Here is a 141,789-nt window from a genome sequence, read left to right as displayed (position 1 = left end):
ACGTTCTCTTTGGATGTATGACTGAGTGAGTGAAAGTCACTCAGTCGTGTCCGACTCTACAGTCCCTGGAATTCTCCAGGCCAGAATCCTGGAGTGGGTAGCCATTCCCTTCTGCAGGGGATCTTCCAAACCCAGGGATTGAACCCAGGTCTCCCATATTGCAGGCGGATTCTTTACCAGCTTAGCCACGAGGGACGCCCAAGAATATTGGAGTGGGTAGCCTATCCCTTCTCCTGCGGATCTTCCCGAGCCAGGAATTGAATCAGAGTCTCCTGCATTGCATGCGGATTCTTTACCAATTGAGCTATCAGGGAAGCTTTGGATGTATAAATGTTGCCAACAGTGGCTGTGTATGGGGAGGGGGACGGGGGACCCCAGAAGTGGCAGACGTGTACTTTTCACTCTATATTCTGTTAGATGGCGTAGACTTTTTTTTTAGCAATCGAAAATGTTCATTAAAATAAGCTACAAAATCCGACGCCTAATCTGCGAGGTCATTCTCACGTGGAAGGCTTGACTTCTCAGAGTTGGATTCTTCCGAGATCAGACGAGATCGGGCGCCTTCAGGCCGATACGGCAGGAGACTCAGAGTTGGATTCTTAAACCTCAACCAGAGGTGTCCTAGAGATTTTTAGTTTCCAGCTTCCACAAAACAGCTTCTTTGGGAAGCCGATTTGGGGAATAAAGTCTAGGGAAGTAATAAGCTGAGAAGTAATAAGCTGTGGCTCAGTGGTTAAAACTCTGTTTCCAATGCCAGGGGCACAAGTTCGATCCTTGGCTGGGGAAGTTCCATGTGCCCTGCAGGTCAGCCAAAATAAATAGTTACACTTTTGAGGATTTCAAGTTTTTTTTTGTTTTGTTTTGTTTTTTTTTAAGTTAAATTAAATAGAAGGTCCTCAGATGTGGCCACAGACCTATGGGGTCAGAATCCCTGGGACTTGGGGACCAGGATTTGCAAAGCTTTCCAGGTAACTTTGAGGCCCACAAAGCCCTATCACACGTGCCTCCTCACCGTTCGTTCAAAAAACAGGCTCACTGCCACCTCAGGGCTTTGCACAAGCTGTTCCCCAAGTCCAGAGAGTTGTGTTTTCCCCTCCTCTTGGCAATCTCCCTCTGCTCAAAGGTCATCATTTTACAGAAGTCATACTGCACTGCCCTCCCCGTCAAACTATTGAGTGACCTCTACCCGCTTCTAGCCCAAGAATCCTTAACCTGTTCTGTGCCATGGACCCTTTTCAAGATACTGTTTCAGTGCGTAGGATTGCGACCATGAGATTACAAAGGAGAATGATTATAACGAAATAGAAGTGTTAAAGAAAAATCCCAGCAACAACAAAATCTGTACTCTAACCACGTTAACATAAGATAAAAATGAACACGTGTAATTTTGTTTAAGTCACCACGTGTGATTTTATTTCACTCTTGAAGGAAGCACGCAGATGTTTAGGGAAAGTGGGAAGGGAGCGAAAAGAAAGGGAAGGGAGAGAGGGAAAGAAGGAAGAAAAATGCTTGGGGCGGGGGGCGGGGACGGTTAAGGTCTCAGCGAGGCTTTTGCACAGGTATTGGCTCATTCCGGTTGTTTTTGTTTTTGCAGAGCCGAGTCGTTAGGCTTCGCTGGATTTTCTCCTCCTCCTCCTCACAAACTCCATCCCAGTAGCCGCCGGGCTCAGCCCCCGCCGGGCCTCCCTTTTGCACAATTTCTCCCCTCGCCGCCCAGCGGTCTCCATGACAACGAGGTGCGCTCCTCCACTCCGGTCGGCTCTAAGGAGGTGGGCGGAGGGTGGCGCGGGGCAGTCCCCCTTCTCAGCTTATTTCTTCCGTAGACTTTATTCCCCAAATCGGCTTCCCAGAGAAGCTGTTTTGTGGAAGCTGGAAACTAAAAATCTCTAGGACACCTCTGGTTGAGGTTTAAGAATCCAACTCTGAGAAGTCAAGCCTTCCACGTGAGAATGACCTCGCAGATTAGGCGTCGGATTTTGTAACCGGTAAAAATCGTGTGTGTGGTGGGGGAAGGGGTGGAGGATTATCCTAGAAATAAAACCCTCAAATGTTCAACATTCTTACAAAAATTGCCAACCCCTGAGCCTCCCGCTGTTGGGCCTTCATCTCTGGCAGGCGAGATTCTTCAGCCGCCCCAGAAAAAAAATGATAATTATAGCTCCCACTTGTATTCTTGTTTAAAAGAAATGAAAAAAATCCAAAGAGGATGGAGGAAGAAAACAAAACATGGCTCAGATTTCTCTACCCAGCTATACTTGGTTGCCACTTAAAAAAAACAATAATAAAAGCGACACATTTAAGAAAATGCTGAAGTTATAGAAAGGTGTAAAATGAAAAATGTCTCCCTCTCCCAGCCCCAAGCCTCCAGTCTCTCTCCACAAAGTAACCAGAGTTAAATGCCTCTGTACTTTTCCAGAAAAAAAAAAAAAAAAACAACTTCTTTCATGGGTAGAATTTATTTACCCCATGAGGATTTTTAATATCATGAATTATTTTCATCACATCACTTACTTCCTCCTGGTATCTTCTTATTCATTTATTTATTGTCTCACCCTATGAAAATACTGGGGATTCCCTGGTAACTCAGCTGGTAAAGAATCCACCTGCAATGCAGGAGACCCCAGTTTGATTCCTCAGTCGGGAAGATCCGCTGGAGAAGGGATAGGCTACCTACTCCAATATTCTTGGGCCTCCCTGGTGACTCACATGGTAAAGAATCCACCTGCAAAGCAGGAGACCCAGTTTTGTTCCCTGTGTTGGGAAGACCCCCTGGAGAAGGGAACGGCTACCCACTCCAGTATTCTGAGAGAATTGTCAGTATTCTGGAGAATTCCATGGACTGTATGGACCGTGGGGTCACAAAGAGTCGGACATGGCTGAGTGACTTTCACTTTCACATGAGAATACTAGCCCCATGAGAGCAGGGATGCTTGTCTGCTTTGTTCAGTGCTGAATTCACAGAATCCAGAACAGTCCTGATGGGAGCTCGAAATATTTATTGAATGATTGAGTGAGGGGATTGGGCTGGACCTAGTGCTATAAAACTTGCTTTTTTCACTTAATAGCATGTCTTGAACTCTTTACATATCAAGCAGATCAATCTCAATTTTTCTCAACAGCTTTCCCCTTTGTGTAAGCCTTCAAGCCTGGAATGTAACAATACTGATAATAATTCATTTTTTTCAAGCACCTATTTTGCCCCCGACCCTGTGTATTTTATCTTTGAATGCTGCAACCGCTCCGGAACAGGTATTATTCCCATTTTCTAGAGGAGGAAAACTGAGGCTAAAGGCAGTCACACAGCCAGGAAGTGGCAGAGCTTTGAATTACTCAGGTTTCTGAGGTTCTAGCCTCGTACTATTTTATTATTATTTGCCACACTGGGTCTTCATTGCAGTGTGCAGGCTTTCTTCTCTTGTTGTGGCCCACAGGCTTCTTGGCGCATGGGCTCTCTAGTTGTGGAGGGCAGGCTTAGTTGCCCGGCAGCATGTAGAATCTTAGTTCCCTGACCAGGGATCCAACCAGCGTCACCCGCATTGCAAGGTGGATTCTTAACCACTACACCACCAGGAAGTCCCCTGCCCTACACTCTTTTAAGCTCCTTTATTTGGCCTGTTGCCTGTGGAGGGTTGGGGGTGGGAGCAAGGTTGACAGGCAATCTCTGAAGACTTCTCTCCCAGGTGACATATGTAACCTTGGCACAGTCACTCTGTTCAGTTCAGTCACTCAGTTGTGTCTGACTCTTTGCGACCCCATGGACTGCAGCCCTGTCCATCACCAACTCCCAGAGCTTGCTCAAACTCATGTCCATTGAGTCAGTGATGCCACCCAACCATCTCATCCTCTGTCATCCCCTTCTCCTCCCACCTTCAATCTTTCTCAGCATCAGGGTCTTTTCCAATGAGTCAGTTCTTTGCATCAGGTGGCCAAAGTATTGTAGTCTCAGCTTCAGCATCAGTCTTTCCAATGAATATTCAGGACTGATTTCCTTTAGGATGGACTGGTTGGATCTCCTTGCTGTCCAAGGGACTCTTGCCACAGTTCCCATGGGAACACAGTCCAAGGGACTCTTGGCACAGTCACTAGATTTGTCCTAAATGCACGTAAATAAGATCCCTGTCTAGAGTGAATAGGATATAAATTATCCACACTTTTGAACCAGATACCACTGGGTTAACTGACAGCACATAGTAGGTCCTCAACAAACACAGCAGGAAGTAGCCTTGTGATCCACACTCTACCCACATAATTGGGTCACTCCCACCTCCCACCCTCCCTAATCCCAAATCTAAAGGCTTTTGGTGAGTACAGAAGCAAAGTTGGCTTTTAGAGCAACCATATATTTAAAGAAAGATTCATTCATTCATGTGGTGTATTTCTCTAAAGTAGTGATTCTCAAATCGCTGGGGCGAGTTTTAGAAATCCCAGTTTCCTGAGTCTAACCTATTGGATCAGAAGGTCTTGAGGTGGGGGGTCGGGTACTGCATTAAAAAATCTCTCCAGGGATTTCCCTGGTGGTCCAGTGGCTAAGACTTTGCATTCCCAATGCAGGGGACCCGTGTTTGATCTCTGGTTAGGGAACTAGATCCCACATGCTGCAACTAAGACCCGTCACAGTCAAATCAATAATATATATATATATATATATATATATATTTAAAATGTCTATTTTTTAAAGTCTTCCCAAATGACTCTGATAGAGGTGATGGCTGGTGGGGCTGGGCAGAGGTAGGAGAGAAACTGAATGTCCCCATAGGAACTTGACCGACTGGAAGTACCACAGTACCAGCAAAAAGCCAGATTGGAAATTAGGGTTTGTCCAATGTTAGCAATGGAGACAAGCCCTTTAGAGTGGTGGAGGTGGGGAGGCCTCTCAGGTTGAAAAATATCTACCCAAAGATTTTACACCCTAATCCCTGCAATTTGAAAATGTTGCTTTGTTTGGAAAAAAGGTCTTTGCAGATGTCAGTAAAGATTTGAGATGAGATTGCCATGGATTATCTGGGTGGACCCTAACTGCCATCTGGAATGTCCTTATAAGAGAGAAGCAGGACTTCCCTAGAGGTTCAGAGGTTAAGAATCTGCCTGCCAGTGCAGGGGACATGGGTTCGATCCCAGGAAGATTCCACTTGCCACGGGGCAACTAAGCCCATGCATCACGATTCCTGAGCCCATGTACTACATACAGCTACTGAAGCCTGCACACCTACAGGCCATGCTCGGAAACAAGAGAAGCCATTGAAACGAGAAGCCTGAACACCGCAACTGGAGAGTAGCCCCTACTCGCTGCAGCTAGAGAAAGCCTGCGCACAGCAATGAAGACCTAGCACAGCCAAAAAAAGAAGAGGCAAAGGAAGATGATACAGACATAGAAAAGAGGTACAGAATCAGAGGAGACGATGTGAAGATGGAGGCAGAGACCAGAGTGATGGGGCCCCAGCCCAGGAACACCTAGAGTCACCAGAAGCTGGAAGAAGTAAGGAAGCCTCCTTCATAGAGTGTCTGGAGAGCGCACAGCTTTGCAGACACCTTGATTTTGGACTTCTGGCTGGCAGGACTGTGAGAGAATAAATCCTAGTTGTCCTGAGCCAGCTGGTCTGTGGTCATTTTTTACAGCAGCCATAGGATAGGAACCCAGAGCCCCTAGTGTAGCTACTAATTCCTCAGACTCCAATGGAGAAAACTTAGCTTAAAACCTTCAACTTTTATTCCTTGACCTTGTCTCTGCAGAATAATTATTGCTGAAGTGAAAGAATTCTTACGCTGTGTCCTGACCCCCAGCAAGCTGTTTTCGGTGATGGGAACCTTGGAAATGTTTTAAAATGCCTTCTGTCCCGGCCTGCAGAATTTCTGTCTGCTGCCTGCCCCTGGTTGCCAGCCTCGTAACCAGGGCAATCCAGTGGTTAGACCTCCCTTCTCTCAGGAGTCAATTAAACCTTTGGCGTTTATATATCCTTCATTGAACTTTCTCGCAAAGTTGTCTCCCCCTTACTGACCACTTGATCTTACAGACAACATCTTTTTGAGTCTTCATGACCACCCTCAGCAACAGGTACTATTATTATCAACCCATTTCACAGATGGGAAAAATTGAGGCATGGAAATGAAGTACTTTATTCATGCAGCCCACCTCCATACCACCCCACTGTTTATTTCATTATCAGCTTTACTGAAAGTATACTTTACATCTTATACAACATATTCTTTTAAAAATGTCCCCTGTGTAAGTTTTAGAGTCATGATCACCACCATCAAGATACAGAACCAAAAAAACCAACCCCCCCAAAAATATATAGAACACCCAAAGCTTCCCTTGCACTTTTTATGGCAGTCCCCTTTTGCCTACCCCCCGACCACTGATCTGATTTTTCTGTCCTTCAAGTGCTGCTTTTGCTAGAATTTTATATCAAAAGATTCATATAACACGTGCCCTTTTTGTCTGGCTTCTTTCACTTAACATCATGATTTTGAGATTCATTTGTGTTGCTCTGTGTATCTGTAGTTCATTTCTTTTTGTTAGTATGTGTGATTATGCCACAATTTATCTGTTCATTGGCAGTGGAGATCTGGGTCCTAGCAGTTTTATGATTAAAGTGTGTTAGTCTCTCAGTTGTGTCTGACTCTTTGCGACCCCCTGGAAGACTGTAGCCCACCAGGCTCCTCTGTCCATGAGATTCTCCAGGCAGCCATAATGGAGTGGGTGGCCATTTCCTACTCCAGGGTTTATGATTAAAGCTGCTATGACTATTTCAGAGCCTCTGTTTTTCACTGCAGGTTGTATAATCTCTGGTTGCAAAGAATCTATAGCATGGGTACCAGTAGCCCCACTTTACAGATGAAGAAACTGAGGCCCAGAGCAGTGAAGTCAGCTCCCTGGAGGCACATAGCTAAACAGGGGGCAGAGTCAAGAGTTGAACCCAGGCCTGTGTAGCTCCAAATCCTTTGCCTCTCCCTCTATTGTGTGCTCTGTTGATGCCAGCCACAGTTGGGTACTATCTCTTGAAGGTCAGAACCTTGGTGGATTCACCAGCCTGCCCCTTGGCATCCCACATTCCAAAGCAGCCTTTTGTCAGCACACAGAGAACATATTGTCTCCTGAAGGAGCTTGGTACATATTTGTCAAGTTCTGGAACCGGAGATCTAATACCAGGTTGACGTGTTCTTTGTCAACGCAAAACGCCAGTTGACACTGGGCCCAGGATCCCAGTGGCCCACACTGAACAGCTTCCCCCTGTGGGTCACTGCTAAATCAGTTACACACCTGAACAAATGTACTCCTCTCATAAACCTGGTGAAATAGGTTACTATTATCCCCATTTTACAGATAAGCAAGCCGAGTCACCGGGGGTTAAGTGGCTTGCCCAGGCTCACGCTCTGCGAAGTGGAGGAGCCAGGACTTGAGCTGAGGCCATCTGTTCAACACTCCTCCTCACCTCCAAACCTCCACACACCAGACATGTTCCTTTAACTGGCAGGCTGCCTAGTGAGGAAACCACTTAGGGGAATTTCAGAGTTAGCTCCACTATGTACTTGCAGAGATATTTATCTGTGTTGTGCCAAGGTTTTGGATCAGGAGATATGGACCTGTAAGTCCCATAGCTCATGGGATGGGAGGATACAATGAATTAATGAGGATGAAGGACTCTGCCCAGTGCCTGCAACACAGGATAGCTGTTACTGTTTTTATTCAAGAGAAATTTTTTCACCTTTCCCATCAGCCACTGGAAGCCTGTGAGACAGGAGAAAGCTGTGTGTCTTGTGTTCTGTTGGCCATGAGATCTGATAACACCCCTTTTCAAAAACAGTGTGGGGGCTTCCTTGGAGGCTCAGTGGTAAAGAATCCACCTGCCAATGCAGGAGACACGGGTTCGATCCCTGGTCCGGCAAGATTCCACATCCCAGGAGCAGCTAAGCCCCTGCACCTCAACTGTAGAGCTGTAGGTCTCAGGAGCCGAAACTGCTGAGCCCACGTGCCCTACGGCCTGTGCTCCACAACAAGAGAAGCCCCACAATGAGAAGCCTACACGCCGCAACTAGAGAGCAGCCCCTGCTAGGGAAAAGCCCACATAGCAACGAAGACCCAGCACAACCAGAAATAAATAAATAACATTAGTTTTAAGATAAAAACAATGCAGCCCTGGAAAACTTCGGGCACTCCACAGAAGCGGTTTTCAAAGCATTTTTTTTTTAGCAGTCAGATTGCTTCTCCAAACTAAATCTACCTTGGATCCCCCCAACACATCGAAGAATGGGCTATGATTGCACTTGATGTTCGTTCTCAGTCTCTAAGTCGTGCCTGACTGTAACCCCATGGACTGTAGCCCACTAGGCTCCTCTGTCCATGGGATTTCCCCCAGGCAAGAATACTAGAGTGGGTTGCCATTTTCTTCTCCAGGGGATCTTCCCGACCCAGGGACCCGCGTCTCTTTTGTCTCCTGCACAGGCAGGCAGATTCTTTACCACTGAGCCACCTGGGAAGCCATTTATTTTATAAGTTCATATTTGTATGATATAGCATCAACCACAAAGAACAATGATTTTTAATTGAACCCACGTTCTGAAAACGGGTTTACAAAGGCCAGTTGCAACCTTCCATCAGCTAGCACATCCAGTTTACTTAGGGTCTGCAGTGTGTCAGCCCTGTCTGGACCCACACTGATAAGTAGCTTCAAATGGCAACTGTTTTATGCAACAGTTTGCATTACAATCTCAGGATACTCTTCAGTTGGTCTAGAGAAACTCGAAAGAGAAGTGGTAGGAGTTTGGGGTTTTATGAGCAGCCTTGAACAATCATTCATGTTGTGTCTACAAACATGAATGTTGTCTGGGAAATGCCGCAAGCCCACAAGAAGCACAAATGCAGTCTTAATACAGCAATATGATGAGAAGAAATGTCACACTGGCCTTTGTTGCTATACAATGAATGTGTCTTGATGGGAGAATAACATACACCACAAATGAATGTGCCTGAGGGTTGTGTAGCCTTTATTCTGTAAAATCTGAGGGAACAAGAGACAAAATAGTACAATATGCTGTGAGTGAGTATGCACAGGTTGGCAATTTACAAGGAATGCAAAGATCAATTGTTGTTCAATCAAGTCTTGTCCGACTCTTTGCAACCCTATGGGCTGCAGCACGTCAGGCTTTCCTGTCCTTCACTGTCTCCAGGAGTTTGCTCAAACTCATGTCCATTGACTAGGTGATTCCTTGGTGGCTCAGATGGTAAAGAATCTGCCTGCAATGCAGGAGACCTGGGTTCAGTTCCTGAGTCAGGAAGATCACCTAGAGAAGGGAATGGCAACCTACTCCCAGTATTCTGGCCTGGAGAATCCCATGGACAGAGGAGTGGGTTACAGTCCATGGGGTGGCAAAGAGTCTGACACGACTGAGCAACAAAGATCAGTAGAGAGCTACAAACTTTTAGACCATGGACATTCTTGCAAGTTGTTCAAATATACCTGTGAGGATGGCAGGAATGGCTTTATCCCAACCGTTGCCCAAAACAAATGCTTCCGAGGCTGATGGTAAACAGCCAGCTTGCCGAACGGACAGAAATCGGAGTCTTGCAGGCTTTAGATCATATCAAAGCAAGTGAACTCTGAAACTTCCTCTGTCTTGACAGCTGCTGCAAATGCAAGGTCTTAACAGGAGTTTCTGACTGCCTGAGGGTGGGTGGCTTGCCTGCATCCTGGCTGCCAAGGTGGGGGCATGGGGAAAGGACTTCCACCTCCTGACTCTGGGAGGGGGGCAAAATGGAGGTAGCCCTGCAGAAATAAGAAAGGGGATTGGATGCTGGAATTCACAGACATGACTGACACCCACCATCATAATACACTGAGTGGCAGGGGAGGGGGGCTGTCTCCACTATTACAATTTGGCAGGTAAGGATCTGAGTCTGTAAATTGCATTTAAAAAATTATTTATTTGTGGCTGTGCGGGGTCTTCATTGCTGTGTGGGCTTTTCTCTAGTTGTAGAGAGGGGGGCTACTCTCTAGCTGCAGTGTGTGGGCTTCTCATTATGGTGGCTTCTCTTGCTGTGGAGCGCGGGCTCTAGGGCACTCAGACTTCAGTAGTTGCGGCACACAGGCTCAGCAGTTGCAGCTCCCAGGCTCTAGAGCACAGGCTCGCTCAATACTCTGGCCCACAGCACACAGGCCCAGATGCTCTGCGTGGCATGCGCAATCTTCCCGGACCAGGGATCGAACCTGTGTCTCCTGCACTGGCAGGCGGATTCTAACCCAGGTCTCCCACATTGCAGGTGGATTCTTCACCAACTGAGCTATCAGAGAAGCTCAGTCCTTATAAAAGACAAAACAAAACAAAAAAAATGGCTGTAGGCTTTGCAATGGGCAGATTTCCAGAAGAGCCCAAAGCTGAAGGGGTCTGGGCCTCCTCCCCACAATACCCACCCAGCAAGAGGGTTAGTCTCCTGCCACTATGAATGGCAAAGGGGATCGTGGCCTTGCTCCCGAGCACGGATCTCTCTAAAACATTCTTGCTGCTTGGCTATTCCTCAACTCTGGTAAGAGTTGTGCAAAACCCTGGAATTCCGGACCCTATTTCCTCTTCCACGTCTCGAAAACACCTGTTTACGCAGGCGCCAGAAGCAGCCCACAGTCTCCATAGCAACCCTCTGACCGGCAGCTAGGCTCCAACTGCGACTGCGCAGCTGGTACCCTGGCATCTCCGGGTTGTTACACTCTTTGGGACTCATCCTCACTCAGAAGTTAGCCTCACCCCACTCAAATAATACCCACATGTGTATTCAGGTATCACTCCCACAGCTATTCCCTTTTCCAGATCTTTCAGACCCAGGGAATGAACTCAGGTCTCCTACATTTGCAGGCAGATTCTTTACCTTCTGAGCCACCAGGGAAGCCCTAAATGTTGTGTACAACTACGCAAATACTACCTATTCGAGTTTATGTACTCACTCATACTCAAGATGCTACCCACACACTCAAAGGACCCATGCTCACTCGTATGTATTCAACTATTCAAACCACTCAGACGTTACCCACATGTACTCAAATATTCAATATGCATGCTGCGAGGGCAAGGTTTGGGTCTCTTTTGTTCCCTGATGTATCCACAGTGCCTGGAATAGTGCCTGGTAATGCTTTCAAACTGAAGTGCTGGAGAAGACTCTTGAGAGTCCGTTGGACAGCAAGAATTTCAAACCAGTCATTCCTAAAGGAAATCAACCCTGAATATCCATTGTAAGAACTGATGCTGAAGCTGAAGCTCCAATACTTTGGCCACCTGATGTGAAGAGTCAACTCACTGGAAAAGACCCTGATGCTGGGAAGGATTGAGGGCAGGAAGAGAAGGGGACGACAGAGGATGAGATGGTTGGATGGCATCACCAACTCAATGGACATGAGTTTAAGCAAGCTCTGCTATTGCTAAGTCGCTTCAGTCGTGTCTGACTCTGTGCGACCCCATAGACGGCAGCCCACCAGGCTCCCCCGTCCCTGGGATTCTCCAGGCAAGAACACTGGAGTGGGTTGCCATTTCCTCTTGAAAAGGACAGGGAAGCCTGGTGTACTGCATGCAGTCCAGGGGGTTGCAAAGAGTCTGACATGACTTAGCGACTGAACAACAACAACACTGTAGGTGTCCAGGAAACATTTGTTGAGTGAATGAATGATTCATACTCAACCAGATACTATCCACATCTGTTCGCATGGTACCCGCACCCACTCAGATGTTCCCAAGTAACTCAGACATTAACCACCCACTAGAAGGGGTGTGAAGGTAGAACCTTGTGTTGGGTACGCTCAGTTCTGTATCCCCAGCTCCTGGAACAGTTCCTGGGGCATGGTAGGTGTGCAATACACATCTGTAGAGTGAATGAATGAATGGACCAGTGATCCCCACTCAGCTAGATGTTAACTGCACCCACTCAGATGTCACCCACGAGTTCACTCAGATAAAAATACCCACCTTCACTCACACTAGTCAGATGTTACTCATTCTTACTCAAAAGTTACCCACTCTCTTGAATGATACCCATCCTCACCATATCATCCACACTACTCACATTCCCCAAATTTACTTAGAGGGTACCCACCTTCCCAAGTCGCTCAGAGAAGGCGATGGCACTCCACTCCAGTGCTCTTGCCTGGAAAGTCCCATGGACAGAGGGGCCTGGTAGGCTGCAGTCCATGGGGTCGCTAGGAGTTGGACACGACTGAGTGACTTCACTTTCACTTTTCACTTTCATGCAATGGAAATGGCAACCCACTCCAGTGTTCTTGCCTGGAGAATCCCAGGGACGGGGGAGCCTGGTGGGCTGCTGTCTCTGGGGTCGCACAGAGTCGGACACGACTGAAGTGACTTAGCAGCAACCTTCCCAAGTCGCTACCGGCACCCACTCAGCTGACGCCCAACCTCACTCAGCCGCCCCCAACGCCCACCCGAGGTCACCTCACCACTCCTTGTCAGATGCGTGGTGTTGTCGATGATTTTTCTTGTGCTTCCCGTTGCCTTTCTTGCCATCTCCAGCCTTGCTCTCCTTCTCTGGGGAGTCCAGAGGTGGCACTTCGACCACTCAGTTGGTGGTCCCGGCCCCCGGCTTCTTCCCTGGCCCCTACACATAGCACTTCCTGGCAGGAAGCTCTCTGGGGCCCATCACTGTTGGACGCAGTTCCCGTCTCAGGATCCCGGACACATCCTCCACCGTTCTCGCCTCGCTCTGCATGAAGAGGGTTGGCTTGGTCAGGAACTGCTTCCGGGGCATGTAGATCACGCTCCACGTTCTGCCGTTGCTCTTGATTTCCCCGGGGATCACGGCGTAATTGATGCCCTCAGCCAGCTTAAAGGTGGTTGCCCTAGAGCTCTCTTCCACAAAGGCCTTTCCAGCCACTTCAAAGTTTTAGGGTGGGGGCGGGGGCTTATGATCTCTTCAAACTTTTCATGGTTGCAGTCTTCCGGGATACCTCGGATCATCAGGGACTTGTAACTGTTCACTTAAAGGGCCTGGCACCTATGCTCCAACAGTGTAATGTCCTTGCCCCCAAACAGCATCTTGCCCAGCTCTCCGAGGAGCAAGTATACCTGCAGGTGCACACCTGAGCTGCCTCGGGAATCAAAAAAATTATCCATGATGCCACGCTTAAAGATGAAGGGAGAGGCCTCAGAGGGCCCAGTTTGTCCAGCTTGGTCAGAGATGCCCTTGGCCCTGCCCACAGGGCTGCAGGTGTCCAGCCTTCTATAATCTTCCTCTGAGGGGATGCTTGGGAATTCCTTAGGGACTTAAACAGTGTGAAGCAGGGGATGTGTCTGCCAGCGGTCTGGGGGATCCTGAGTCCTAGGCCAGGCTGCACCATGGAGGGTCTGAAGATGCTGCTCCCTCGTTCTTGGCGGTGGTCTTCAAAGGTCTTGTAGGCTCTGGCACTCTTAGCAGATCTGGGACTGCTGAACGTTCCGGGGCTGCTGCCACTGGGGTATCGTGGGTGGGTGTCCAGCAGGCAGGAAGGCTCATGCTTTGCCATTGGCCCAAAGGCTGCCCTCACCTCCCTGTGGCCTGGCGGAGATATGGATGCGGCCTCTCTCTGCACTAGCTCCCTCAGTGACGTCACCGCCTCCTGCTCCGAGGCCCAGTGGTCTCCATGGCAACCGTCAGAGGATTGCCTCTGCTCTGCCCAGTCGCGTAGAAATCAGAGTCCGAGGGGCTCATTCAGGAATGAGGGGGTCAGCCACCTGCCTTCAGAAGTACACCCTTTTCTCCCTTGAGAAAATGACTGATTCAAGGAGTCGTGGGACAGGGAATATACAAGATGATCTTGTAACATTTGGGGGTCAGAAAGTAAGGAAATACTAAATGATGAAAATAGGTGGGAAGGGCACAGAGCCAGCTTGAAGCGCTCCCACAGGGCTCCTACAGGTCAAATCTGCACGTTTTGAGCATCAAGGTTATAAATGAGGGCAACAGATCATAGCCCCTTGAATAAAATAGGGATCCATGAATCTATGTGGCTATAAATAAATGGATAAATGGAAAGTTTGGTGGAAGAATGTGGGCTCTTACTTTTTCTTGTACAAAACATGAATCAAGAAGAGCAAAAATATCTTTTATCCCCCTCCTGGACCACAGTGCCATGTGCGATCTTCCCAGACTGGGGATTGAACCTATGCTCTGTGCCCCGGGAACACAGAGTCTTAACCACTGGGCCACCAGGAAGTCCAGGAACAAGTCTGTTCAACTAAAAAGATCCTGCATGTCACAGTGAAGATCTCTCATTTGCAACGAAGATCCTGCCAGCCCCAACTAAGACTCAATGCAGCCAAATAAATAAATAATTTTTTTTTAAAGAAGAATTCTAAGAGTTCTCAACACAAGGAGAGAATTTTTTTTTCTTTTCCTTCTTTTTTTTTTTTTATTGAGACGAGGTGGATATTGGCTGAAATTACTGTGGTAATCATTTCACAATACAGGTAAGTCAAACCCATATGCTGTACACCTTAAACTTATTCAGTGTGTGTCAGTCACTCAGTCATATCTGACTCTTTGTGACCCCGTAGACTGTAGCCCACCAGGCTCCTCTGTCCATGGGATTCTCCAAGCAAGAATACTGGAGTGGGTTGCCATGCCCTCGAGGAGGTCTTCCTGACCCAGGGATCAAACCCAGGTCTCCCAGTTGCAGGCAGATTCTTTGCCATATGAGGGAAAGAATCTCAGGGAAAGAACCCCTTGCCACAGGGAAGTCCAAAATTTATACAGTGATGTATGTCAATTATTTTTCAATAAAACTGAGGGGAAAAAGAGACTTGTAATAAAGATATTTCTAACTTTGCAAAAAACTTTTTTTGCCATGAATTTATGAATCCTTGGGGCACCATTGCATATCCCTGGGTTTACGCACATTCCAAGTTGAGAGGGAGGGGCCCAAATGGTTCAGTTATTGGGTCCACCAATATTGCCTAAGAAGTCTCCCTGTTCCTGGCTCCAGGCGACGTGTTGGGCATATTTGAGTGAATGAAACAAGCTCTGCTTTTAGGAGCTTAATCCAGTGGTTATGACTGGCCAGGCCAGCCTGTTTACAGCCAGAGAGAGAAACACTATAATTATCACGACTATAATATTCTGATCCTTGGTGTAGGGTGTAGAATACAGAGTATAATAATTGGGACATGTTTTGCTGAGGTTTAAAGAAAGAACTAAATAAAATATTCTGGGGAAATTTGAGCAATGAATCCTATCTGGACTCACCCGGGAAGGCTTCCTGGAGGAGGTGACACTGGAAGGGATCTTGAAGGACACATATAATAACCACAACAACAGTATTGTTTTTAAAATGTGTCATTACTGCAACTTACATAGGATATGCTGCATGCCAGACAACATTCTAAGCCCTGCATCTGTCATTTAATTTTTTTAACCACTTTTTAAAAAATTCAAATACAGTTTATTTACAATGTGGTGTATGGTATAGCCATAACATGGAATATTATTCAGCCGAAGGAAGGAATGGAATTCTGATACATGCTTTAACATTGATAAGCCTTGAAGACAGTATGCTAAGGCAAAGAAGCCAGACACAAAACACCACATGTATATGATTCCATTTATATAAAGTCCACGACTTCCCTGGTGGTCCAGTGGTTAAGACTCTGTGCTCCCAATGTGGGGTCATGGGTTCAGTCCTTGGTCAGAGAAGATCCTGCATGCCATGCAGTAAAAAAAAAAAAAAAAAAATTCTCCAAAATAAGTAAAGCTGTAGAGATATAAAATTGATTAGCAGGTGCCAGGAATTGAGGGAGGGGGGAATGAGGAGTGACTGCTTAATCAGTATCAGATTTCCTTTGGGGGTGATTATAATTCTTGGACTAGATAGAGGTGATGTTTGCACAACATTGTGATGGTACTAAACGCCACTCATGTGCACTTTAAAATGGTTACTTTTAAGGCTTCCCTAGTAGCTCAGTGGTGGAGAGTCCTCCTGCCAGTGCAGGAGAAGCAGGTTTGATCCCTGGTTCAGGAGGATCCCACATGCTGCAAAGCAACTAAGCCCATGCATCACAACCACTAGGCCTGTGCTCTGGAGCCCAGAACCGCAACTATGGGCCCATGTACCACAACTGCTGAAGCCCTGGAGCCCCTGCTCTGCAACGAGAGAAGCAACTGCAATAAGAAACCCACGCACCACATGAAGAACAATCCCTGCTCGCTGTGACTAGAGAGAAGTCCTTGCAGCAACGAAGACTCAGCACAGCCAAAAATAAATAAAGTATTTTAAAAATAAATAGAAGTCATACATGCTTAACAATGAAAGTGAAAGGGCTTCTCTGGTGGCTCAGATGATAAAGTATTTGCCTGCAATGCAGGAGACCCAGGTTCGATCCCTGGGTCGGGAAGATCCCCTGGAGAAGGGAATGGCAACCCACTCCACTATTCTTGCCTGGAAAATCCCATGAACAGAGGAGCCTGGCGGACTACAGTCCATGGGGTTGCAAAGAGTCGGCCATGACTGAGCAACTAACACTTCTACACTTTATTCCTGCTTAAAATGGTTAATTTTATATTACATGAATTGTACCTCAATTAAAAAAAAATTTAAATGACTCCATCTTTGGCTCAAATGTTTAGAATGTTGGTGGGTATATTCACTATGATGGGGAAACTCTAGGGAGAAATGAGCTATGAGATCAGGAATTCTGTTTAGGCGGGGGTTCTTAAATTTGATATGCCTAGCAGACATTCAAACAGACATACAAGCCTGGAGTGCAGGGAAGAGATGGGGCGGGGATATAAATTTAGAAATCATTGGCACATGGGAGGAATTTTAAGCTGAGGAGCAGGGTGAGATCATCTAGAGAGAGAGTGTGGAGAAAGGAGAGAAAATAGTGGATCAGTGTCAGGAAGAAGAGGAGAAAATGAGAGAAAGGATTAAGCATTGTGCCAAAAGGGAGAGGGCAGGAGAACCCCAAGAGTATGTATTTGAAGAACAAAGGAGTAGCAAAAGACTGGAATTGGCCCAAATATCCGTTTATAGGGGCTTCCCTGGTGGCTTAGTCGGTAAAAAATTTCTGTTTGCAATGCAGAAGACCCAGATTCAATCCCACTCCCGTATTCTTGCCTGGAGAATTCCATGGACAGAGAAGCCTGGTGGGCTACAGTTCTTGGAGTCGCAAGAGTTGACTTAAAGACTAAACCACCACCAGCACCATCCATCTATAGACTGTTTAGCAAATCATGGTACATCCATATAATGGGAGAAACACATATGTAAAAGAAAAGCAGGAGAGAGTTCTCTTTGCTGGTATGGCAAGATTCCTTTTCTAGGAAACAATGTACTGAAATCCTCAAGATGTACTGCTTACATAACAAAACAAGGTGTATGTGTTTAAAGCTAAGGGAGGGATTACAAAGAGAAAAGTAATGATTCGTACCTGAGCAACCTAGCAGATGCCACTTTAATCCAGTAATCAAAGCAAACATCCCCAGGTGTAGAATATACTGAAATCAGGTGCCCTTGCAATGACAGACCAAGGAGGACATGTCCAGGGAATCACTTCTGGGAAATTCCTGCCAAAAATGCATCTGATCGCCAGGAGACACCAGACAAATCCACATGCAGGGTCATTACACAAAAGAGGCCTGCCCTTTTCAAAGTGTCAGGGTCACAAACATCCAGGAAAGATGGGAAGGGCTCCAGAGTGAAGGAGGTGAGAAAGAGATGATTGAGTTCAACTTCTGGTCTCACATGACATCCCAAGCTGGAAAAATACAGTTGCTGGAGAGGATATGACTAGGACGATTGACGAGACTGAATATGGACTTTAGATTGAATAAGCGTGTGGTGCTAATGTTGAACTTTCTGAATTTTTAAAAAGTATTTTTTTTCTTTACCATTATTTATTAAGCATCAGCTTAATACTGCAGACATTTCAAATCACCAGTCAACAACTCATTCTTCCCCACCCATCCCACCCCAAATTTCTTGATAAAGAGCTCTTCAAATAAAGACACACACTCTTCTCTCCTCTGTATAAAACTTTAGGAAATAAAGGCAAAGGACTACATACATCTTGCTGTAAATGCTGCCCACAGCTATGAGGACAGTGTCTGCCCAAGGCTGCCTTTATTGTCCAGGTCCTGAAAGACTCTTGTTCATGAATTGTCCCTTCACAAAGCAAGTCCACCACTTGCTGGGTTTATCATTCTGAGAGTCAAAAACTTTCTCACAAAGTCTCAGTCCAGCCTCTTGCTTCAGCCGTTGTACGTAGGCCCTCATCACTTTATCGTCCACATTTGCAGGTTTGGGGTAAACGGCATTAAGTGGAAAACCAGGCTCTCCGGGAATGGGAAAATTAGTGATTCCCAGTGTATACATTTCTTTCTCGCCTTGGCTTTTAGAAATGCACTTTTGGAGTTTCTTTAGACACTCAGAAACATAGAGTTATGTATATCAAGGTCCTATCGGCTTCATTCTTAATTTCATAGTTTTTGAAGAAGACATTGGCCTTAAAGTAATAGATAGCTTCATCCACAGTATCTGTCTCTTTTGTCTCTCTAGGGGCAGATCCTTTGAACTGATTTCTGATGGGCAACAGTGCCACGTCTCCAATGAGTTTGGTGTCAGGGTCCATGAAGGAAGAGTAGTAAGCTGGCATCTTGGAGGCGCCCGGGTCTCAACCCCGATGAAGAGAATCTGGTTAGAGCTCAGTGGTTCTGGTCTGGTCAAAAAAATAGTTTTTAACTTAGGTCTTACTCTCTTTTATTTCATTTATTTTTATTTTTAGTCTTTGCTTGGTAGCATGTGAGATCTTAGCTCCCAGACCAAGGATCAAACTTTAGCCCCTGTACTGGGAGTGTGAAATATTAACCACCAGACCACCAGGGAAGTCCTGAATTTCTTGATTTTTGATAACTTCCATGGTTCTGTGAGAAAAAGTCCCTCTTATTTTTAGGGAAGGAACACTGATAGACTGAAAGGTAAAGAAGCATGACTTATTCTCAAAAAGTTCTGAAAAAAATACTATATAGAGAGACAAGGATGGAGGATGGAGTGTGTCAGTTTCCTAGGGCTGCCATATCAAAATGCTACAATCAGGATAGCTTAAAACAATAGAAATATATTCATTCACTTTTTTGAGGCCAAAAGTCTGAAATCAATAGGGCCATGCTTCTGCAGCTTTTAGAGGAAGTCATTCTTGCCTCCTTGCCTCTTCCTAGCTTTTGGTGATTTTTTAATTTATATATTTTTATTTTATTATTTATTTAGGCTGCACTGGGCACCCCACTCCAGTACTCTTGCCTGGAAAATCCCATGGGCGGAGGAGCCTGGTAGGCTGCAGTCCATGGGGTCGCTAAGTGTCGGACATGACTGAGCGACTTCACTTTCACTTTTCACTTTCATGCATTGGAGAAGGAAATGGCAACCCACTCCAGTGTTCTTGCCTGGGGAATCCCGGGGACGGGGGAGCCTGGTGGGCTGCCATCTCTGGGGTGGCACAGAGTCGGACACGACTGAAGCGACTTAGCAGCAGCAGTAGCAGCAGGGTCTTCATCAAGGCGCATCGGATTTCTCGAGCTGGGGCACTCCAGGGCTTCTCTAGTTGCTGTGATGTTAGTTCAAATTCTGGATCGGGAAGAAGATCCCCTGAAGGAGAGCATGGCAACCCCCTCCAGGATTCTTGCCTGGAGAACCCCACGGACAGAGGAGCTTGGCGGGCTACAGTCCAAAGAGTCAGACATGACTGAAGTGACTTAATACACACGCTGCCGGCAAGTGGATCTTAGGTCCCCAACCAAGGACTGAACCTGCAGCCTTTGCATTGGAAGGCAGACTCTTAACCACTGGACCACCAGGGAAGTCTGCTTCCGGTGGTTTGCTGACAAGCCCAGGCTTTCTTTGGCTTACAACCGCACAGCTCCCATTTCTCCCTCTGTCACGTGTGCCTTGGTCTTGATTCACGTGACTGTCTTCTTACAGGACACCAGTCACATGGGATTTGGAGTCCGTTCTACTCCAGTAAAACCTCAACTCAACCGATTCTGTCTGCAACCACTCTTTCCAAATAAGTTCACATTCTGAGCGACTGGGGATTATGACTTCACGACTTCAATATATCATTTTGAGGGGAGGGACACATTTCCTAACAGGAAGAAAAAGGGAGGGCTGGGGAGAAAGAGAGAGAGAGGGAATGATGATTTATTCATGGCAGAAAATTACAGGGATGCAGTTCTTAGTCCTGGTTTGCACCTCAACTGTAAGCTTGAAATTATTTCAAAGTAAGAATTTAACCAGCACAGAGCGGAGAGGATTTCAGGGAAGGGGAGGATGGCCAGATAAGGGCAGAGAAGCAGCTGTTTTGTTGACTTTACATGACGGAAGCCTCTGCACTTTGGTAAAAGTCACCCCGTTTGAGAAGTGGGGACAAGAATCAGATACTGAGAGTTGGAAGAGTGAGTGAAAGGTCTATTTGTCCAAACCCAAGGATGGTGGTTCTTTGAAGGTGTTTAAAACAGGGGAGGGACTTCCCTGGCGGTCCAGTGGTTAAGACACTGCACTTACGCTTCGAGGGGAGCAGGTTTGATTCTTGGTCAGGCAGCTAAGATCTCACATGTCTCCGAGCATGCCAAAAAGTTTTTTAAAAAAAGGAAAGGAGAGGTGGTGGCTGGAGGTGGGGGTCAGGAAGGGAGTCTAAAAAAAACAAGAAATGATTGATGCAAGAGAGACTGTTAAACAGGTTAGTGTGAGATGGAACCTTCCCCAAGTAGGGGAGATGGGACCCCACTGCAGAGAAGGGACTGGCTTTTGGTGGAAGTGTGGCCATTTCCTCCAAGAACAGAAGAGAAAGACAAGTAAATGTTGGCAAAGGCGAATTTCAGGCTGAGATTCTAAAGAAGCAAATTTTAATTTAATTTTATTTTTAAACAAAAATTTATATAGTGCTCACACACCAGACCCTGTCCTAAGCAATTTGCAAATATGACTCATTTTATTTGCAGAAAAAATCCTCAGAGAAAGATATGGTTATAATTTCATCCCCATCTTGCAGATGAGAACCCTGAGGCCCAGAGAGGGGAAGTGTCTTCCTCAGGGTCACACAGCTGGTAAGAGGCAAGTCTTCCTGGAGTTGGGCAGTTGGGCTGCAGAATCCGGACTCAAACCCTACCCCATAATACCTCTGCCTGTCTGGCCTCTGTTCTTAACAAAGGAAGATGTGCGCTCAGCAGTCGGGGATTCGGGCTCGGTGGGGGCACTTGGAGGTTCAAGGACAGTGGAGAATCACCAGCCACAGTCTTGGAGAGGAAAACTTTCTAGAAAAACAGGAGGGTTAGGCATCTGAGGTTTGAGGTTTGTTTTCTGTGAAATCGAGGAGGCTGGCTGTGGGAGTTCTCCCTGCCTCGTGGCTGGCCATGGCATTTGGACGAGCAGCAGGGTGGGGAGGGGGCCCTTCCCCAGGCCCCAGACCATCTGCAAATCCTCCAGGCACTCTGGAATCTGGCGCCATCTGGCCCATTGGTCCTTCCAACCCGCCCACCTGGTGCCGTTGGAGCTGAACGTCCCCAGGCTGAGGGCGAGGGAAGGGCCTGGAAGGGTGTTCACAGGCTGAGGTCCAAAGGAAACAAGTTCCACTCCAGGAGCGGGAGCCCACTGGCTGGGGGTGGGGAGCTGTGGGGACGGAGGGAACGGAGGGAATGAGGGAACGCAGGGCCCAGAATTTGGAAGCTTTGCTTTGAACCCCCAGGACTGAATAGGGGTGGGAGTGGGGGGACAGTGGGGACAGGAGCGGGGGTGGGGCTGTGGCAGGTCCCCACCCACTGTTCTGGCGACTAAGACAGGCCCAGGACTCTGGAGTCAGCCAGATGGGAGTTTGAATGTCAGTGCTGCGAGTTACATCCAAGTTTCTAGATGTAACTTGAGGCTCTGTGGAGGGCTGAATAACGTCCCCCAATGCCAATTGCTATGCTGATCCTGCAAGCGTGTCACTTCCGGTGGCAAAGGACTTCACAGATGTGACCAAGTTAAGGATCTTGAGATGGAGAGAGGAACCTAGATTATCCAGGTGGATACCCAACAGAATCGAGAAGATTCCTTGTAAAGAAAAGAGAGAGGCAGGAGGGTCAGAGTCAGAGAAGGAGGGAAGCCAAGTTCCAAGAGATGCAAGAAAGGGCTCTGGGCCAAGGAATGCAGGCGGCCCCTATACACTAGAAAAGGCAGGAAAGTGACTGGTGCCCGGAGCTCCATAAGGATCATGGCCCTGCTGACCTGCACAGACTGCTCACCTCCAGGACTTAAGACAATGAATGTGTGCTGTTTTAAGCTGCTAAGTTTGTGGTGATTTATTGTTGTGTTGTTGTTGTTATTCAGTCGCTGCTCGGTGTCCGACTCTTGGCTACCCCATGGACTGTAGGATCAGGCTCCTCTGTTCTCTACTGACTCCTGGAGTTTGCTCAAATTCATGTCCATTGAATTCATGTCCAATGAGATGCTGCCTAACCATCTCATTCGCTGCCACCTCCTTCCTTCTCCTTTTGCCTTCAATCTTTCCCAGCATCAGGATCTTTTTCAATGACCTGGTTCTTTGCATCAGGTGGCCAAAGTATTGGAGCTTTAGCTTCAGCATCAGTCCTTTGAATGAATTTACAGTAATTTACTACCATAGCAGAAACTTGGTGGAGCAAGTTTCTTCATCTCCTAGGACCTCAATTTCTCAGTCTGTAAATTGGGGATAACTGAGTCATCACAGCATTGTAATGAAGGGTATTTTTTAAAAATAAACATTTAAATATATATATATGTGTGTGTGTGTGTATGTGTGTGTGTATGTATGTATATGTGTGTGTGCTATGTGCTAAGGTGCTTCTGCTGCTGCTGCTAAGTCGCTTCAGTCGTGTCCGACTCTGTGTGACCCCATAGACAGCAGCCCACCAGGCTCCGCCGTCCCTGGGATTCTCCAGGCAAGAACACTGGAGTGGGTTCCCATTTCCTTCTCCAATGCATGAAAGTGAAAAGTTAAGTGAAGTTGCTCAGTCGTATCCGACTCTTCGTGACCCCATGGACTGCAGTCTACCAGGCTCCTCCGTCCGTGGAATTTTCCAGGCAAGAGTACTGGAGTGGGGTGCCATCTCCTTCTCCGTGCTTCAGTTGTGTCCAACTCTTGGTGACCATATGGACTGTAGCCCACCAGGCTCCTCTCTGTCCATGGGATTCTCCAGGCAAGAATATGGGAGTGGGTAGCCATTCCCTTTTCCAGAGGATCTTCCTGACCCAGGGATCAAACCCAGGTCTCCTGCATTGCAGGTGGGTTCTTTACCGTCTGAGCCACCAGGGAAGCCTTTGTATATTTATTCAGCTACATCAGGTCTTAGTTGCAACACACAGGATCTTTGTTGCAGGGTTTTTAGTTGTGACCCCTGGTCCCCCTGCATTGGGAGCGTGGAATCTTAGCCACTGGACCATCAGGGACCATCTCCATTCTAGAGAAGGAGAAAAAAAAAAAAGAAATGAATAAACTCTGTGGGCGATAAGATGGTGGTAAGTGCCGGTTAGCTAACAAATCAAGAAGGGGGCCTGACAGAGCTGGGGGACTGGGTCAGGGAAACCCTGTAGAGAAAGGGACATTTCAGAAGAGACCTGAAAGACGTGAGAGAGCAAGTCTTGTGGAAATCAGGAAAAAATCTTGGCAGAAGGCTTTAGCAAGTGCAAAGGCCCTGGGGCAGGAGCATGCCTGGAGTTTTCAAGAGAAAAAAGCAAGAAGGCTAGTGTGGCTGGCAGTGAGAAGTAGGGGGAAATAGGGCCAGAGAGATGGCCAGTGGAGGAAAAACAGATTGTCTGAGGCTTTGGGTCCAAGGCAAGGTCTCTGGCTTTTAAAAAATCTTTTGGCCGTGGCATGTGGGATCTTATTTCCCCAACCAGGGATCAAACCTGCATCCCCTGCATTGGAAGTGCAGAGTCTTAACCACTGGACCACCAGGGAAGTCCCAAGGATTCTGGCTTTTATTGGGAGTGAGATAGAGAGAGACACAATCTGACTTCAGTTTTAAAGATTCCCTCTGGCTGCTGAGTGGGGAACACACTGTGAGGAATAAGAGTAAATCCATGATCCCAGTCAAGCTACAATCACAGGAATAATAATAGGGTTTGTTGGAGCAATAAACGAGGCTGTGTTTGTAGAGCAGGTGCCTGGCACATATGTTAGACTCTAATTATTACTGCTGCATTATTATTGTTGTTGCTGTTACTTCTCCCTGTCACAGAAGATTTCAGAGTCATAGCTTACCATGGATTGTCCCCCAGACTGTAAATCCTAGTCTCCAGAGAGAGGAATCATCCTTACCCCCACAGGACCTTCTGTTTCCTTCTCTCACACTCCCTTATTCATCACAATCATGACACTGGACTCCAGTGGTTACTATGGTAACCCAACAATTGTTCCCTGCCCCTTTCTTCATTACCCACTTCTGGTTTTGAGGCTGAAATCAGGGACTCATTTTTCCAGCATTCTTGACTTCTATTCACAGTCATGTGACACCATTATGGCCAAAGAGATGAAAGCAGAAGTCAGCTGAGAAGCTTCTGGTAAACTTTTGCGTCCCTGATAACAAGAATCTTCCTACCTTGATTGTAGATGTGATGGTCAGAGTTGTGGCAGCCATCCTGTGGTCATGAGGCAACAGTCATGACCATGAAAGTCAACACTCTAAGGGATTATGAGGCAGAAAGACCAAGAACCTGGGACATCAGATGTCATTGGACCAATACCTGAAACTACCTTCTTCCAGATTTTGTGTTATGTGAGAAAAATAAGTACCTATTGCCATCAAACACATTCTTTACTGAAGAGAAACTGGCCCAGAGAGCCATGGGCTGAAACTTAGCATTACCCAGACAGTTGTTGGAGGTGCCAGGACAGACGTACAGGAGTGGGTGGGCTCTCAGACCTTAAGACCAGAGAGAACAGCCTCAATTCTTCTTTGGAAAAAAGAATTTGGGGAATGTGAGCTTATAATGTGCCAGGAGCTTCTCCTGAAAAACAAAAATTGGTCTCAGATTCAAAAGATAAAGCCAACAGGCAGAGACACACAGAAAGGACAGAGTCAGAGACAGAACCATTTACATTCCCAGTTGTCCTAAAAGTGCCAACAAACAAACAATAAAACCACCCTGCTCTGCCCACATTGTATTTCCAAGAGCAATTCAGCTTTTTAAAAACAGAAGCCTGGGGTGGGAGGGAGATGTAAGAAAGAGGGAAAATATGCATGCTTACGGCTGATTCACTTCACTGTATGGCAGAATCCAACACAACACTGTAAAGCAATTACCATCCAATTAAAAATTAAAAAACAGAATCCTAAGCTTCTAGACTAAAAGTAAAATAGCCTAATAAATACAGCCTCTTAACTCGGTGCAGTCAATACATAGGGGAAGATGTTTGCTATCACTCTTCCCTGGAAAGAGACTCTATGACATTTACACCAGAATCTACCTGTGACTTGTAGGTCTGGAGCTGGGAAAGGAATATGTATCTTTCTACGAGGTAGACTTCACCTGTGGAAACCATAAACTTCATTTCTCCTGTTGTATCAGTCAGTCGGGGTAACATCAGCTGCTTTAACAAACCAACCCCAAAATGTCTAATGACTCAAACAGTGTTAGGAATTTATTCTTGCTCACATAAAGTCACAGTTGTTCTTCATTGCAGGTGATTTTCCTCAAGGTGTTCTCAAGGAACTCCAAGAACCCGAGTTCCTTCCACCTTCTGGCTCACCCATGTTCAATATTTGGCTTCTGAGGTTCTGGGGGTCATCTCTCTTCCAGCTGGCTTGAAAGAGGAACAGATTTAGAAAATCATGGGCAGGAGGTTTAAATTCCCTTCCTTTCATGTCCTGTGGCTTAGAACTCAGTCATGTGGTCACACTCAAATGCAAAGGAGGCTAGGAAAGTGTCTTCCAGAGGTGTGCAAAGCAAAAGAAGGAATTGGTTTTGCAGAACTACTAGGAATCTGCGTCATGCTGCACAATCCTAAAACAATAATATAAAACACAATTACAGGTAATATAATGATGATGATGCAGTGAAATGCATATTGGTCTAGCTAGCATCCTGTTTAGAACCACTACCTTCATGTTCCTCAGGAAATCATGCCTCTCTCCATCTCCTCCCTGTTATTCCCATGGCATGAACTCTATATCTGGTCCCAGGGTCAGCACACGACCCACTCAGGCACGAACAGCTCAACCTGGGGCTTTTCCTAGAGTGACTCAGAGAGGGGTCTCTCTTTCCTCTTTCCCCTGGATGAATCTGGGAGAACAGAAGCCCAGAGTTGCTGGAACTGTGCTGTGAATACAGCCAATGCCCCAAAAACTCTAGAGACAGAGGGAGACCATTGCTCAGCGCCTGGATTCTGCCATGCCTGAAGTCAGACTATCCTTGAATTCTGTTAGCCAAAAAAATCCCTTTGTAGTGAAAGTCACTCGGTTGTGTACAACTCTTTGCAACCCCATGGACTATACAGTCCATGGAATTCTCTAGGCCAGAATACTGGAGTGGGTAGCCTTTCCCTTCTCCAGGGGATCTTCCCAACCCAGGTCTCCAAAGTTGCAGGTGGATTCTTTACCAGCTGAGCCACAAGAGAAGCCCAAGAATACTGGAGTGGGTAACCTATCCCTTCTCCAGTAGATCTTTCCGACCCAGGAATTGAACCAGGGTCTCCTGCATTTCAGGTGAATTCTTTACCAACTGAGCTATCAGGGAAAACAAAAAGTCCCTTTGTAAGAAAATGTTATTTAATGTGAGCCAGTTTGAACTGTGGTTCTGTTATTTGCAATGGAGATGGCTATATGGCATCACTGACTTGATGGACGTGAGTCTGAGTGAACTCCGGGAGTTGGTGATGGACAGGGAGGCCTGGCGTGCTGCGATTCATGGGGTCGCAAAGAGTCGGACACGACTGAGCGACTGAACTGAACTGAACTGAATGTCCATTTAATTCCCAGATGCTCAGCAGTAAAGAATCTGCCTGACAATTCGGGAGACTTGGGTTCCACCCCTGGGTTGGGAAGATCCCCTAAGGAGAAAGAAATGGCAACCCACTCCAGTATTCTTGCCTGGGAAATCTCATGGACAGAAGAGCCTGGTGGGCTACAGTCCATGAGGTCACAAAAAAGTAGGACACGACTGAGCAGGCATGCATGCAGTAAAACTACTGGCACTCTCAGTATTTCTCTAATTATAATAATGAAAAGTTAAAGGGACTTCCCTGATGGTCCTGGGGTTAAGAATTCACCTTCCAATGCAGGGGACTTGAGTTCATTTCCTGGTCAGGGAACTAAGATTCTACATCTGCATGTGTGCTGAATCGTTTCAGTCTTGTCCAACTCCGTGTGACCCCACGGACTGTAGCCTGCCAGGCTCCTCTGTCCATGGCATTCTCCAGGCCAGAATACTGGAGTGGGTTGCCATGCCCACCTCCAGGGGATCTTCCCGATGCAGAAATGGAACCTGTGTCTGTTACTGCCTCTTACCCGGGCAGGCAGGTTCTTTACCACTAGCGCCACCTGGGAAGCCCCAAGATCCCACATACGGAGGGACACCTAAGCCTGTGCGCCACAGCTAGAGACTCCACGTGCTGCAACTGCTCAGCCTGTGTGCTCTAGAGTCTTGGAGTCACAAAGACTCAACACAGCCTAAATAAACAAACAAATAAGTAAATGTAAAAAAAAAGTAGATGGATTCTGAGTCCATCTGGAAAGTAGAACTGCTAATATTTCTTAACAGATCCTGTGTGATATATAAGCGCACATGAAGACATTTGTCTGGCTACTTCTGCTGTTACCATACACACACACACACATACACAAACACACACATGTACCACACCAACATAAATGCATACAGATATGCACACATACACACGTGTACATATCCAACCATGTACATACGAATACTCATAAATACATATGCATCTATATACACATACACACAAAAATATACACACACATACACACATGTACATACGACGTATGGACATAGACACATGTACACACACACCAGTACACAAGGCACACACATAGAGAGATGTGCTGGGATATTCATAAACATGTCTTCTCTTTTTGAAGGAAAAATGAGGACATGCTATGGTCTTAGGCTTCGGCAGAGGCAGAGGAGAGGGGTGATGGGGTGGGTGCTTTCTATTTTCAATTTTGCTCTGCTTGAATGTCTAACACTGTGCTTACCTTATTTTTAAAGTCCACAGGGGCTATTTCAGCTGTGGGTTAATGGGTCGTTTCTCATTTTCTTCTTTATATGGTTCCTTATTAAATAAAAACCAAACCACCACAACCTAAAAATAAAATGTGTTGGAAGCCAAGACCACATTATTGGCAGCAGCCACAGTGATTCTCTTTTCTTTCTTTTTTTTTCCCCCTTCCTTTTTCTGCATCTCTGATTGCTCTTGTAAATCTGTCACTGAATAAAACACTTTCAGCCATGTTGGAACAGCCCCGTACTCGGCGCCTGTGAGATTGTTTAATCCAGCAGCTGCCTCTCACATTCCTCAGGCTCCAAAAACCGACAAGAGCATCTGCTAAGGATTTATTCAGCCTTGTGACCTAAGAACTTGGTAACAAATGCCAGGGTAACAAGTTTGAGCACAATGGTTTTCTATTCTAGATGGCTTCAGGTTGGCAAGTTCAGAGTATTTCGCTTGTGAGTCTCTCATTTGTGGTAAAAAATGACAAGTTGCACAATTCTGCTCAGAAACTAAAAAAAAAAAACCACCTCACCCCACTGCACCATTTTGACTCCTTCTGGATCTGCATTACCAATATTAGAAATGACAAGAGTTTCACAATTTGATCAGAAATTAAAAAAGAAAAAATTCCCCCACCACACCACTTTGAATCCTTCTGGATCTGTATAACAGAGATTAGAACTGACAGCTGTTTAAAAATTGTTAACAACAATAGCAAGGAAAATTGTTACCAGAGCTGGGACATTGTTGAAAAGCAAGTTGAGACCAGCTCATTTAACAACCATGAAAATGTTAAAAAAAAAAAAATACAGGAATGAATAAGTTTTGGAAATGGAAGGAGGAAGAAAAAAACACATCAATGGAATGATTTCCAATCTATGCATTCAGTCTGTCAGTCAGCATTTTAGACTTCTTGATTTTTTGATTGCATCCAAGCTTTAAAATTCAAATGTATCAAGTTTGCCCCTCATAGTTTCTGAGTTCTGTTTTTCTGCTTAGAAAAAGATTCCACCAACTTCTAAGTACGTGTTTTGTTTGGTTTTGTTTTCTTTTAAGTGCATGCTTTGATTCACCATTTTTTTTTTTTTCGTGGAGTGCTTCATGTCTTCGTGGTTTGCCTTTCAATTTTGGATCCATCTGGATTTCAGTGAAAGGAACACGGAAATCTAGCTTTTATCCCTTCAGTCGCCAAAGAAAGGTTTGGACATGTGATTCTTATCTTGCCTGCTGAATCGCAACACTGCCTTCTTCAAAACTGAAAATCTGGTACTTGTGGGCCCCAAGTGGTTAGGATGATTACCCATTGATGACGCATTTTGTTATCTGATAGGGCTTAATCTTGCCTCCACCATAAATTTTGCTTCTTCAAAACTTATCTGTTACTCTCGTACGGTAACAATTTTCGACAGTTTATCTAGCAAGCATATGTCAATTTTCAGGAGGTGAACAATGGGGAACTTTCATTTTAGAGTCAATAAGAATCTCAGCTGTTCACATCGCTTAGCCTGAATGTCAAAGTCACGGGGAGGCACCAAGCTTATGTCCCCCACAGCATGCCATCACGAGACAGCGGTTACACATTCACTGGCTCTTATAGAATTATTACTCAGGGATCAGAACCTCCTCCAGGACGGCCGTGCCTGAGGTTTACTTGTCATGGAGTTGAGCGTGACAAGGCATGCACTTTGTGGAAATAGTTGGTGGAGTTTTGCAGGCACGGACCTGCCCAGACCAAAAGTGTTTAAAAACTAACCAGCATCCACAGGGATACACCTTCCAAGACAAAGAGGCTTTATAAGAAGTGCAAATATTTGTCCATAAAATGGTAGGAAATGCTGCCAATAACAGCTGAAAAATCTGGTTAACTTAGCAATATCTGTAAATGTGGTTTGGGGGTAATTTCACCTTTTTATTTTTTTTTTTAAGTACAGTGTTGCCTTTCTCTGAGGAATCACCATGACAGCCAGGACCCTGGACACATACAGTAAGTCCCCTACATATGAACAAGTTCCATTCTGAGATCGAGTTCGTAAGTCCAACAAAGACAGTCCAGGTACCCAACTAACACAATCTAGTCTATAATACTATACTATAATAGGTTTCTAATACTTTTGCACAAATGAGGCATTAAAAAGGCACAAAAATAAAGAAAACATTTTTAATCTTACAGTACAGTACCTTGAAAAGTACAATAGTACAGTTCAGCAGCTGGCATACAGGTGCTAGCGTTGAATGAACAAGCAAGAAGAGTTACTGACGGGAGGAGGGAGGAGGGGTGGGAGATGGTAGAGCCGAAGGGTCGTCAGCAATAGGAGACGGAGGGCGAGATGCAATTTCACACACACCCGGCGTTGACGGGACACACGTTGGGACACGCATCTTTGAAAGTTCGCAACTTGAAGGCTTGTATATAGGGAACTTACTGTATTCTAAAAAACCGATTGCTCAGAACAGTGGGGCTCAGTTTTGTGTGCTCTCCGCACCACCCCACTTCCATTTTGGTCCAACCAACCACGCCCCCAAATTTCTCCATAAACTTCCTGCGCACAAGGTTCCACCCTTTGAGGGTGTGATGGATTCTGTGTGTTCGAGGTCAGTGCCCTTGTCAATACGTGAAGACGAGGACTTTTCCAGTGGGCAAATGTGTGACGCTGGCGGAACTCACAGTTGTCTACACCCCGTTGTGGCTTTATACACAGGTTCTGGAACCTTCTTTCCACCAGGTCTTCCTTAACACCAACTGCACTTTCCTCACCTGCATGAACCAGCCTCAGTTCTGGGCTGTTTCGTCTGTTAGAAAATGACCCAATGTGATGCTAAAAAGTTTGTAGGAAGTGAAAATGTTAGTCGATCAGTTGAGTCCGACTCTTTGTGACCCCTTGGACTGTAGTCCGCCAGGCTCCTCTGTCCGTGGGATTCCCCAGGCAAGAATACTGGAGTGGGTTTCCATGCCCTCCTCCAGGGGATCTTCCTGACCCAGGGAATGAAAAAAGGTCTCCTGCATTATAGGTGGATTCTTTACTGTCTGAGCCACCAGGGAAGCCCCCTTGAAGGAGTTACCACGGGATTCATTTAAGACTACGTTGCAGGAGAAAACTGCTAGCAACAGGTTCCCTGGGAGCCCAAAAAAAAGTCATTTTGAACATTTGACAGCTATTGCCAAATGGCCTTTAAACCAGTTCACACTCCCACTAACAGTGAGTGACACCGTTTCATCACACCCTGGCCAGCACTGGCTATTACACAATTTTGAACGTTTCTCAGTCAGATTCGTGGACAAAGGAAGGTCCTCGTTGTTTTCTAGACTCTTGGCTCTATTCCATTGATCTCTCAGGTCATCCTTATCTCAGTCAATTCTTATCTCATGACTGTTTCTTTAGCTGGGCTTCCCATGTGGCGCAGTGGTAAATAATCCACCTGCTACCGCAGGACACTCAAGAGGCGCAGGTTCCATCCCTGGGTCGGGAAGATCCCCTAGAGGAAGGAATGGCAACCCACTCCAGTATTCTTGCCTGAGAAATCCCATGGACGGAGGAGCCTGGTGGGCTACAGTCCATGGGGTCGCCAAGAGTCCTACAAGACTGATCAAGCACGCACTCTTTCTGTAAGTGTGATGTTGAGCCTCTTTTTATGCGTTTACTGTGGAAACTTGTTTTTCAATAAACTTCCAATTCGAGGTTTTTGCCTATTTTTCTCAACTGTTCTTTCTCTTGATCATTTAATGAGCACGAAAAGGGAGGCACGAAATCTCTATTTGTCCCCAATTTGTCACTACCTTTTGATTTAATGTTATTTTTTTTCCCCTCAGGTAATAACTTTAACTTTTCTGTTAGTCACAGTGCTGAAGAAGCAGGCTTTCTTTGATGGTTTTGGGTTACAGCAGACTGGAGCCCCTTGCTGGGTCTCAGGGTTGCCTACATTTAAGTAAGATCTTTGCACTTTGCAAGTCCACTCAGCTTTGACAATCTTCCTCCCCTCCAGACAATGTGGATAAAAGGGAACCCTCCTACATGGTTCGTGGGAATGTAAACTGGTGCAGCCATTGTGGAGAGCAGTATGGAGGTTCCTCAGAAAACTAAAAATACAATTACCATATGACCCAGCAATCCCACTACTGGGCATATATCTGGAGAAAACTCTAATTCTAAAAGATATATGCCCCCCAGTGTTCACAGCTGCACTGTTTCCAATAGCCAAGACACAGAAGCCACCTAAATGTCCATTGACAGATGATTGGATCAAGAAGATACACATAATGGAATACGACTCAGCCATAAAAAAGGATGAAATAATGCCCTCTGCAGCAACATGGATGGAACTAGAGATGCTCTGCTGCTGCTGCTGCTGCTGCTAAGTCGCTTCAGTCGTGTCCGACTCTGTGCGACCCCATAGACTGCAGCCCACCAGGCTCCCCCGTCCCTGGGATTCTCCAGGCAAGAACACTGGAGTGGGTTGTCATTTCCTTCTCCAATGCATGAAAGTGAAAAGTGCTCATACTAAGTGAAATAAGTTGGGAAGAGAAAGACAAATACCATATGATATCACTTATATGTGGAATCTAAAATATGACAATTTAACCTATCAATGAAACAGACTCAGGTTTGTTATTGCCAAGGAAGAGGGGCCTAGGGGAGGAATGGAGTGGGAGGTTGGGGTTCGAAAATGTAAGCTATTGTTTATGGACTGGATAAACAACCAGTTTACTTTGTTTATTTTTGCAAGTAAAATTTTGCAATTTTATTTTCCACGTTTGATCCGTCTGGAATTTATTTTGGTATCAGGAGTGAGCTGTTTTTTCCCCAGTTACCTATTGTCCCAAGACCACTTTCTGCATAATTCCTCTTTCCCACGCCAGTTTGAAACTCCACCTGTACTGCACTCTTTGTAGATTTTGGTCGCTCTGTTTCTTCAGTCTGTACCAAACTATTGTTATTATCGCAGGCTCATCATACAGTTTAATATTTATCAGATAAACAGTCCTGCAGCCAGGCCTCTTGCACGACTGACCTATCTCTCTGTTTTCTGCGTGTTTATTTTGGATGTTTCCCTCCCTATTCCTACATGTTGACAGTTTTAAAAACAGCCAGCCTGCCCTCATAGGAAATGCTTCAGTTAAGGGTGTACAGAATCATGGAAAAACAGTGGGAGGGAAAGTTTTGCTTCAGAGATTTGCCCTTGAACGTTCTGTAAGTACTCACATTTCTTATCAAGTGTGAAAGTCACAGGGGAAACACCCAGAACAAGCCTGGAGCGTGAGAGCAGGCCTTAATCTCTGACATTAGCTACACATTGACCAATGTTCCACACCGTTCCCACTGAGGTGGGGGCCCCAGGACTTGACTTTACTTGAGCTGACCAGACTTGTACTCTCTGCAAACCCTCTTGCTTTTCCAGTTTTGCAAGAATAGAAGAGCCCAGGCCGGAATTTTAAAAACTGACCCTTGGGAAGCTTAAAAACTTTACAACTGAAAACACGTTGATGAAAAAGAAAAAAAAACAACAACTCAAATACACATCGAAAGAGGACAGCAAAAGCGTTCTTCCAAGATCTGCAGCACGGCTTGTTTACTCGGCAGCCAGAGATGATGTGGTGTCTGCAGCCAACGAGGGCATTTGGCATCGTGGCTTTTTTTAGGGGGTGAGGGGGCTTCACCCCGAGGCATGTGGGATCTTATTTCCCTGACCAGGGAGGGAACCTGTGCCCTCTGCGCTGGAAGGGCGGAGTCTTAACCACTGGATTGCCAAAGAAGTCCCTTGTGGCTTTTTTTAATATAGGGAAAAGTATAAAGGAGAGTCTCTATAGTACCACCTCCCCCTGAAAAGGTCCATGATCTAGAGTTTTTTTACTACAATTTTTTAAAATAGCATTGAAATTTACAAGACATAAAATTAACCATTTTAAAGTGTCCAGTTCATTGGCATTTAGCAATCACAGTTTGGGGCAACCACCACCTCTATCTAGATCCAGAATATTTTCATCACCCCAAAAGGAAACCCTGAACTCATTAAGCAGTAGAAGTGTGACAGTCTTAGAGGAACCCGTTCACCCTCCCTGCAGCCCTGACAACCACTATCTACTTTCTGTCTCTACAGATTTCCCAGTTCTGGGCATTTCATATAAATAGAATCACACAATATGTGGCCTTTTGTGCCTGGCTTCTCTTACTTTCCCTTCTCCAGGGGATCTTCCCAACCCAGGGATCGAACCCAGGTCTACTGTATGGCAGGTGGATTCTTTACCAGCTGAGCCACAAGGGAAGGCCAAGAATACTGGAGTGGGTAGCCTATCCCTTCTCCAGGGAATCTTCCTGACCCAGGAGTTGAACCGAGGTCTCCTGCATTGAGGTTCAGCCACATGTAGTGTATGTCAGCACTTCACATCATTTTATGATGGAATATTGACTGCTTAAAAAAACACCCATTATGGGACTTCCCTGGTAGCCTAGTAGTTAGGACTCCCGAGCTTATACTGCAGGTGGCATGGGTTTGATCCCTGATTGGGGATCTAAGATCCCTCAAGCTGCAGGTCCAACCAAACAAACAAAACATCCAATATGAGTGCATGGTTAGAAACTGACAAAGTACAAGCAGTCAAAATAAAGTATGGACAGCTGCAAAGCCCCCCTTATACCCCCTTCACCTGGCCTCCAGTGTCCTCCACCCAGTCCCAAGCTCTAAGGGTGAGCATGTGAGGTTAGTCACTCAGTCATGTCTGACTCTTTCGATCCTATGGACTATAATCCCCCAGGCTCCCCTGTCCATGGAATTTTCCAGGAAAGAACAGTGGAGTGGGTTGCCATTTCCTCCTCCAGGGGATCTTCTCGACCCAGAAGTTGAACCCACGTCTCCTGTGTCTCTTGCATTGCAGGTGGCTTCATTACCAGCTGAGGCATTGGGGAAGCCCCATTCCCATTCTAAGGGTAATCACTATCAAATAAATGTATGTACCTGTACCTTCCTAAAACAAATATGTTTGTATGCATTTATTAACATAAAAACGTGTGTTTATTTCTTCTGATAAAATATTCAACAAAAGAGATCCTAAAGCATCTTTTTTTTTTTCTTTTTTGGCACCATGGTTTGTTCACTGAATAATATGGCTTGGATGAAACTTACTTCTGCAAGGTGGATGCCGAAGGGGATGGGCAGGGGATGGGCAGGGTACAGAATAGAGTTTGGTGGGGTGAGCCTTAGGCGTTTAGGGGGCTGCACAGGTGGATTCCATTTGTGAAAATGGATCCAGCTGAACACGTATGATGCACCTACCTTTCAAGAAAAAGGTTTTAAAAATATGGCCTGACAATCAGCGCTCAGAGATCCATTTTATCTTGACAACCGCACAGTGCTCTTTTCTATGGTGTCACATAAATCTTTGGAAGACTATTTCCAGTTTCCACCTCCCTTTTACAAAAGCGCTATAATCAGCAGTCCTGGCATCTCTCAGCACAGTTTGATGAGTGTATTTGGCCAGAACCATGTCACTCTCAGGAGGATGTACTGATTTCCATGCCTATTAAGAACATTTGGGTAGAGTCTGCTAAGTTGCAGGTTTTTCCCTTTCAGCACTTTGAACGCATCATGCCATTCTCATTAAAAAAAAACAAACAAACAAGGGATAGCTGGTAGCCTGCTCCCCCAAACCCTCTCCAGCACTGGGCACCCCTAAACTTTTGCATTATTGCCCAGTTGTTATGTGAATGATGAGATCGCATGACTGTTTGGCTTTGCACTTATTTTAATCATGCATGGAAGAGGTGGGGGAGTAGGGTGGCATCTTGGGTAACAGCCTATCTTGGAAGCCCGGGCTCCAAACCTGGGCTGTGTCATTTGCCAGTGGAGTGAACTTAGCCTGGTTATTGACCTGTAGATGATGTTTCCTCGTCTATAAAAATGGGGAGGAACATAATAGCACCTCCCTCCCCATTATTATTATTATTATTTTTAGGCTTAAATAAGATATTGTGCAGAGTACAATATGCAGAGTACTTATATGCAGAGTACATCATGAGAAACGCTGGGCTGGAAGAAGCACAAGCTGGAATCAAGATTGCCGGGAGAAATATCAATAACCTCAAATATGCAGATGACACCACCCTTATGGCAGAAAGTGAAGAGGAACTCAAAAGCCTCTTGATGAAAGTGAAAGAGGAGAGTGAAAAAGTTGGCTTAAAGCTCCACATTCAGAAAACGAAGATCATGGCATCTGGTCCCATCACTTCATGGGAAATAGATGGGGAAACAGTGGAAACAGTGTCAGACTTTATTTTGGGGGGGCTCCAAAATCACTGCAGATGGTGACTGCAGCCATGAAATTAAAAGACGCTTACTCCTTGGAAGGAAAGTTATGACCAACCTAGATAACATATTAAAAAGCAGAGACATTACTTTGCCAACAAACGTTTGTCTAGTCAAGGCTATGGTTTTTCCAGTGGTCATGTATGGATGTGAGAGTTGGACTGTGAAGAAAGCTGAGCACCAGAGAATTGATGCTTTTGAACTGTGGTGTTGGAGAAGACTCTTGAGAGTCCCATGGACTGCAAGGAGATCCAACCAGTCCATTCTAAAGGAGATCAGTCCTGGGTGTTCTTTGGAAGGAATGATGCTAAAGCTGAGGCTCCAGCTCATGCGAAGAGTTGACTCATTGGAAAAGACTCTGATGCTGGGAGGGATTGGGGGCAGGAGGAAAAGGGGACAACAGAGGATGAGATGGCTGGATGGCATCATGGACTCGATGGACGTGAGTTTGAGTGAACTCTGGGAGTTGGTGATGGACAGGGAGGCCTGGCGTGCTGCGATTCATGGGGTCGCAAAGAGTTGGACACGACTGAGCTACTGAACTGAAGATATTGTGGCTTCCCTGGTGGCTCAATGGTAAAGAATCCGCTTACAATGCAAGAGATGTAGGTTTGATCCCTGGGTTGGGAAGATCCCCTGGAAAAGGAAATGGCAACTCACTCCAGTATTCTTGCCTGGGAAATCCCACAGACAGAGGAGCCTGGCGGGCTACAGTTCAAGGGGTTGTGCAAAAGAGTCAGACACAACTGAGCGACTAAAGAACAATTACTTCTCTTTTTATCTAAACGCTTATTAATTTCTTTTTAAATGTACGACTGTGATCCTTCTGAAAGATAATGGCATACAAAGCAGGAAGTAGAGAACCCGGCTTTAGTAAAGAACTTTAGTCCTTTATTCCAAATGGCTGTCCAGTTTTCCTAACACTAGCTATGCTTAGAAAATCCTCTTTCTCCCCTGCTAACTCAAAATAAATTTCTACTTCTGGACTCATTATTCTGTCCCACTGTTTTGTTGGTCTATTTCATTCCTTTTTTTAATTAAAGAGCATAATTGATTTACAATATTGTGTTACTTCCAGTTTTCCAGTAGTCATGTACGGATTTGAGAGTTGGACCATAAAGAAGCTGAGCGCTGAAGAACTGATGGTTTTGAACTGTGGTGCAGGAGGAGACTCTTTAGAGTCCCTTGGACACCAAAGAGATCGAACCAGTCCATCCTAAAGGAAATCAGTCCTGAATATTTATTGGAAGGACTGATGCTGAAGCTGAAGCTGAAGCTCCAATACTTTGGTCACCTCATGCGAAGAGTCAACTCATTGGAAAAGACCCTGATGCTGGGAAAGATTGAAGGCAGGAGAAGAAGGGGGCAACAGAGGATGAGATGGTTGGATGGCATCACTGATTCAACGGACATGAGTTTAAGCAAATTCTGGGAGATAGCGAAAGACAGGAAAGCCTGGTGTGCTGCAGTCCGTGGGGTCTGTCTTGTTTCTGGCTGTCTCAAGGTAGATGACCAATAAATTTTGGCTAAACAGAGTCATGGATGGATGACCAAACTGTACCTTCTGTCCCTCCTGTCTGTGTGCAAGCTGCTCCTCCCAGCATCGCCCCACCCCCACCCTCTTGCCCGGGAGGCACCTCTGGCCGGGCCTTGCTCCAAGGTACACCACAAACAGAACACTGCCCCATCCCACAGACAGTCTGAGAGGCTTCCTTGGAGACTTCCCCGTACCCCACGGAGCCCCACCCCTGGGTCTTCCCCCACCTCGGGTCATGTTCCCCCCACTACCAGTCTTTCCTGGTGGATTGGGTCTAACTGGAGGGAGTGACTGCTCCTGGGAGGTACTTAAAGATCTTGGCCAAATCCGGCTTTCCCCCGCGAGGGGTGGAGGCGAGGACTCAATAAATTAACCTCTGACCGGGGTCTTTGTGCTCACACTCCAGGGTGTAATTAGCTCCCCTGTCCTCAGAGTCCAGCTTCTTTGGTCTCCAGGGCATCACGTGACTCTGGTACAGTGATCACCATGGTTCAGGGGTCCCTAACAGGGGAGGGGCTTGGGCAGAGGAAATTTAACTCGATTGTTTGCTGAAAAAAACCTCAATTTCTGTCTGAGGGGAAGAGAGGATTTTCATCTTCTAGCTGCTTTTACAAGTAAACTCGCCCTTTCAGGTAATCCATACCACCTGTTACCTGTCCTAGGAACCTCTAGAAACCCCAGGATCTGGGGTTGGGGGGGGCGGAGTTTTCACATTGGTGGCAGGTCATATAGCAATGGGGACAGATATCTTGATGACTTTCTCTCATGGAAAATTGACGATTCTTCCAGCTTGAACCCAGGTTTGACAAGAGCTCACGCTGGGGCTTCCCAGGCGGCACTAGTGGTAAAGAACTGGCCTGCAATGCAGGAGCTGTAAGAGACGAGGGTTCAATCCCTGGGTTGGGAAGATCCCCTGGAGGAGGGCATGGCAACCCACTCTAGTATTCTTAGCTGGAGAATCCCATGGACAGAGGAGTCTGGAGGGCTACAGTCCATAGGGTTGCAAAGACTCAAATACGACTGGAGCAACTTAGCATGCACACACCCCAGGCTGGGAGTCTAGGACAGTGTGTATCATTCAGTGTGGGGGGAACCCTTTCCTCAAATGAAACAGTTCATGTCACTTGCATCTATAAGAGACTCAACAATCACTTAGTTTGCTGAACTTTATTTGATGACATGTACATCTACATTTACTAATCATGGTGTCAATTTGTTCACACAATGAAGCCCTAATGGACCTGATTTTGAAATCAGGAGCTGGAGAGCCACAAGCTTGAAAAGCCAGTTTACTCCCGTGTTTTGTTTTGCTTCGATCGACCCAAGGATAACCGTGATACACACAGATGAAGAGCTGCAAATGGAAACCGTTTCCTTTTTTCCTGCATCCTCAGACTCATCCAGAATTTTGAAATGAATTGCCATGAGAAACCTGCTGAATCACTAACGACATCTAATAACTGTTCACATCCTTTATCACAAAAACGTTAAGTCACAAGATAGACCACAAAACAGAATATGAATTACTGTGCGCCGTGTTGATACGTTTTGCCATCAAACAACGCAGCATCACAGTAGGACAATAACATGTGGATTACCAAGGGATTCTTTCAGAGTGTTTGTTTCATGACAGGGCATTTGCCGGACCAACTTCTCCCACTTGGAACCTTTCCTATCAGCTGCATTTACAAGAAAATTAGATTATATGCAAATAGTGAAATCAACAAAATGGATACCTGTACCAAAACACTGATGAACAAAAGGTAATATTTTGAGTCTCTGGTGTGACTTGTTTGGCTTATGATACATTCAAATAGTCACTTTTTAAAAAATAAATATGTGAAAAAGTAGATTCGGATTACTTCTTTGAGCACACCTTGGGCTTCTCCAGGATACTGTCTGGAAATCATTGAGCTCGGATAACCTGGCCCTCCCCCTCCTCCTGCACGCACAGGAGACAAGGCATTCTGGTCTATTCAGAGGGCACAAATGATCAGCCAATTTTTAAAGAATATTTTCCCATCTCTTCCTATAATGGGAGATTTGGTCTTCAGCCTCAAAGAGAGTCTGGGAGGGGCATGGGATGGAAGTAGAGCCAGGGAACCCAGGAATGGCAGACTCCTGCCCCCCCCATCACTCTTTTCTGGCTGCAGATTTCCTGCAAGGGTTTCACCCACATGGGAATCCAAGTACCAGTTTTAGTAACAGAACCTTAAAGCAAACACTTCAAGGCGTAAGTGGGTAGGGACCTTACCACCGTCCGGTTAGAGAACTGGAGGATGGACACTGAAAAGTAGTGGGAGTGAGGAAGTGAGGTCTGCAGGGACGCTCCTGACTTAACTTACCCAGTGGTCGAAGCAGAGAGGATATTAGGGAGCAAAGGGCTGCCGACCTCTTTACCTCGCCAGGCCCTGAAGAGAGAGGTTGGCTCACCATCCAGAAAAGGAAGCAGGGAATGGGGGAGAAAGGCCAAACATAAGCGACCATAACAGTGAACCAGCCTGTGAGTCACAGTGAATGTTCTAGAACTTTTCCAATGTACTTCATGACTCTCCATCCTCTGAGGCTGTGTCTAGGAGGAGGTGAAAAAGCAGGACCAGGCGAGGAAAAAAAAGCACGGGGCTATGCCTCCCTCCCTAACTCCTTCCACCTAAGACCTTACACACCCTTTACCTCTGAGAGTCCGATCTCTACAAAGTGAGTTCCTAAAACAATCAAAGGTCAACAAGAGCAACTTTGTTCCCAACTTGGAGCCTCTTTCTTCTTCAACTGCTCAGGTGCAGATGGTCCCCGTTGTGTTCTGTGGATAAGTCAGAACAGCTCAAGAGGAGAAGCAGGGTGTGTTGGGAAAGATTTTTCACTTCCTGAGACTTTCTAAGTCTTTGAACATGTTGATCTCCCAACCAGGCCTCCAGAAAACTCCAGCTTCAAGGCCTCTACTCTGACAAACATGACCCCAAACAATGCCACCCTTATTGAGGGAGATGGGTCAGATGAAGGGAGAGATGACTGGAGAGTACCACGGAGACACACTCATCTACAAGGGATGGCTGAGTGGGTTTGCTCTGACCTGTCTCCACAGGTGTCCCCAAGTGTCGGCCTTCAGGGGCTCCTAGGAGGCGGGGGTCAGGGCTCTCGGCCTCTGAGGCCTCAATTGGTGGCTCACCTGCTTCCTCCACTGCACTGGGGTCCTCACCCACCATCTGACTCTCTGCCCCCTTGGGTTCCTGTGCCCCGGCCTTCCCCTGCTGCTCCTCCCCCTCCATCCACTTGTTGACACAACCCAAATGACTTCTGCCATCATTCTCACCACTGGAGGCACGTGGAGGGCCCTGTGGCTTGGCCTCTGGACCCTGTGAGGCTGAGGTTGGTGACTCATGGGGCTGGGGGTCCCCAGGGGCCTTCTGGTCCGGTGCATCCCGGCCGGAGCCTGGCCCTTTCTTTGAAACCTCTGGCTTCTTCCTGGGGTCTTCCGAATTGACAAGGACATAAGAGACAGGGCCCAAGCTCACCTTCTTTTTCTTCCTCATGTGGGCAGGGCTCTTTGCCGAGGCCCAGCCCATGGCCTTCTTCTTCGGGGGGCCCTCCAGACCACCATCTTGATCTGACTCAGAGGCAACTCCCCGGCTTGCAGCTACATGAAGCAGGTTGCTGGGAAACTTCCAGGCATATTTTACTGGGGCCTTCTTCAAAGCCGACCCCTCCTGCTTCACACATGGCTTTTTGTTGTTCCTGACATGTTCTAACGTCTCCCTATTTTTATCATCATCAGCTTCAGGATGCTTCAAGGAGGCCGAGCTGTGGGAATGGCTGCCTTGGGATTTCTTCCAGGGCACTGGTTCCTGCTTGGGAGTTTTTTTCTGCTTCTTCCTCCTGGAGTGAGGAAGAGCTCCAGCCTTTCAAACCAAAGGTTTAGGACCATCACCCCCATCTGCCACGTCATTCCAGCCATCCGGGTTCTCCATCTGCAAGGCAGAGCCCCTCTCTGCAGCCCTCCCTGGCTCCTTCTTGACCTTCCTCCCTGCTGCTGAAGCCAAGGATGCTACCGCTTGGGCCTTGGCAAGATCTTGCGCCCTAGCTTCCTCCTGGCTGCGCATTTCGGCAACCATATAGTAGATGATTTGCACCACAGCTCCCAGAAACACGCCCAAAGCTTCTGCCCAGTTCTCGGTGGACCGATTCTGGGTCTGGGGTGGTGAGGCCCTGCTGAGTTCAAGCAGGCGCACCACATCCTCCAAGGTGCGCTCCTCCACGTCCAAGAATTCATTCAGGTTTTTTAAGAACTCAGCATCCTGGGTGGGGTCCCTACAGACCACTCTCCAGATGCCCCCCCTTCCTGGGAACTCTCGGGGTATGGCCCTCAGATTCACACCCTCCCCGACCTCAACGAGGGCAGCTTTGGCATTTTCTTCCCTCAAAAAAATCTTGTTGAGCACGGAGTACGGGCCCAGCGGGGAGAGGACCCCATTCAAGGTCTCCTCGATTTCCGCTTGGCCACAGTCCTCTGGAATGCCCGTGACCAACAGGGACCTATGGATGTCCGCTTCCACCCCCCGGCACCAGTCCTCCAAAAGGTTCACCGCCATGGTCGTGGACACCGCGGGGCTCGATTCCCAGGTGTGCTGAAGCGTCTACGAAGCGGACCGAGCCTGCAGCGGTCCCTCAGCAGCAATCCTGAAAGGTGACAGGAGAGGGCGGTCAGAGAGCCGATAAACACGACCAGGCTCAGAGATCTCAGCTGCCCCCTCCAAGGTGGGCCTGCAAGAGGCCTCGCGCTTTCCCAGGGCCTTCCTCCCCAAACCGGGCCCCGGGTGCTCACACGTGTCCTGAAATCTGCCGAAAACCGCGCTCAGCCCCTCCCACCGGGCCTGGGGACAGGGATAAGGCAGCCCCGCCTCTGGACGCCCAGACGAACCACAGAGAAGCCGCCGGGCTGGCCAGGTGCCAGCTCGGGCCGCTCCAGCACGGATGCTGTGGACGAATGGGCCGGGACGCCAGCGTCCGCCCCTCCTAGGATTCCCGGCGCCTCGGCTAGGTCCCAGTAACCGCGCGGAGCCGAGGCAGGCATCTCAGGGCGCGCTTGCTCCCGCCATCTGCCCGCGGTCTCCATGGCAACCGGTGGTTGCTTCCGAGCGCGTGGGCTACGCAACTGGGCCTGAGGAGCCGCTGGGAACGCGACTGTTAACCTATTGACCGAGCCAGGGATTTGCATGTTCTCCAATAGCCCCTCCTGACCCAGACTTTCAACCCTTCTCTACTCAAAATGTGGGCCTCCAGGATGGGGGTTGGGGGCGCTGACTTCCGTGGCTGTGCCAACTACCCCTCTTATTCTCCTCCTTCCTGTTGGGTTCAGCCAACAGGACCCCTTAGGAGACATCAGAAAGCGTAAGGCGAGAGGAGAGAGCGCCTTCAAGCCCCCTGAGTTTCCCCAACAAAAGCCACAGTTCTTGTTGAGAGCCGTCTCAGCTACATTTTCTTGTTCCTGCAATATCCAGAAGTTTCTAGAAATGTCTTGACTTCCCCCGCTTCCCCTCCAAGCCTGGGGATAGGGCTTCACATTTCCTTGCCGGTTTCTTCAACCTCCTGCCTTCTGGCAACCCCTTTTGTTTTGTTTTGAACACCTTTATTAATAATTAATGAAATGCTCCTCAGTGACTCAGTTTGGGTTTTCCTGTCAGGCCCTCAGTGATACAGCTAGCAATGAGGCTTCCTAACTGTTCAGTATTAGACTAATAATTTGAGCTCTCTGAGTTCCTTGCTGTTCTTCACAGTAGGAATATCATTGATTCCAGGTTCAATGATTTGCTGAGAGTTTTCCTGGGACTCAGAAACATCATAGTGTTCACAGTTCCGGTGTTGTTGTTTAGTCGCCAAGTCGTGTCTGACACTGTTGAGACCCCACTGACTGTAGCCCGCCAGGCTCCTCTGTCCATGGCATTTTCCAGGCAAGAATACTGGAGTGGGTTGCCATGCCCTCCTCCAAGGGATCTTCCAGACTCAGGGATCGAACCTGAGTGTCCTACTTGGCAAGCGGATTCTTTATTCACAATTATAGTTTATTACAGGAAAAGGATACTGCTTAAGGTCAGCAAAGGGAAAAGAAAAGGGCAGTCTGGGAAAGAGTTGTATGGATGGGCTTACTTTTCCCAGCAACGTGTGACAACACGTACGGAGTATTAACCAGGGAAGCTCACCTGCGCCTTAGTGTCCAGGATTTTTTTTTTTTTCCTGAGTCCATTTGCATGGAGCACACTTGTGGTTGACCTTAGTTACTCAGCCTTCAGTATCTTCAGAAATCGAAGAGATGCTGCAAGGCCCAAGGCCACGACCATCACTCACATTTTAGTACAGGATCCTGTAAGGCTTAGCAGTTACCCAGGAGTCACAGAAGGGCTAAGTTGGTTCTTTAAAATAGACAGGGTTTGGGGACTCCCCTAGTGGTCCAGTCGTTAGGACTCCAGGCTGCCACTGCAGGGGGCATGGGTTCAATCCCTGGTAGGGGAACTAAGATCCCACATGCCATGCAGTGTGGGCAAGAACAAAAAATAAAAAAATAAAAGGTACAGAGTTTGAGCAACCCAGATCTGTTAAGTCTTCACTGCACGGATGCCTATAAGTGTTTCAATCAGGGTTCAGTCAGAAAAGAAGATTCTGAGTTAAGCATTCCAAAATATTTGAGAGACAATTTTAAATTTGTTATATATATATATATGTATGAACATACAAATATTTATTTGTGATTACATATATAATATACAATTCATGTAATTATAAATGTATATTTGTATTATGTATATAGGCATGTATGTGTGTGTGTGTGTGTGTGTGTAAGAGAAGTCAGCCGCCTGCCCCTTCTCCCATCAGTGAACCACCCACAATTACCAGTGGATCTAAAAATAGTTCTGAAGCACCCTTGGTAGGAGTCCTGGCTGTGGTTTCCATGACAACACTTCCAACTGCAGTTTCCATGACGATGGGTCCCTGCAGCCCCTACCCTTTCACCCATCTCTGCACTTTAGAGTTACCTTGGCATCCTCTTCTTTTCACCTTAAGGTTTTTATTTTGTTTTCCTGTGTATTTTGGATGAGAACCCACAGAATTTCCATAAATACTAAGGTCCCGGGGGATCTGGGCTTTCACCCAGATTTCCCCTCCCGAGTAAGTTGTAGTAACCCACCCTGGTGGTTCTGTGACTCATCTGACTGGTTCTAGCCAGTTTGTGCTGTGAGAGCTCCTTCTTGCTCCAGAGTTTCTTCAGTTTGTACTTTCTAAATGTCCCAGGACATGGCTTTCCCCCTCATTGCTAACCTCCAGACTGCCAGCCTCAGCATCTGATGTGAGTCTCTACACATATTTCTCCAGCTCATGTAATCATTAAAAATACACAGATCCTAGGGAAGTCCCTGGTGGTCCAGTGGCTAGGACACTGTGCTTTCACTGCAGAGGGCTGGGTGGGCACTAAGATCCCACCAGCCTCACAGCATGGCCCAAACAAACAAACAAAACCAACAGACTGTTTTCAAATACCAATAATTTATTTATATTTTTTAAAGTATTGTTAAAATACTCCAGAAAAAAAAACAGGAGGGAAGGGGGATAGATGGAACAAACTGGCTGAGAATTGACCTTGAAACCCTTTATTATAGATGGAGGTCATTACACTATTCTTTCTGCTGTTGTTTTCATTTTAAAGTTTCCTAAATGAAAAAAAAAAAAAAGTTAATGAAAGAAAGCAAACGCCTTCTGTCTTTGGTATTTTCTTTTTTTGTGTTTTTTTTTTTTGCTAAAATGGTTTACAGAAAGAATAAAAGTCGTTCCCATAGGATTTTATTGTTTTGATCCTGACTCATAAAATAGAAAATAAAATATCAAAAAATATCTTGTACTGTTTATCAGAGAGACAGTAGTCTTGAAGCAGGATCTTATTTCCCTGTCCAGGGATTGAACCTAGCCGGCCAGTCCACCAGGGGCTAGAGGCTAGAAGCAAAGTTCCCCAATTCTTACCCTGTTTGAAAGCAAAAATGTTTCAAGGAGGCAAAAATTGCAAACAGGTACAAAGTTTATTATTACAGACACAGTGACACAGCACAACATATAGGAGAGCACATAGAGAAGCAGTTTATTTAAGTCAGAAGCAGGGCAGAAATACACACCCAGAGAGGGGTGCGGGCTTCCTGAATGAGGAGGTGCGCAGTGAAGAGGTGATTTAAATCCCTCATCGAAGAAGGCAATGGCACCCCACTCCAGTACTCTTGCCTGGAAAATCCCATGGATGGAGGAGCCTGGTGGGCTGCAGTCCATGGGGTCGCTGAGAGTCAGACATGACTGAGCGACTTCACTTTTACTTTTCACTTTCATGCATTGGAGAAGGAAATGGCAACCCACTCCAGTGTTCTTGCCTGGAGAATCCCAGGGACAGGGGAGCCTGGTAGGCTGCCGTCCATGGGGTCGTACAGAGTCGGACATGACTGAAGTGACTTAGCAGTAGCAGCAGCATACAGGACAATCCTTCCTGGTCTTTGTTTACATTTGACCAATTATCTTGTTTCTCTCATCACACCTGCATGGTCTCAGGACTCTCCCCAACATGCGTGCGCAACTTTTCTCCAAGATGGATTCCACCACAGATCCAAAGGGTTGGACATGACTGAAGGTCATGCACGTCCTGTGGGTGCACGTCCACACTTGATTTAGGTTGGAGCCCCCCTCCCTTTTTGACCCCCAAGGAGACTTTCTGCATAGACAGGGAAGTCTTCCTTGACCTCAGGAGTGGTCATCTTGTCTCCTTACTTCAGCAGAGCTCAGCTTCTGTCTCCTGCTTTGTCCTTGGAGTGTCTGGGTGACAAAGCTTCGATTTTACTCCACTTGACAAGCACGGTGTCCAGCCCGGGGGCCCATCTGTTTCCTACTTCAGTGCTACAAATTTCTTGCCTTTTTTTTAAAGACTTATTTGTTTATTTTTATTTTTGGCTGCAATGGGTATTCAGTGCTTCACTTGGGCTTTCTCTAGTTGCGTCAAGCGAGGGCTGCTCTCTAGTTGCAGTGCGTGGGCTTCTCGTTACGGTGGCTTCTCTTGTTTCTGAGCACAGGTTCTAGGTGCGAGGGCTCAGTAGTCGTGGCGCACGGCTTAGTTGTCCTGAGACATGTGGGATCTTTCCAGACTAGACATCAACTGATGTCCCTTGCATTGCAAGGCGGATTCTTAGCCATTGGACCACCAGGGAAGCTCCAGTATGACAACTTTTAAAAGTGAAATTCATATTGTTAACTGGTTAGAAAGAGACACCCCACCTCTCCTTGTTTTGTTGAAATATTTAACCAAATAAATATATGCCATCTTCTTTATTTAAATAATTATTCTCATAATTCTAGAGAACTGTCATTATCAAGTACTTGTGTGTGAAGTCGCTCAGTCGTGTCCGACTCTTTGCGACCCCATGGACTATAGCCTACCAGGCTCCTCCGTCCATGGGATTTTCCAGGCAAGAGTACTGGAGTAGGGTGGCATTCCTTCTCCAGAGGATCTTCCCCACCCAGGGATGGAACCCGGGTCTCCCACATTGTAGGCAGACACTTTACTGTCTGAGCCACCAGGGAAGTCAGATAAATGAAAAAAGTATACATAAAAATGGAATGAATGGTGATTTATCCACCACCCCCACCCCTAGCTTAAGGACTGGAGCATTTCTGTGTTCATTTTGGTCTTTTTCAGCCATATGCTGTGCTGAGCTAAGTCGATTCAGTCATGTCCAACTCTTTTTTGACCCCGTGGACTATATATAGCCCACCAGGCTCCTCTGTCCATGTGATTTCCCAGGCAAGAATACTGGTTACCATTTCCTCTTCCAGGGGACCTTCCCAACCAGGGATCAAACCCGTGTCTCTTGCATCTTCTGCATTGGCAGGCAGGTTCTTTACCACTAGCACCCCTGGGAAGCCCTTTCCAGCCATGCTCTTCCACAGTTCTCACCTTAAGATGTTTGTACTTGCTGTTCCTTTTGCGATTTCCTCCTTGTCATTCAAACTTTGGTCCAAATGTCACTTCTGAGAAGCCTTACCAGACTTCACCTAATTTACAGACGTTTTTCCCTCACGTGTGTGTGTGTGTGTGTGCACGCACTCAGTTGCTCAGTAGTGTCCAACTCTTTGCAATCCCATGGACTGTAGCCCTCAAGGATCCCCTGTCCATGGGATTTTCCCGGTAAGAATACTGGAGCCGGTTGCCATTTCCTCCTTCAGAGGATCTTCCCAACCTGGGGATCGAATCTGAGTCTCCTGCATTGGCAAGAAGATTCTTTACCACTGAATCACCTGAGAAGCCTTCTCCTCCTCACATACCTTCACAAAAATCACTGTCGCACCACATTGACTTATTAGCATATAAGTTAGCATCACTGTGTAACAAACAATTCCCAAAGTGGATTAAGGGTAGTACATACACCATCTAAAGTTGTAATCCCTATTACAGTGGAAGCCCCCTAAGGGTAGACACCTTGCCTGTCTTCTTCACCGTCAGATTCCCAGAATCTAAACTGTGTTTGCCACAGAGGAACATTTAATCATTCTCTGTTGAATGAATAAATGACTATGTCCATTGACTGTCTTGGGTTGGAAATCAAGTCAGCCACTGGGACAACCGCTGGAACTCTGAAGCCAGAGAATGAGACACTCTCTCTGAAAATAAATAAACAAGAAGTAAGAGAGAGGGTTGCCTCTGTCTGCAGTGCTGGGGAGGAAGCCGGAACAAAGGAGTGCTTATTCTTCAGTGTAGACAGGTAAATAGTAAACTCCACATGAGAGACGCCCGCCCTCCCCTGCCCTAGAGGGAGATTTTTTTCCCCCTGATGACAGTCAATGAGGCCAGTCACTCCAGATAGCCATAAATACTGTGGGTGGCCACTCCCAGGAAACTTTCCGATCTGCAATTTCTCTGCCTCCTCTCTCTAAATTCAGGTCCCCGTAGCCAAATCAAGGTTGGAATGAATATTCACAGCTCACGTCCTCTCCTCACCCCCTTCCCCATCACCCCACATATGTATGTTTTCAAAAATCTCCACTGCTTGTAACAGATCTTACCACAAAAATTTACTTTTTATCCTGGCAAGCTTTCCCATGGATTTCTTAAATTCCGTCTCCCTATTGGTCCAGCTAAAAGAATTGCCAGATGATCAGAGTCAATGAGAGCCATCTTCTAGGACAACCCCTGTTGGTCTGGCTGCAGTGCATGCTGGGACCCAGAGATAGGGAGGGCCAGAGGTAGGGAAGCTGTAATCGGGAAGAACAAATCTGACTCCATATTGGATCTGTTTCTTTTACTTTAACCTTCTTGTTTTATTGCTTCTAAAGGAATGTTGCCTATGGTTTAAAGTATGCATAATGGCCAATCTCCAGGAACCTTGTTTCCTATGCCTGAACATTAAGCTAAAAATACCTTTGTTTAGGGAATTCCCTGGTTGTTCAGTGGTTAAAACTCTGTGTTTCCAATGCAAGGGGCGAGGGTTTGATCCCTGGTCGAGGAACTAAGATCCCACGTGCCATGATGTGTGGCCAAAAATAAATAAATAAAATAAAATACCTTTGTTTAGCTCACAGGAAACTTCCTGATCAGGCTCACCTGTGAATGGCTGCAGGAAGAAATGAACGTATCTCCTCTGGAATCTGGCTGGAACCAGGAAATAGTTAAAATAACTTATCACCTTTTGGGGAGGCTTTCCTGGCCCAGTGGGAAAGAATCTGCCTGCAATGCAGGAGACCTGGGTTCAATCCCTGGGTCAGGATGATTGAGGAGGAAATGGCAACCTACTCCAGTATTCTTGCCTGGGAAATCCCATGGAGCAGGAATCCTGGCTGGCTACAGTCCTTTGGCTCTCAGAAGAGTCAGTCATGACTGACTAAACAACATCACCTTTTTCACTCTACGTCCTTACCTCTCCCTCTTTGTTCTATGGAATAAACTAGCATCCCCCCCAGGGAAGATGGTTCTTTAGGACACTAGTCTACCATCTTCTAAGCCTGCTGGCTTTCCAAATAAAGTTGCCATTCCTTGCCCCAGTGATTCTTCTCCCAGTTTATTAGCCTGTCATGTGGTAAGAAGTACAAGCTTAGACTTGTAACAGGGCAAGTTGAGGGTTGGATCTGAGCCCCTGAATATGCCTACAGGCTCTTGTAATCATTATCATCATTACTACTATCATTATTTTATTAATATATAAAATTACTGTTATTATGAAAGTACAGTTCTAGTACTGTTTATACAGCAGTGAACGAGGCAGACAAAATCCAGGAGCCTGGCAGATAAGTGGAGTAAAGTCTTTCCAGATGAGGAAGACAGCCAGTGCAAAGGCCCAGGGGCTGGAGAGCATGAGGTGTTTGAGGAACACCAAGGAGGCTAGTGGCCTTCCCTGGTGGCTCAGACAGTAGAGAATCTGCCAGCAGTGCGGGAGACCTGGGTTCAAACCCTGGGTCAGGAAGATGCCCTGGAGGAGGGCATGGCAACCCATTCCAGTATTCTTGCCTGGGAAATCCCCTTGGTCAGAGGAGCCTGGCTGGCTACAATCCATGGGGTCGCAGAGAGTCAGACATGACTGAGTGACTAAGCACAGCACAAGGAGGTGAGTGTGGCTGGGGCAGAGGGAGGGAGGGGAAAAGCTGTGAGTTGTGATAAGAGTTGTGATCAGAGGCAGGAGTTGTGATAAGAGAGTCCTCTTGGGAGGACTCAGCTTTTTCTCAGAGGAACATGGGAGACACCACGGGGTTCTGAGCAGAGGTGTGATCTGATCTGAATTTAACCCTCACAACAGGCATGTGGACTAGAGATTATCAACCCATTATAAAGAGGAGGACACTGAGTCTCAGAAACCACACATCCAGTTTGTGGGGGAGCCAGGATTTGAACTTACATCTGTCTGACTGGGTGCCTCTGACTGGGGACTTGGACCTCAAGCAGAGAAGGTAAGGGGGGCAGTCTGGTGACCCCGGCTCCGGAACTGAGCAGAGAAAACTGGGGAACACGAAGATCCACAGAGTTCCCTGAGCAGCGCTGTGTCTGGCAGAGATGGCCAGCTGCTCTCATCAGAGACCCTCCTCTGTCCCCTTGCGTGCCAACCGGAGAACAAACCTCATGGCCAGTCCTGAGAGATGTGATAATCCAAGACCTCTCTGGAGAGGATCTGGGCTTTACCTTTCTGGTTCACTTTGGATTCCTCCCATCATTGTAGGGTTTTCTGGACTCTCAGAGCCCCCTGGGCTTCTCTATGCAAGACCTCGGTCACACGTGACCTGGATCACACCTCCTTGTCCTCCAGGACTCAGCTTCTTCCAGGAAGCCCTCCTTGACTGCCCAAACTGGGTCCAGCACCCCTTTAAGGCTCCTTTGGCCCAACTCTGCCCACTCTGGAGATGGGTCTGTCTCCCCGACTGGACTGTGGGCCCTGGGAAGGCCAAGCTGGGGCTGTCACTGGTCACCACTGTCTCCCCAGCACAGGTCAGACACAGAGGAAGGGCTAGGGGAATACTCTTATTGGAAAAATTTGCCATAAATACCCCAAAGACACTAATGCAAGAGGGAGGAGGTTTAAGGTGATGGTTTAAGACAACTTAGGTCAAGCTCAGGCTCAAACCCAGACTCTATGACATCAGAGCTGGGAAATGTTAAACACATTGCTCCATCTCTCTGAGCCTCAGGTTTTCTGCCTGCAAAATGGGGTGCTGAGAGACTCTGGGGGATGGTGATATGAGTAATGGGGTCTGGCATACGTAACTCACTCAGCACACGTCAGTCTCCTTTACTATCATCATCCAAGACGGGGAAATTAATGATTTTCCTGACAGTCACTTGTTTTGTCTTTTCCTAATTTGGGGAGGGTGGGGAGCAAGCAATAAGCAGTGGGTTTTTTTGTTTGTTTGTTTGTTTTTATTGTTGTTCATTTGCTTTTTTGGCAAGCAGCATATGGGATCTTAGCTCCCCTGAAAGTGAAAGTGAAGTCACTCAGTTGTGTCCGACTCTTTGCGATCCCATGGACTGTAGCCTACCAGGCTCCTCTGTCCATGGGATTCTCCAGGCAAGAATACTGGAGTGGGTTGCCATTTCCTTCTCCAGGGGATCTTCCCAACACAGGGATCAAACCCGGGTTTCCCGCATTGCAGGCAGACTCTTTAACCTCTGAGCCACCAGGGAAGCCAGGGATCAAACCTGTATCCCCTGCAGTGGAAGAAGAGTCTTAACCTCTGGCCCGCCAGGGAATTCCTAAGCAATAAACTTTTTAATCTGATTATAGAACATTTAAAAAAGAGCAATCTATAGCTATTATAGATCGAAAACACTGAAAAGAGTATTCAGTACTCTTTCCCCACAAATTCATGTTGCATGGAGAATCTCCTTACCATCTTTTTAGAGGTAAAATCTCGACTCTCCTACAATAATAAAGTGGACACATGCCAAACATCAAGAAAGCTAAAATGAATTTCCTTCATACATAGAAAACTGACTTCTCTCCACATCAGGAGAGGGAAATTATTTGTCCACCAAGACAAAATTCATTCACGTGTCTGTGGACAGCAATCGTTTGCATTGTTTTGTTATCTGCAATTTACAGAGAAGTGAAGAATTCAAAGATTCAGAGACCTCATAGAATCAGAAAACCTGAAAAGGGGTGGCAGATAATGTCAAATTTTCCAGCAAAGCCACCTGTCAGCTTTTTAATATATGTCAAGGTCTTTCACAATTTTTCCCATCAGAAACAACAGAATACAAAATATCCGAATTCATCTCACCTATTATGTTTTAGGAAGCTTTATTCTCTATGAAGTGTGTTTGTGTGCTGGGTCACAATAAAATATATTTCTTACCATGGACCATGGTCAATGTTGTGTGAAAGCCACTGTGTGTGTGTGTGTGTGTGTGTGTGTGTGTATTGTGTTCAACTTTTTGCAACTCCCTGGACTATAGCCCACCAGGCTCCTCTGTCCACTCAATTTTCCAGGCAAGAATGCTGGAGTCCTATTAAACACAACCTAATTAACTACTCCCCTATGGATGAACTTGGGGGTTGTTTGGATTTTGTTTGTTTGTTTGTTTGCTATTTTAGATGAAGAGCTGAGCAGTGTCGGGGAGGATGTTTGGTTTGTACGTTGCTTGGAATCAGATGGGACTTCTTGACTTGTTTGAAACGATTATGCTTTTTCAGAGACACGCTGTCTGGCTTGTACATTTTCACTGCACGGAACAAGAATCTAAAATATACCCCCATGGTTCAATAACACAGACCTGGCAACTCTATCCCCTCCCAGGGCCGTTCTGAGCTGTCTCTCTCTCTCCCCTTCTTTGGAAATAACCAACAAAACCTTGGGATTATGTGTTGTGGGGAGAGATGTGTTTTCATCTGAGCTGGGGCTCAGGTTACAGCCGCCAGCTGCAGTCCCTGAACTTTCTCCGGCAGCTCTCTCCACTCTCAAGGCGAAGAAACAAGCTTCCAAGGGAGGAAACGTGGCCAGGAAACTGGGAGGCCCCGTGTTCTCTTTCTTTGCTTGATTTTTTTCTAAAAAAAAAAACAGCCACGCGGCAAAATAATCCATACGGTAAGACTGCGTGAATCTAATGCTCAAAGATAGTCAAATCTATCGTGTTAAGAGATGCATGGTTTTGTAATAAACATACATATCTACAGAAAAGCAAGGAATTGTTTATCACAAAGCAGAGTATGACTTACCCTGGGGGAGGGAGGAGTCTGTGATGAACAGGGCACGTGGGGCTTCTGGACTGATCTTTTTTTTTTTTTCTTTACTTTTTTATATTTAAGTGACACCCCCCCCCCCCAACTACCACCCTTTTTTTTTTTTTTGGGCTGTTCTGGGTCTTGCTTGTTGCACGGGCTTTTTCTCTAGTTGGCAGTTGGGGGCTGCTCTCTAGTCGGGATACACAGGCTTCTCATTGCAGTGGCTTCTCTTGTTGAGGACGGTGGGCTCAGGGCTGTAGGGGCTTCAGTAGTTGGAGCTCAAGGATTCTGTAGTTGCAGCTCCCAGGCTCTAGAGCACAGGCTCAGCAGTTGTGCACAGGCTTGGTTGCCCTGAAGCATGTGGGATCTTCCCAGACCAGAGATTGAACTGGGGTCTCCTGCATTGGCAGGCAGATTCTTTACCACTGAGCCACCAGGAAGCCCCGACCATTTCTAGATGAGTCATCGTATCATGGAGTTTGTTATGTTTATTTGTTAAACTATGATTGGGGCACACGTCTGTATGCATGTTACATATTCCATGACTTTTAAAAATATTTTTTTTTTACAAGCAATCACTCATTCAGGGTACAGGAGAAAAATGCCTGTTATGTCTGTCTCTTAGAATATTCCACGAATGAAAATCTGAACCTAGCAGTACAAGCACACATTTTAAAAGCACTCATAAAACAAATGCACAAAACAGTCAGGTGAAGCTTCTCTCGTTTGTGTTGCGGAGGCCGATCGCATTTCTTCCTGATGTCTGGAAAATGTCACAGGGTGAGAATAGTCTTGGCCAGTGGCTAATCCTTAAGTAAAGGAAACCCTTAACTAAAGGAAAAAAGAGAGAGACTAAACTGTTTTATTTATTTTCTAAAAGATGATGTGTTTTGTTGTCTTTGAATTCTTTGAACACTAAGTTGTGTTTACATTTGCCAAAGGTTATAAATATCTACTTGAAGATGGCAACGTGGCAGAAAGACAACTGGTAAACCAAGCTTAGGAAGCAGCAGGAAGAGAAGTAGATCATAGTCTCTCTTGGGCTTGAAAGATATCGTGTGGAGCGGAAAATCACGTATATTTGGGTGTGGAGGAAAAGGGACCCTCCTACACTGTTGGTGGGAATGCAAACTGGTGCAGCTGCTATGAATAACAATATGGAGTTTCCTTTAAAAAACTAAAAATAGAGCCAACATATGACCCTGCAACCCTACTCTTGGGCATACCTCTGGAAAAAACTCTAACTCAGAAAGACGCACGAACACAATGTCCACAGCAGCGCTATTTACAATAGCCAAGATGTGGAAACCACTTGGAAGGTGAATGAGTGGATCAATAGGATGTGGTATGTACAAGGGACTCGTGCTCAGCCACAAAAAAAGAGTGAAATAATGCCATTTGCAGCGACATGGATTGAACTAGAGATTATCATATGAAGTGAAGTAAATCGGACAAAGAGAAATATATGATATCACTTATATGTGGAATCTAAAACAGTGATATAAATAAACTCACTGACAAAATAAAAATAGATTTACAGACAGAAAACAAACTTATGGTTACCAGAGGGGATAGCAAGGAAGTGGGCGGGGGGAGGAGATAAATTAGAAGTTTGAAATTAACATATACACACTACCATATATAAAAAGATAAGCAACGAGGATCTACGGCATAGCATGGCTTCCCAAGTGGCTCAGTGGTAAGGAATCCGCTTGCCAGTGCAGGAGAAACAGGTTCAATCCCTGGCTTGGGAAGACCGCTTGGAGAAGGAAATGGCAACCCACTCCAGTATTCTTGCCTGGGAAATCTCATGGACCAAGGGTTACAGTCTATAGGGCCACAAAGAGTCAAACATGACTGAAGCTACTAAATAGCTGTATAGCATAGGGAACTATATTTAATGTCTTGTAATAACTATAATGTAAAAGAATCTGAAAAAATTATATATATAATTTTAAACTTACAAAAAATATATATTTAGTATATTTAAAACTGAATCACTTTGCTGTACACCTGAAGCTAATACAACATTATAAATTAATTATATTTCAATTGTTTTTTTTAATGACATATTTAAGTTCTAAATGCCAAAGAACTGGGCTGTGGAGGACATTAAGACAAAAAAAAAAGACAGAGGGGTCATGGGAATGAGGAACACACATCTGACCCACGACTAGAGAGATTTTATTCCAACTGAACTAAGATTTATTCAGAAATGAGGCCACCTCCAAGGCCACCCACTCACACACCAGGGAGGTTTTGAGCTGAGAGGTTGAAGGGAAAAATGAATCAGTTGTACATCTTTCTTCTTTCCTGGCTAGAGGTGGCATTTCCATTTAAATGCTCCATGACCATCTCACCCTATTTAGCCCACTTGTTTTTTTTCCCCCAGTGCCAATTATATAGACATTCTTTATCTGATTATAAAATTCATGTATGGGACTTCCTTGGTGGTCCAGGGGTTAAGACTCCACATTTTCAATGCAGGTGGACCAGGTTCGATCCCTGGTTGGGGAATTAAGATCCCACATGCTATGCAGCCAAAAAAAGAAAATTAAAAATAATGTATGATTGCTATGGGAAAACCTCAATAAACATGGAAAAATTATCCCTCATTTTGGCACCATACACAATTTTAACATTTTACTGTAGAAAATTTTGCTAATTAAAGTTGGAATACTGGTTTTTATAATCTCTCAATTTTTATTCATTTATTTTTAAATGAGATATAATTGATGTACAATATTATGTTAGTTTCAGGTGTAAGAATACTGGTTTTAAGTCTTTGAGTTAAACTCAGTTCTACAGAGGACTTTAAAATAAGCCATATCCGTCTTCTCGTGCTATATAATAATAATAATGAAAGTGAAAGTCAGTCATGTCTGATTCTTTGAGACCTCATGGACTGTAACCTACCACACTCTTCTGTTTGTGGAATTCTCAAGGCAAGAATATTTGAGTGGGTTGCCATTTCCTTCTTCAGGGGATCTTCCTGACCCAGGGATCAAACCCAGGTCTGCTGCATTGCAGGTGGATTCTTTACCATCTGAGCCACCAGGGAAGCCACTGATAATAATAACAATAATAGTAAAAACAACACCATCATCATCGGCGTCCAGGGCTGACATATATGAGAAAGGAAGTTTTGTGAGGGAATCAGGACTCCTGTGTTCTGCTCCTGCCCTGCGACCTTAGCAAGTTCCTCCTCTTATTTGGCTTCAGCATCTTGCCTATGAAACGGGAGGATTGGAGAAAGTATGGAAATGGTTCACAACTCTGGCTGCATGATAGAGTCATCCAGAGAGCTTTTACAATTGCTGATGCCTGCACCCCACCCCAGAACAACAGCTTCAAACTCTCTGAAGGTGAGACTAGAGCATCCCGATTTCTTAAATGTTCCCCAAGGAATCCCAATGAGTATCCAAGGTTGAGAATCACCATCCTGTATCTAGGGTTCGGAGTCAGTGGTTTTAAGCGAGAGTAGGACCCCAGATAAATTTGTTTTCTGTGTCTGTGAGTCTGTTTCTGGTTTGTAAATAAGTTCATTTGCATCTTTTTTGCTTTGTTTTTTGTAAGGCTCAGCTTGCGGGATCTTAGTTCTCTGAGCAGGGATGGAACCCAGGCTCTAGGCAGTGAAAACATAACCCTAACCACTAGACCACCTGGGAATTCCTTGGACCTGAATTTTTAAAAGACGCTCTTCAACCCAATACACTGCCTTAAGCAGAAAAGGCTTTTTTGGAAGGTTTAGAAGTGGGCTCAGACAGATTCTGACAGCTTAAAAAGAAGAGACTCATTTTGGAAATTTTGTTAAATAGTAGTTCTGTTTAATTTCCTTCTACATATGCATCACTTCACATGACTGGATAAACATGATCACATGGGTGGTGATTTTTGTGCTCTTTGTGATTTAGTTCCATCCCCACCCCATTCCCCCTATAAATACTCCCTTTTCCCTTTATAACCAGGTTAACTAATAACTTTTGTACTTAATGCACACTTCATGTGTGCTAAGAGCTATTAGAAGCCCTTTACACGTCTCTCAGTCACCCTGCAAGGCAGATACTACTATCCCCATTTTACAGATGAAGAAACTGAGGCCCAGAGAGGTCACCTGAGGTCATAGAGTCAAGATTTGGCTATGCTCGAATCTGACATAGCCCGACACACCTCTATCGCCTGACACAGCCGTCCACACATTCTCATTGTTTGTGGACACCCAGAGAGATACAGAGGTTATTTGAGGTATTTTATTTTTTCACAATAAAAAGGAGAGACCTGTGATATACAGCCTTTCATGGCTCTTGCTGTGCTTACTCAAAAGGATCCCAGTCCATACATTTTGAGCACATAAAACCCCAGGGTGCTGTTGCACCATTGTTTCAGCCACTCTCCCAGCAAGGGCATTTCCCAGGGTCTCTGATGTTCTGCCCACACAGGTAAGACGTCCTGATTTTTGAAACCCAAGTCCCAGCCCAGCCTGCATTGCATTGCACTAGAAACTCTCACTCCCCCCACCCCAACCCAATAATTGTCTCGTGCATAGCGTGATTGTCTTAATTTGTAGTATGTATGCAAGCCTTTCTTCCTTAAATTTAACAGGTCAAATTAGACCACTAATTAGTGGTGTGCTCAGAATGTTTTGACACTTCGTTTTTATTGGCCATGTGTCTTGTGGGATCTTCCTTCCCCCACCAGTGATTAAATCTGAAAGCAGTCAAAGCGCCATATCCTAACGATTAGACCACCAGGGAGCATCCCGATGCACCTTCATTTTTTAACGAGCCAGGGGATTTCTGAAAAATTTGGATGTGGTTCTGACTTTTCTGGGGAGTTAGAGGGACCCTGGAGAGTCTGCCTGAGCCTTGGTCACCTAAGCCTGGTTATTCAGTCTCCAGCCCCTCCAGAGAGCAAACTCAAAGAGCCTGACTTAAGACCCCACTGCTCCCTGAACAAAAACAGCTGTTTGGCATAAATCACACTGTTAGCTTAGATTCTCTGGCCCAATGCTCCAGGTAAACAAAGACGCTCTTATCAGGCAAGACATTCCAAGGGCTTAGAGGTTCCCTCCCAGGAGGCCAGTTCTTTTTTTTTGGAACATGCAGGGATGGAGCCCACTAAGTTAACCCTTTACTCCACAGGGAACATGGGCTTCTGAGGTGGCTCAGTGGTGAAGAATCTGCCTGCCAATGCAGGAGACTTGGGTTCGATGCCTGGGTCGGGAAGATCTGCTGGAGAAAGAAATAGCAACCGACTCTAGTATTCTTGCCTGGAGAATCCCATGCATGTACAGAGGAGCCTGGTGGGTCCCAGTCCATGGGGTCTCAAAAAGAGTCAGACACAGTTTATCGACTAAACAACAAGCAGCATGGGGAACATCACTGGAGCCTATGAAGAAGAGGCTTGAGTGCTGGGATTAGAGGGAGGGGCACGGCTGGCCATGGATTCAGGGGGCCTCGCCTATTTGGGACTCTGCAAGGGGGGAGGGTGTGGGAGAAGAGAGATGGGGAGAGATGCTGGGCTCAGAGAGGAGCCCATGCTATGGCGTTTTCTGGTAAACCCTGTTCAAAGCCTACTGAGTGTCCTTCTGTGCCTTGGTCACGCGAACAGGCTGTTCATTCACACACACACACATACCCACACATCACACAGTCACGGATGTGCAGACACACGCCAAGACACACAGACAGTCACAAACTCACAAACCATTACCCTCCATGGTTTAAAACACCATGCGCTTGCTAGGACTTTCATACAATATTAACTAGATATGGGGACATTGCCTTGCCATGTTCATAATCTTAGAAGGAAACTCTTTAATCAAGTATGATGAAGTGTATTATGTAGTATTTTTTTTTTTTTTAATCAGAGGCCCTTTATCAGGATGACGAAAAATAAAGCCATTCCCTTCTCCAGGGGATCTTCCCAACCCAGGGGTCGAACCTGTGTGTCCTGCAACGGCAGGCAGATTCTCAGTCAGAGTGTCATCGGGGAAGTCCTCCAGTGTTTTTTTGAATCATAGAGGGCTTCCGTCCCCAAATGCAGCCTGTTGGTGCCTCCCAGGTTGCAGTTTCAAATGTGCCAAGATTTTCAGGGAGGAAGCTCCAGAACTGGAGTTTCGACTCCAACCCAACCCTTATCTGGACCAGCCTAGTTGTCACTCACTACAACCAAGGAAAAACACAGTGAGTCACAGATGTGGAGGCAATAGACACTTCTCTGTGGAAACCTCCTGGGACCCCATCCTAGAGCCCATGGTGGTGTGACAGGGGAAGAGAAAGCCACTGGGAGGATAAAATTAAGAGAGATTTTTGGAAGAGGGGTTTGGAGCCTGGCTCATCCCCTGTGATGCCACTCGTAAGCTGTGTGACCTTGAGCTACTTACTCAACCTCTCTGTGCCTCCATTTATTCATCTGAAAGGGGGATCATAATAGAGCTTTCCTCCCAGTGTAGATGTAAGAATTGAAGAAGATATTGTGTCAGTGTACCAGGGACTGGGAACCACTACCCTAAGGCTCCAGGGGAGACTAAAAATCCACAGCAGGGGTTCTCCAATGGGTGGAGCATCAAAATCACCTGGAGAGCCTTTTAAAATACAGATTGCTAGGCCTCTCCCTCAGAGTTTGTGATTCTCTAGGTTCTGGGTGGGCCTGACAATATGCATTTCTAAGTTGATCCAGGTGGTCTCAGGACCTTACTTGGAAAACCACTCAGTTCAGTTGTGTCAGACTCTCTGCGACCCCATGGACTGCAGCATGCCAGGCTTCCCTGTCCATCCTGGAGCTTACTCAAACTCATGTCCATCAAGTCGGTGATGCCATCCAACCATCTCATTCTCTGTCGTCCCCTTCTCCTCCTGCCTTCGATCTTTCCCAGTATCAGGGGCTTTTCCAATGAGTCAGTTCTTGGCAAGACGATGGACCAGTGCCCTGCACATCATGAGCACTCAGGAAACTCCGTCAATCACATGATTTTTTTTTGAACACTACTTGATTTACAATGTCATGCCAATATCTGCTGTACAACGAAGTGACTCACTCATTAAAGTGACTCGTTTAAAAAGAATGTGACAAAAAGAAAATAAATAAAAAGAATGTGACATATACACATTCTTTATAAATACTCTTTTCCATTTAACCACCTGAGTTTAACCGTCAGTCCCAGAGCGCCTCCTGGTGGGGACCGTGGGCGCACCCGTAGCCACCGGGGAGCGATTTTAACCAGCGGGTTTGGAGCGCCACCTGGTGGACACATGGGTCACGTCAACTTGGCTGAGTTGACATCTCCGCAGGCCTGGGCTTCCCTGAAGAAGCTAACGAATCTGCCTGCAATGCAGGAGATCCAGATTCGATCCCTGGGTAGGGAAGATCCCCTGGAGGAGGAGATGGCAACCCACTCCAGTATTCTTCCCTGGACAATTCCATGAACGAGGAGCCTGACAATCTGCAGTCCATGTTGTTGCAGAGTCGGACACTTCTGAGCAACTAACGCACGCACACTGCAGGCCTACATGCAGAAGGGGCGGGGCCTCCTGTGTGAAGGGCGGGTCTTGCAATAAGGAAGGCAGGGCCTTGTGGGCATCAGGCTTTACGGAACCCAATGGAAGGAAAGGTAGGGGATCATTTTTCTATTCCTGGAGCCCTGGTTTCTTCCTCAGGCACGTCTAGGACCAGCTCACATCCTTGGGAGTCAGCGCCTGTCGGTTTTGATTCGGTCCGGGGAGGGGGGACAGTTCCTCCTTGAGGTCCGAGCCTGGGGCACCCTCCCGGCCTATCTCCAGGCCAAGACCCACACCCGACCCTAGGGACCTCTGCAAGCAGGAATACTGGCATCAGTGCTGTTCAAGAGAACTTTCTGGAGTGATGAAAACATCCTGTATTTGCCTGGTGTGGTAGCCACAGGTCACGTGTAGCTTTGAGCCCCTGTCGTGTGGCTGAAATGAATGTTCAATTTTACTTAATTTTAATTACATCTTAATTTCAATCTCCCCCGTCCCCGTGGCCACTGGTTACCCTATTGAACAGAGCAGGTCTAGAGCTCCATAAGGACTTTGGCTTTGACCTTACTATAGGAAGGGTTTGGGGAAGGACGTGATTGACTGGGGTTTGACTGCTTAGTCAAACCAAGTCATAAGCCAGGCCAGAGTCAAGCAGAGAGGAGACAGACTCCGCCTCTTCAAAAAAAAAAAAATTATTTGATTGCTCTGGGTCTTAGCTGTAGCAACATTGTTCTGCCACATGGGAACTCATAGTTGGCATCTAGCTCCCTTATCAGGGATCGAACCTGGGCTCCCTGCGTGTGGAGCATGGAGTCTTAGCCACTGGACCACCAGGGAAACCTCCAGACTGCCCTTCTTGATGGGAGAAGCACCAGGCACACGTAGGGAGGGGAAGAATTGACACTGGCCATTTGGGAGACGAGTCTCTGCAGTGCGCCCTCTGGCGGCGGATGGCAGAGACGCGCTCAAACTCAGTGGGTCCCGCTCCAGAGCCACCTTCCTGACCTGTGTGAGCATCCGCCAAGGGCCGATAATAAACTGTGGGGAAATACTGGCTTGAATAAAGAAACTGTAGCGAGAAGAGTTCTGACTACAGGTCACAGCTGTAAGGTCATTCTAACAAAAATTTGGACCAGTAACTTCTGGGAGCCGTGGTCACTTCTTCAACATTTTTTTCCCTTCATTGACAGCTGATTGACCAAAGGGTATTATGGAGTAAAAAAAATGGACTGAAAAGGTGGATTTGTTTAAAACGTGTCCTCTGTTGGTTCCATTCACCTAGAAGTCCGTGATCTTTCATTCCGCTGACACTTTCTAATCAAATTATTTCATTTTATGATCTCTGAGGCATTCATTTTAAGTTTTGTGTAGGGAGCATGAGGAAATATTTGCTGTCCGAAGCCAAAGAAAAAAACAGACCCGAATTTCTTCAGGCTTGGCAGGCTGATGATACTGAGTGTGTTCCAACAGAAAAAAGGGCAGTGACTGTGGAATCTTTCTCCCCCCACCGCCCACAAAAAGCTCTGCAAGTGCCTCTTCAGAGGGCAGTCTTTTCAGAGTTCACATGAAGACCTGCCTGAGTGTGGAAGGGGACTTACAAGTTGCTGTGTGATTGCTGGCTTGTGGGCTGAAATTCAGCAAGAACTCTGGGAAGTCAGGCTAAATGAGAGCGGATGGTTTGTTACTCGCATCTCCAAACACTGATTTGACTTTTTACAGATATTTCAGATCAGTGATGCTGGGCCACTCTTGCTGCCTTTGCTGTACACCTGGACCCAGTACAACACTGTAAGTCAGCTATATGTGTCGGCTTAGTCGCTCAGTCACGCCCAATTCTTTGCAACTGCATGGACTGTAGCCCACCAGGCTCCTCTGTCCATGGGATTCTCCAGGAAAGAATACTGGAGTAGATTGCCATTTTCGTCTCCAGGAGATTGTCCTGACCCAGGGATCGAACTTGGGCCTCCCACATTCCAGGCATATCCTTTACCATCTGAACCACTAGTTCAGTTCAGTTCAGTTCAGTCGCACAGTCGTGTCCGACTCTTTGCGACCCCATGAATCGCAGCACACCAGGCCTCCCTGTCCATCACGAACTCCCAGAGGGAAGCCCCTAAATCAACTATACTTCAATAAAAATAAATACATATTTCATATTTTTAAGAAAAGATGAGATCATCCTGAATTAGCCAAGTGGGCCCTAAATCCAATGACAAGTGTCGTGGGAGACAGAAGCCCTTGTAAAGATGGAGGCATTGATTGGAGACAGGAAATGCCAAGAGAGCAAAGCTGAAAGAGGAGAGGAAGAAATCTCCCCTAGAGCCCTGCTGACATCTTGATTTCGAACTTCCAGCCTCCAGAATCGTGAGAGAGTACACTTCCGTTGCTTTAAGCCACCCAATTTGTGGGGATCTGTTACACAGCCTTAGGAAACTCACACGGAGGTGGGTCTAGATTGCACCCGGATATCTCTGTAGATAGACAGACAAGGACACAGCTGTAGACACGGCTGTAGCTCTAGATAAGGACACAGCAGTCAGTGTAGACATGGATGCATGTACTTAGATCGAGACAGAGATAACACAGATCTTGAGGAAACCCTGACACAGGAGTGGAGCCCCTGGGCTAAGCATGGGGTACTCATTGCCAAAGGGAAGCTGCCCGTGGAGTCACAGACACAGCCTCCCACAAACACACCACCAAACTCTCAAGGTTTTCTGGAGAATCCGAGTATCTGAAATGCCTTTCTTTAATGGCTCCAGCAAGTTTGCTCTTTTTTTTTTTTTTTAAAGTAAGTAACCTAGAGATGAGTTATAGGCTTCCCTGACGGAGCAGTGGGAAAGAATCTGCCTGCCAATGCAGGAGACGCAGGTTCAATCTCTGGGTCAGGAAGATCCCCCCGGAGAAGGAAACAGCAACCCGCTCTAGTATTCTTGTTTGGGAAATCCCATGGACAGGAGCCTGGTGGGCTTCAGTCCACGGAGTCACAAAGAGCTGGATACAACTGAGCGACTGAGCACACACACTGAGAGATGAGTTATTTATTATTTTTATTTTTGGCTGTGCTGTGTCTTCCTTGTGCAGTGTGGTGGTGTGCAGGCTTAGCTGCTCCGTGGCGCGTGGGATGTTAGTTCCCCCACCAGGGATTAAACGTGAGTCCCCTGCATTGGAAGGCAGATTCTCAACCACTGGACCACCAGGGAAGTCCCAAGCTTGCTCTTTTCTGTTGCAAAGTTTCTGGATAATCGTTTTTGCCCTCCCACCTCAAGTGTAAAAACAAAACTTGTTCCCAGATGGCCGGAAGCTTTCTGTCTTATCTTTTTCGTATAAATTCTGCTTTGTCTTTACGCCTTGCCAGCAATCTGCCTCTCCTTTCAATGCTGATAACTGTCTTCAAGTTAGACACAGGGCTTCGGAGCCCAGGAAAGATTCTTGGAGGGAAGTAGAAAGGGCTGGGGGAGGAGGAGTGGGCAGGGCCACTAGGGAGAGTGGGGAGGGGAGTGTCCACGATACCATTTTGAGGGTTCAGCAGCCAAGGCCTTTAAACGAAATCCAAAGAGAGAGAGACTGCCCCAAATGAGTCACAGGGCAGATCTGGAAACGAGGCTAAGAAAACTCCTTTAAACATCCCTTTTGGGACTTCCTGGTGGTCCATTGGCTAAGACTCCTCACTCCCTATGCAGGAGGCTGGGATTTGTCCCTGGTCAGGGAACTAGATCCCACAAGCCACCATATGAGTTCACATGCTGCAGCCTAAATGCTACAACTAAGACGTGGTGCAGCCAAATAAATAAATAATGAATTTTTTTTTAAATCCCTGTTAATGACAGGAAGACTGAGGTCCACATAGGAGGAGACATAAAGAAGGGTAAATGTCAAATTCTTTGATTCCGGCTCAGTTAAAATTGGTAGTTGAAATCAAATGATGCAAATTAGAAATATGTGTATCTTATACAAATGATGATTAGAAAAAAAATGTGAAATAGAGAAAAGATACTCCCTTGGACTTCCCTGGTGGTCCAGTGGTTAAGAATCCTCCTGTATGGGTTCGAGCCCTGGTCCTGGAAGGTTCCATATGCCTCTGAGCAACTGAGCCCACAGGACGCAATTACTGAAGCCCACCCCGAGGCCCGTGCTCTGCAACAAGAGATGCCACTGCAGAGAGAGGCCTAAGCTCCACAGCTGGGGAAAGCCTGTGTGTGGCAACAGAGTCAGTGCAGCCAAATTAAATGAATAAATAGAAAGGGTACTCACTTTACCCTGGGGCTTTACTGCCATCTGCTGGAACAGTGTTGTTACAAATATAGAACACTGACCCTGGAGGCTCAAACCGTAAAGAACCTGCCTACCAATGCAGAAGACCCAGCTTCGATTACTGGGTAGGGACGATCCCCTGGAGAAGGAAATGGCAATCCACTCCAGCATTCTTGCCTGGGAAATCCCACGAATAGAGGATCCTGGCAGACTACAGTCCATGGGATCCCAAAGAGTCAGACACGACTGAGTGAACGAACACACACATGACCGTTATGGCACCCCCAGACCTGTAAGAGTTGACAGTCCCCAAAGTTGTTCAGTCACCCAGTTGTGTTCGACTCTTCTCAAACTGCAGCATGCCAGGCCTCCCTGTCCATCACCAACTCCCGGAGTTCACTCAAACTCACGTCCATCGAGTCAGTGATGCCATCCAGCCATCTCATCCTCTGTCGCCCTCTTCTCCTTCTGCCTTCAATCTTTCTCAGCAACAAGGTCTTTTCCCAGTCACAAAAGTTATCTAATGAGAAATCTTGAAAGGACAGATGGTTAACAAAAATGCTTTGAGAATTGCAAAGCCCTGAGGGATTTGGGAGCCTTTATTATCTGTGGTAAGATTGCGAACCATCTGTCCTAAATGGAGAAAAAAAAGATTATCCAGGTGGGATGAATTCTTATTTAACTTAAATCTTTATGTATTCTGTGTCTGATAGTCATGAAAATTCAGTTTGTCTATTTTGTTTGAGGCAAAGGGTCAAAAGTTTTCCCCCACACATTCTACTTTTAGCATTAGCGTGGAAGGTCTTTTTATCACCCGTTCAAGAAGCTCTGCCCCTTCCTCACTGTGTCCTCAGGCAGACTGCTTGCCTGACTCTGTGCCTCAGTTTCCTCATCTGTAAAATGGTGATTCTTGTTGCGAGGAGCCAGTGTGTTCCTGCCGGCAAACGGCCTGACACGGGGAGTGCTCAGTATTACTGCAAAACGGTTAAAGGCACAGACCTGAGCCAGCTGTGTGTTCAAATTCCAACTCTGCTGCTTAACAGCTATGTGAGCCGGGACACAGAACTTAATCTCTCTGCCCTTCAATTTGCTTCTCTGTAACATGGGCATCAAAACCTGTGTCTGTTCATACAAATGAACTTCTCTATGTAACAGAAACAGACTCACAGACCTAGAGAACAGATGTGTGGTTGCCAAGGAGGAGGAAGACGGGGGGAAAGGAGGATTGGGAGTTTGGGGTTAGCTGATGCAAACTATTATATATAGAACGGATAACAAGGTCCTACAGTATAGCGCAGGGAACTATATTCAATTCTTGTGATAAATCATAATGAAAAAGAATATGAAAAGAAATGTATATATATATATCTACATATATATGTCTGAATCATTTTGCTGTACAGCAGAAATTAACACATTGTAAATAAATTATATATTCTTTAATACATTTTTAAAAAGTGTGTCTATTCATAGTGTTGGCATAAGAATTAAATGTTAATACATGTAAAGTACTTACAGCCAGCCATGTAGCAATTCCTTATGAGTTGCCTGACAAGGTCTTCACTTTATAGATGAGGAAACTGAAGTTTGCAAGGATCCAAGTGTTTCCCTTGAAGGCCTTCCGCAATGCTGATGGGAGAAACCCCCACAGGTCTGGGTAGACCGCCCTCCAGCCCAGGGTCTCTGCAGGCCAGGCTGGGCGGTGGTCCTCCAGCATCCCTTCCCCGGCTGACTTCTTTCTCCCTATGTCTGCATCCTGCTTCCCTGTTTTTAAAGGGAATGCATTTTTGTTTTTCTAAATATTGGTCCCATGTGTTTTGTTGTTGTTGTTGTTGTTGCAAAAAACACATAACAATTAACTTACCACCTTGTAAAATCATGACTCAAGTGCGTTTATTACATCCACTACATTGTGAAACTCTCACGTCTGTCTAGTTCCATAACATTTCCATCACTCTTAAAAAACCCTCGTACCCGTTAGGCAGTCACTTCCTCTTCTCCCTTCCCTCCAGCTCCTGGCAACCACTAATCTGATTTCTGTCTCTATGGATTTGCCTCTTCTGGACATTTCTGACCAATGGAATCGTACAATATGTGGCCTTTTGTGTTCAGCTTCTTCATTTAGCATCATGTTTTCAAAGGTTCTACTGTAGCATGGATCAGAACTTCATCCCCTGCCCCTTTTTTAGATATTTATTTGCCTACGTCAGGTCTTAGTTCTGGCATGTGGTTCTTTCCCGGTGGCGCACAGGCTTCCTCGTTGCCACGGGCTTAGTTGCCCTGTGGCATGTGGGATCTATTTCCTGACCAAGAAAAGAACCCAAGTACGCTGCATTGGTAGGTGGATTCTTAACCACTGGATCACCACATAAGTCCCAGAACTTCATTCCTTTTTAAGCTTGAGTTAATATTCTGTTCTATGAATAGAGCACATTTTTTTATCCATTCATCCGTTTGACGGGCCTTTGGGTCGTTTGCGTCTTTTGGCAATAGTGAATAATGCTGCTATGATCATTTGTGTACTAGTTTTTGCTTGAACCACCTGTTTTCGCTTCCCTTAGGTATACACCGAGAGGTAGAATTGCTGTGCGTCGGGACTGTACCGAGGGACGGTAATTCTGCTTAACCTTTATTAAACGCTGTATCGCAGTGGCTGTGCCATTTTCCAGTCCTACCACCAAAGGAAGGTTCCTATGTCCCTGTGGCTGCTGTTTATTTTTTGTTTTTTTTCTTAAATATTTACTTATTTGGCTGTGCTGGGTCTCAGTTAGGACACTTGAGATCTTTAGTTATGGCATGTAGAATGTAGTTCCCTGAACCAAGCGAGTGTGGAGTCTTAGCCACAGGGCCACCAGGGAAGTCCTTGATGCTGGTTTTTAAAATACAGGCTGAAAAGCATGAGGCCCCCTTGAAGCTGCCCCTTTAGTCATCCTGAGATGGACATTCACCCCAGCCCTCCTGTCACCCTCCAGCTTCAACCGCTTCCATCATGTTCGTTTCCCAGCTCCTCAAGCTGGCTCCCTCATTCTTTGGGCCCCTAGCCCTATGGTCATGTTAATTCTGGATGTAAGCAGATCTGGGGGACCAGATCCTGACTCCTTGCTCACCGGGTGCTCCGGGCCAGTGGTCTGTTTCCTCACCCTCACCGTGCAAACCCCAGAAGGAAACCAGAGGGAATTTCCCTGGGTTCAGGGAAAAGCATTCTAACCCTGACTCAAAAGCCAGAGGCAATAGAAGAAAAACCAATCCATTTGATTTCTTAAAAATAGGGAATCCCCTGGTGGTCCAGTGGTTAGGATTCAGCACTTTCACTGTCAGGAGTCTGGGTTCAATCCCTGGTTGGGGAACTAAGATACTGCAAGCCTCGCAGCCAAAAATTATTTATGTTGCATGGCAGCAACACCACAACCAAAGTCTAAAGATAAAAAGGACAAGTTGGACCATAGACAATTTTGTGATGTCATTTCTCTTTTTTTTTAACGGCAATACTAGTATTAAAAAAAAAACTGAGAGAAAATTATTTCCAATATATATCACAAATACAGGGCTTCCTGCAATGCAGGAGACACAGGAGACTTGCGTTCCATCCCTGGGTTGGGAAGATGCCCTGGAGAAGGACATGGCAACCCACTTGCTCTTGCTGGGGAATCCCATGGATAGAGGAGTCTCGTGGCTACAGTCTGTGGTGTCACAAAGAGTTGGACACAACTGAGCCCTCACCATCATCATCATCACAAGTACAGCGTCACTCATCTCACACGCTAGCAAAGTAACGCTCAAAATTCTCCAAGCCAGGCTTCAACAGTACGTGAACCGAGAACTTGATATTCAAGTTGTTCAGGCTGGATTTAGAAAAGGCAGAGGAACCAGAGATAAAATTGCCCACATCCATTGGATCATAGAAAAAGCAAGAGAGTTTCAGAAAAACATCTGCTTTATTGACTGTGCCAAAGCCTTTGACTGTGTGGATCACAACACATTGTGGAAAACTCTTAAAGAGATGGTAATTCCAGATCAGCTTACCTGCCTCCCGAGAAACCTATATGCAGGTCAAGAAGCAACAATTAGAATCGGACATGGAACAACAGGCTGGTTCCAAATTGGGAAAGGAGTACGTCAAGGCTGTATATTGTCACCCTGCTTATTTAACTTATATGCAGAGTACACCAAGCGAAATGCTGAGCTGGATAAAGCACAAGCTGGAGTCAAGATTGCTGGGAGAAATATCAATAACCTCAGATATGCAGATAACACCACCCTTATGGCAGAAAATAAAGAGGAACAAAAGAGCTTCTTGATGAAAATGAAAGAGGAGAGTGAAAAAGCTGACTTAAAATTCAACATTCAAAAATCTAAGATCTTGGCATTCGGTCCCATCACTTTATGGCAAATAGGTGGGGAAACAATGGAAACAGTGACAGACTATTTTCTTGGACTCCAAAATAAAAGATGCTTGCTCCTTGGAAGAAAAGCTATGACAAACCTAGACAGCATATTGAAAAGCGGGGACATTGCTTTGCCAACAAAGGTCTGTCTAGTCAAAGTTATGATTTTTCCAGTAGTCATGTACGGATGAGAGTTGGACCATAAAAAAAAGCTGAGCACCAAAGAATTGATGCTTTTAAACTGTGGTGTTGGAGAAGACTCCTGAGAGTCCCTTGGACAGCAAGGGGATCAAACTAGTCCATCCTAAAGGAAATCAGTCCGGAATATTCATTGGAAGGACTGATGCTGAAGCTTCAGCTGAAGCTGAAGAATGCAGTACTTTGGTCACCAGATATAAAGACTGACTCATTGGAAAAGACCCTGATGCTGGGAAAGATGGCAGGGAGGAGGAGAAGGGGACAACAGAGGATGAGATGGTTGGGTGGCATCACTGACTTGGTGGACATGAGTTTGAGCAAACTCTGGGAGTTGGTGATGGACAGGGAAGCCTGGTGTGCTGCAGTCCATGGGGTTGTAAAGAGTGGGACACGACTGAGCGACTGAACTGAACTGTGTCCTGTTTCGGGTTGAGATCCATGACCAGAGTCTGATCAGGAAGAAACATCAGACAGATCCCAAATAAACATTCTTTAAACAAAGAGGATGGGGAGAAGAATGGTCTTCTTCAGAAATGCCAATATCAGAAAAGACAGAGAGGCAGAGGAAACGTTCCTGATTAAAGACCGAAGAGACCGAACTAAAGGTAACCCAGGGCATTCAAAAAGTTTTATTTATTTGGCTCCGTCGGGTCTTCGTTGTGGCACCTGGAATCCTTGCTGAGGCAGGCAGGCTTCTCTCTAGTTGGGCTCAGTTGCCCCGAGGCACGTGGGATCTTAGTTCCCGGACCAGCGATCGAATCCACATACCTTGTATTGGAAGGCGGATTCTTAACCACGGGACCATCAGGGAAGTCCCTAACCCAGGGCATTATTGATCGGGCCAACGGATACAACTGGAATACAGTCAGTAGGTTTAAATACAAATAGTGTAGCAATGTTAAATTTACTAGTGGGTAACTGTAGGGTCCTTATGTGAGAGCAGCCTGAATCTTAGGAAAAACACACTGAAATATGTAAAGCATTGTGATGTATGCTGTGCAACTTACTCTCAAAGGGACTCGGGAAAAAAGTGTGTGTGCGTGCACAGACACAAAATGCACACACCCCAACGCAGTGCGAGCCAATGGAACAAAATGTTTTCTAATACGTGAATCCAGCTGACCCATACACAGGGAGTTCTTTGGACCTTTTTGGCAACTTTCTCTATTTAAAGTTGTTTCTAAATACTATCTCTATTTAAAGTTGTCTCCAAATACTAAGTTAAAAAAGAGAAACCATCAGTATCTTAAGAGGATACTGCCAGCAGGATGCAATCCAGAACTGACTCTTCCTTAAAAGAAAAGGCCAAACCCAACGGTTGACAAGTTAAATGCTAGCTACGGGCCTCTTCCTATAGGAATAATGGCATCTCTGGGCTTCAAGTTAATGCTAAGCATCTTGGGACCAACCTATAAATTTACTTTTAATCAGAAATTTAAGGAGAAAGAGAAAGAAAGAAATTTAAGGGGACTTCCCTGGAGGTCTGGTGGTTAAAACCTCACCTTCCGAAGCAGGGGTGTGGGTCTGATTTCCAGTTGGGGAGCTAAAGACTCCACATGGCTCAAGGCCAGAAAAGCAAACCATAAAACAGAAACAACACTGTAACAAATTCAATAAGGACTTTAAAAAATGGTCAGCATAAAAAAAAAGAAAGAAATTGAAGTGAATGATTTAAAAACTTCCTCTAGGGCTCCCCTAGTGGCACAGTGAGCCTGCCAATGTAGGAGACAGTGGTTCCATCCCTGATCCTGGAAACTCCCACATGCCTCAGAGCAACTAACCCCGGGTGCCACAACTACTGAGCCTGGCAGCCGCAACTACGGAAACCTGGGCGCCCGAGAAGCAAGACGGGAAGCGGCCACAATGAGAAGCTCACGCACCGCAACTAGAGAGGAGCCCCAACTACAGAGTAGGCCTGGATCGCCGCAACTAGAGAAGGCCCGTGTGCAGTAACGAAGACCCAGCACAGCCAAAAATAAAAATGAATAAACTTTTAAGTGCTTTAAAAAATAAGCAACAAAAAATAAAAAGCTTCCTCTGAAAGTGCCGTCAGCATGGGCCTTGGTGAGGCCGTGTGGCAGGCAGTGCCCTGGGGAGGTTTGTCATCTGTTGCCCGGGCCCTTACATCTGGGTTGGCCTAAGTGACTTGCTCCACGGACACCATATGGGGGAAGGGACGCGTGGGGACTTCTGAGACCAGGTCATGAGGTTCAGGGAGCTCCTTGGTGGGCACAGGGCAGCTGGGCGTGGGCGCTCCGGTGACAGTTCCCAGCCACCAGGCACTGGAGTGAGCCCACCTGGACCACCAGCCAGGCCAGTCTTGCGGCAAGTCCAGCCCGAGGCCACTGACCACACCTGCCAGAAGAACTCGAGGGAGAACTGTGTGGCCCGGCCTTGTCAACCCATGGCAAAGAGAAAGATGGATATATCCCTGTGTTTAGAGCCAGTGAGCTTCCGGGTTTGCAGTGCAACAAAGGATTGATCTCGCTCAAAGAAAGGTCTGGTCAAGGGGGCCCTCTAAGTCTGAGGAACATCCTCCCTGATGAGGGTCTTTTTTTTCCCCTCTGGGTGGCCTATACTTTCCCAAGATCTATGCTGGGGACACTGGGCCCCACGGCATCAGTTAATCTCTCTGGAGATTAAGGTCAGCCACGTGACCAACTGCAGTCAAGATCCTGAGAAGCAAGGCCTGGGCGGCCTTCCCTGTCGTCACCTTGTTGCTGGGAGAAGTCAGCGCTGTCCGACTCCCCTGGCAGAGACACCAGAAGCCCATGCCCGCTCTTTCTCTGCCCACGTGTCTCTTCTCTTTGCTGCCTTTTTTCTCTTGCTGTGATAATCTGTAAGCATGCACAGAACAGCTCTTTTGAGTTCTGCCTGAGTTCTTCTAGCAAACGGTTTGACACAAAGGTGGGACTAGGGACGCCTGAAATGGAGTGGCAAGAGGGTCCCCCTCTGGGGTCTCACCTGCCGCAACTCCACCTGCAGGTCCAGAGGGCCCTCAGAACTGAGGAGCAAATGCAATCAGCGCACGGGGACTTTGTGCTTATTTTCCTCAAGACCGCGCGCTCCCCCCGGGAGGTGACTCACACCCACTGGTTCACAGCCACCAGGCTGGCTTTGGAGAAGCGGACCGACCCACAAGGCTATTCTGAATGCCCCACGGAATCAGGACTGAAGGCGCCTCATTTAGAGCTCAGACTTAAAAACTGAAATGTAGAAGGGGTTCACTATTAACCGCCAATGGAGAATAAAAGGGAAAGGGGCAGAAAACACCTTCAGTCTCCTTTGGCGGGGGGAGACATCTACTTCATTGTGTGAGGTGAGAACCGAGGCTGGCCTTCCCTGAGAGGGGTTGGGCGAGGGCAAGGCTGACCTGAGCAGCCTCAGTGAACACTTGCTGGTGAGAGATGAGGGCTCGGGGCTCCTGCCCACACGTGAACTGTGGATGGGGTTCTCTGTCCCAGGTGGCAGACACAGGGGCTGCTTGGCCAAGTGGCCCCAGGACGGGCCTGTCCAGCTCCAGGGAGATGAGAGGCGAGGGGGTAGGACTTCATGGTATCCCTCCAGGTCCCCTATGAAGTGGTCAGCCCAATGCTAGCAGCTCCCGAGGCCCCACTGTTTGAGACGAGCTGACTTACAATAATGACTTTATTTTAACATGTTTAATTACAGACATAAAATAGCTGGGGAAGGGGGTGCGCCCCAGCCGAGCCCCACCCTGGGGCTGCCAGGAGGGGGGTGCAGGTGAGGCCTCCCTGACGACCCTCCTTCCAGGGGTCTTCCTATGGCGGGGCCCTATTGCTTTAGCAGGGGAGGGGCCATGCAAGTAAGGGGGGCGGGGAAGCCTCTGGGCCCCGCCCCCCCACGGCTGTGCTGGCCTTCCTCCAGAATGCCCGGTCGGCGCCCCACCCTCAGCCTCTCCACCTCCGTCTTCTTTGTCGGGGGAGCAGACCATCTGGCCAGCCCCCCACCCCCTCTGCAAACCTAAAGGGGAATAAATACAAACTTTACAAAGTAAAAGGGGGTCCAACGTTGCCCTGGGCTGGGCCTGGGGTCGATGGGGAGCAGGGCCCTGCCACGCGGGCCTCACATCATCCCTAACTGCAGCAGCGTGCTGGCGTAGGCCATGGGCTTGACGTCGGGGTGAGGCTGCAAAACCAGAGGCACAGGGTCAGACACAGAAACGGGCCAGCAGTGGGGCTGGGGCAGGAGGGGGGTCCTCGGAGCACCAGAGGCAGAAACCAGCCCCCACTGCCCCCTCTCCCGCCCCCAGAACGGCTCTCCGCTCTGGCCCAGGCTTGGGGGCAGACTCACCACTGCTGTGAACTGGTGGAACTGGGGCCGCAGGTCGGAGCCCCGGAGGTGGATGTAGGCGGCTTTGTTCCCCATCTGGTCGCTGTGGGGATAAGAGCAGAGGGGCCGTGTGGTCAGTCAGAGGCTGGGAGGGGCTGGGGGATGAACGCGCAGGGAGAAGGGTCCTGGACAGAGAGACAGGGACACAGATGTCAGGAGAGAGGAATCGAGGTGGAGAGGGGCCCTGGGAGCCCAGAAAGAGGAGTAGGGATGAAGGAGAGAGAGCCTGGCGGGGGCCGGGTGCCAGGAGGAGCAGGCCCGGGGAGCAGTGCCAGCAGGGGCAGAGGGTGGAGGCAGGGCTCAGGCCAAAACACAGTCCCAGATCCAACCACGCCCTGGCTCTAACCACCAGGCAACACGGGGCACAGAGGAGCGTGGTGACCGGCCAGCTGGGATGGACTCGGTCTCTGGTCTTGTCCAGAGCATGGGAGACTCTGGCTTCTTCAACCAAACACGAGCAAAGCGGAGGAGGGCAAGACGGACGGGGAACTCAAACTCGCGGACCACGGGTCCTGCTTGGAAGCAATCAACTGGAAAGAGACACTGAGGAGGGCTACGTGGGGAAAGGGAGCCCTGGCGGGGTTCAGGCGACCTGAAGGACTGACAGTGGTCATCACAGTTACGTACAGAAGAGCTCCTTCCTTCAGAAACGCCCTGAGCCATCACCGGGCGGAAGACAGGACGCGTGGGGTTAGCTTCCCAAGAGCCCACGGTGAGGGCGGGGGTGGGGTGAGAGTCGGTAATTGTTGAACCTGGGTGACGGGTATGTGGGTGTTCATTACAATTTCTGATGTATCTCTGGAATTTTCTACCATGAAACGTTAAAAAGAAAAGAAAAGAAAACCAGTGGGCTGCGAAGAGCAGCCCAGCGGGCAGGGGTGGGGACGCACCAGTAGTTGGGGGCAGAGAAGACGGTGACGCAGCGGCCGCCGTGCGCCACCTCGTAGCCCTCGGCCTTGACCTCGTGGCTGCGGATGATGTAATCCAGCTTGTTCTCCTCCAGGAAGGCCTTAGTGACGTCGGGCCCGAACTGGCAGCTCACGCCCCGCTTGCTGACCGAGCGCCCGTTCTGGGGAGACACGCAGCTCAGGGCATCTACTACCCCCTGCCCTGCCCGCCCTGCCCACAGCCCGCACCTGCCAACCACAGCCCCAGGCAGACTGACCTGCGGCTGCGGGTCGGACCAGAGCAGGTCGCACATGGGACCTGGAGGGGAGAGAGATGAGCGTCAGGGGCTGGGCGAGGATGCCACCCTCCACGGAGGTCACAGGGCACCTGAGGCGGGGTTCTGGGCCACCACGGGCCTCCCCGCCAACCTCCCCGTGAGACCCCATTCAATCTGTATGACCCCCAAAGCTGGAAGGAGTATTTTTTTTTTAAGTTTATTTTTTTTTCCCGGCTGCACCTCGCAGCACACCGGATTGTAATTCCCCGACCAGGGATGGAACCTGGCCCTCTGCAGTGGAAGCATGGAGTCCGAACCACTGGACTGCCCGGGAGGTCCCTGGAGGGAGTTAAATAAATGACGGCTGCAGACACTCCTGCTCCCTGGCCAGCACCGCCCCATGAGGGAGGTGCACGGATCCAACATGCAGGACAGGAAGGTGAGGCTGTCCCCAGCCACCCGGTCACCTGAATCTGGGGGCTGCCGACTCCGCTCGATCTTCCTGATGTCATCCAGGGTGACGCCGTCTTCACTGAACAAGCCCCCGTGCATGATCTGGGGTTCAGGGGGGACAGCAGTATGAGGGGAGGGGCCGGCCACACCCCCACCCTCTGCCTCGCAGCCTCGTGTGGCGGCCGGGTCGGGGAGCCTGCCTCACCAGCACTTTGCCATTGATGCACTGGGCCAGCGGGAGCCACTCGAACACCTCGCTGAAGAGCTCGTACATCTGGGCTGTGTACTTGGCCTTCACCTCCCCCTCGAAGCCATAGATCTGGTTCATGTTGTCCGTCTCATGGTTGCCTGGCCGACAGCAGCATGAAGAGAAACCTCAGCATCCTGCTGCTGGGCGGGGCGCCCTCCAGCTCAGACCCCAGTCGAGGCCGAGAAGGACCACCCGGAAGCCCCAGCCAGTGGCATTCACGCAGCAGCTCGCGGGTCCTTCCCAGCAACCCCACGAGGTGGAGACGCTGTTCTCAGTCCTCTGTCTAGAGGGGCGGACGGGCCGAGAAGATCCACAGGTGTGTGGTCACAAGGCCTAGGCTGGCCCTGATCACCATGGGTCCAGCCCTGGTCCCAACCCTAAGTGACCAGAGGCACGTCCCTTGTCCCCTTGAGACTTGGATTCCTTCTTAAAGGACCAGCCACACTTATCATGCTAGAAGCATCAAGCAAAGGGGGGGTTTTGGAGCGGAAGAAAGGCGCCCCTGCAGTGCCTGCCGTGGGCCAGCCCCGTGCCTGGGCGTCTACCTTCCCACCAGAAACCGTCCTCCTCCCTCTGGGGCCGGAGGAGGCCAGGGAGCAGCCAGGTCCCCCACAACTGCCGAGTCCGGACTGTTTGAGTCCAGCTCTGCGCCACCTCCTCCAAGGAGGCCGGCAGTAGGCGCTCATGGGATCTGTGCCACGTGCCAGGAGCACTGCGAGAACTCCTTGAACCTGGACGTGAACCCGGGGGCATCAGCACGGCTGTCCCCTGACCGGGGATTGAACCTGGGCCCTCTGCATTGCGAGTGTGGAGTCTCTGCCACTGGACCGCCTCGTGCGTCTCAGAGCCCCCAGTCCAGCCCCTGCCCCTACTCCATCCTGCTTCTCCTCCGCTCCTCTCCTCTGCACTGTCCCCCCTCTCGGCAGGCAGGGTCTCCCCTCGGTCCTCACTCCCTGGTGAGCTGACCCAGCTCAACGCCACATGTACGCTGAGGAACCCCACTTTATAGCCCCCGGAGGCCTCCTAGACATCTCCTCTCCGCCTCACAGCCACATCCAGATCCAAGCTCCCCACCTTCCAGCCTATACTCTGCTCTTCCCGTCACCCCCCAAGTTTCTCAGTGGCAGCAGCTCTCCAGATGCTCCAGCCAAAACTCGGGAGTGTCCCCCTCCAACCCCTTCTTTCTCTCACATCTGCATCCAGCCCACCAGCAGGCACTCAGGCTCTACTCAAAAAGCGAGTCCGCACCCAACCACTGTTCCCACCTGGGTCCAGCTACCACCAGTCTCCCTGCTCCCTCTCTCAGCCCTTGGTCTGTTCCCCACACGGAGGCCCACAAGGTTCTATTAATACCAGAGATGGCCCCTGACCCTCCTCTGCTCAGAGGCCCCCCATGACCAAAGTCCTCACCGGGGCCCACAGAACTCCACTAACGCCATGCTGGTGCCCAGTGCCCAACCTGCCCAACCTGCCAGGGCGGCCCCGTGCATGGTCTCAGTGAAGACACAAAACAAACACGCCTGCAATCACTATCCCGCACATGCCCTGCCCAGGGCCCCGCGCTGACCCCAGACCCCACGCCGACCCCCCAGCTCACCTCGAAGTAAGTGAAAGTGATCTGGGTACAAGAGCTTAAAGCCAAAAAGGGTGAGGATCACTTCTACGGAGAAGGAGCCACGGTCCACAAAGTCGCCATTAAATATCTGCCCTGCTAAGGAAAACAAGAGGGAGTGCTCCCTCCCCAGCCCCTCCAACCCTGCTCCTGTTGGCACTACCCTGGGGCCAAGAACGCCAGCAGGGCTCGGGGCACCTGGGCTCTCCTCACTTTTTGGGTCTGACCCAGTAGTTTGGCCCCTCTGAGCCTCAGGAGGTACCAAGGTCCCCAATCTTGCCTGCTTCTTAGGGAAACTGACGGCAGAGGGAAAGACCCTAGGCAGTTAGCTGGCTTCAGCCTTCCCCCCAATACAGGCCCAAAGCCACAGGGCAATCGGTACATGGGCCTGGTAGCCCCGCCCAGTGGCCATTCATGGAACAATTATCCTAACATGAGCAAATACTTATACAATGAGGACCGGGACCCCCGAGCCTGTGTTCATCACAGGTATGAACACGCTACCCGTCTCAGTAGCCTGATGAGGCAGATCCATTTTACAAATGACAAACCTGAGGAACTGAGAGGTGAAGAGACCTGCCCAAGTCACATAGCCGGAAAAGGGCACGGCCAAGAGGGAAGCCAGGCGTGGGCAGGGCTGCCCCACCCTCACGTACGCGCTCTGCAGCAAGACACACATCCAGCCCCGTTTCAAGACGAGGAGAAGCCAGGGCTCGGACGCACTGGCCTCATGCCCAGGTCACAGCAGCCGCGCACCAGCCCAGGCCTGTCTGGCCCTGGAGCCTGGAGTGCAAGGCCGGCAGCTGCTCCAGCCCGGCTTGGGGCCGGGGCGCTCATCAGGCCTCTCCCTTCTCAGGTTCAGGCAGGGAGTCCTCTCCCTCCTGTACTCCACCCTTGGGAGGAGAGGCCGGGGAGGAGGGACTGGCCCTTCTGAGGAAGGATACGTAGGGGTTGGTCTCCGAGGGTAAACCGTTGAGCTCAAATATGTTCAGGAGGTCATAGAACTGGCCGTGGGTGTCCCCGCACACTGTAATCTTCTCTGTCTGGAAGAAAAGAGGCCGCCGGAGAGGGAGGGGCCCAGAGAGAGACGTGTGGAGGGGGCAGAGGGGAGAGGAGGGGTGAGAGGTCACAGTGGAGTGAGAAGAACCATGCAACAGACACAGGCGGGGAGCACGAAATGCAGAGGGGAGGAGAGGGACAGGAGAGACACAGGGTGGGAGGAAGGGAGACCAAGCCAGGGGTTGGGGAGGAGGTTGAGGGGGGGTTTATGAGTTTCTGAGCTCCGTGGGCCCTCCCCAGCCAGGGAGCTGCCCGCCCGCCCGCACACCGCACCAGCACGCACCTCTTTGAGTGTGGTCTCCACGAGCGTGCTCAGCTTGGAGAGGACCTCTTTGACCTGTACTAGAATCTGAAAGGCAGGGCAGGCTGTGAGTGGGGCCCGCTGGAGGGCCAGCCGCCCACCCCAGCCCCGGGGAGACCAGACTGGCCAGGAGATGCTGCTGGGTGGAGGGGAGGGGAGAGGGGAGGGAGGGGCAGGGGAGGCCTAGCCAAGCACGTGCCCGCTGGGAACAGAGCCTGTGACCTGAGTGGGCTATGCAGTATTAAAACATCAGGACTATTTCATGGGAAAACCCAGATTCTCCGTTTCTCTTAAAACGATCAGCATCAGGCAGAACCACGTGGGATGAATCCAGATACAGAACGTTTAAGAGAATAGCTGGCTTGCAAACATCGAAGTGTCAAAGGCACAAAAATCTCCCCAAAAGGCATGAGGCTGCTCTAAATGAACAAAAAAGTAAAACAGCAGACCATACGCAATCATTGATCCCTCAATGGATTCTGGATTAGAAAAAAAAAAGAACAGCTAAAAAGGATGTTTGGGGAAAAAAACTGGGGAAAGCTAAACCATCAGCCTGGAAACACACAGTACTAGTCCTTGCGGACTGAAGACGGACTCGGCAGCGGCGTGCACACCTGGCCATGTGGGCAGCAGCAGCCGGCCTGCGGGCTGTCTGGGTCAGCCAGTGTTATTCTCTCGCCACCGAATTTCCAAGGTGGGAACGACTATAGTCATGCAGTAGAATGTCCTGTTGTTAGGGGACACAGGTTATGGTGCAACTTATTCTCAAATGGTTCAGGAAAAAGGAAAAAAAGAAAATACTGCATGTGTGTACACATGCATATACATAGAAAGATAAAGCGAAGTGTCAACACCTTAATAACTGGTGACTAAGTGAAGGGGCTATGGACGTTAACTGTGCTGGTCTTTTGACTTTTCTGTGGGTTCAACAATTTGCTAAGTGAAAAGTTGGGAAAACAGTGCTAACAAAGAAAAGCAGGAGGTATCCACTTCCGGTCAGAATGTAGAAAGTTACAAAAGATTGTCACTGTTGCCTTAATGATGGAAACAAGCCAAGAAACAAGAAGAAAAAAGAAAAAACAAAGAACACGCTGAAACATCTCATAGTGAGGACTCAAAGGAACCTAAATGAGTCAAACTACAAGACAGGGAGGCGACCAGCTCTTCCCTGGGAGAGCGGCGGTGGCTGTGCCCCTCCCCCCCCCCCCCCCCAGCGGTGCAGCAGGAGGGCCAGGCTGAGAGGGGAGCGGGCGCGCCAGAGCCTGGGGGCCCCGAGGCAGAGGCCTCCGCCCAGGCCTGCGCATCCTTTCCCATGGCCACACAGAGGGCGCGAGGCGACATGGTGGGCAGGAGCCACCCGAGGCACAAACATGGGGGCGAGACTGAGAGCAGAGCGCCCCGCAGACACCCCAGCAGCCGGCAGCAGGGCTGAACATCAGAGCGCTTTCCTACAGCTCCATGAGCTGGAGACCTGAGAGCGTACAGGCATCCCTGGGATTCCGCCAGGGTGAAGATCCCGAGCTCCGCCCCCAGGGAGTCCTGGCTCCCCTCTGGACACATCTGAAGCCAGCTCCAACTCGAGCTGCCCCTGAACTGCAGTGGGGACGGACACAGCCCCTCACTCTGGCAGCCCAACAGAGCAGGGCCTGCCCGTGTCTGCAGGAAAGTATCTGTCTCCATCGCTACTGTGCTTCTACACAAAGTGTCTGGCCCACGAGAAAAAAGCGCTAAGACAGGAAGAGCAGACAAACAGAAGCGGACCCAGAGATGACCCAGATGGTGGGAGATCTAGACAGAGACTTTAAAATAACTGTGTGGAAAATGTGTTGAAGGATCTCACAGAAAAGGTAAATGACATGCATGAACATATGGGGCCGAGAGACGAAAGCTATTAAAAAAGTAACCGATGGAAATGCTGGAGATGAAGAATTCATCTGCAGGGTGCCCGGCACACCGTGGGCTCAGCAAGCGCCGGCCGGCGGGACCGCCCTGCTCCTGTGCCCCCGCGGTGGTGGGGTTCAGGCCGGGCCAGCGCCTTGAGGCTACCCCGGGTCCCGGGCTCTGGGGGGCGCTACCTGGTAGGCGCACTTCCGGTGCAGCTTCTTCTGGTCCTTGTACCACTGCATGAGCTCCTTCATGAAGGTGATTGTCACCCTGCCGTCCTCCAGCTTGGGCCCACTGTACTCATCCTCGATGGCTGGCGTGTGAAGGGGGGAGGAGAGTCAGGGGCCGCGGCCACTGTCAGGATGGGAAGTGGGGCCTGGCCCCCAGGCACGGGGCAGGCTCGGCGCTAGACACACAGGTTGAGAGGCGATGGGCTGAAGACTCCGCTCCCTGGCCGGGGCCTCTCTCAGCCGGCCCCTTCTGCTCAGGTGGGCTCACAGGCCCTCTCCCTGACCTCCCGCCTACAGGGCACCCCCTCTCTGGCAGCCTCTCCCCCGGACTTGATCCGCTAGCATTTAATGCGTGAACTGACTATCCGTCCTCTCTCCCCACTAGGACACCCGCTCCACGGGGCAGGGGCTGTGCGGGTCACAGCTGTATCCCCAGTGCCCACAATGGTGGCACCCAGTAGGGACCCAATAATCATCCGTGGAATGAATGACAGACACCTCTGAGTGCCCAGAGGACCTAGGGACAAATCAGGCCCATGACGGGTGGTGCAACTGCGGGATGGATATAGCAAGGAAGCTCGCCCACACCCAGGACCTCCAGCCCCCAGGCTGGACGGCGGGGTCTCCAGGAGCACAGACAGCGTGGGGGCGCAGGGACCAGAGGCGCCCAGCATGAACAGCAACGCAGGGCCCGGGCAAGGACGAGGAAGGCTCTGGGCCAGGCACAGCGGGGCACCCAGGCCCGACTCACTCATGCTCTCGATGTCGAGCGAGTCCACGACGGAGCGCTTGTGCTCGTCGCCCGCAATGGCCCGCTCGAAGGCCTTCTGCTTCACGATCTTGTTGCACTCCTGGTACTTCATCTTGGCATCCTTGTCATGTGGCTTCACCTTCACCACCTGGTACGCAAGGTGGGCAAGAGAGGACAGAAGGAAGGAGTCATCAGCCCCCAGGTGAGGCGCGGGGCAGAGGGGTCACTGGGAGGCGGGGGAACCATGACTGCCCTTGGCTGGCCTGGCCCAGGGCTCCACGGACACTGAGCAGAGCACCCAGTCCCGTGGAGAAGGGGTGCAAGCCTGGACTCGCTCCCCGTCTAGGTCTTGGTTTCTGTGTCCCCAAACTGGGCACGACAGCTGCCCACACAGGGCTGCCGAGAGGGAAAACGTATTAACCCATTCAGATGCTCCTTAATACACTGCAGCTCTGACCATCATCAAAATAAAACTGGCCCTGCTCCAGCTTCCTCGCTGGAACCAGAGGGGCTGAGAGGTCCCCGTGAGCTGGATCCAAGGTCATGGTTTACAGCCCGACTCAACCAAAGAGGCAATGACTGGCTGGATGACCCGGAGTCTCAGTTGTCTCATATCTGAGGTGGGGGAGGTGACAGGCTGTTGGGGAAGATCAGGAACCAGCACGGGCCTGGCATGCAGCCCAAGCTCTGCGGGCAGCCGCCGGCACCTGGTGGTCAGGCGCCTGGGGTCAACCTCGGGCCAGAGACCCAGGACCAGTAAGCTCCCTTGGTTCCCTCCTGAGAAAGGTGGAGGCGACAGAGCATGAACCCCGAGGCTGCCAGGAGGATGGAACGAGCAAACACTTGTTAAGGGCGTGCAGCAGCACAGGCCGCCCACGGCCCCTTTCACAGGCTGCCGCGTCCATGACATGGGATCGTATGCAGGAAGCACTGGGCGCTTGGCCATGGGACACACTCAGGTCCCAGGAAGAGGAGCCCGTCCCCTCCCCTCCCCCTGCCTTCCGTCTCGCTTCCTACAGACTCTGATCCCCCAAGTCCAGAGGGAGCGGGGGCTGCATTCAGACCCCAACTCTGCCACTTATGTGCTGGGTGACCTTGGGCAAATGAATTCACCCCTCTGAGCCTCAGTTACCTGTAACTCTTCCTGTAATTATCAGTGGACCCTGCCTGACCTGCCCCCCCTCCCCGTTGGCCTCCCCAGGAGTGGGCTCCCACAGCCCTGTGCCACAGCACAGAAAACGGGGGTGCCAGGCAGCGAATGCACCCTGGTGGAAAGCCTGGCTGCATCAGAAGCCGGGGCAAAGGTGTTTGCTGATGAACCCCGAGGGTCAGTGTGGCTCACCCCCGAGAACGGGTGTGCAGACCAGGTGTGGGGGCAGGAAGCCGGGTCAGGGCAGGCTTGGGCCAAGGCGCCCTGCCAGATGCCTCCACCTGCGGTGGGGTGTGGCGCAAGGCTTGGGAGAGAGGTGGCCCCGACAGTCCCTGGAGTCCTTCCCAACAAGCACAGGTTAGGAGTCCACGGCCCAGGATGAAATCCAAATTGCGGCTCCGCCTGGCCCACAAGGGCCCGCCCAGCCCTCTGCGTTCCCTGCTTGCCCAGCGCGAACCAGCCAGACCAAAGCCACAAGTCCCCAAATGTGCCAGCCCCCTCTCACCTGCAGGCTGGTACCCCCTGGCCCAGAACACCTCACGTCCACCCTCAGTGACTCTCCAGCCCTGCCTCCTCCTCCTCCAGGTCTCAGCCCCCCGCCCCCGCCCTCTATCTCCCAGGCTGGGCCGGGCACCCGCCGTGGGCTCCCACAGGGCCCTGGGCTCCCTCATTGCCCCACCCCAGCCCTGAGCACCGCAGGAGTCGGGTCTACCTCCCCAGTGGAAGGTGGCCGTGGCCACGAGGGCAGGGCTGAGGCTGTGTCCCAGGTGTAAGGAGCGCCCCGAGTGGGCGGATGCCCCACTAAGCATTTCCTCTGAGCCAGCGCCCTCTTTTCAGAGAGCTCGAGGAACGGGGTGCAGCCGGAAGCAAACACTGATGAGCCCAGGAACAAAGGAACGGAGCAGTAGCAGCGCACAGCTAAGCTTTCTCTGTGCCTGAGGCTGTAAGCCACGACCTCGCTCACTTTCTCCTCAGAGCAGCTCTCTGTGATGTCATCACAGCTCCACCTCACGGACAGACAGGGAAACTGAGGCTGGGAGAGGTGAAGTCACTGACCCAGGAAGCTAGGATTCCACTCTCTCTCTGCTGAAGATCCTGGTCCCACCGCACACGCTCGGACGGGACCCCTCCCCACCTACTGCCAAGGTCCCCACAGCCCCCGACACGCCTTCCAGGGACACGATGCAGGTCCGGGTCTTACGAGCAGGCTCTGGGGCCAGGCCTCCAGGCCTGCCTCCAGGCCTTGCAGTGGGGGGAGGCCCCGAGGCCTGTTGGCTCAGAACTGAATGCTGGACTTCTCTTTATGAAGAGGGATCTCACAGCAAGTGGGGTCTGGGCTGTGTCCGGTCGGCATCCTGTGACAGCGATGCCAGGCATGTCGCTGGGGGAGAGGGGTGGTGGGGTCTCTGCCTTACTCCTTACACCTGCATGTGAAACCACAACGCTCGCAGAATAAACAGCTGTTTTTACAAAGTGGTTTCAGCCACGAGTATTCCCGAGCAGTAAGTCCAGGGACTCAGACCGATGATATGGTAGCACAGGCTTGTGACCCCCACATGATGCCACGGGGCCGGCATGTATCTGGGAAACGGGAGCTCTGTAGAGTTCAGGAAGGTGACCCAGAGCACACGCTCCACACAACAGGACGTCCCCAGCAAGTCTGGGTGGCGCCTGGTAACCACGCTCACTCCTGTTTCCGCAGTAAAACCTCCAGTGGCACCACGTGGGACTGCAAACCCTCCAAACCCAGGAAGTCCCGGGGGCAGGTAGGGAGTAGAGACGGAGTCCCCCGGACCCAGCCTGGGCCCTCGTGACTGTCTGAGCTCCAGCTGCAGACAGGACAGAACACAGGTGGAATCTTGTGAGAAGAGGACCCATAAAGGGGCAGGGAATCCTGGAGCCAGGGTCCCCCTGAAAGAATGAACTTGGAGATGAGGGAGAGGCGTTGGTGGGGGGATTCAACACGGACCTGGAGAGGGGCGATCAGCTCCTGCCCTGGAGGTGGAGCAGAGTGGAGACACCCCCGAGCCCCCAGCCCCTAACAAGGCCCTGTGTCTGCACACAGCCCTTCCTGGGGGGCCGTGGGCTCTTCCCAGACACCCCCAAGAGAAAGCACAGCCAGAAAGTGCCCTGAGTGGGGGCCCAACTCTCGCTGAGTCCTCACAAGGCCACCGAGGCAGGAGATCCAAAGCGCTCAGAGCCACACAGCTCACGGCCTGGCGTTCTGACCGTGGAGCCGGTGAATCCAGCCCCTGCACGAGTGGCCTGCAGACTGGAGACCATGACTCAAGGTAAGAATTCACACCTAATACACACCTGTATTCACATAAATGAAAAATATTCGTACACACACACATATGTGTACTTCCTCCAAACTGAACTGCTGACTTCTCTAGTCTATCTGAAGAAGACAGAAGTACTGGTCTCAAACAGCCCACTGAGCATTACAAGCATGGACTCTGGGTTCACGTCTCTTGTCTCTGCTGGGCGACCTTGGAGGAGGGATATCATCTCTCTAGACCTCAGTTTCCGTGCTGTAAAATGGTAAATCCGTTTTCCTTCATGTACAAAGCACGTAAAGCGCTCACAACAGAGCTGGGCCCGCAGTGAGCGTGCAGACGAGGAAACTGAGGCTGAGAAAGGAAAGGCCCTTCACCTGAGGGCCAGGCCACGTGATGCTGTCTAACCAAGGTCGTGTCTTGGTTCCGCCTCCAGCGGTGCCAAGACTGAAGAGGGGTCTGGGCCCATGCTCCGCAAATCCCTAGCGTGTCACCACACAATGGCTCCGGAAGTACAGCCTGCATGGGGACCCCCCTGAGGCTGGCCCCTCTGCCCTGCACCCAGAGTCTGATGAAACATGTCAGAAAGGACAGCCTGCAGGCAGGTGGGTGGTCCAGGCTGGCAAGGACCTCAGGCTCATGCAGGGGGTCCCCAGGGCTGCTGGCAGAGCCTCCAAAGGGAAAGTGGCCGTGACCCGGCCCCTACAAATCCCGCAAGGCCGGGATAAAGCTGTGTATGCCCGCGAGATGGCTGGAAGTGACCATCTCAGACTCCAGGAGTACACGCTGCGAGGCCCCAGGCTGGGTCAGAGCAGTGAGAAAACCTCCATTCCGGGCCTTGGGGAGACGGCCCTGCAACCCAGGAAGGCAGACCCCGTGCAGATCTGCACTTGGGGCTCCTCTCATTTTCTGCCCCTTCCCTTCTGTCCCCAGCCCCTCCCCCGCTTTGGAGACCTGCCCCCATCCACCCCAACTGCCCTCCTGAGTTACTCATTACTGAGCCCTCCAGGCCCCGTGACCTGTTCTCACACCACTTCAGCAGCACCCGACAGCCACCCGGGAGGTGGCCACGCCTCTCGGCACCACCTCCAAATGAGGACACCCCGGGCCCAGGCAGGGGACCGGCTGGAGAACAGCCGGGGAGCCCAAGCTTGTCTGGACCCCGCTTTGCAGCTCCTTCCTCCATCCTCCTGGGGGGTCATCCCAGCCCCCGCCTCCACTCCGCCTCCCGGGCTCTAAATCTTCTCCTCCTCCCTGCCTCTGCCCTGCCTGCCCTGCCACAGGTGCCCTGGCCCAGGGCTCGGCGCGAACCTGCACTGAAGGCCGCCCTCCTCTCTGGGCCGGCGGCCAGCAGCCTGCCCCGGCCGTGTGACCTGCCCCCTCCAACCGCAGCCCGCAGCTCTCGGCCTCCCGTGTTGTCCTGCCTGACACAACAGAAGCTGCTCAGAGCGTGTGACGGAGAAAATGAAAGGAGGCAGTGAGGTTGTGTGCGCGTGTAAGGGGGGGCACGGCAATCATTCATTCAACAAACACTAAGCCCCTGCTGGGTGCCAACCACCGTCCCAGGGAGCGTCCCAGAACAAAGAGAACCCCCGCTCTCAAGGAGCAACTCTCTGGATGGGGGAAGACGCCGGCCAGAGGCTGGGCTGCCTGCGTTTAGACCCCAGCTCCACTGCTTGCCTGCTGCATGCAGGTGGGCGGGCCTTGAGCCTCCTGGGCCTCAGTCTCCCCATCTGTACAATGGGGGTAACCATAGTTCCTGCCTCACAGGGCTGCCACACAAGTCACTCAGCCGGCTGACGTGAAGGGGAGAGGACGAGCCTGGCACGCAGGCATGCTCTGTGAGGCCTTCCCCTATCACGACCAGAGCAGTGACAGCAGCGGGAGCGGTGGATGAGTGAGTGACCTGGCCGGTCCCTGCTGTCCTCTGGGTCCCCTCCCTCGTCACCTCATCAAAACACATCCCCGTGTGCTGTGCCTCTACAGCATCTCGCCCTGTTCTCTTTCTCCCACGCCCACATCCTCACCTGCAATGGCTGTTTGCCCTCCCAATGACAGCTTCATTTTTTTGCCCTCCTCCAAACTATAAGCTCCACCAGGAGGGCTGTGTGCTTCTTGTTCACCAACAGTAATAACAACAATAATCAGGATAGTTAATTACATGTGCCGACTACGCGCTAGGTGCTGTTCTAAATGCCTGAAAAGCAGAGGCTCGTTTACTCTTCACGGCAACCCCAAGAGGCAGGTCTTTGCCCCCCCCCCCCACCATTTCACAGATATGGGGAAGAACACACAGAGAGGCCTCGCCCCTCTCCCAAGGTCAAGCTGGGCTGTGAACCCAGCTGGCATGTGCTGGATGAGCGAGCGGTGAGTAAATGTGCGCACAGCCTCTTCACGCCTTGCCCGTCAGGTCTGGCCAAGCACGAGGAGGCCCCGGCCCGCCCCGCCTGGCCCCCAGCACCAGCCCGGTTCAGGCCTGCTCACCGTCTCGTAGTCACGCAGGGCGGCCCGGAACTTGCCCAGCGCCATGTTGCTGGCGGCCCGGCGGTAGTAGCCCTTAATGTACTTCTTGTCCATCTCAACGGCCCGCGTGGCGTCGGCCAGCGCGTAGCCGTAGCACTCGGTGCGCAGGTAGGCCAGGCTGCGGTTGCCATAGTAGATGGCGTTGCTGGGGTTCAGCTCGATGGCCTGGCTGTAGAACTTGATGGCGTTCTCGTAGTCCTTGGCTGTGAAGATGCAGCGGGGGGTGGGGGGGGTGGGTATGAGGCAAGGGTGCCACCCCCAGCCAGCAGGGGTCCTAGGCTGGGTGCTGGCCAGTCCCCCCACTTACAGATGGAGAAACTCAGGCCCAGAATGGAGCTCAGAAACGTCTCTCCAGCCCGCTCCCCTTCCTGACTTGTCCCACCCTAGCACAAGCCCAAATCCCTAACTCCCTAAATCACTTCCACATACCTGCCCACCCAACCATCGCCCACCAAGGCCCCAGCTGGGCAACACTTCCTCCAGGACTTCCGGAGGGCCTTCTGAATGTGCCCCGGAGAGGGTATGTTAGTGAGTGCCAGCCCTGAGATGGTAATCAGCAACTCTGAGTCTGCCCTGAGCCCCAAAACAAGTATACAAGCCCAAAGAGGGGTTCCAGTAAAACAGGAAGTGGGGACAGAAAAGGGACCTACTTAGGTCTCAGGAAGGCAACACATCAAAGAGACTCAAAGGAAGCGATAAACCAGACCAGAGGAAGAGCATTCCCCACAGAAGGAACAGCAGGTGCAAAGGTACTGGGGAGGAGAGCACGGAGTTCTAGCGCCAGCGAGAGGGTGGTGTGTCTGGGGCAGACTGAGCCTGGGGAGGGTAGGATGTGAGGGCAGGCGGGCTGGCAGGACGCATCCCGAAGTCCGCAGCCAGAGCAGGGTGCAGCGGCAGGACGTGACATCTGGCCAAGGGGAAAAGTCCATTTTATTTGAAACGCGCCTCGGCTGTGCCCTGCACATTACATCCCGACCCGGGGCATCCGCATGTCCCCACGGCACAAGCACCGTCTGGTGCTCCCTCTAAGCAAGCCACAGAGGTCTCGTTCAAGGTCAGACGCTCAGTCTGTATCTGCAGAGCTGTCTTGGCCCACGTGGCTGTTCGACAGGCAGGAGACCGAAGCCAGGGGGAGCGCCCGACCTGGGGGGACGTGGTGTGCCAGGTGCCTTGTGGGGCTCTTGGCACACGGGTCCCTGCACTGAACCCTCATGGCACCCCGAGGACAGCTGCGTTAGCCCCACTTTTCAGATGAGGCTCTAAGAGGGAAACCACATCACCCGGCAAGTGGCAGACAGGGATTCCGAGTCAGGCCAACTGCCGTGGGCTCCCACGTTCAACCTCCGTACCAGGTGGCCTCTGGGGGAGACCGGCATGGGGCAGACATGGGCATGGGGGCAGGCAGCCTGGGCCCCATCCCCGCTCTGCTCCTAGCGAGCTGTGTGTCCCGGGGCAACTTACGTACCCACTCTGGGCTAAAGTTTCAGAGAGTCCTCCCAACCTCAGCCTAAAATGAGAACTCCTGCCCTAACTCCCACTGTTCTTTTCCCCAGAGGCATCTGAGAAAACAGGTCTTTCCTTTGTTGTTGTTTGCTTACTGCCCAGCCTCCCGGTGTGAACTTAAGTCCTGTAAGGGCAGGGGCACTGTCTGTCTTATTCTGACCCTGGCCCTGTCTGAGGACACAGCCCACCCCGGCCTGCTGTCCAGGGGCTCACGGTCCAGCTGGAGGGTGGGACGGACACACTGCACACGGATCACCGCCCCCAGACCATGACACCCGCAGTGTTGTGGCTGGGGCCACCCAGAGGGGATGCCGGGGCTGAGACTCGGAGGAGGAGGAGTCGGGAGAAAAGAACGGAAGAGGACTCCCAGCTCCATGAGTGGTTCCTGAATGAATGAAAGAAGGAAGGTAGGAAAGAAAGAGAAAGACGGACACACCAACAGTAGGGAAGGAAGCCAGGTGCTGGGAGGTGCCAGGACAATATAACAACGATCCCTTCCGCAGCTAACGTCTGGCAACCTTTCAAATGGCTCGGATGTCACCTCCTTTGAGAAGCCTTCCTTGACACCCAGGCGGGGTCAGGCACCTTTCTGGGCGGCCCCCGCCCCAAGGCTCCACTCTCTCAGGTCTGCCCTCTCTGGGCAGTCACCGTTAGGTGATGGGTGTGTCTCCCCAGGACCGTGAGCCCTGGAGGGCAGGCCCAGGACTTCTCAGAAACATGCCGGGGCGGAACGAGGCAGTCCGACCGACCCTCCCTGGAATGCCAACATCTTCGAGGACTCCTTCCAGCCTCCTGGCCGGATTCCAGAGGCCGGCAGCCAGCGTGCCTACCGAGTACCTTTGGGCATGGGGTGGGGAGCCTGACATCAGGGTCTAAGGATCCTGACCATGAGATCCTGGACAGATAGCCTCCCCTCTTTGAACCTCAGTTTGCTCATCTGAAATGTGGGAAGCACAACCGGTCCCGCCTCATGGGCTGGCTGTGAGGGTTAAAGAACTCCCAGATGAAATGTGGCTATAGCTGAGAAAGCGATCAGCAGATGCTCATAAAAGAACTGACTGAACAACTCACCGAAGGGAAGAGACTAGAAAAGAGGAAACGGGAGGGGCCTGGGCTTCACACAGCTATCCGACACCAGATCCCAGCCCAGCTCTACAAATATGAGTGCACTTAACCCTTAAGGGAGGCCCCATTTTAGAGACGAGAAAAGTGAGGCACAGAGAAGTTAAGGTCTTCCCAGGGGTCACACGGCAGGTAAGATAAAGAAACAAGATTTGAACCCGGGCAGCCTGAGCCCTTAACCGCGTGAAGTCTTGGACTCAGGGGCCTCCTTGGGGGTTAAACGGAACCCCTCTCTTTATACAGAAGGCGGTGGGGGGCGATGAGGCTCAGAGAGAGGGGAAGAGGGGTGAATGACACGAGGGACCAGGCTCTTCCCCCCTGGGGCCTTTGGATCAGGCCTGAGTTCCCAGGGGTCAACCAGCTAGGGTCCTGCAAGCCCCTGGGGGCCCTCGTCTCCCCCTTCACCGCCCCGGGGCCAGGACGGCTCCAGGTAGGGCTGTGGGTAAGGACTCTGAATGTGGGAGCCAAGCACGTGGTGAGGAAGGGGAATATCCGGGCCATGCTGTTCGCACACTCTGACCTTGAGCAAGCGGTTTCACTTCTCGGAGCCTCAGCTTCCTCTATAAAACAAACAGGGCCGCTCCTGCCTGCCTCCCAGCACCCGGGGGAGGATTAGACAAAGTGGTGTACCTGGCCCCCGCGGGGGCTCAATTAAGGTGAGCTGTAATTAATCTTTTTATTGTTATTCCCCTGACCCCTGGGACTGGGGCCTGTGCCTACAGCTGCCTGCCAGACAGCAAGGGGCTTGGACCAGGAGGGGCATCCCCCTCCATTCCAGCTCAGTGCCAGCGCTGCTGGCTACCTGCCCAGTCTCAGGTCTCCCAGAGCTCAGAACCCAGGTCCTGGGGGGGCAAGGAGCCCCTCCGGAAGGCCCACTGTTTCCCAGAATTCTCCCCTCATCTCAGCATCTGCCCCCATGTTGCCGCTCTTCTCAAGCCCCATTTCAGGAGCAGTCTCACCTTCCACGCTGCCCCATGCTAGAGACTGGGCCCTGGCAGGGACACCTGATCTGTCAACCCTCAAAGCCAGGCAGTCACCTTGTTCTGTCAGGTCAACCTCCAGAAAGTCTCTCAAATCTCTTCTTTCACATCCATCCTGACTGCCCGTCTCTGCCTGGCCTGGCCTTCATCCTCTCCTGTCCAGGGTCCTGCCTCAGCCTCCCCCAAGCTCTTCCAGCCCCCAGTCCTTCCCCTCCAGAGGGGTCTTCCTAGAGCCGCAAACCCAATCCCATCCTTTCCCCGCCCAGAACCATCCCTGCCTCCTCAGAGTCCCCACGCGGGATGCTCAGGCTCCCCCTGCAGCCTCACCATCAACTCTGGCCTCTCAGGCTCCAGCCCCGCTCACTTCCTCAGTGCTCGGCTCACCTCTGGGCCTTTGGCATCCCGCTCTTCCCTCCTGGGGTTCCCTCTCTCCAGGTGACCGCTATCACTCTCCCTCTGAAACACTTCTTGAGTCGGCTTCTGTCTCTCTGGCCCGGTGGGCACCACTCACCTGTCCACCATCCTAGTCTCTTTCCGGGTCTCCAGCCTTGCCCTTGGATCCGGTCTCTGCAAGGCCACTGGGGGATCCCCTTCCATTGCTAAGCAGCCCATGTTGCTCCTCTCTTCAAATGTCCCATGGCTTCCTGCCACCCTCGCGATGACATCCACACTCCCTGACCCGCCTCCAAGGTCTACCTCCAGCCTCACCTCTCACCAGTCCCAGCTCCTTCTCACTGCTCCGGTCTAACCTGACCTTCCCACCAGAGGCTAGCTCTCTGCTAAGGCTCGAGATCCCTCCCACGCCACACCCCACCTCCATGGCCCTCTGCTATGGGCCTCCTCTCTCTCCTTCAGGATCAACTCTATTGGTCTATAGTTTTAGTCTCTTCTGCTCTTCAAAAAAAAAAAAGCAGCACCCCCCACCCCCAATTTCTCCACTCCCCCATAGAACCAAAATTCTCAAGACCCCTGTCAACACTGGCTGTCTCCACTTCCTCATTTCCCATTCACTCTTCAGCGCCCTCCCCTCTGGCTACCAGCCCCATCATCCCCTAGAAACTGCTTGGGTCAAGGCTACCACCAACACGTTACGGAGCCAAATCCAACGATCAATGCTCGGTGCTGGCTTTTGCAGTATCCCACCTCAGGCACATCCCCTCCTTCCAGAAGCACTCCTTTCTCTCAGCTTTCCTGATTTTCCTTCCACCTCAAGGACCACTCCAACGCAGCCTCTTCAGTTCTAACCACTAGAATCCCTTGAGGTTCTACCCTAATCCCCTTCTCTTCCAAGGTGACCTCCTCCATTCCTATAGGCTGTTGCGGTCCACCCAGAGGCTGATTCTGCCCAAATTCCTCACTAGCGAGTTCCAGGCTGGTCCATCTCTCCACTCAAGAGCCCCTCTGGGAGAGTCGAGTCAAATCTGAACTGGTCTGTGCAGTGACTTATGAAACCCTAAGATATGTGGCCCCTGTCCTAAGGTTATCTTGTATCTGTTTCTCTGCTAACTTGTTAAAGTTCCAGCCAAGCCAGCCAGTCTCCTTTCATTTCCGACCTCAGGGCCTTTGCACAGGCAGCACCACCCACCTGGGACACTCCTTCCTTTTCCTCCCCAACCTCTCTAAGGTCGTGGCCTCCACCCCTTATTCTCTATGTCTCTGTTGGGGGTTTTCAAAAGGAATCATCACAGCTTTTAAATATTTTATTATTTCTCTGTGTGTTTGCTCAATGTCTGATTCTCCTGCTAAATTACAAACTACCTAAGGGCAGGGCCACATCTGTGTCACCTGCTGCTGTGTACCTAAAGTCAACCACAGTCCTTAGCACGCAGCGGATGCTCAATAAACGGACCGAATCAATGAATGAATGGGTGCGCCCACACCCTACTTTCCTAAGATCCTAAGTCATACTAGTCTTGGATTGCCTCACCTCTACCCCGAGAACCTTCCCTCTCCTGGAGTAACCTCAAATCTCCTCCTTCCTGGCCCTCCCATCTAATGATCTATTTCCCATGCCTACGATCGCCTGCTCTACCGGGACAGTTCCCCCCCTTCCCCCAACTTGGTGCCTCTCCACTTGGAGTCTCCCCACTTGGTAGCGCCATCACTCCTCCGCCCCATGTCACGACTTGGTAGCGCCCTCTTCAGATCGTGCCATAAGCTGACACCTCTGGGGTCTCACATTTGGTGGTGCTCCCATTCCGGTCCCCCTCCCGTTTCACACTTGGAAGCGCCCTCCTCGGTCTCCCCACTTAGCACCCGCTCCGCTCGCCACTTCCAGGTATCACCCCTTCTCACCGGAGCCCCCTCTGTCGCCCCTTGGTAGCGCCATCCTCGCCCTCCCCACGCCCGGTCACTTGGTAGTGCCTGCCCCGCGCCCAAGCTGCCGCTCCGCGTTGCCATGGTTCCGCGCGGGCCCGGCACCCCTTGACTTGGGGCTGCTCTCCACCCTCCCTCACTCCCTCCAGGGCGGGCGCACCTTTGAAGTAGTCGTTGGCCTGCGTCTTGAGCTCCTCTGCCCTCTTCAGAGCGCCATCAGCCGGGGGCTCGTCCCGGGGGGGCTCAGCACACTCAGTCCGCTCGCCCTCCGCCATCGCCATGCCGCAAAGCGACCCCCACCCTGGCAACGGCCTCCAGCGGCACCCGGCCGAATCGTCGCGAAGGAGTGCCGACTTGCCGCTGCCGCTGTTGCACAAGTGTCGTAAAGCGCGGGCCCCGAAAGCTCCCTTCGCGCGCCTGCGCAGGGCCCTTTCGCCGTAGAGCGCGCGGAGGACAAGGTGACCAGACGGTCTCCGACGGCGCCCTTCCTAGAATGAGCCAATGAGGGAGGCGAAAAGGGGCGCGCGGGCAAAAAGGCCCGGCGTGGCCCCAGGTCCCAAAGTTCCGTGTTCCGAGCCACAGAAGTTTCTCGGGGTCTTAGAGTGGGCTCTCCCTGCCGTCATCTCCGGATGGTAGGTGGTTTGCGAACGCTGCTGTTGGGTGTGGCTTTTCTTTGTGACAATACTGTCCCTGACGCGGAACCCGAGCCGGTGGTGTCTAGCCCTATTGTCAAGTACCTGTGTGACCTTGAACAAATCTTCTCATCCTCTTCAGGGCCTCACTTATCCCTCTCTGGAAAATGGGCAGTTTCTCAAACCGACAGAAGAAAGGGTCAGAGTTTCTAAGTTATTAACTAAAGGTACCCTGGATCCCCTAGACTCAGAAGATTGTTGCACCATCTCCTCTCTCACCCCTCACTCAGCAGCCTTCCATGGCTCCTCAGTGCCCTTAGGAGAAAACCGAGACTTTTTCTGATGAGCTAGAAGACCCTGAATAGTCTAGCCTTAGGCAACATTTCCAGATGCCACTCCTATCCCCAATCCCCATTCACTGTACACCCTTCCGGGCCACCTTTCCCAAGCCCACAGCCACTACTCAATGCTAAAGTATAAATTCTTTAAAGCTCTGCTCCGGCTCCCCTCCTGGGGATAGCACGAGCTATCCCACCCTCAAAGCTTCTTGTCCTGGCAGTTAGACCCCAGCACAGCCAACAGTCACCCGAGAAGCTACAAGCTAGTATCACCTCCATTTTACAGATAAGGACACTGAGATTGGTAGAGGGCAATGCACTTGCCCAAGATCATAAAATAAGAAAGTCACAGAGCGAGAACATGAATCTGTCCCACCTTATTCCTGTGCTTTTCATTCCTTCTCTACTCTCTGTATGCTTCAGAGCCTACCCTATTGGTTAGATTTTTGATTGTTTTGAGGGCGAGGGATGCTGTAATGGATCTGAATCCTGAATTCGAATACAGCTCAGCCCTTTCCTCCTGTGTGACCTTAGCCAATTGATCATCTTCTTTGAACCTCAGTTTCATCCTCTGCAAAATGGAGATGATAACTGCCTGTTGTTTAGGATCACAGGAGAGTTTGATAAGATCATATATGTAAAGTGACAGGGGGCCTAACACACAGTACTTTTTATATCCTTTCCATTATAAGTACTCAAAGTGGGACAGAGTACCTAGAGTTGATGGTTGGGGCGGGGGTGGGAGGAGAGTGGGCAGCTCTCAGGAGGTTATGGGAGGACCTTAACCAGCAGGAGTAGGCAAGGAAGACTTCTTGGAGAAGGAAATGTCTGAATGAAGATCTAAAGTAAAAGTGGGAGATACCCAAGTGAGGGGGGAGGGAAGGGAGAAAGGCAGAGGGCCCAGCAAGTGCCAAAGCTTAAAAGTGGTTTTCTTCCTTTGAAAAGATTCTTTTGTGGAACTTAGGAGAGGAGTTATGACGGTGACATAGCAGGTCAGGCACACCCATGTACACATGAGTATCAACATACAATCTCTCTTTGATGTATATACACCCATGCACAATCAAGTACAGAGAATCATGTCACACAGATAAACACCAGTACACAGAACTGTAGTGTCAAACTCCTGTACGCACATCCAGAATCACAACACACAGGTACCAAAAAAAAAAAAAAAATCACAATGCCTTCTACACGCAGGAACACAGAAATCCAAAGTAACGAGAAACACACATAAGGCTGAATCATTTCACCCAGACACTAATACACGCAGGAGGAATTACAACCCTCCTCATGCACAGGTCCACAGAACTATGCCACAGCGACCCACACAGAGCGAAAACATCACCAGACACACGACGTTACAGAGACCTACGTAGGAACAGTGTCACACGCAGAATCACAAATGGACACCCAGTGCTCTCACACCCCCGGCAGCAACCCTAGAGATGAGTCAACACGCAGAGCTCTGGTGCCTACCAAGGCGAGATCTTTATGGAGGTTTAGAGATTAATGGGTTTCAGAGCCAGCGTGGCTGGTCTGGTCCCCTCCCCCCGCCCCAGCCCAGCCTAGGTCACCCCCTGAGGGAGAGAGGGGTCAGATCCTTCTCCCCCCAACATAGCACCGATCTGGACAGGCCATCTCTTGATGAAATGATGAGAAGTACCTTCCAAAAAGGGGAGTGAATTGGGTGGAGAGAGTGAGGCTTTCTCCTGTGGGAGACCAAGAAGAGCACCATCGTAGAAAGAAATTTGGAGAGGGGCAGGGACACCGGGTGGCAGAGTACTGAGAAGTCCAGGCCTCCTCCCCACCCCGCGATATGTAGATTGGGCTGTGCGTGTGCCTGTGCGGCTGGGGAAGTCTCCTGGATTGTGAGGGAGCCCTGGGTTCCCCAGATACTTGGAGTTAAGTAAAGGTAAGTATATGTCTGGAGGACTGAGGTGGGAAGTGGAGGGGGGTCTGGGACAGAGAATTTTTAGGGATATGAGACTGAGAACAGAGAGGTCCATTAGCCCAAGGACCTGGGGGGTCAGGATCTGGAATGGGAAGACTTAAGACAGAGAGTAGTAATTGGAGCTAGTTGAGTTGGGTGGGAAGCCCAGAATAGAATTAGGAGGGTGCGGTCTGAAATCAAAGAGTTAGAGGTCTTAAGATTTGGAACCAGAGGAATCTACAGGGCAAGGTCCAGATTCTAAAATCAGCTGAGTTCTAGAACCACAAGAATGTGGATCTGAAATCAGAGGCAGTTGGGAGGCTGTGAGATCTAGAACTAGAGATAAAGAATAAAGACTAGAATTTGAAAAAATCTGAAGACCAAGGTCTAGAACTAGAGGGATTTGGGCAAGCTTAACCCTAGAACCCAAAGCTTAGAGCTGTAAGGTCTAGAACCAGAAATGTTGATAAAGCAAGGTCTATAATCAGAAGATGTTTGAAGGCTGAGTCCCAGGTGCAGGGTAATTTGGAGTCATAAAATGTGGAATAAGAGGGAATTGGAGATTGTAAGGTCTAGAACCAAGGGAATTTCTAGGATGAGGTCTGAAATCAGAAGACATTTAAAGCCAGTTTCTAGGACCAGAGAAGAGAGAGATAATCAGATCTGGAATCAGAGTCTTGTAAATTGCAAGACATAGAGGTTTATATATAGTCCAGAACCAGTAAATCTCTACCTCATGGTAGAGATCATGAGGACTAGAGTGAAGGAGAACTGGAATGTGGTGTCTAGTTCAGAAAGTACTAATTACAAGCTCAAGACATAAAACTCATATCTTCCTTTTGATGGGAAAAGCAAGTCTCAAGTCTAGAGTTGAAAAGGAACAAGCTGGGCATCATGAATCAAAATGATCTAGACGTTACAGAGTCTGGATTTGGAAAGAAATGCATCAAAGATCAGGAAGAGTAGCACCAACTGAGAGCTTGGGGTTGTGAGGTACAACATCAGAGGAAATCTTTGGTCTTAACAGCTGGAATCAGCAGGAGTGGGAGCATGTGCCATTGGGAACCAGGGAGAAGTGTGGGAAGGGCTCTAGAACCAGAGGAAGGCAGAGAGTGAGTTCTAGAAGCAGAGGATTCTGGTGGTCCTGGGCCAGAGGGGGTTGGAAGTTGTGAGCCTTAGAACCAGACAGATTTGGTGACTGTAAAGAAGAAAGAGTTGGAAAGTTGAACTCCAGAATGAGAAAAAGCTGAAGACTAGGAGATCTAGAATCCCAGTGGTCTGGAGGATGGGAGAGCTAAAGCGGACCACATTGGGCATTGTGCAGTCTGGAACCAGAGATGGATGGGGGGGGGGCACACATCTAGAACCAGAGAAGGCGTGAAGTTTGTGGTCTAGAACCGGAGAATGTTGAAGGTTGTACAGTGTAGAACCAGAGATGCTGGGAGTAGCACAGTAGAACCACAGAGGGTCAAAAGCTGAGTGAGGACTCCAGAAAGCGTTGGAGGTTTTATGGTCTGGAAGCCGAGGCGGGAGGCTACACCTGTGATAGGAAAACCAGCGTTGGAGCTGGTGTCCAGATCAGGCTAGAACCAGCTGGAAGTCCAGAGTGGAGGTGTGGGCAGAGCTAGGTGGCTGCTTGGGAGACTAAGGGCTCAATGAGAAGTCATGGGGCCTGGAGGAGGATGTGGTTAGGCAGTTAGGTCTGGCCCAGAGGCCCCCATTCCCCATTGACACCTATGATGAGGGGGGGGAGATCAGAGTCCCACATTCTTATAGACAGACCCCAGGCAATTTGTAGCAATTAAAAACATACCATGAAAACAACAAAAATAAGAATGAAAGAAAGATGGATAGAAAGAAACATGAATATGATTATCAGTACACCCCAAAGCCCAGAAATACAGATCTGAACCTCAACCTCCCCCACCCCCAATTACCGAAAATAAATCCAAGAGAGTTGAAGAAAAGGATGAGGTAACCAGGATTGAGAACCTCAAGGGAAGTCCTGAGTGAAGCAGGAGGGGGCCAGGGACCCCCTCCCAGAGGTCACTGAGCTGAGACCACCCCAGAGCACCCCCAAATGGTGGGGGGCGGAAGGGTGGGGGCTGAGGTAGGCCCGAGGCGGGCAGGGGTCACCGAGACGGGAGAGGGAACCCTTCTCTGGGCGCCGCCATCCTGTGCGTTGGCTGCCGGCTTGGAGCATGGTTGACATCCTTTCTTGGGGAGGAGAAAGGAGATGAGAAGAGCACCTGACTCAGTTGGCCTGGGCCAAGCCTGCCGCTAGCTGAAAGTGGCTCCTGGGCTGGGCCGTGTCCTCGTCCGGGTAGAGAGAGAGCAGGGAGGGGCCCGGGCCTGTGGGGGAAGATGGAAGGAAAACCAATGGGGAGTTATCACCCCAACCCGTCTTCCCTCCCAGACAGTTAAAAGCCTGACCGCTGGGACTTCCCTGGTGGTCCAGTGGTTGAGAATCCACTTTCCAATGTAGAGGACCTGGGTTCCACCCCTGGTTGGGGAACTAAGATCCCGCATGCTGCTCAGTGCAGCCAAAAAAAATAAAATGGCAACCCCCCCACCGCCAAACTCCTTTCCCCTCTGCGTGCACTATTTTCCCCCAGTAGCACTGTTTTTCGTTATTTCTTTGTTCTGGACTGGCTCCCTCACCTGAATGTCAGCTCTATGAGGGCAGGGAGTTCTGCCTATTTCACTTCCAGGTGTGTCTCCAGCTCCTCGGGCAGCACCTGGCACTTACTGTGTGTTCAGTGGATATTTGTTACACGTATAAAGGAAAAGAATGAATCGAGGCACAGTGACCATGGCTAAAACGGAGGATGTGACGCAGAGTGTCCTCTGAGATGAGGCAGCAGTCAGACCCCACGGAGACTAGAGTCCAAGCTGAGGGTCTCCCTCTCTCTGAAGGGCACTAGGGAGCCTTGGAAGAGCTTTGAGCAGAGGAAGACCAGGGTCAGATTCGTGCTTTGGAAAGCTCCCTCTGGCTGATGCCTAGAGGTTTCAGGTGGAGCCATGGCTGTTGACAATGATGCTGGGAGCCTCACAGACACAGCAGCTTGTCCCGCTCTGCAGGGGGGCTCTGAAAACAGCATCACTGCAAGGGCACGCTTTCTTGAGTGTTTCTTAGGAAACCAGTCTCGGCAGTATCTCTACAAGTCCTCAGAACATCTCCTTCAAGGGTGAACTCTTACAATAGGCCTTCACAGAGGGGCTTCCCAGGTGGTGCTAGTGGTTAAGAACCCGCCTGCCAAAGCAGGAGATGCAGGTTCGATCCCTGGGTCGGGAAGATGCCATGGAGGAGGAAATGGTGACCCACTCCAGTATTCTTGCCTGGGAAATCCCATGGACAGAGGAGCCTGGCAGGCTACAGTCCACGGGGTCGCAGAGTCAGACACAACTGAGTGACTGAGCACACTGCCACTAACAGAGGCGGAAAACTGAGACTCCAGAGCAGAAACTATCCCAGGGCCCTAAGCTGGGAATGACCAAGGCACAATCAGACAAGGGCTTTGGGAGACCTGGGCTCCACTTCCACCTCAGCCTGTCTCCCTCAGGGCCTCTTCTTTCCTCCCACGGTGCCCCCCAACCCCCGAGAAAGCGGGAGGGGCTGTCTGTTCCCCCTAAGGTCGTGTACAGGCACTGACAGCCCATCACCACCCTCAGGATCACCCCACCTTCTCTCAGCCATCTAAGGCACCTCTCACGGGAGACAGGGACCCAGGGCCCGTCTACCCAGGTTGCTACTCACCCAGGGGCTCATTCAGTTCCAGGAGGTGGGTGCTGGGATCCTGCCGGCTCCCTGGGGCTGGTCCTCCTGTAAGAAGGAAGCTCTAGGGGACAGAGACAAAGCCACCATCATTACCGGCATATCCAAGGAGGCAGGATGGTGCAGTGCTTAAGGGTACCGTGGGGGTCAGTGGCCACTTATCAGCTCTGTGACCTTGGGTGAGTTGCTGTCCCAGACATGCTCTGCGGCTCCTTCCAGAGCCTTGTTCTTCCCTTCTCCTGGGCCCCTGCAAGCTGACCTGCTCCCATGGACTCCATCGAGGTGCAGCCTTGCTGCTCCTTGTTTGTTTGGGTTTTTTTTGCTCCTTGTTTTCCCTTGGGTTTCAAGGTTTCAGCTCTTACAAGGCAGACCCTACTCTCTCAAGGATCCGGTCACCACCCCCTTGCCCTGTGCCTTCAGGCTAGAGGTGGTGTTGCTAATCCCAGGGTCTTGCCCACACTTTTACCCACAGTCCTACTAAATTCTCCTCAATACCCCATTGGAGCATGCTCTCTGTGTCCTGTCCAGACTCTGACTGATAGAGTTGTTTAACCTCTTGAGTGTAAATGTGAATAATAATAATTGGGGATTCCCTGGTGGTCCGGTGTGCTTTCATTGCTGAGGGCCCAGATTCAATCCCCGGTCAGGGAACTAAGATCCCACAAGCTGCCTGGCATGGCCAAAAACAAATAAATAAATTTAAAGAAAAAAATTTAAGTATTACTATTCAAGAGTGGCTTTAGGGATTGAATAATTTATTCATGCTAGGCATTTTGTGCAGTCAGCATCTGGCACATGGTGGACACTCAAAAAGTAAGAAACTGTTGATATTATCAACCTTTATCAACCTGATATTATACCCTCATGTTCAAACAGCTCTGTTCAGACTGAGAATTCAGGCTTTTGTTTGGTTTTTATATGACCATTTATCAACAGCCCACTAGGGAGCAGCTAAGGGCCTGGTTTCATTGCATCTCATGCCAGTCCTATGGAGTGTAACTATCCCCACTCTGCAGATGAGGAGACTGAGGCTCAGAGTGGCGACATCACCCACACACCCAAGGTGTCAGAGTTACTAGGTGACAGACCTGGGATTTGAACCCAACTCAGTCTGACTCTAGTGTCTATACTCTTAAAGCTACACTAATAATCCAAGGCCAGGACAGTGCTAGATTTGCCGGGGGGTGGGGGGAAGTGGGGAGAAGGAGTGGTTCCCATGAGAGGAGAGGTTTCCTACAGATATTCACCCTTGTCATTTCTCCCCTTACTCTGCTTATTTTTTTCTTCTTAGCACTTACCACCAACTTACATCTGTTTGCAAAGCCCTTTCATACCTATCTGCCTGAGCCAGCAGATCAAGGTCCTGCCCTTGACAGGATGACTGACCATCTGACCTTCAGCCAGCCCCTGCCACCCCCCCTTGTTTTTCCATCTCTGAAAACAGTAGGTTTAAGCCTCTCTGGTTCTGAGGGCCAGAGAATCCCACGCAACCCCACACATACCAGGCTGAGGGGAGGCAACAGGAAGTTTTCGGGTTCTAGGCTGGGGGATCGTTTGGGGGGCCTGATGCCCAGGAGCTCCACCTTCTCTGCCTCGTCTTCTGAGCTCGGGACCAGGGCCCTGGAGGGAGACAGGCAAGAATCTCAGGGCCCAGCAAACCTGGACAGGTGTGGGCCCCAGTGTGCACAAGTGAGGAGCGTCCATTCACTCCCCCAAGCACCCGTTTATTCCTTTACTAATACACCCACCAGTCCATTCATTCGTCTGTCAATACAACTTCCCATTCATCTATCCAATGACCCATCACTCACCCACATACCTATATAGCCTCGATCCATCTGACCTTCCATTCATCCACCTATCCATCCGTCCACCTACTATACTCACTAATTTTCTCCCTCTCTCATTTCACAAATCCTTGTTAGGTACCCACTGTATCCAGCTCCAGGCTGAGAGCCTTGGAAAATAATGAGATGTATTCATGAAAGCCTCGTAAGAGCAGTTATGAGACCACCCTGGAGACTAATGGGCTTATGCCTGCAACTTGGAAAGCAGAAACTTTAGTATTAATAATAGTGATCTAGGGGGCTTCCATGGTGTCTCAGTGGTTAAGAACCCACCTGCCAATGCAGGAGACACGGGTTCGATCCCTGGTCCGGGAAGATCCCACATGCTGCACAGCAGCTAAGCCTATGCACCACAACTATTGAACCTGCACTCCAGGGCTCGGGAACAGCAACGACTGGAGCCCAGATGCCTAGAGTCAGGGCTACACAACAAGAGAGGCCACCCCGATGAGGTGACCAAGCTCCTCAGTGAAGAGTAGCCCCTGCTGTCTGCAACTAGAGAAAAGCCCATGCAGCAATGAAGACCCAGCATAGCCAAAAATAAAATTGTTAAAGAAAAATAGTCATCTAACATCTTTGAAAGGGGGACACGGATCCTCTGAAATTATACTTGAAATCGTGTGTCGGTATGTGTATGTGTCCAGTTTCTTGGGAAGAGTTCGTGGCTTTCAACAGATTCTCAGAGGTGTTTAGGAAACTTGGTTCTGGACAGTTTCTCTGACACCATGGCAGTGTCCTCTTCACTGTGACAAAAACTGTCACTAGGAGAAGGCGATGGCACCCTACTCCAGTACTCTTGCCTGGAAAATCCCATGGACGGAGGAGCCTGGTGGGCTGCAGTCCATGGGGTCGCTAAGAGTCGGGCATGACTGAGCAACTTCACTTTCACTTTTCACTTTCATGCATTGGAGAAGGAAATGGCAAGCCACTCCAGTGTTCTTGCCTGGAGAATCCCAGGGACGGGGGAGCCTGATGGGCTGCCGTCTATGGGGTCGCACAGAGTTGGACACGACTGAAGCGACTTAGCAGCAGCAGCAGCAGGCCAGAAATACATCCTAAAGGAGAGGTTGGCTGGTGGGATGTGGATAAACAATGAGAACAGTGGAGGGAGCTTCAGAAGGAGGGCACAGCCCAGGCAAAGACATCAAGATTGAAACAAACGTGGCAAGTGCTGGGGACACCAAGGGCCTGGCTGGAGCAGAGGTCAGGGTAGGGGGAACGATGGGGGATGAGGCTGAAAGTGGGGGGCAGGAGAAAGATGGGGTCAGGGGCCTTCTCTTCACCTCCCTTTTATCTACCCCAACCAGGGATTGAACCCGCGCCCTCAGCAGTGAAAGCACAAAGTCCTAACCACTGGACTGCCAGCGAGTTCCCTCTACACTGCCTTTGTATCCCTGCTCAACTGCAGCTCACCTCTTCCGAGCCCCAACCATGGGGGAGGATGCTGAGGGATCCCCTCTGGAAGGGCTGGAGCAACTCAGCCGGGGGTCACTCCCCCAGCGGGGCAGCAGGGAGGTCTCAGGGGTTGGGGGTGACATGCCGTGGAAGCTCCGAGCACGGGGCCGGGGGACAGCCCCTGGAGGTCTGTGGTAGGCCCTGGGTAGCTGCTCGCTGGAGTTGAGCTGAAAGTCATCATCCATGGAGATGTAGGGGGCCAGCATCTCCAAATCCAGAGCATCGACGTCCTGCAGAGGGCAGGAGGCAGTTAAGAGCGTGAGCTTTGGCCTTGGGTGGACCTGGGCTGGAGTCCCAGCTCCACCACTTCAGAGTTATGTGTCTGAGGTCAAGGTTCTGAGCCTCAGTTTCCTCATCTGTAAAATGGGCAGAAGGACTCTGTGGTAGCCAGTTGCCAAGATGGCCCCCAAGGATCCTCACCTCTTGGTATTTAGGCTCTAGTTTAGTCCCCAACTACTGTGTCCAGTCAATCCTAAAAGACATCAACCCTGAATATCCACTGGAAGGACAGGTGCTGAAGCTCCAACACTTTGGCCACCCGATGCAAAGAGCCGACTTATTGGAAAAGACCCTGATGCTGGGAAAGATTGAAGGCAGGAAAAGGGGGGCAACAGAGAATGAAATGGTTGGATGGCATCACCAACTCAATGGACATGAATGTGAGCACACTCTGGGAAATAGGGAGCCTGGCGTACTGCAGTCCATGGGGGTCACAAAGAGTCAGACGCAACTTAGTGATTGAACAATATCAAAGACCTTAGAAAGACAAAAGGTGGTGTCTGGAATATCCTTAGTCTGACAAAAGGTACTCTCGAGTTTAAGGATGTACCTCGTAGGTCTTCTCAATCAAACGATAGAACTTCTATTAAACTTCAGAGCTCTGTCACTCAGCCATCTCAACAGAAGCCTGAAGTAGAGGGGTTTATCTCAGAGATTAGTGGGTATGGCTTTTGTCTAGTGGAGTGAACTCCAAAGACACTTTCATGAACAGAAGCATTGGCAGCTTGGACTGAAACGGAAAGGGATGGTACAAAATGAAAAGGGACCTTTGGACCATCAAAACTCTAAGCAGAAAGCAGGTTACAAAAACCACTCAGCTGCAAACACATGCTATCTTTTTCGGAAAAAGGAAGGAGGACAGTGAATTGCCAAGAGCCCAAAGGGTGGAGCCAAGAGCCATGGAGAAAAACTACTGGGAAATAGTAGGAATGAGTTCTGATCCAGGAACTTTTTTTAGGTTTTTTTTTTTTTTTTTTCCAATTGAAGGATAATTGGTTTACAATATTGTGTTGGTTTCTGCCATACACCAACATGACAAGGGACTTTAGATATTTGCCCAGATGGATTTCAGAACTGCTATGGATCAGTGACCCAAGTGCTCTCCTTCCCCCCACTTTTTTGAATAGGAGTATTTTGGCAGTTATTCTACGCCTGTCCCATCACTGGATGTTGGGAATGTGGATGGCAGACAACTTGTCTCTCTAGTTCAGAGGCCAGCAGATTGAGAGGAACTGTATTTGAGGTGCTCAGCCACACCCAGACTTGACTGGAGTGATGAGATTCTGGACTTAAAATTGATGTTGTAATGGGAAGAGACTTCGGGGGGCCTTGGGAGGGGTGAGTGTACCTTGTGTGAGGGAGAGACATGAATCATTGGGGGTCCCAAGATCATGCCTTCTGGCGTTCCCACTTGTTTGTGACTGCCTTCCACACTGTGCCACGGTTGGTCTGTCTGACCAATACAATATAGCAGAAGTGATGGGATGTCACTTCTGAGATTAGGATATAAACGACCACAACTTCTGTCTTGGGTTCACTCAGATTACTTGCCTCAGGGGAAGCCAGCTGGCGTGCTGTGAGGATGCTTAGGCAGCCTCTGTACAGGCCCACATGGTGAGGAACTGAGGCCTCCAGCCAAAGCCATGAGGGCCTGCAGCCAGCCAGCAACCCTGTGCGTGAATTTGGAAGTGGATCCTCTAGCCCCACATGGCTGTAGCCCTGACTGAGAACTTGATTTCAACCTCGTGAAAGACTCAGACAAAACCATCCAGCTAAGCTGCTTCCAGATTTCTAATTCTTAGAAACCGTGCAGCGTAACAAATGTTTGCTTTAAGGTACTGAGTTTTGGGGTAATGTGTTACAAAGTGATAGCCAGCTAATACATCACGCCACTGCCATTTATCTCTCCAGACCACCAATCATCCAAACACATTCCATCTACCATCCATCCAACAGTCTGTCTATCCAGCAACCCATCCATCCATCCGGATACCTAAGCATTACCCATCCATCTCTCTACTATCGCCCACCTAGTGAATTCAGTGATCCATCCCTCTATTCATTAACCACTCCACCATCCCTCTCTAAAGCTTAGATATGTCACCTAGACCCAGAGGTAAAGACCACTCCTTCCACGCCATCCCTTACCTGAGCGATATCTAGGTCTGTCTCCACTGTCTGCAGGTCTTTCCCAGAGGCCAGGACTTTGTGTGCATTCTCCACGTCCACAAAGAGATCATCTGGGAGATCAGCCTGCGGGGACAGAGTAGAGACTCAAGGAAATCTTGGGCCTGGGAGATGTTGGCAGTAAGGCAGTCTAAAACATTTGAGCTTGGGCTAGAAGTGAGGGTCAGTTGTCAGACAGCTGGGACACCAAGCGAGTCAAACAGCAAATATGGGTTTCTGAACCTGGGTGTGCAAAAGTCTGAGTGCCTGGGTATAGATTGACAGGGCACACATTGGAGGTTCAAAAGACCGAAGTCTGAGGCCAAGATACTCGGGCCCTGGCGGGTTAAAGATCTTGGAGTCTGGGGGGAAAAAATGCCGAGTCCAGTTGTCCCAAGGGTAAAGGTGAGGTCAAAGGTCACAGTCTGTTTCCCTGGTGGAGAGAAGATATTCTGGGGGGTCATGAAGGTGGGGATAAGGAAAGTCAAGACTAGATAATATGGACCCCTGAGTCAAAGGTCAGCTTTCTGGACTCTTAAGTAAAAACAGTAACCATTATGGTCTGTTGAAGTCTTTACCAAGTGCTTGTCATGAATGATATCACTGAACCCTTGCCATAACTAATGAGGTGGCTATGTGCTACTATCCTAATTTTACAGGTGAGGAAACCGAGGCCCCACTTGTCCAGGGTAACACAGCTCTACGTGGCAGAATCAGGGTTTGAATCCAGGTTTGAGTAATCTAAAACATCAGGCATTCTTGTCTCTGTGAGGTCAAAATTCAGAGAACCCAGGACTTCCCTAGCGGTGCAGTGGTTAAGACTCCGTGCTTCCACTACAGGGGGTGCAGGTTCAATCCCTGGTCAGGGAACTAAGATCCCACTTGCCGTGTGGCGCGGCCACAAAGTAAAAATTAAAAAAACAAAATTCAGATGTTTAGTCACAAGCAATGAGGGGTTACCTCTGCCAGTCCCAAACATCCTACACTTTGATCCAGATAACAGTTGAAAGAATCTGGAATCTAGATCTTGAAGGAACCCCAACTCCATCTCATCCCCAACCTTTCCACTCCACAGAGGGAGAAACTGATGTCCAGAGAAAAGCAGGGTTCAAGCCAAAGACCCAAAAGCCTGGATCCTGAGGGCTGAAGTGGAGGGAATGCTTACCGGAAGAGGACTCTGGGGGCGCCGCGTGGCTGGGGGTGCACTGGGGGTAGCGGCTACTGAAGTCCCGTCCAGGATTGGTGCCAGGAGGCGACGGAGGTCAGGGCTACAGAACCGACGGGGGTCAGCGGCCAGGGCGGCCTCACTCAGGGCAGGGGGGTGCAGGAAAGCCAGGATCCGGGGACCAGAGGTGTCTGCAGAACACATCAAGATGGATAGGACACCAGAGGGTCACTCAGGGCTGAGGGCAGAGACTTCTGCCCACCTCAGGGAGCAGAGCTGATGATGTAATCAGTATGGACCCCATTCACAGCGTTGGGAGCTGAGTGCTGGAGAAGACATGCAGGGCCCGGTGCCATCCCTTCAGTGGCCCTGAAGGGACCTAGGGGAGGGGCCCACACGGAGCGGGGGCACACAGTAGATAGGAACAGTAGCAACTGCCCAGTCATGGGGACGTGTTTTAATATTTCAGATTGACACAGCTGGATGGGGGCACAAAATTAACCTGATTCTCCAGTAGCACAGAATAGCCTTTGGCCATTTGGCTCTGGTGGAGGGAGGGTGAGTGGGCATGTTGGGGGAGGAAGCTGGCCTAAGACCCTCAGGGAGGTTCTATGGACCCTGGAGGTCAAGATGTGGTCCTGAGCCAATTCTAAGTCAGAAATGGAAAGGGTGTGGGTGACCTCATACCACACCCAGGAGCATGGGTTGCTAGCAACCCTCTGCAGATGGTGAAGCCCTAAAGAACAGTCAGGGAGGGAAACTCATTTATCCAGGATTGGAGGGGGAGGGTGATGCTATTAACCAGGAGAGAAGGAAGAGGTAAAAAGAAGCCAGATGTGGAAGAGTCTAGACTATTGGAAGCCAAAGTATAGTGAAGTGGGAGCAGGGAACAAATTGAAAGTGGGGACAGTTGGGAGTCACAGCAGGATTCAGAGCACAGGACAACAAGACTGAAGCAATACAGGAGAAGAGGGAGGGCAGAAGAGAGAAGAGCATTCTAGGCAAAGGAAGCTGCATGTGCAAAGGCCCTGAGGCAGGAAAGAGTCTATTATGTTCCCAGAGCACTAAGGAAGCTGGTGTGGATAAGACAGTGAATGAGAAGGGGAAGGAGGCAGGAGGCAGGTCACACGGGGCCAAGTGGGTCAGATGAAGGGACTTGGGCTTTCTCCCGAGCATCCTGGGAACACAACCCCACCCAGCCCCAGCCCGGCCCCATACCAAGTCTGTCCCCAGGATTAGGAGCATCCTTCTGAGAGGGGCTGCCCCGCTGAACATGTCTGCGAGAGTGTCGCTCCGTTTGCTCCAGGGACAGCACCACTTCGGTCTCTTCCACTCGGCTGGGGTACAGGGCAGAAAGGGGAGTGGGAGTCAGGGAGGGTGCCTGGCCCCACCCCTAGGCAGTCCCTTCCTAGTGATGTCCTGTTACAGGAGGCCATCTAGTCCAGGGGTGGGAGGGCATTGTATAGAAAATAATTTGCCATGCTGACTTGTTTTAAAGATTTAAATTTTGTTGACTGCTTTTTTTTTTTTTTATTATATTAAGAATAGCATTGAAAAGAAAGTTAAGGGTGTCTTCCCAAATTCCCTCTGTGGAAGGAAAGGCAGGAAAAAAAGAGTTGGCATTTAGCACAGCCTGGGAAGAGGGAAAGAGAAGAGAGACTGGGGCCATGAAGGGCAGAGAACAGGGAGCCTGAAAGGCATGAGAACTAAATATTCTCTTTATAGACATTTACTTATAAACGCATTCTTATAAATGTATTGATAAAGACTATATATGTACCATATTCTTATGTTACCAAATATGAAGAATTTATAGGGATATATTTTTATGAATAAGATTTTATTTAGGAAGCTTCTATTCATAGACATTTGCCACATTCAAAGGAACGAATTTATAAATATATGCTTCTGTCCCTTGTGTCTTCCTGCCGCCCCCTCCCTCCCCAGTCTCTAGCTGCAGAAGCAATCCAAAAGTTCCCTCTGCAACCTGGCTTCTGGATAATGGGGCCTGGGGTGGAGGACCAGACCCTCATTTGGATCTCATTTGCATAACACTCTCCAGGATGGAGTGTGGGTGGTCCTTCCACCAGCTCTTCCAGAAGCTGGGACCCTGCCCCATCCTCACCCACCCCTTCTGGGCTGGAAACATCCCAGTTGAGGCTGGATCCAAAGTTGACCCACCCCTCTAGATAAACAGAGGCTCATACAGTCACGTGTACATGCACTCCGTACTCACAGGCACAAATGGGAACCCTCATATACCCCCAGGTGTATTCCTGGTCAGGTAGGCACACATACTCTCTACACTGGGGCTAACACATGTGCCTACATGCCACATGGAATGCACATATTCATTCCTTCCAGACCTTTCCTTGTTCGTGCTCAGTCGCTCAGTCATGTCCAACTCTTTGTGATCCCGTGGGCTGGAGCCCACCAGGTTCCTCTGTCCATGGGATTTCCCAGGCAAGAATACTAGAGTGGGTTGCCATTTCCTACTCCAGGGGCTCTTTCCAATCCAGGGATTGGTCCCACATCTCTTATACATCTTGCATTGGCAGGCGGATTCTCTACTACTGTGCCACCTCAGAAGCCCTTTCCTAGACAACCAGAAATACTTAGTGGTTAAGAGCAAGGGCTCTGCAGCCAGCAGCCTGGGATTCAGATTCCAACTCTGCCACGTACAAGCTGTGTGACCTTGAGCCTATGACTGAACCTCTCTGGGCCTCATTTTCCCCTTCTGTAAAGTGGGGATAATAATAGTGCCTCTTCCCCAGGTTGTCATGAGTCCTAAATAAGTTAGTATATGTCAAATGCATAGAACTGTGGCACAGGATGAGCTCTATATATTTGCCATCATTGTTTACTGAGCAATTACTATGTGCCAGGCACTGGAGTTTCAACAGTGAACAAGACAGACAAGACTTCCGGCTTTCATGGTGGGAAATGCTAATAGGAAAAGACAGACCTTAAGTAAAAGACATTATTTGTTGGTAAATGTATCTACGTCATTGTTGTTGTTTAGTTGCTAAGTCACGTCTGACTCTTGGTGACCCCATGGACTGACTGTAGCTTGCTAGCCTCCTCTGTCCATAGGATTTCCCAGGCAAGAATACTGGAGAAGGTTGCCATTTCCTTCTCCAGGGGATTTTCCCAACCCAGGGATCAAACCTGCATCTCCTGCATTGGCAAGCGGATTCTTTACCACTGAGTCACTAGGGAAGCCCTATCTATGTAATTACAAAAGGTATTATACACCTTTCCAGTAAACAAAGCACTTGAAACATGGCTGGTTGGAACTGAGATGTATCGTCGTGTAAACAGCTTCCCCAGTGGCTCAGTGATAAAGAATCTGCATGCAATGCAATCCCTGGGTTGGGAAGATTCCCTGGATAAGGAAATGGCAACCCACTCCAGTCTTCTTGCCTGGAGAATCCCACGGACAGAGGAACCTGGCAGGCTACAGTCCATGGGATGGCAAAGAGTCGGACATGACTGAAGTGACTGAGCACGCAGAGCAGGTCAGTGTAAAACACACCCCAGAGACTTACTTTCCTGATGGTCTAGCGGCTAGGAATCCATATTCCCAATGCAGGGAGCCTGAGTTCGATCCCTGGTAAGGGACTAGATCCCACATACTGCAACTAAAGATCCCACATGCCCCAGCGAAGATCAAAGAGTTCTCATGCCACCTGGGAGCAGCCAAATAAATAAATAAAATACTAAAAATAATAGAATACACACTAGATTGAAAAATTGAGTATGAAGAAAGAATCTAAAAGTCTCAATAATTTTTAGGGGACTTCCCTGATAGTCCAGTGGTTAAGACTCCAAGCTTCCAGAGCTTTTGATGCAGAGGGCTCAGGTTTGATCCCTGATGCAGGAACTAAGATCCCACATCCCACTCAGCATGGCCAAGAAATCTTTACAACTTCTTAAATAATAATTTTTAATATCAATTACATGTTGAAATGATATTTTTGTATGCATTAGAATATGTACACATGTCCCTACAACATAATGTGCAATAATTTAATAGTCTATTATTAATTACATTAAACCATATAGTCAAAGCTATGGTTTTTCCAGTCATGTATGGATGTGATAGTTGGACCATAAAGAAGGCTAAGTGCCAAAGAACTGATGCTTTTGAACTGTGGTGTTGTAGAAGACTGTTGAGAGTCCCTTGGACAGCAAGATCAAACCAGTTAGTCCTAAAGGAAATCAACCCTGAATATTCCTTGGAAGGACTGATGCTGAAGCTGAAGCTCCAATACTTTGGACACCTGATGTGAAGAGCCGACTCACTGGAAAAGACCCTGATGTTGGGAAAGACTGAGGACAGAAGGAGAAGGGTCCTCCAGACCTGCTTGGATCAAAACTCAGCTAACTGTGTGACATCGGGCAAGGGACTTCCTCTCTCTGGTCTTCAGTTTTCCCTCCTCCAAAATAGGGATGGAGCAACTTCCTTGGTGGTCCAGTAGTTAAGAATCTGCTTTCCAATGTAGAGGATACAGGTTCAATCCCTAGTCAGGGAACTAAGATCCCCCATGCTTCAGGGCAACTAAGCCCACACTGCCACAACTAGAGAGCCTGCTTGCAGCAAACGACCGAGCCCACGCGCTCTGGAGCCCATCCGCCACAACTACAGAGAAACTCACACGTCGAAACGAAGACCCTGCATATGAACTAAGATCTGATGCAGCCAAAAATAAATAAATGATCCGTTAAAATGGGGATCGAAATAACGGCTGTACCTCACGGGCTTCTTGTGAGCACAAAGCCCATGGTGTAGAATGCTGTCAGTGCCCCGTGCAAATGAGTTTTATTTTTATGGAGCAGGTGCTACTGGCAATGGAAGGAGGCTCAGGTGTGGAAGAGAAGGGATGGAGTCTACACAGTGTCAGCACTCAAGCAGGCACAGAGACCCATGCAGCTGCACGCCACTCAATATTCATACTCAATGCTTCTCATCTCACAGTTAACCCCCTTTCAAATCAGAATCTTTGAATAACGTGTAGCCTTGAGAAGAATCAGAGCAAAGGACAGGGGACCTCACTGTTACTGAGTAACCTCCTATTCATGCTTCATCCATTTTCTGCCAGTAAAACTGAACTCCCCAGGCCTGCTCTTTGCTTAGAGGGTGAAAAGATTGAAATTCCAGGGCCTGGCCATCCAAAGGCAAGTCTTCATAATGAATAAAAGGAGCTTCCAGAAGAGATAGGAGTGCAGGTTCCCTCTCCTTTGCTCTGATTCTTCTCAAGGCTACAAGTTATTCAAAGATTCTGATTTGAAAGGAGGTTGATGGGAGAGCATTTCGAAGATGACCAGGCTTGTTCTCCTGTGTATGAAGACTTGCATAAATATTCCTGTTACCAACCTCTGTTTTCTAATACAATCTCTTCTTGATCAAAAAGACCCTGGGAGGGACTTCCCTGGTGGTCCAGGGGCTAAGACTCCATGCTCCCCATGCAGGGGCCCCGGGTTTGACCCTGGTCGGGGAACTAGATCCTGCATGCTGCAACTAAGAGTTCGTATGCCACAACTAAAATTCAGCTCAGCCAAGTAAACAAACAAACAAAAAAAGACCCAAGGAAACTCCTATGGCTTTAGAAATGAATGCCATGTCCTGGGAGACAGACTTCAAAGAAAAGCTGTAATTCTCTGTCTTGGGTGATAATTAGCTGCCCTTGTCACATGTTGTCATGGTGAAAAACTTCTAAGATGCATGATGGAAGAGGGGAGGAGCCTATGCTTTACCACTACATGCTCATTAGAATGGTTCCGATGAAGACAGAGGAAATCAACCCTGAATATTCACTGGAAGGATTAATGCTGAAACTCCAATACTCTGGCCACCTGATGCGAAGAGCTGACTCACTGGAAAAGACCCTGATGTTGGGAAAGATTGAAGGCAAAAGGAGAAGGGGGTGGCAGAAGGTGAGATGGTTAGACAGCATCACCAAATCAATGGACATGAATCCGAGCAAACTCCGGGAAATAGTGAAGGACGGGGGAGCCTGGCTTGCTGCAATCCACATGGTTTCGAAGTGGGACACAACGACTGAACAACAACAATGAAAACAAAGACAATATAAAATAAAATGCTGGCAAGGACGCGGAGGAACTAGAACCCTCACACAATGCTGATGGGAATACAAAAGGGCACAGCCACCTTAGAGAGCAGTTTGGCAATTTCTTCTGAAGTTAAGCATACACCGACCATACGGCCCATCCACTCCATTCCGAGGTGTTGATCCAAGAGGAATGAAAACATGACCTCACAATATTATGGATGAGAATGTTTCCTTTTCTCGTAATCACCCAAATAGTCAACAGTTCAAATGTCCTCCAACTGAGGAATGCATAAACCGTGGTCCATACATATTCATAGCATAGATTACCTAGCATCAAAAAGGAACTGATGGATATACACCACAACATAAATTTAAAATCTATTAGGCTAAGTGAAAGAAACCAGGCTCAAAGACTACATACTATAGAATTTAGTGTACATGACATTCTAGAAAAGGCAAAATTCTAGGGTCAGAGATTAGATCACTGGTGGACAGAGACCATTAGGGGGTGGGCTGAGGTTCACTATATAAGAATTTTGGGGGGTGATGAAACTACTCTATAGCTTTTTTTTTTTTTTTTTTTTTGACCTTGCTGTGAAACTTGTGGGACCTTAGTTCCCCAACCAGGTATTGAACCCTGGCCCCAGCAGTGAAAGTCAAGAAAGAAGCCAAGTCCTCACCACTGGGCTGCCAGGAAATTCCCTACTCTATAGCCTGACTGTGGTTGGGGTTACACAATTCTGTGCATTTGTAAAAACTCACAGAACCACATACAAAAAAAGAGTGAATCTTCTCATGTAAATTACATGTCAATTTTTTTTTACATGTCAATTTTTTAAAAGGCCCTACGATTCAGCTGTCTTATTATAACTTGAAAATAGTCTTTTTCATTTAAATTACGGCACACACTCATATATTTGTGTCGACATGAAGATGCCTGTGTGTGATCAGTCACACGTGTTCTATATACATGTGCACACTTCCTCTCACATGTGTGCACCGTGCACATGCACACTTGAACATATACACACATACCTGTTCATACATATGCAGACCAGACCCATGCACACAGACATCCCACCTCCTTCCCGCTTACCTGATCAGGAAGTGGACGCAGACGATACTCTCAGATTGGGGACCCCGGCCCCCTGACACCACTGTGGCCTGGGTCTGGGTCCACAGGTAGCCACCACTCCGGGCCAGGAAGCGGTACTGCCCCGTTACTGCCTGGCCCTTGCTCAGCACTGGGGAGGGGCATGGGGAGGGGTTAGGGAAACTGAGGAGAGAAGGCAGTGGGGGCGGGGCATGGGGTATGAAGGGTCAGGGAAGAGAATGTTCCCTGGGGCTTGGGGAGTGTGGAGCTGGTGTTGGCTGGCGCCATGCAGCACTGGAAATGGAACCTGAACACATACACGTATGGATGCTCTGGCCGACTGCATCCGAGTCCAGCGCGTGGATGTACTCATAGGCAGAACAGCCAATCAGGTCGTCGGGGCTGTAGCCGGCAACCTCCGCGATCCTGAGGTGGGTGCAGTGGAGCCTAGGTCAGTTCAACTGGTTGAGGTGGAGGGTGGGTGAAAGGAAGGAGACGGGGACACGGGGCTGAAGCCAGCAAGACAGAGAGACAGGCTTGTAACAGAGACTCTCAAAGGGAGAGCAAGGAATAGGAAAAGGAGAGTGGCAGCCTGAATAATGGCCCCTGAAGATGTCTCCGTCCTAATTCCCCGAACCTGTGAACACACTACCTTCTACGGCAAAAGGGATTTTGTAGATGTGATGAAGTTAACGATCTTGAGATGGAGAGATGATCCTGGATCCCCTGGGTGGGCCCAGTGTAATCACGGGAGTCCTTACAAGATGGGGGAGCACACGGTCAGAGTGAGAACAGAAGATGCGATGATGGAGGCAGAGGTGGAAGTGATGTGCTTTGAGGTGGAGCGAGGGACCACGAGCCAAGGGATGTACGGGGCCCCCAGAAGCTTCTATGGCAAGGAAACGGATTCTTCCCTGGAGCCTCTGGAAAGAACACAGCCCTTGATTTTCATTTCATAAGACTCATCTCAGACGTCACCTCCAGAACTCTGAGATAGAGAATATGCGTTGTTCTGAGCCACTAGGTATGTGGTAACAGGATACAGCAGCCTTAGGAAATTAACAGCTGAGGAGCGTGCGTGCGTGCGTGCGTGCTCAGGCGCTCCAGTCCTGTCCGATTGTTTGCAACCCTGGTGGCTGTAGCCCGCCAGGCTCCTCTGTTCATGGGATTTTTCAGGTAAGAATACTGGAGTGAGTTGCCATGCCCTCCTCCAGGGGATCTTCCTGACCCAAGGATCAAACCCGCAGCCTTGCATTGCAGGTGGATTCTCTACCCACTGAGCCACCCGGAAAGCTCGAATAGGGGAGGAGGGAGAAGGTAAAAATGGGGATAGCAATGAAAAGAAAGACAAAAAAAGAACGTGAAAGAAATAGGAGAGGGGTAGAGAAAGGAAGAAAGAACATCACTAAAAGAAAAATAAGAACGAATAGAAATAAAAAGTAATCATGATAATTATTTTTTAAAAATAGGCACATCTAGGCTACTCTGCACCAGGCAACTCACTGAGTGCTTAGAACACCTGTTCTAAGTAGGCTGTTTTCTCACTTCACAGGACGGATGAGGAAAGTGGGGTACAGAGAGGTGAGGTCCTTTGGCCAAGGATGCACGACCAGCATTTGAACTCGAACAGTCTGAACTCAGATAAGAAGACCCACATATAGGGAACTTCCTTGGCATGTCCAGAAGTTAAGACTCTGCATTTCCAATGCAGGGGGTCAGGTTCAATCCCTGGTCAAGGAACTAAGATCCCCCATGATTAGAGGCATGGCCAAAAGTTTAAAAAAAAAAAAGACCCACAGACAATTCAAAGACAGGCAGACATATCAAGACAGAGAGATGGAGTCAGAGAGCCAGAAACAGACCAGAGAGAGAAACTGGGGGTGGTGGGTAGGAGAGGAGACGGTGAGTGAACTTGGGCAGAAAGGAAGGGGAGAAGCTGGGCTTGGCAGGTGGTCGGTGGGCCCCTGACTCCTGCCCACCTCTCATCACAGTAGGTGAATTTCATGTCCAGGCTGTGGCGGCTGAGGAAGGCCCCTCGGCCCAACGGGGGCTCCAGGCTGCCAGGGTGGGGGATGGCTTCACAGATTAGCACCAGGCATTGCAGAGGGGGCTCCAAGTTGGGACTCCCAGCCGGGGAAGTCTGTGCCGGGGGCTTGTAGACCCTCATGTGTCCAGAACAGTGTAGTACCTGGTGGGGGTAGTTGGGGGCAAGAGGGTGATGTACCTGGGCCTGGGGCTACCCAAGGGGCTGGGACATATGTTCCTGTGGGCCCCTCCCCTAGGGAAATGAAAGAAAAAAGCCCTGAGGATTTCAGAGTCCCAGCTCAGGGAGCTCTGAGGACCCCCAGACCCCGACCCTATGGAGACCCCAACCTAAGAAGGTTCTGACAATCTCCAGATTCTAAGACACAGGGAGCTTTGAGGACCCGATTTTCCTACCCCATGAAGACTCCAGACTCAGGACGCTGAGAATTCCCAGTACCAGGCCCACAGAGATCCAGACTAAGGAAGGATACAAGGACCACCCGATCCCCAACCTCCTAAGTACCCAGAGGATGTCCAAGACCCAACCTGAGAAAGCCCCACTGGATCCTGGGCCCAGGAGATCCCCGGACTCCAACCCGCTGTGGGAACTTAAGGGCTCAGGTCCAGCCCCGGCGGGGCCCTCCCTTCCAGGCCAGGTCCTGCCCACCTTCCAGGTGGCCGCCTTGAGATTGAGGGTGCGCCCACGGCTGCTGAGGGTGCTCTTCATGCGCAAGGAGAAGCACCGTTCCGTGGGGGCCTCCGGCTTCTTTTTGGACAGGCCTGAGGAGGGCCGTGGGGTCGGGGGCAGGGGCAGGGGTTGAGGGAGGAGGGGAAGGGAGGGGCCAGGAGACGGAGGAGCTGGTCATCAGGTAGCTCAGGACAGGGCCCAGGTCCCTCCAGCACCCCGGTTACTAAACTCTTCCCAGCCTCATCCTCAAAATCTAGACCTGAAACCAGAGAGGGTCTCCCAGGGGTATGTTACGCTCTTTAAGACCTGCCCCCCCAGAGCGGGGTGAGTCCCTGCATTCCCCCAGGGCAGGGCCACAGCGTCCTTCTTTTCCCATCTTTTTTTCTCAGTGGACAGGGAAGCTTGGCGTGCTGCAGTCCATGGGGTAGCAAAGAGTCGGACACGACTGAGCGACGGAACTGAACTGAACTGATTCCAGAGGGGAGAGGATATGCTGAGGGCAGGATGAAGCCTCAGTTTCTGTAATTTAAGGGCAGAGACCTCCAGGGAACTCACTCTGCCGGGGGGTCAGGGCATCTTGAAGCTCCTCTTGGTCACAGGGATGAATAAAATCAAAGATATTGTGTCCGATCAGCTCCAGCTGGGAGGGAGGGAAGCAGAGGGGTGCCTTGGAGGAAAAGCATTTTTACAAGGGCCTCTGACCCATCTCACCCTTCCCATCCTCATCACCCTGCCCCAATTCATGAACCCGGATTATTTTCCTAGTCTCCTTATTTATTCATTCATTCATTTCTTCAGCATGCCAGGCCTTCTTCTAGATGGTGTGGGCACAGAAGTAACTACAAAGACAAAACCCCTAACTCTCAGAGCTTACTGGGTAGTGGGGCATATGCTCAGTCGCTTTAGTCATGTCTGACTTTGCAACCCCATGGACTGTAGCCTGCCAGGCTCCTCTGTCCATGGGATTTTCCAGGCAAGAATACAGGAGTGGGTTACCATTTCTTTCTCCTGGAAATCTTCCCAAACCAGGGATCAAACCTGAGTCTCCCAGATTGCAGGTAGGTTCTTCAGCGTCTGAGCCATATAAAACAATATACTAACCGATACAAAGAAAACTAAAGCAGGGTTGTGCTGTGTTGTGCTTGGTCGCTCAGTTGCGTCCAACTCTTTGCAACCCTATGGACTGTTGCCTGCCAGGCTTCTCTGTCCGTGGGGATTTTCCAGGCAAGAATCCTGGAGTGGGTTGCCATGCCCTCCTCCAGGGGATCTTCCCGACCCAGGGATCGAACCCAGGTCTCCTGCATTGCAGGCGGATTCTTTACCAGCTGAGCTACTAGGGAAGCCCTTATGATGAAATGATGGAACATTATCTTAGAGGTAGTGGTCAGAGCTAAAGCTGAACAGGGGAGTGATGAGATCTTGGAGTCCTGGCTCTGCCATTTCCTAGCTCTGGGACCTTGGAACATTCACCTCTCTGAGCTCAAACTAACAGAAGTTGGCATCAAGGGTGGGATGGGGACTTTCCTTGTGATCCAGTGGTTAAGAATCTGCCTTGCAAGGCATGGGATGTGGGTTCGATCCCTGGTTGGGGAACTAAGATCCCACATGCCGAGGAGTAACTAAGACTGAGAGCCGCACCTACTGAGCCAGGAAGGCCACAACCAGAGAGTCCATGTGCCATAACAAAAGATCCCTCATGATGCAACTAAGACCTGACACAGATAAATAAATTTTCTTTTTTAAAGAGTGGGATAACAAGGCAGGGGAAAGGAATAGATGCCAACTGTGGAGCTCATCTGACATGACTGACGTGACTTAGCAGCAGCAGCAGTGGAGCTCATCTATGTGATATAAGAAAAAAAAAACAGTAGCTGTCTCATGGGACTGGGTGTAAGATGAGCTGAAATTAGTTCTACTCCCTAAGCCTCTTGTCTCCCCATCCCCGGGCCCCTCATCCTACTCCTTTTCTCCCATTTGGGACCCCACATCCACCATTTTATGGAGTTTCCAGCCTCTAGGTTCACTCTCTCCAATTCTATCTCTGTGCAGTAGCTAGAGGGATCTTTCTAAAATGAAAATCTGATTGCACCTTTCTGACACAATCTCTCCTCTGCTTAAAATCCTTCCATGACTCCCCAGTGCCCTGGAGACAAACCTTCTATTTCAGTCCTAAATTTTGACCTCTAGCCTTTCTGTCACTTTCTCTCACTGCACTCTGCACCTAACTCGGAAAAATGTCCCCAAAGGTTCTGCTTTTATCTCACATCTGTGTCTTGGCATATTCTGTTTCCTTGTCCATGTACATTCCTAGCCTTTGGTGGTCCCAACCATTCACCATACCCTTTGACTGGGTAAGTCCTTCAGGTTTTAGCTCAGATGTCTTTTCCAGGAAGCCCTTGATTCCCTCCCAGTCTGGGTCAGGTACCAGCGTCCACGCCGGGCTTGTACAGCCCCTTTAGCTGCCCCACCCCAGCCCTACTGCTGCTAAGTCACTTCAGTCGTGTCCGACTCTGTGCGACCCCATGGACGGCAGCCCACCATCCCTGGGATTCTCCAGGCAAGAACACTGGAGTGGGTTGCCATTTCCTTCTCCAGTGCATGAAAGTGAAAAGTGAAAGTGAAGTTGCTCAGTCGTGTCCGACTCTTCACGACCCCATGGACTGCAGCCCACCAGGCTCCTCCGCCCATGGGATTTTCCAGGCAAGAGTACTGGAGTGGGGTGCCATTGCCTTCTCCACCACCCCAGCCCTACCCATTCCAAATTTTCCTGTCTGGTGACATATTTGCCTCCCCTTTGCACTGTGGGCCTTGTAAAAGCAGGGCTAAGGTGGTTCTGGTGCCATCCGTATCCCAGCATCGCCTGCACAAAGGAGGAGTCCCTCTTACCTGACTGAGGCCCAGGTGTTTGCTGACATTTTCTGACAGGTAAGCCATGTCTCCCTCGGCGGTGAGCACCATAACAAAGCCCTCCAGGGCCTTCAGGTAGCAGGCATCCAGCGGTTCGCCCCCTGCTCCCACCTGGTTCCACTCCCCTGGTGTCCGGGCCAGGATGGATGGGGTGTGTCCAGTCAGCCGTGAGCCCGCCCTGGCTAGCCTCCCTCTGCTTTCCTTCACTCAGAGGGACTTACAGGTACCCCCAGGTGAGTGGTGCACATCCCAGTGACTTGGAGTCCAAAGGAAGAGGGAAGGACCAAGGAGAACTGGAATTCTAAGAGAACAAGGCCTCCCAGGGGTACAGAATTCTAGGAAGGCAGGGGTATCCCAGGGGGATAGAACTCTTGTTGTTTAGTCAATAAGTAGTGTACTATGACTCTTTTGGGACTTTAGTCTGCCAGACTCCTCTGTCCATGGGATTTCCCAGGCAGGAATACTGGAGTGGGCTGCCATTTCCTTCTCCAGGGGATCTTCCAAACCCAGGGATCAAACCTGAGTCTCTGGCATTGCAGGCAGATTCTTTACCACTGAGCCATCTGCGAAGCCCCTAATAGAACCCTGAGGAGGGCAGAATCCTAACGGGATGAAATTCCCAGGGGTCAAAATTCTAAGAGGCCAAGGTATAAGGGGAGTCAGAATTCCAAGGAGGCCAAGCTTGCCAAAGGTTCAGAATTCTTGGGCAGGACCTTCCAGATGGGCAGAATTCTAAAGAAGCAGGGACTCCCAAGCGACAGAATTCTAAGGAGGACAGAAGACAGGAAAGTCTAAGGGGGCAGAGTCTCCAGAGGACGACTCCACTTTCCCCATAATACAATCTTTGCAGGGTCCTGGGATTCCAAGGGGTGTGTGTGCGAGAAAGAGAGAGAGAAAGCCTCCTGCTAACTTTTAGTTTAACAGGGTGGGAATTCAAGGGGACAAACAATATAACTAGTGAGCCTAGCTGGGACGATCTCCCAGGGGACCAAATCCTAAGGGTCCAGGTGCCTTAGGGAGTTTAGTGAAACAGTGAAATGAAAGTGGTAGCCGCTCAGTCCTCTCTGACTCTTCGTGACCGCATGGATTGTAACCCGTTAGGCTCCTCTGTCCATGGAACGCTCCAGGCAAGAATACTGGGGTGGGTAGCCATTCCCTTTTCCAGGGGAATCTTCCGACCCAGGTGTGGAACCGGGTCTCTTGCATTGCAGGCGGATTCTTCAGGTCTGAGCCTTCTCCGTTTCCTAGAGATCTAACTCTAAGGAGGCGGAGCTATGCAAGGGAGCATTCCAACGGGCGGGGCCTAACAAATATCAGACTTCGAAGAGGACGGGGATTCCTAGGACTGGATTCCGATTGGCCAGAACTCGAAGGGGCGGGGCCTCTCCGGGGACTTGGATTCCAGAGGGGCGGGGCTCCTCCGGGAAGCCATCTGGGGGCGGGGCCTTGTCGGGACGCGGCTTCCTGGAGGGGTCTCCTCGGGAGGTACCTTTCCGAGGGCGGGACCTTGCCCAGGTGGGAATTCCCAGGGGCGGGGCTCACCTGCTGTGCAGAGGCGGTGCATGCGCAGGTAGCTGATGGTGAGGCGCATGATGGAGGCCTTGTCCAGGTGGGCGCTGACCCCGCGCGCGAAGGGCAGCGTGTGCGCCAGTTGGTACAGCACCTCGGTCTCCTGGCTGCGCCGGCTGCGGGCCGCATCCCGGGACTTCTCCTTGCGCAGCTCCGTGCTCGACCTGCGGGCATGGCCTGCGTTCACTGGAGGCGCTCCGGGAAGGGAAAGAGTTGGATGCGGCAAGCACGTGGGGTGCTGCCACATGGGTCTCAGAGAAGTCAGAACCGCGACTGTGCAGGCCTCGCTGTGTGGCCCGGGCGAGTTCCTGGAGCTCTCTGGGTGGGTTATACTATCGAGTCGCTCCTAGCCTCGGTTTTTATTGTCCGTGCGCCAGCCCATGCTGCCCTCCGGTGCCTCACTCCTCTCCAAGGCGTGCCCAGGGCCGCCCTGTCCCCTCCCTGACTTATCTGCTGATTATTCCCCGGGCTTGGGGCGACTGGGTAACAGGGAGGCCTCCTACTGGGAGGAGGCTGTCAGCGATGGCCAGGAACAAGGGGAGGGAGGGTACAAGAAAATGCCTGCAGCCCCCTCCAGGCCCTCTGCCCTACAACCTCCCTGAACCCCATCTCCTGCCCTTTTCCCTCCTCAGCTGAGCTGAGTTCTCAGAATCTTGGAGTACAGATCTCAAAGTCCAACGACCCATTTCCCGGGCCCCTGCCAGGGAGATACAGCAAACCATCCCTAGGGTCCTGAGGGGTTCTGTTCAGCCAATGGCTAACCACTTACCCCTGCCCTTTAATCCATTTCAAATGCTTGAATTCTGTGTGTGGGGTTGGAAGTAGAAAGTTATCATGTTTTTTTGTTTGTTTGATTGTTTTCATAAATATCTGCCACTTATCCAGCTTTTACTATTATGTCAGACCCTGTGCCATGTGTGTAAATTAACCCATGTAGCTCAGACATCCCTAGGAGGAAGATAATAACATTATCCCCATTGAACTTATGAAACCCAGACACAGAGAGGTGCAGTGCTTGCCCACAAGGAGTGAAGCTAAGGTTTGAACACTGGTCTGCCTGAATTCTTCAGTTTCCTCTGTTGTATGTACGTGCTGAGTTGCTTCAGTCGTGTCCAACTCTTTGCGATCCTATGGACTGTAGCCTGCCAGGCTCCTCTGTCCATGGGATTCTCCAGGCAAGAATACTGGAGTAGTTTGTCATTTCCTTCTCCACGGGATCTTCCCGACCCAGGGATCAAACCCTCATCTCCTGTTGTATGGCCCTGGATTATCTCCAGGTTTTAGTACTTCTTCCTGTTTCTGCACTGGCTTAAAAGTCAAATTCCAGGTCTCTCTGAATCCAAACTCTATAGTTTTTTGGGAAAAAATGATAAAGTATGTTACATATAGTATAGTATATGTAATCTTATCTATATTGAGATACTACTATTGATAAAAAACCATAAATTTTGTTCCCTTGCTAAGTCATGTCCAACTCTTTGTGACTCCATGAAGTATAGCACACCAGCCTCCTCTGTCCTCCATTATCTCCTGGAGTTTGCTCAGATTCATGTTCACTGAGTCAGTGATGCTATCTAACCATCTCATCCTCTGCTGCCCCCTTCTCCTTTGACCTTCAATTTTTCCCATGATCAAGGTCTTCTCCAGTGAGTTGGCTATAAATGGCAACCCACTCCAGTATCCTTGCCTGGAGAACCCCGTGGACAGTATGAAAAACCATTAATAAGCAGCTATAATTTGCTAAGTATTTATGAGTCTGGCATTGCACTAAGTAAGGACTCAGCCTACGTGTATTCATTCAATCCTAAGAAAGCCCTAGGCAGGGACTTCCCTGGTGGTCCAATGGTTAAGAAGCCACCTTCCAATGCAGGAGACAAGGGTTTGATCCCTGGTAGGGGAACTAAAATCCCACATGCTATGGGGCAACTAAGACCGGAGTCAGCCAAATAAATAATTTTTTTTTTTTTTTTTTTTTTAAAGAAAGCCTAGGCTCTGAAACCTCCATTTCACAAAGGGGAAACTGAGACTCTGAAAAGGTAAGTCCTTCGCCCCAGAGTCATAAAGCCATTAACTGGAAGAGTTGGGATCTGAACTCAGGCAGTGAGATTTCAAAGCCTTCGTTCTTCTAATTCCTTCTAATTCTTTTCTTATGAACCAACCCCCCATCCCCCCCCCACCACCCATCCCTCGCCGCCCCCCCCTACCCCGGCCCGGCCCCTTCCACAGCCTCCATGGAAGCAAAACCCGAGAAGGGGAAGCTGACCTTCCTAAAAGCCAGAGGCCATTTCTGGGGCATCAACCACACCCCCAAACAGGAGCCCTGCAGCGCCACCCCCAGGCAATGGAGGGAGGCGCGTGGTGCCTCCTGTCTCTCTGCTGCTAAGTCGCTTCAGTCATGTCCGACTCTGCGCGACCCCATAGACGGCAGCCCACCAGGCTCCCCCGTCCCTGGGATTCTCCAGGCAAGAACACTGGAGTGGGTTGCCATTTCCTTCTCCAATGCATGAAAGTGAAAAGGGAAAGTGAAGTCGCTCAGTCGTGTCCGACTCTTAGCGACCCCATGGACTGCAGCCTACCAGGCCCCTCTGTCCATGGGATTTTCCAGGCAAGAGTACTGGAGTGGGGTGCCATTGCCTTCTCCGTCCTGTCTCTCTACAGATGGGAAAAATCTCATGCAAGCAGGAGGGAGGCACAGAAGGGGACAGGCTGGGTGGAGGGGTGGAGGGAGCCAGCAACTGCCCTCATCCCCTCCCTCCTGGCTGGCGGGGGGCAGGGGCCTCCAGTCCTCCTCTGCCCAGAGGACATTCCGTCCTCCTGTCCCGTTCTGTTCCAGCCTTGTTTGTCTTCCTGCCCAGAGGGTGGGGGTGGGCGGGCCTCACTGAGCTGGGGGCCCAGACGGAGGGAACAGGGAATGGGACCAGGGACGGGGGTAGGGGTGGGGTTGGCCCCCCACCTCCCTGGCAGCTGGGCTCTACACTCCTCTCGTGGCCGACTCCTCCCTTCATAGAAGGAGCTAGCTGGTGGCTGCGGTGGGACCCTCCCTCTGGCTCCCAGCCTGCTCTCCGGATATTCTGACAGAAAGTGTGGGTGGGCCTCTCCTGGTCTCTGGCCTTTCCCTGTATTTATTTACATATTTTTATTTTATTATTATTATTAAAATTTTTATTGAATTTGTTACAGTGTTGCTTGTTTTCTTGTTTTGGGGTTTTTCTTTGGCCCTGAGGCATGTGGGGTCATAGCTCCCTGACCAGGGATGGAACCCCTACCGGCTGCATTGGAAGGCAAAGCCTTAACCACTGAACCACCAAGGAAGTCCCTGGCCTTTCTCTTTAAACAGAGTCAGGGCTAATTCCTCTGGTTCAGCATTCCAGTCTCGACTCCATGACCTATTAGCTGTGTGACTTTGGACAAGTTGCACGGCCTCCCTGCGCCCAAGAACAGAACAAATACTCATGGGGCTGTTGTGAAGACTAAATGAGTTACTGTATGTCAAGGGCTTAGAATTGAGGCTGGCAATTGGTCAATGCTATATAAAGGTTTGACTCTTTGAGACCCCATGGACTGCAGCAGAATTCTCCAGGCAAGAATACTGGAGTGGGTTGCCATGCCCTTCTCCAGGGGATCTTCCCAACCCAGGGATCGAACCCAGGTCTCCTGCATTGCAGGCAGATTCTTTACTGTCTGAGCCACCAGGGAAGCCAAAGAATACTGGGGTGGGTAGCCTATCCCCTTCCCCAGGCGATCTTCTCAACCCAGGCATCGAACCTGGGTCTCCAGCATTGCAGGCAACTTTTATTATTCCCTCTTTGTCCACATCAGGGATAGAAGGTTTAGGAGACTCACAGGCTCTGAGAAACCCTTGGGCTTTGGTGGTAACCCCGTGGTGTAGTGTGCGTGTGCAATCACACATGTGACTTTTACATAATACTTTGAGAAAAAGACTAAATCATACTGATACTAATAATAATGATAGCGCTGGTGTATTGAAAACTCATGAGCTTAGAGACCCCATTAACTCCCTTCAACAACCCTAAGCACCTGGAAAAGTGATCTCCCTTTTACAGAGTCAGAAACTGAGTCTCCAAGCAATTGCATTACCAGCCCAAGTCACCAAGCTGGTAATCCCAGGGCCCTCCACCAATGCGCAGCTATGCTCAACGCTTCTGTTAATCCAACCATGCATTTGCTTTTGCCCAGAATCCTGTCTGACTTGAACACAGTTTATTGCCCACCTATGCAGTATTCTGCCTCAAAGGTCTGTGCCATCACCACTCATCATCCAGATCTGGTGCAGGAAACGGGAAGTAGAACCCTCATTTTCCAGGCTATGAAACTGAGGCTCAGAGAGCAGCCTGCTGGCATAAAGCCACACAGCCAGGAAGCTGGTGAGCTACAATTTGAACCCTGACTTTGGGGCCTGGGCTTTTAAGTGACATGCCTTGGTGGGCATGCCACCCAAGGGACCCCTGTCCGGCCCCTCCACCGCCCAGTGGACCCCTGTCCTTTCCCCTGCTCCCACCCCTGCTGCCTCTGGATTTCCCCAGCTGGCCCCATGCCCAGCCCTGGTCCAGCCCCTTGGCACTCAGCCCAGGTTGAGACGTGCAGCTGGAGCCCTGCCACCCTTCCTCTGTGTTCCAGCAGAGAACAGGGGGTGGAGCCAGACTGGGAGGCCCCAGGGTAAGGCCTGGGATGGGGACTAGGGCCTGGTGCCCCCCCACACACACCAGGAGAGGGAGAAGCCCACTTCTTCCCTGCCCTGAAGAACTTGCCCCTGAGAGCAAAGGCACAGAGAAAGTGGGGACACTGGCCCCACATTCAGGGCTGCTCCTGCGTCTCTCCAGACAATAGACTGGGTATTGGGGGTCTTGCAAAAAGTATAGAGGATCTGGGGGGCCTTAGGCTGAATCCATGCAAGGATCCTCTTGGCATTGCCCTGAGGTGGGCTGAAAAGGCCAGAGGCAGGGTTTGGGTTGGAGAAGGGACTTGGGGAAGGGGGTTGGGGGATTCTCTCTACTCCTGACTCTGTGCATTCCCAAGGACCTGGTAATCCAGTGGGGTGCCTGTACCCCAAGTCCTATGTTCTCTGGGAACCCTCTGACCTGGGAGACACCCAGGGCCAAGTGCCCATCGGGGCTTCCCGAGAATCACCCTTGCCTGGGGTGGGATGGCAGTTAGCCAGAGCTGGAAGAGGGGGAAGCAGTAAGGGAGTATGGGGGCCCACTCACCATCACCCAGACCCTCTTTGGCCCAAATGCCATCCTAGGGGTGCAGGAGGGGATGGAGCGTGGCCGGGATCCGGGTGCAAGTTATGAGGGGGTGGTGCGCAGGCTCAGATGACACCAAAGGAAAGGGCTGTCCTTAGATGGGGAGTGGGGGAGCGCTCCCAGCTCAGCCAAGAGGGGCCCCCACCCAGTCAGGAGGGGCTGGGCCAGGGCTGGCCCAGAAAGGGTGGGATAGAGTTTCCCTGGCAGGCCCAGAGCCAGAGACTGGAATAGAATTGCAGGGGGGAGTATAGGTGAGGGGGGGAGGGATGTGAAAACATGAGGGTGTAGACAGATCCAATCAGACCTGTGAAGCCAGGGAGGAGGGAAGGGGGTGAGGCTTCCTGGATGCCTCAGATTGGACAGGAGAAATCAAGGGCTTGAGATACTTTCCGGGGTCCCATGAAAACATGGCCAGACAGGACCCCCTGGCTGTGGACCCAGAACACCCGTTCCCTGTGCTGCCCAGCAGATCTGCACCTGTTGGGAAGGGAACACAGAAACCCACTCCGTGCCCAGGATGACCTAGCTGGCCGCTGCGGCAGGGGGCGCGCCCATCACAGTTCGCACTGAAGCAGGCACAGCACCCTCTCTGGGGTCTTCCCAAATAAGGCTTGGGTGCTGCTTCCCACTGTCACAGGAACTGGGTGGGGTTGGAGGAGTCAGATAAGAGGCTAGACTTTGGGAAGTGGGTCAGGCTGTTTTCCTATTATTAAAGGGATGACCCTACCTTTCACAAGAATACAAGAAAAGCCCTTAGGAAGGGTCCCCCAGGTGGCTTCTGAAAGGTGACCGCCTCTGCCTATTTCTAGGCAACCCAAGGTTTGGGAAACAGTATCAGGGAGGGTCCAGTTATGGAGGTTCTCTCTTTAATCAATAGCTGACTCCCAATTCTAAGGGATTCCCTTTATCTGGGAAGGCTCAATTCGGGGCTGTCCCGTATTTCCTAGGACTCCAGGGGTCTTGCGTCAAAGAACAACCTCAATTCTGGGGGCTCGGAGGCCAGAAAAGTTACTCAGAAGAAGGAAAATGCCTCCCGCAGAAGCCCGGGAACTGCTCAAGTGCAACCACCCCAATTCCGTGGGGACCCCGAGTTTCACCCCTAATCAGAAAGGGAAGCGAACCAAGAGCAGCAGGAAATCGGGGATCAAGACCCCAGAGTCGCTCCTGGCTAGAGGGGCGTGGCAGCCTGGACTTGGGGAAATGCCCCCACTCCTGCGATCCCCTAGGGTGGAAAGTGCGGCGGGGATGTGCCTGCAACCGCGCGTCCGAGGGCGTCCTAAGCTTGCACCCGCTCCTTCCCCACCCGGCTCAGGGGTCGCTGGAAGAAGAGCCCCCGATTCTCATCACTCCTGCCCGCGAAGCCCAGTACCTTGCGCGCTGTAGTCCCAGCGCCATGACTCTCCAGTCGCAGCTCCGGAGCCCTTCGAGGCCCCTAGCCCCCTCCCCTGTCCCGCGAGCCCCCTCCTCAGCCCCTCCTCCCGCCTCGCGGTTGGCTGCCCCGCGCCCTGCCCGCAGCCCTGATTGGCTGATCGGTCTGTCACTTCCAAGAAAGAGGCGGGACCAGAGACGGAGCCTTAGAACGCCAGGCGTGTGTGTGTGCAGGAGGCGGGTACCGAGGAATACACACACACACCCCGCCACACCCCTTGCCGCGGACTTCTAGGCAGTGTCACCCGCACTGTGCACAGTCGGCGGGCCTCTCCTTCTGGCCCAGTCTATCCCGCCAAGTTCCGACACCGACACTCTTCTGAACCCACCTAGTTCACTCTGTCCCTCACACCCCAGCCCCCACCCTCTAACTCCCACCCCCGGCTCACCCCTCCACTTTCTACCCCCAGATGGGCCCCTCCGACTTCCAATCCCACCCCCTCCAGTGGCCCAGTCCTGCCTCCGGAGTCGCCCAGCTCCGCCTACTCTGTCTCATCTTCCCTACCCACCAAGCCCCCCGCTTTTCCTTTTCGCCCCCAACTCCCGACCCCACCCACCCCAGTTCTACAGTCCCTCCCCTTCTGTACCGCACCGTTCCCTCTCAGTTCCCTGTCCCTTCCTTCCACCCTCTCATCCCTCCATCTCTCTCCCATGCCCCCTGGTCCACGCTCCTCTGGTCTGGCACCCCTCAGTCCCCAACCCCGCCTCCTTGCCTCTCGAACTCCCTTTGCAGGTTCTCGCTGGTGAGTGATTAAGTTTATGTCAGGTAAATTTCAAAACTCAATCACACCCACTTTTCAGAAGAGCGGAGAAGTTGTAGCTTTCTACCAGTGAAGTAAGTAAGACGGTAGAGACGCGAGGTCACCGAGGAGTGTTACAATAGGCTAAGGTGGGTGTTAATCCACCGCAGGTCAATATTCTGGATACAGCTTCGGGCAGAGAAAAGGACACTATAGCAGAAGTCTGTGGATTTTGCCCACCCTAGTATCCCATTCAATTTTCTTTTGGGGAACTTCTTCTCTCTTATTTATTTATTAATAAATAAAGCACTTTTACTTATTTATGTATTTGGCTGCACCGGGTCTTAGTTGCAGCACACGGGATCCTTAGTTGCAACATACTCTTAGTTTCAGCATATAGGATATAGTTCCCTGACCAGAGACCAAACCCAAGCCCGCATGCATTGGGAGTACAGAGGTTCAGCCACTGGACCACCAGGGAAGTCCCTCGGTCTATTTAATTTGAACAGGACTGGCCATAACCCTCCCATCACCAGGTCCAGCGACTGGTGATAGGTTGGTTTAGTCACTAAGTCATGTCAGACTCTTGCAACCCCATGGACTGTAGCCCACCAGACTCCTCTGTCCGTGGGATTTCCCAGGCAAAAATACTGAAGAGGGTTGCCGTTTCCTCCTCCAAGGGATCATCTCGACCCAGGGATCGAACCCAGGTCTCCTGCATTGGCAGTTGGATTCTTTACCACTTAGCCACCAGGGACTAGACCTAGCCAGTTTATTCTGTTTCTCGGATCACAGTGATTGGTTCAGAGAAGGTATGTGACCTAACCTAGCGTAGTGACAACCAGCCCTGAGACATTTGCTGCAACTATCATGAAAGATGTTCTCTTTCTCCTGGAGTTGCCAAGCTAGAGGGATGTGAGCTTGGAGCTTACGGGGCTGTTGCCAAGAAAGGCTTTATGAGCTGAATGTCAACGCAGAGGAAAGCAGAAATGAAAGTTTGTGAAAGATAGTCTTGACACTAGCACTTAGGTGCCTGGATCTGGCCACACCTGAACACCTTTTTAATCATGGAACCATTATGGGGTTTTTGGTGGTTGCTGTTGTTGTTAAATATTGTTTTATTTATTTACTCTGTGCTTAGATTAGTTGAGTTGATGTCAGCTGCTTACCCTCCAAAGAATCTTGATAAACTGAGGGACTATGTCCTAAATCTGAGGAGAGAGATGTGTGAATGTGAAGCCAAATCTAGAAAAGCCTGCAGGAGAAGCAGTGTCCTGTTCAAGGAAGCAGGGGTTATCCAACTCACAGCAGAAAGCCAAGCTGAGGACTTATGGTGTCCAAGGAAAACTAGCATATGTTAAACGAAAATTAAAACAGGACTAAATCTTATATACATAGATGTGCCAGGCATCTATGATCTAGGTTAACAATAAACTTCACTTGGTTGTTCCTGGCAGCAAAAGCAATACAGGAAATGTGTTTGTTGAAATAGTTTCTAACTTTTGCTAAAAGGATATGTTTGAGGGACTTCCCTGGTGGTCCGGTGGCTAAGACTCTGTGCTCCCAAAGCAGGGGTCCTGAGTTCAATCCCTGGTCAGGGAAACAAATCCCATATGCTGCAAATAAGCTTTCACATGCTGCAATAAAAAGATCCTGCATGCCACAGCTTAGGTCAAAGATCCATATGCTGCAACTAGGACATGATGTAGTCAAATAAATTGATTAATTTTTTTAAAAAGAGTGAACTTTTTTTTTTTTTTTTTTGCCTGAGCTGCATGGCTTATGGGATTGATCCTACCTAGTTTGCTGACCAGGGATCAAACCCAGGCCCCTGGCAAGGGAAGCTGAAATGATCTGATGCTTCCTCACTTACCTGCCTGGTGGTTGTTGCTGCTTGTCACCTAGAACCTCCCCTGGGGACTGTGGCTGGAGCATCTACATGTGGGCCTTCCATGTGGCTGCTTGGGCTTCCTCCCATCATGGCTGCCAAGTCCCAGTGGAGAGGAAGAGTGAGCGAGAACACTTGCAGAAGCCGTGCCTCCTTTATGACCTAGCCTTGGGAGTCATGCGGCATCACTTCCCTCTCATTCCTTTTGTCACGGCAATCACAAAATACTGCCTAGTGGAGGGAAAGAGACTCCACATCTTGATGGGAAAGATCAAGCTTCCACAGGGAAGAACATGTGGAACTGGAAACATTACTGCAGCTATTTTGGGGAAATATCTGCCACACTTTTTACAGAACATTACCTTGGAGTTCTGCCTACAAGCAGTGCCATGGAGGTGGAGTCTTAGGCTTTGGGATATTGGAGGAAAAAATGCTTATTTTATCAACAGGGAAATAGGGTTCAGCAACTAAACCTCAGAACCGTGAACATTCCCAGTCTGACAAGTCAGCATTCCTGGCTACTGTTTTCTGTACATCTGCTTGGGCATTTTACTTGCTGATATTCACTTCTGTATGACTCACTCTCCCTGCTGTCAGAGACTGGGGGGAATAGCTCCTAACCGTCCTGCAGCCGCCACCTCTTGTGATCTAAATCTTTTTTAAATTTTTAAACATACTTATTTATTTGGCTGCACCTGGTCTTAGTTGTGGCAGGTGAGATCTAGTTCCGTGACCAGGGATCAGACTCGGGCCCCCTGCATAAGGAGCTCTGAGTCTTAACTGCCAGACCACCAGGGAAGTCCCATCTTGTGATTTGATTTTGTCTCAGCTCTCCCCTTCCCTGACTCTGACTCTTAATAATTTGGGCTTATAAAGGTCAGCTGGCATTGCTGGAACACTGCCAGGAGCAGAAAATCCCTCCAAACTTGAGCCAAGCCAACCTGGAACCAGACGATGGATTAAATAGGACGAGTCCTAAGTGTTATGCACAGGCTGTATGCCAAGTGCAATTCCTGCTCTTACTGGAACATCAGGACAGCTCCATTAGGTGGGCTCCATTATTTTCCTGCTGATCAGTGGTTACGATCCATGGTTCTACAGCCAGCCTGCTTGGGTTCAAATTTTTACTCCATCACTTGCCAGCTGTGTGAGCTTGGGCATGTTGCTCCGTGACTGAGTCATTTCTGTAAAATGCTTTTAGTTAAAAAAAAAAAAAAAAAACCCTGAAGTAGATCAGACTGCTGTTTCCAAATCTTCACTCCCCTGCCAGTCAAAGGGCTCCATTCTGGAGGGCGAACAGGCATAGCTCAGACAGGCATGGTCACTACCTACATGTCCACATGCATACATGTCCATGTGCATTTTGATGTCACACACATAGGTGTCATGTAACAGGCTGCCATTAACACACGAGTCAGTAGCAACACATGGATTCTGACAAATGCTCGTGCTAGCACATGCCATGATCGAGATCTATGTCTTAGTTGCTAAGTTGTGTCCTACGACTCTTTTGCCACCCCATGGACTGCAGCCCGCCAGGCTCCTCTGCCCATGGGATTTCCCAGGCAAGAATGTTGGAGTGGGTTGCTGTTTCCTTCTCCAGGGGATCTCCCCAACCCTGAGATGGAAACCGAGTCTCTTGCGTTGGCAGGCGGATTCTTTACAGCTGAGCCACCAGGGGAGCCCGTCTTGGCCTTAGGCATACCTTGATGTTAGCCTGCTTGTTGCTGCTGGCACGTGGATGCGTGTTGATGCACACCCAGATAAGTGACGCGTGTAGGTATCTGGGATCTGTAACAACGGCACCTGTCATCCATAAGACACGTGAAACTCACACGCACGACTATAAGCACACGCATCTAAAAATCTCTTGCATCACATGGTTCTCTGCAAAGACTCTGATGTGTATGTTGGTGTAAATGCAGGAAACCACCCCGCCACGGGGGTGATAGGTACAGTGACCCAAGTCCCCCTGCGCAAGTGCTCAGTGCTTTGGCGCCTCCTGCAGTGAAACCTCTCTTTAGACTCTGGAGGCCAGGACGCCCCTCCCCAGTTCTCGAAGTCCCCCTGCTCCCTGGTACATCCCTCCTTCGAGGTTCAGTGAGCAAGTCTCAGCACTTGGACCCATCCTAGGAGATGTGTGTAAAACTGTAAGTCTTCTGACATTTGGTGGCCCGGGAATCCAGATTGTTGCGATGCACTGTGCAGCCCAGACCAGAAGGGGTTTCCTGGGTTCCTGCTTGAATGGGGTGCAAGAAGAATCTCTTAACGATCATCTTAGGCTACAGAGGCTCCCATTTTTACCTATAGCCGGCAAGAATTTTGCATATATATTAAAATATATCAACAACCTCAGATATGTAGATGATGCCATTCTAATGGCAGAAAGCAAAAAGGACCTGAAGAGCCTCTTGATGAGGGTGAAAGAGGAGAGTGAAAAAGCTGGCTTAAAACTCAACATTCTGAAAACAAAGATCATGGCATCTGGTCCCATCACTTCATGGCAAATAGAAGGGGGAAAGTGGAAACAATGGCAAGTTTTCTTTTCTTGGGCTCCAAAATCACTGTGGACGGTGACTGCAGTTGTGAAATTAAAAGACACTTGCTCCTTGGAAGGAAAGCTGTGACAAACCTAGACAGTATATTAAAAAGCAGAGACCTCACTTTGCAGACATGGTTTGTATAGTCAAAGGTATGGTTTTTCCAATAGTCGTGTACATATGTGAGAGTTGGACCTTTATTTTTGGGGGCTCCAAAATCACTGCAGATGGTGACTGCAGCCATGAAATTAAGACGCTTGATCCTTGGAAGAAAAGTTATGACCAACCTAGACAGCATATTAAGCAGAGACATTACTTTGCCAACAAAGGTCCGTCTAGTCAAGGCTATGGTATTTCCAGTAGTCATGTATGGATGTGAGAGTTGGACTGTGAAGAAAGCTGAGCGCCAAAGAATTGATGCTTTTGAACTGTTGTGTTGGAGAAGACTCTTGGGAGTCCCTTGGACTGCAAGGAGATCCAACCAGTCCATCCTAAAGGAAATTAGTCTTGAATATTCATTGGAAGGACCGATGCTGAAGTTGAAACTCCGATACTTTGGCCATCTGATGCGAAAAACGGACTCATTTGAAAAGACCGTGATGCTGGAAAAGATTGAAGGCAGGAGGAGAAAGGTCAATAGAGGGTGAGATGGCTGGATGGCATCACTGATTCGATCGACATGAGTCTGAGTAAACTCTGGGAGTTGGTGATGGACAGGGAAGCCTGGAGTGCTGCAGTCCATGGGGTGACAAAGAGTCGGACACGACTGAGCAACTGAACTGAATTGAATATGCTCATCATATTAGAGAATCATAGCACTGACATTCTCCGTCTTTAGGGTATTTGAGTGCTAGACAAATTAGCCAGTCGCTCTGTTTTTTCTTCTCTCCTAATAGATATATGAATGTTTTCATTTAGGCCTTATATCAAAATGTTGTCTATCAAGAAAGATAGACATTTGACTGGATCTTGTCTTATTCACTTTAAATCTAAACTTATTAGTCATCAAAAGCAGGGACATCCAGCCCTGTAATGTCTGAGAATGTCGACCTAATGGATCACTTCCTATTTATCATAAATTACAGACTCACCATCAGTCATCCCCAATTCTGAGATCCAAAGAGCTCTGAAAAGGAGAGCATGCCATTGAGTGCACTTGATGGCAAAGGCTGGCCCCACGTGGGCTACTTTGGTGATCTATATTTATCCTACTGTGGTGTAAACAGCCCACATTTCACTGTGGGAATATTGATCTGTTTGCTTCCAGGAGTCACCCTGAACCCAGGTGGGCTGACCTCATACATGTCACGTATACAAACCACCTTTCTAAAAATCAAACACCTCCTTCATTCTTAAACACACATGCTTAGTAAAGGACTGTCGAGCTTATTTTTCTTTTGGTTCTTTTCTAAACTACAGATATTTTGCCATCATTTTAAAATTGATTTTATTTTTGGTTGCGCTGGGGTCTTTGTTTCTGGGTGGGCTTTCCCTAGTTGCGGAGCACAGGTTCTAGGTGGACGGGTTTTGGTAGTTGCAGCATGTGGGCACAGGAGTTTCGGCTCTCAGGCTCTAGAGCATGGGCTTTGTAGTTGTGGTGCATGGGCTTGAATGCTCCATGACACGTGGGATCGTCCCGCACCAGGGATTGAACCCGGGTCCCTGGCATTGGCAGGCAGCTTCTTATCCAGTGCACCACCAGGGAAGTCCTACCATAATTTTTAATTAGAGATTATAGGTACAGATGAGTTAGTCTGTGCATGAATTTCATTTCCTGGTAATAAAAGGAATATATTTTAAAATCTATTATTTTTAAAGGGGGTACTGGATTGAATAGATTTTATATCTATTATTACAGTCAATTGAAATTATATCACTAAGCCAGTGATTCCCAAAGTATGGTCTGCAGAACCCTGGGAGTCTCTGAGCTCCTTTCATGAGCTCTGCAGGATCAAAACTACTTGCATCAGAATACTAAGATGTGTTACTCTTTTAAAAATTTATTTGAAAAAAAAAATTTATTTGGCTGCGCCAGGTCTTAGCAGCATGTGGGAGTCTAGTTGCCTGACCAGAGTTCAAACTCGGGTCCCCTGTATTGGGAGTGTGGAGCCTTAGCCACTGGATCACCAGGGAAGTCCCCTGGCCTTATGCTACTTCCCGCTATAAGGTAAAGTTTTCCAGAGGCTATGTGATACTTGATTATGTCATTGCTCTGATATTAACATGCAGTCTATTTATCACTGCTACTTTCCAATCAATAAATAAGTCTTTAAAAAATTATCAGTTTAGGGGCTTCCCTGGTCATCCAGTGACTGGGACTCTGTGCTCCCAGTGCAGTACAGGGGGCCCAGGTTCAACTCCTGGTTGGGGAACTAGATCCCACTTGCCACAACTGAGACCCAGTTCAGCCAAATAAATAAATAAGAATTTTTAAGAATGATCAGCTTAGATTCATATATGGTAAATTGGAAGAGCTGTCCTGTAGTGTGCTGGTGCCAGCTCTTACTGGCTCAGGAGAGTGAACTGTTTAATTTCTGATCATATGTGCCAATTGTTAAATCTTTGGTAGCATGAAATGAGCCATGGTTTGGAGAATTTACACCACAGAGACATTATATCACGGATTCTTTTTTTCAGAGAGCTGGATGAACATCACACCATATTGTATATTACCCACACAAACAAAGACTCTTCAGGATGCTGGAGATTTCCCAGGCAATCCAGTGGTTAAGATTCCCATGCTGCCAATGCAGAGGGCACCCATTTGATCCCTGGTCAGGGAACTGAAATCCTGCATATTTCCCAGTGTGGCTAAAATAAACAAATAAAGAGATGTTGTAAAAATGATTCTTCTTTCCTCAATAATTTTTAAGAATATAAAGGCATTCTGAGACCATATCATATTAGAACCAGTCCTCTACCTAAACGAAAAAGCAATCAAGCCCTAATCTAAGCCTGACGCGCCCCCTGGTGGATGTGATGATATACACACTCAAAATACACACCTAAAAAGTGTGTGTGTCTGCTTGGTTGTGAAATAGCAATGTACAGGTAAAGATCACACTGATTATGTATTTTAACACTTTCCATTTATTTTTACAACTGTATTTATTACCTTTGGACGCTCTGGGTCTTCCTTGTGGTGCGCGTGCGTCTCGTTGCTGTGGCTTCTCTCGTTGCAGAGCACGCGCTGTAGGGTGCGCGGGTTTCAGCGGTTGCAGCTCCTGAGCTTTGTAGTTTCAGCTCCCAGGCTCAGTTGTTGCCGCCCACGGGCTTAGTTGCCCAGTGGCACGTGGGATCTTCCTGGACCAGGGATCCAACCCATGGTTCCTGCATTGGCAGGCAGATTCTTAACTACTGGACCACCAGGGAAATTCAGTCTTCACTCTTACAGGCCAATTATTTTGTAGAATATCCCTCGATTTGGGGTTGCCTGATGTTTGCTCATCATTCACTCCAGGATATGTATCTCTGGTAGGAACACCACAGAAGGGATTCAGTTTTCTTACTGTGTCCTTTCCTGGGACACATGATTCTGATTTATATCATTATCCATGAAATTAACTTTGATTACTTTTAATGATTTGAGCCTGTCAATATCTCTTGTTCTTGTATTGTTTAGTCGCTAAGTTGTGTCTGACTCTTTTGTGACCCCATGGGCTGTAGCCCACCAGGCTCCTCTTTCCATGGGATTTCCCAGGCAAGAATACTGGAGTGGGTTGCCACTTTCTTCTCCAGGGGATCTTCCTGACCGGGGGATGGAACCTGTGTCTTCTGCACTGACAGGCAGATTCTTTACCGCTGAGCCACCAGGGAAGCCCACCAGGGAAGAATGCTGCTGAGTCACTTCAGTCGTGTCGGACTCTGTGCGACCCCATAGATGGCAGCCCATCAGGCTCTCCCATCCCTGGGATTCCCCAGGCAAGAACACTGGAGTGGGTTGCCATTTCCTTCTCCAATGCATGCAAGTGAAAAGTGAAAGTGAAATCTCTCCGTCGTGTCCGACCCTCAGCGACCCCATGGACTGCAGCCTACCAGGCTCCTCCGTCCATGGGATCTTCCAGGCAGGAGCACTGGAGTGGGGCGCCACTTGTGTATAACAGTGGCACTTTTCCCGCTGTGTTCTGTGCGTCCACCAGGTGGCGCATAGCATTCCTTCAAATTAGAACGTCGACAGCCATTGATCGCCTGTTACTGCTTAGATCCATCCATCCACGAGTCACAAAAATAGTAATCATGTAATCCTGCCCTTTATCCCAACCTTTTTTTGTTTGGATTACTTCTATGAAGAAAAAAATTCTTTCTCCACTAATTGTATGTCCTGAGGTCCAGGTCTTATGTGAAAGGCAAAACAAATACTTGATTTTTTTTTTTTTGGACCAATTCTCAATACTGACCTGGTTCCCTGATCCTGTAACAGGAAGAGGGCTTGTCATTTTCTTTCCTGTCCATGGAGGGAAAAAGTGTTAGAAGACAAAGTTCAACTGAGTTCATTTTAAAGATCTTATTGGTTTTATTCAAATACTCATGAGTTGGGTAGTATCCAGTTTAGCAGAGGGAGAGGGGTACCAGGTGCTGTCATAAATCCTGTCTGTTCCCATAACAGACACAAGTCCCTTACACCCCAAAGGCACAAGGGCTGTCAGTATAGATGTTAACCCTTAAGGCAATTCGAGTGAAAGTCATTCATTCACCTTTCTGAACTCATTTAGCAAGACCTACTATGGGGCTTCCCTGGTGGCACAGTGGTAAAGCTCCTCCACTGGCCAGTGCAGGAGACATTGGTTTGATCCCTGGATTGGGAAGATCCCCAGGAGAAGGAAATGGCAACCCGCTCCAGTATTCTTGCCTGGGAAATCCCATGGACAGAGGAGCCTGGCAGGCTATAGTCCATGGGCTAACAAAAGAGTCAGACATGACTGAGGGACTGAGCACAGCATAGGGCTTACTATTCAAGCGGTTGTGTTGATTAGGGATCAACACAACCCGCCTGGAAAATGCCATACACTTCTTGGAGGTTAGAACCTTGGACATGAAGAGTAAGATCAACTTGGAGAAGAGGAATTTCTGATCAGTCTAATCTAGGACAAGATAATAATCTAATATTGGTGGCACCATTTGGGGATGTCCAATCAGGGGTTAAAGGAAGCAGGGCGTCAGGGTTAAGGTTTTGACAGGGGTGTATGGTGATGTGAGAGGCGGAGAGTAGGTCTGTAGAAACACGAGAGGTTCTGTGTGTTCTCATTAAATGATCAGTCTTCACAGCCTGAGGGACTCAAAACCAAATCATAGATGACATAGAAGTTTGGGAGTTGCACACACAGCACCTGAGGAGCATGTGCTCAAGGACAGGAATCCCTCCCTCAGAATCACTAATTCTGCTTGTAAAAATATGAACTGGTTGACATCACGAATTACTAGAGAAACGCAACTATGATGAGGTACCACCTCACACTGCTCAGAATGGCCGTGATTTAGTCTAAAAACAATAAATCCTGGAGAGGGTGTGGGGAAAAGGGAACCCTTCTACTCTGTTGGTGAGAATGTAAGCTGGTGCAGCCACTATGGAAAACAGCATGGAGGTTCCTCCGAAAATTAAAAATAGAACTACCATATGATCCAGCAATTGCACTCCTGGGCATATATATTCAGAGAAGACTACAATTCAAAAAGATGCATGCACCCCTCTATTCATAGCAGCACTATTCGCGATAGCCAAGAAATGTAAGCTATCTAAATGTCCATCAGGGGATGAATGGATAAAGCCTTGGCGCATACATACAATGGAATACTACTCAGCCATAAAATGGAATGAAATAATGCCACTTGAAGCAACATGGATGCAGCTAGAGATTATGGTACAAAGTGAAATAAATCAGAAAGAGAAATACAAATACTGTGTGATATGACTTATACGTGGAGTCTAAAATTTGACACAAAGGAACCTATTTACATAACAGAAACAGAAACAGACGTGTGGTTGCTAAGGGGGAGGGGGGCTGCGGAGGGATGGAATGGAGTTTTTGATGAACAGATGCAAACTGGTATATATAGACTGGACAAACAAGAGAGTCCTGCTGTAGATCACAGGGAAATATATTCAATATCCTGTAATAAACCATCATGGGAAAGAATATATATGTGTGTGTGAATCACTTTGCTGTACAGCAGAAACTAACACAACATTGTAAATCAACTCTACTCTGATAAAAATGATTAAAAATAGAAATTATACAGAAAAAAAAAAGAAGGAAATTTCTGGGTCATGCATTGACACACAAACAGAAGTATTCAAAGGCCTTTGTAAGTCCTAAAAGCCAGGTGCCTTTCTCTGGGTCATGCTCCTCCCCCCAGTTCCTCCTCCTGCATACCTGGCACTCTCTCTGTCCTCCTGTAAGTTTCCTGGGAGAGGTTCTCTGTGGCCAGATAAAAACAACAGTAGATGCTGCCAGGAGGATGATTTAGTCCATTTATTCTTGGGGCAAAGGGAAATCCAGTGAGGAAGCAGGTGAAATGGGAACTGAGCATCATCCTGGCTTTCACATCCAGGAGCCTGGCTCTGCCATCCTGGACTTGGAGCTGGGGGAAGGACATGGCGGGGCTTATTCAGGGGTGGCTGTGACCAGGGCCGGCCTGCCTTTCCCAGATGGGCTGGGCCAGCAGGGTTGGAAGCTCTTGGAGGGATTCAGGGGGCCTGGGGACTGCTCCAGCCTGTATCACCGACCAGCATGGGACCTCAGCTCAGTGTCTCGCTTGAATCCAGGGATCAAGTTGAGAGAATTCAATAAATGGCCAATTGATTTCATATTTACCGTCAAGAAACCCAGCATCTTTTACACACAGCAGAGTCCCAACAGCTGAGTTAGCTTCCGTTCAGCATCCTCACAAAGCTGGGCTCAGGAGCAGAAGTCAGAGCCATCCGCACACAGAGAGGGTGGGCACCCAGGTGGGCAAGAGGCAGGAGACAGATGGGCCCCAGTGTGAACAGCTGGAGCTGGTTCCCTGTGAACAGAAACTCCAGAGCAGCAGGAGCAAGAGAGGAGCAGGGCCCTGCCCAGATAAGAGACAAAAGACCACATGTTCCTCATCCTCAAAGTCAATGACACATGCACAGAAAGGCCAAAAGGGAGGGGGTGTCACCTATTAGTAAGTGATGTCCTCCTACCCACAGCCATTTTCACCAGAATCCACGTTGGCTAAGAGATGCACGTGAACACACGGGAGCAAGATGACTGGCCAAAGGAGACCCGGGAGAAATGCCCCACACGAGTGATTCAGACCACCCTGAGGGTGCAACTGTCTTTGAGCCCTCCCACCTGTCTATCCACACACACTCTTAACTCCTCTCAGTAAACACTCGACTTCCTTCACATCTCTCTCTCTCTCTCTCTCTATGTGGAAATTTATTTCTACACAGCTGATGGGCCTAGGCCTTGTCACTGACCCCTGGTCCCTGGTGGGCTAGTGGTTGGGATTTGGTGCTCTCGTTGCGGTGGTCTGGGTAATCTCCGGGAACTGGTGGTGGACAGGGAGGTCTGGCGTGCTGCAGTCCATGGGGTCGCGAAGAGTCGGACACGACTGAGCGACTGAACTGAACTGAGCTGGCTCCAGTCTCCGGCGGGGAACTGAAATCCTGCCTCAAGCCGCTGCAGATCAGGCAGAAGGGGGTGGGGGGTCTCTGAGGGAGCTGGCGGTGGCATTGGATAGCGCCACATGTAATGGCTTTTACGACACTCGAGAAGGAACAGAAGCAGGATGCCAGCCCGAAGCCTCATTTCCTGTCGAATCAGGGCTCTCAGAGTCCATCGAGCCCTGGCCTGGCCCCCCGCTGCCCTCCCAACAGCACAGCCTCTGAGTCTCCCCTGCGGTGTCGGGGTCCCCGTCCTCTGTCCCACCGCAGGGCCTGACTCAGCGGCCCTGAGACACTAGACTCCAGGCCGGGGCGTGGGGGGCTGGGCTCCT

General features: G+C 49.6%; 4 protein-coding genes, 1 long non-coding RNA gene, 1 other non-coding gene and 1 pseudogene across 7 annotated transcripts; 1 reads left to right on the top strand and 6 right to left on the bottom strand.

The window, feature by feature from the left end:
• Window positions 1–1,564: 1,564 nt before the first annotated feature.
• LOC129631659 (uncharacterized) lies at window positions 1,565–5,560 on the top strand. Its single transcript, XR_008704145.1, has 3 exons — window positions 1,565–1,985; window positions 3,120–3,249; window positions 4,953–5,560. It is a non-coding gene; the product is annotated as an uncharacterized LOC129631659 (long non-coding RNA).
• Window positions 5,561–7,338: 1,778 nt separating this feature from the next.
• On the bottom strand, window positions 7,339–13,029 carry PNMA8C (PNMA family member 8C). The gene is given in 5 exon segments (XM_055551178.1): window positions 7,339–7,374; window positions 7,434–7,480; window positions 11,189–11,301; window positions 12,435–12,897; window positions 12,900–13,029. Coding segments are annotated over 5 exon segments (789 nt in total).
• A 5,057-nt stretch (window positions 13,030–18,086) lies between these two features.
• On the bottom strand, window positions 18,087–18,618 carry LOC129632001 (actin-related protein 2/3 complex subunit 3-like; annotated as a pseudogene).
• Window positions 18,619–23,861: 5,243 nt separating this feature from the next.
• TRNAG-UCC (transfer RNA glycine (anticodon UCC)) lies at window positions 23,862–23,934 on the bottom strand. The gene has a single exon. It is a non-coding gene; the product is annotated as a tRNA-Gly (tRNA).
• A 16,872-nt stretch (window positions 23,935–40,806) lies between these two features.
• PNMA8A (PNMA family member 8A) lies at window positions 40,807–42,707 on the bottom strand. The gene is given in 2 exon segments (XM_055551177.1): window positions 40,807–40,841; window positions 41,208–42,707. Coding segments are annotated over 2 exon segments (1,455 nt in total). The 5' UTR covers window positions 42,628–42,707.
• A 31,013-nt stretch (window positions 42,708–73,720) lies between these two features.
• Window positions 73,721–94,515, bottom strand: PPP5C (protein phosphatase 5 catalytic subunit). Its single transcript, XM_055552754.1, has 13 exons — window positions 94,182–94,515; window positions 88,062–88,303; window positions 82,149–82,296; window positions 81,359–81,480; window positions 79,266–79,331; window positions 78,868–78,966; window positions 77,909–78,014; window positions 76,267–76,409; window positions 76,076–76,163; window positions 75,609–75,649; window positions 75,334–75,512; window positions 74,405–74,486; window positions 73,721–74,239 (listed from the first exon to the last, which is right to left on the bottom strand). Exons 1-13 carry the CDS (start codon window positions 94,300–94,302, stop codon window positions 74,177–74,179), a joined length of 1,500 nt encoding a protein of 499 aa, XP_055408729.1. The 5' UTR covers window positions 94,303–94,515; the 3' UTR covers window positions 73,721–74,176.
• Window positions 94,516–98,388: 3,873 nt separating this feature from the next.
• On the bottom strand, window positions 98,389–128,626 carry HIF3A (hypoxia inducible factor 3 subunit alpha). Of its 2 annotated transcripts, XM_055553125.1 has the most exons (15): window positions 128,601–128,626; window positions 121,941–122,131; window positions 120,378–120,523; window positions 118,047–118,131; window positions 117,471–117,583; window positions 116,758–116,966; window positions 115,098–115,204; window positions 114,782–114,929; window positions 108,830–108,948; window positions 107,612–107,802; window positions 106,429–106,533; window positions 103,960–104,231; window positions 102,202–102,319; window positions 100,682–100,763; window positions 98,389–99,276 (listed from the first exon to the last, which is right to left on the bottom strand). In XM_055553125.1, exons 1-15 carry the CDS (start codon window positions 128,624–128,626, stop codon window positions 99,179–99,181), a joined length of 2,010 nt encoding a protein of 669 aa, XP_055409100.1. In that variant the 3' UTR covers window positions 98,389–99,178. The 2 variants fall into 2 exon arrangements, with proteins under 2 accessions (XP_055409100.1, XP_055409101.1); XM_055553126.1 differs by lacking the exons at window positions 120,378–120,523; window positions 128,601–128,626 and having other exon boundaries at window positions 121,941–122,116.
• Window positions 128,627–141,789: the final 13,163 nt, after the last annotated feature.

This window comes from Bubalus kerabau, chromosome 17 (genome assembly GCF_029407905.1).
Source record: "Bubalus kerabau isolate K-KA32 ecotype Philippines breed swamp buffalo chromosome 17, PCC_UOA_SB_1v2, whole genome shotgun sequence".
Lineage (NCBI taxonomy): Eukaryota > Metazoa > Chordata > Mammalia > Artiodactyla > Bovidae > Bubalus > Bubalus kerabau.
This window is presented reverse-complemented; position numbering and strand designations above follow the sequence as displayed.

What these genes read in the sequence shown, in the direction of transcription:
- PPP5C (XM_055552754.1), bottom strand. Translation starts at nt 94,302, where the DNA reads ATGGCGATGGCGGAGGGCGAGCGGACTGAGTGTGCTGAGCCCCCCCGG. An exon ending in GCTCGACATCGAGAGCATGA is followed by an intron (nt 81,481 to 82,148) that starts GTGAGTCGGGCC and finishes TTCACACGCCAG; the next exon opens with CCATCGAGGATGAGTACAGT. An exon ending in CCTCGGAGACCAACCCCTAC is followed by an intron (nt 78,015 to 78,867) that starts GTATCCTTCCTC and finishes TTAGCAGGGCAG; the next exon opens with ATATTTAATGGCGACTTTGT.
- HIF3A (XM_055553125.1), bottom strand. Translation starts at nt 128,626, where the DNA reads ATGGCGCTGGGACTACAGCGCGCAAG. An exon ending in GCACCGCCTCTGCACAGCAG is followed by an intron (nt 120,524 to 121,940) that starts GTGAGCCCCGCC and finishes CCCGGACACCAG; the next exon opens with GGGAGTGGAACCAGGTGGGA. An exon ending in TAATCCTGGGGACAGACTTG is followed by an intron (nt 107,803 to 108,829) that starts GTATGGGGCCGG and finishes TGTGTTCTGCAG; the next exon opens with ACACCTCTGGTCCCCGGATC.